Genomic DNA, 107,500 nt, shown 5'->3' with positions numbered 1-107,500 from the left:
TTATCTGATTAAATTGTAAATATATGAATGTAGTCCATGTGTATGCTCTCTTTAATGGTCAGATTTAAGTATGGAGGTTCAAAACAGGTAGTATGATATATGTACAATTGATTTTTTAAAGATAAATTCTTATATATAATTGTATATATTTCTACATTTAAATACACACCAAAGAAGCAAAAACACACACATAGAAAACTAAAATATCAGTCCTCTCAGCAATAATTCAATGAGCAAGCTTCCCAGGGGAACCCACAAAACACAAATATAAATATATCAACAACAGTAAACAACTGTCAAAACACAGGCAGTTTTTAGACAATTAAAAAACAAACAAAACAAAAATTGATTATATATAACTTTTTCAACACAGTATCTTAGCAATAATTCATATTAAACAAGTTTCCTTGGTTATTGAATAAAACATGAAGACAAATCAACACCAGTAAAAGCACTCTCAAAACACACAAGGAAATAATTAAAACTAAACGAACGAACGAACGAACGAACGAACGAACGAACGAACTAACTAACTAACTAACTAACTAACGAACTAACTAACTAACTAACTAACTAACTAACTAACTAACTAACTAACTAACTAACTAACTAACGAACTAACTAACTAACTAACTAACTAACTCACTAACTCACTAACTCACTAACTCACTAACTTACTGACTAAACAAAGAGAATTATATATTGCTCTCTCACCAACCGCATTAGCTGTTTATGCGTTAAACCAAAATGTATGAAAAGGTCAGAACTCCAGTATAAAGAACAATTTAGCACACAATAAAGTTGTTCCACACTGGCCAGATGAATGCATACTGTGCACACTAACTAGAGACTTTGTAAGCCTTCTGTTAACTCAAATGGATATAAAATAATTGAATTGCGTGGCTCATCTAGAATTTCCAAATGTTATCAGACCAAAATGATCACATTCTAATAGTGAAATGAGTCAACAGTAGCGACAGAGTAGGCTACAGCGCAGCCCATGATGTAAACGTGTCCACAGTGTTTTTGTAATTACTCTCACTGCAAGAAGGGGGAGACAAAAGTCCCGGACTCCTGCTTTAAGGAACAAAAAGAACATATTTCAGAGTGGATGGGCACTTTAATGTTTCTGTAATCGTTATGTATCATAAGTATTTTTTGGCCACAGCGAGTTCACACTAGAAAGATGACGAGATAGAGAGCAACTTGCACAAAGGTCCCCAGGGACATCGATTAGGGACTTTGTAATTCACACTCAGCACCTTAAAACCACTTTAAGACTGATCAGTGTTTCTAAAGTGCCATCACTGGACATTTTGTTTAATTGTTTATGTTTTAATCTCTAAAAGAGGTTAGAAATGCAAGTAGATATATATAGTCTTCCCTCCTTCCTGTGGGACTTAGACAAAGGCAGCTTCCCTCCATCGGTGAGTTCCCCTTTTTATAGTCACATCACTGATTAGAAGTTTAAAGGTGTGTTTGGTGCACCAGCTCAGCATATTCTTTCACCATCATCTCAAGTCTTGGTTGAAACAAATCTATGTAATACCAAATCTTATTTTCCATTAAATGCAACGCAACTGAAGTGAATCGTTGCTGGTATGATTGCTTGGAGCTGTGGGCGGGTTCCTGTGATAGAAAAAACACCTTTTAAAAACCCCTTTCTCACTTTAAACCTGTAACATTGCAAGTTCAGTTTATTGAGATGTGTCGGTGGTTTCTGTCATTCGCACATAACCTCCTACACTATAACATAACTGTCTCAGATAGATTAAAGGCACAATAAACATAAGGGATACCACACCACCTTCAAATGAGAGAAGGGGAACCATTTTCACATCCAAACTGCTTGACAGACTTTAAAAAAAAACATACTTTTCTCATACTAAGACATCTTTGTTTTCTAATACTGTGTTGTTAAAAGGAACGATATAACGTCTCTCAATTCTGAATGAAATAAATTACATGCGGATGTCAATAAGCAACAATTGGTTAATTTCATCCAATCCGATTTTGCCCAGAGCCTGAATGTTGGCTCTATAAAACAACACTGTGACAGTGAGGTCAAAGTGTAATTATATATTCCTGAGGTCTAGAAAATAGTTTTCTGAGGACATTATTTGCCAGCAGCACTGTTTAATCAGTCACCCTTTGAAAGGAGCTAAAGGTTGTAATTAAGTGTTTTATTAATGGCCAATAAATCAACTGAGGACAAAGTCCAAAACAGTGGAAAAAGGCTCCCCGAGTGAGTCAATGAGAATACAGCCAGCAGAAAATGGAAGAAAGCTGTCATATGCAAGGAAATGAGAGATGGTGGGGTGGGGACTCCAAATCCATCTTATCAAAGCCAGACTATCCTCTTGTCAAGGAAATTGTCATCCTGCCCTCTGGTCAGATATACAGGTTTCCACAAGCAATTTAGTCTTCTCATCTTTATTCTTCTTGTTGATGTTTTCCTTACTTTTAACATACATTCTTATTATATGAATTGTGAATATAGTACCGGCACGTTTTATTGTCTCTGTGTGTTTTCATTTTTTGTTTTCATGGTTTTGTTTTTTTTATGTTGCTGCAAAAAGATTTTTTTCTGATGGGACAGTAAAGATATGAACTGAACTGAACACAAGGAAGTAATACATGTTCTGCCTTAGCTCATCATATATCAAAGTGCAGCAATGTCCTCATAGTATAGTCGCAATTAGCTAAATTGAATACAACTCACATAGAGAGCCTTGTGATTTCAGGCATAATGGCTGAATGTAACCACTAGGGGTTGCATGTGCAGAAAATTGTTGGTCTGATCAGTACCGGTGCTGGAATAATACCACCTGACGTCAAGTGGACTGTAGGTCAAAATATTTGCAGTAATTTAGTCAAACTCAGTTTTATTTAGGAATATGCACCATGTGAGCATAAGGTTCAAGTTCCTAAAATAAGAAATTTACACAACACCACTTCACTTTTCTTTTTCTGTACAGGGTGAGCAGTTTTTATACGCTGAAGTATTTATTACATGGTCTCTGGTTTGCTGTGTGTTATCCTGATTAAACATAAATTAATCTAGGATTGTAATGTTGAGCACAAAACTAAAATAGCAGGTCTTAAAACTTTTTTATTCAAAGGCTATTTTCAAAACAACCTCAAGATCAGAGCATAAAGCAAATTCACTTTAAAACTGTGATAATGTCACCCAATATTGCGGTAGTGGTGCATACCCCAAAGTTTACACACATTTCTCTTGGTTTTACTGCGGACCTCTTGTCACAAGTTGCATTTTGTGTTTGAGTTGTGAGCATTTTCACAAAACCGGTGATGTTTTATGTTGTTTTATTTTAATGATACTATGAGCTTGACTGATAAATGTATCCAGTATTTCACAAGCTTTAGAGAAGATAAACATTTTTGATTGTTTTTAATTATCTCATGACTCCTTCAGATTTATCTTGTGACCACTTTAAGGGTCCAAGTCCCCAGGTTGGGAGTCACTGCTCTGTGAGACAGAGATTACATAGCTAACAATCCAGGACCTGTCTTTGATGCAGTGAATCTGAGACTTTGGCGTCCTTGGGTGTCTGTGATGCTGGCCAGCTGCTAATTTTGCACATTTTATAATCCAGCCTTGTGTGTGGATTAACCTGCTATGTGGGCCTCTGCTGACCCCCACCTACCTGACTCTGTGAAATGTGTTGGTACCCTGTCATTGAAGACATACTACTATTTTGTAAAAACATACTTAGTATTTCTTGTTGAGAGTTAGATGAAAAGATTGATACCACCGTGGTATGTAGAGTGGTATTGATCTTCTCTTCTATTTCTCAGCAAGAAAGTGAATATGCATATTTCCCAAAATGTTGAACTTTGAGCTAATTCTGATGAAGGGCTGGAATACTACTTCATTTTATGAAGTGCATAAACTAAGCACAATATAATGTGAACTAAGACTAATTTTAACATATGTTTTTTAATAAGATGTGGCCACAAAATAAGTTGATTATACAGTTCCCTCTTGCTGATATTGTAATTTCTCTATAATACTTAACGGACAGGTTCACAAGTTTTGAAATCTGCCTTAAAACAATAGTCAGTAGCCCGAATGAACACTGAAACAGGTTTTTCTTGCTAGTAATCTTGACTTCTTGTTTATACTGATCTAGAAGATCCCTTCATGATGCACTTAAAATGTAAGTGATGAGCAAATCCATAGTCCTCCTTCTGTGCAGAAATGTATTTAAAAGTTTATCTGAAGCTAATATGAAGCTTCATCTGTCCAAATGAGTCAAATCAAGTAAACAGGGAAACACTGTTGGAGGAAACACGAAGAGGAAATTTGATGCTAAAAAGATTGTAAATGTGGCAGATATCCTGATATGACTAACTCATATAAGCTTCAGATTCACTTTTAAATGCATTTTTGAACAATATGACTGTGGACACAATGTGGATTTTGGCCCACATCACTTACATTGAAAGCACATTTGAAGGGGATGGTTCAATAGCCAATATGAACAGGCGGAATGATTACATACATTACATTACCTCTTTCAGTGTTCATATGCACACCTGTGTTAGCCAATACTGAAATTATGCAGTACTAGTGGTTTAACTTGTGTTGTATTGACAGTGGATGATTGTTTCAGGTGTAACACATGTAGAAGGATCTTGTTATTGAACCTATTTCCCTTTAGGGTCGTGAGGTCTGGGGTCCACTCGCCTACCAAGATTTTACAAAATGGGACAAACAACAAATTGAGACGCAACATACAGAACTCTTCACGTCCAATGGAAAACTCCAAATAATGCATGAAGAGCTGAATAAGGCTGATGAAATCTGTTCACTAACACGAGCAGAGCCCCCAGACAGAAACCCAACTAGACTAAACTAAATTATAAGAAAAGTATTTGACACATTGGACAGAATTAATTAAAAACCAGAGAAAACTGGAATGCCTTTTTGATCCTAAACAGCGCATACGTAGCGGCAGATTACCTGACCTGACCTACTCAGTGAGTGCAGCCTCACTGAGGAGAGAGTCCACCACAGGAAGACCAGACAGACTGTGTGGAAACCAAGCTGCACTGTACTAAGACATCAAAGACACATACTACTACCCACAGATTACATCGACCGCCCAAAAAGTCTTTGAAAACATGAAAACATCAACATCTGTTGGGTGAAACACAACAATATGCAAACACAGCAGCAAAGTTTGTGAACATTTGTGACTGGAATATGGAAAACAGCCACTAGAGGGCCGTTTCCACTGCAGGATCTTTGGGGTCATTTTACGGGCCGTGACCGTTAGCATGTGTCTCCATAGTAAGAACCGTGCCTGAAGGACAATATCCCGAAATTTTACTTCGTTCGACCCCTGAAAAATGTGTGGGTGGGGCTTGAGGTTGACTCGTGTTGATGGGGTATACTCAAAGTGGAATGTGACGTCAACGGGAAGCGCCTTTCAAGGTCCTACTCTGCAATGGAGACACAACGGCCGAGTGAGACGACGTTCCTTTAAAGTTCTCGCCTCCTAAATTTTACCTGGACCTTCCTCAATCACCTGTTTACTCCTGCACGGTGCTGATTCCTGTACATAGAAAATAAATATCTTTAAATACAAGAAAAAGTTGCAGTGTCTATATAGTTCTCATTTATTTGTTTTAATGTTTAATATAATAGTTATTAGTAGTTATTTTTACTCATCTGCAGGGTAAGTGGGACAAAAGTTAGGACGATTCTAAGGGGCCGTATTTCTATTAGTTATTAGAAGATATGTTGATAAAAAATGAACTAATCATCATTCATTATTGATAGAAATTAAAGTAAAATGTTATTTACATTGTACATTGTACTCATAAATAAACGTTTTTTTTGGGGGGAAATTAACCATCCAATTAACCTCTATATTGCCCAAACACGCCCCCCTCCAAGCGGACCCAAAATCCCTGGCAGCACCCCTGCTCATCTGTACACTGTAAACATCTGTTTTTCCATGCCAGTAGAGGACATCCGAATTGAGACAGAGAGAGGGGGACAGAAAGACAGACAGATAAAGAGAGAGAGAGAGAGAGATAGAAAGAGACAGACAGAGACAGAGAAAGAGAGGCTGGCAGAGAGAGAGAGAGGGAGAAACGGAGAGGGAGAAACGGAGAGAGAGAAACGGAGAGAGAGAGAGAGTGAGAGTGAGAGAGAGAGAGAGAGAGACAGAGAGAGACGAAGAGAGAGTTGTATTGAAGCAGCAACACATTGGTGAGAACAGGGAAGCAGGGCGCGCGGCACGGGGACCCGCCGGAAGAAGCAGCAGCAGCAGCAGCTTGAGCGCAAGCTGGACGCAGACCGACAAAACACCGGCAGCACGAGCGACACCGAGGCGGCCAGCGGGGCGGAGAGGAGGAGGAGGAGGCACCTGCACCGTGACTCGCTCTCCCCCGCTGCCTCCGTCGTCTCTCCCTCTCTCTCTCTTCCTCTCGCGGCTGTCCTCACCCCCCTTTTTCGTTGCTCTCGGACCGCCGCTGCCGTTTCCTCGTTAAGATGGCTGACCCCAACAGCGACGGAGACGTACCGGAGAGCGCGCGCGGCTTCGCCCGACAGGGAGCCCTCCGCCAGAAGAACGTGCACGAGGTGAAGAACCACAAGTTCATCGCGCGCTTCTTCAAGCAGCCCACCTTCTGCAGCCACTGCACGGACTTCATCTGGTGAGCCTGCGTGTGCGTGTGTGTGTGTGTGTGTGTGTGTGTGTGTGTGTGTTTGTGGAGGTGGTGTTGGTGTTGGTGGGGGGTGAAAGGACACAGGTGATTCACTTGCTGCTCGGCCTCCTTCACGCACCGCAGTGTTTCATTCATTGTCATCGTCCAAAAGAACAACAACCAAAAAACACCGCGATGCGACATCTTCCCTATCCCCCCCGCCGCCCCCCCACTCTGGTCCTGTCCCCCCCCACTCTGGTCCTGTCCCCCCCACTCCGGTCCTGCCCCCCCCAACAATGCGACAGTACCCCAGCGGGGATGAGCTGTGTCGGCAGCCGCAGAGCTGGTCGGCGTTTACTGCATCGACCCGAAACACATCAGCTCTGAAACTGGAGGTCTGGTGGAGGAATGCAGCTGCAGACACACAGGGCCCCACTGTTGCTGCAGCTGTGTGTGTTGATCTCTGTGTGTGTGTGTGTGTGTGTGTGTGTGTGTGTGTGTGTGTGTGTGTTCATGTGAGATATATGTGTGTGCATGCGTCATTTATCAGTGTGTGAATCCCCCCTCCCACCCTCTCCCAAAAAATTCACATCCCTGTCTTTCTGTCTTCTGTCCACAGGGGCTTTGGGAAACAGGGATTCCAGTGCCAAGGTAAGAGCAGCGGCTCATTCACAAATCCTTCTGCTGCATATGGCTGTGGGTGTGTGGGAGTGTTTGTGTGTGTGTGTGTGTGTGTGTGTGTGTGTGTGTGTCTTCAGGTCTGCTTCACTGTCAGAAAATGACCTGTTGGCTCTTTCGTTGATGGCTTGTTGGTGTTGGCAGGCAGGTGTCAAACTCAAAACAAGGACAGGTGCTTGCCAACAGTGATAAATGAGAGTGAGAATACTCCTGGGGAGGCTCACAGGAGGAGGAGGAGGAACCGGCGTGTGAGATGTAAGAGTAGAAGAGTCGGTGGAGTGGTGAAAGTTGAGATGTCTAGGTTTTGCCCAAGGAGAGATAGAGGAGGAGGAGGAAGAGAGACCAGGAAGTCAGTTTTTCTCAAACATATCAAGCCTAACATCAGATTGGAGTTATAAAATGGTAGGTTTGCGTGTGTTTTCGTGTGTGGGTGGGTGGTGATGTGTCTCTGTGGGTGGTGATGTGTGTCTGTGGGTGGGCGGCTGGTAAGTGGGTGTCTAGACACAGACATCTGCACAGAATGGTTTCATAAACAGCCCCCCCCCCTCCCCATTCCTCCCCTCCTGCCCCCCATCTTTTTTTTCTTTTCTTTTTTCTGCTGCAAACATATAGTGACACCCCTCAATCACATGCACGCAACATGAACCGTGCTGAATGTTGTGGGGGTTTTTTCACTTGTGGTATCACTTCCTCCTCCTTCACCCATCCATCTCGGACACCCACCTCCTCTCATCTGGTCGTGTCATGTGATGTGACCTGACCAACCTAGTTCAAGGCTAGAATTTCCCCAAATGTTTCTGCTCTTTCTTCAAGGCTTCATTGACTGACTAGGAAGAGTTTTGCTACGGGCTCGTCAGCGTTATTGGTGGTTACACAGGAAATGCATCGGAGAGAGGGGAGAGAGAGGAGGAGGGGGGAGGAGGGGTGGTGGGTAGAGAAAATGAACTGTTTATGTGTGTTAGTGTGTGTACACTGCTACAGTGATCTAGTGTGCGGTAAATTACCCTGAGCTGATAACGCATGCATACACACACACACACACACACACACACACACACACACACACACACACACACACACACACACACACACACACACACACACACACACACACACACACACACACACACAGAGTTTAGACAGCGCAGACCAATCAGAGCCTTTTGCACAGGTGGAGCTGTCGTCAGATCGGGTTTCGTGGCGAGTTTCCAAGCGGCTAACTGAAAACTGATAACTGTTAAATTTATTGACAAGCTGTTTTATGTAACAAGCGGGTCACGAGATTGTTCGTGACGTTATTAATCAATGATCAATGCTCACGCTGTGGGTATGATGAGAGGCCCATCAATCAACACAAATCTTTACCTCGATGTTTGAGAAGGCGTTGATTTAAGAGGTCAGAAAGATATAAAGGCTTGATGGATAAAACAAGGCAACATTGTATCTAATAATTGTAAATCAAAGTCCATTTACTTAGATTTATTGCAGAGCTTTCAACCACTAACATGTATGGAGTTTGCTCAGCTGTCACGGAGCTAAATTAAATCATAAATTGGGCTAAGTTTAGTTACATTTGATCTCAATTAATTAGGATTAGCATGGGTAAAAGGTAATTTACTTTTCAGACTCTACATATAGATTTTAAATACAGATGGGAGACACATTAAAAGGAAAACTAGTACAAGTTTGAATGCTTGACCCCTACAGTGAGGGGATTTTGTGGCTCTGATATGCTGTGGGGGGAGTTTTACTGGCATAGTTTGAGTCCACTTGTCTCCTTTAGAGAGAAGAGTGACTGCAAATCAAAACAAAGTTGTTCTGATTGATCACCCTTATCCTATGATGAAACCTTTCTATCCCAATGGGAGTGGTCTCTTCCATCCAAAGGGCACGAGGAGGGGTCCCTGAATGGTTTGATGAGTATGAAAATGATGTGAGACAGTCACAAGATCTCAATCAAGTTAAAGACAGAGACACTTTATGTTGGTTTTTCCTTTTAATTTGTCACCAGTCTGTATATTCACACTTACTTCTACTACTACTACTACTACTACTACTACTACTACAACAAATGATTTTATTTGTACAGCACAGATGCTGTGGGAGGCGGGCCTCTCCAGGGGAGCTCCACACAGTTTCAGGGGAAGCGCAGTTGAATGGAAGTTAAAAAATATTACATTAGTTGTTATAAGTATAGCTGCCTAAATGTGTGTTTTGGGGAATTTTACTCTGTTTCCCACTTTTGCCGAGTCAGAGTCTTTTATTTGATGTATTTGGTTCAGTCTGAATAATGTCAAATAACAATATCAGGCTATGGTGACTCACCGTTGAGTGTCTGTGTGATCAAATAACATAATCATGATCCCATAGGCATCCTGGAGCCGGGGGAGGCATTTTGCAAGCTTTGTGTGATGGGAGGCCCACAGTCTCAGGCTTTCAAAGCTCTGTTATTGCACATTTCAAGCTACAAACTGCTCATGCTTTCCAGACAGAGAAGGAAGGATGGTGAAGAGCAATTTGTGAGTAATGTTCATGTATGGATCTAAACCTTTATTGGATTTTAATTCGAGAGATTAGTTGCAGATTAGTAAACAGTAATTTGTAAAGATTGTGTGAATAAGTCAGGAGGTCGCTTGTGATGTTGTAAATCGATGGTCACACTGGAGCTGCAGCATAAAAAAGTCATTTTGCAATTAACTTTAACTGTGGACATGAAAAATGGGTTCGATTTGGAAGAAAAACAAGCTGTTTTGGACGCCTTGGTCACATATATCAGTTGTTTCCAAAGCATTTGAATTACAGCCTTTCAACGTTTAATGAAGAAGTGTTTCACTCTGAAATACAGATGCTTAAGTGCTGTCGAAGCTTCATTCAAGACAAACATTTGAGACAAAAGTTTGGATGTTTTTTGACCTGCAAACCTCCAGATCGAGGCTCTCTGGGTGAAAGTTAAGAGGAACTTGTCTGACTCATTTGAAATGTGCTGTAGACACTAGTTTTAGATCAGCACACAAGAAAAAGATAAGTATTGCATTGAGACGTGTTGTTCTCATATCAAAGCAACTTAAAAGATTTGTGATTTCAGCTGAAATCTTCCAACAAATCTTCATGTCAGGTTTTCTGTAAACATCTGTCGTAGGTTAAAAATTGGCTGAATTTGGTTCAAATATGATTTTAATACACTTTGTGTTGAAACTGGACTGTATGTCGACCTAAAAGAAGAAATGTCCTGACAATAAAAAAAAGACTAGTTCCATTTGTTTGTGCTTTTGCCCTTTTTATTGGAAACCATGCAGGTCAGATAAATACAGAACTGCACACATGAAACATTTAAGTTATTAAGTTTCTTGGAGAAAGCCTGGGAGAAGATGAGTTGAAAAAGCATCACCAGATAGATTAAAAAGTAGTATAAGCATTGTGTCTCTGCCTGTTTACTTTATTTGAAAAGTGCACATAAACACTATGTTTCTGTGTATATAACGCCATGATTGATGCCTCTCTTTTAGCTTTGTTTATGTGTCACTTGGAGATGGCTCGCTGTATTGTGTCCTGTAACGTCATGTGGGATGAACCAAATATTTGGCATGACAGAAATAAAAATGAACCTGGTTACTAACTTTAATGGATGTTTCAACAGCATTTAAATGACATATTTCTATATTGATTCACATGAAAGTACTGGCTTTTCAATGCTGTTTAAACACCTTTTTAGGACTGCAAATCACTGAATTAGTACACTTTACTGTTAAAAAAGCTGTGAAGAACAGCTCATGCTAGACATGTATAGACTTGCACATAGTTACTGGATTTTATTTTTCTTTAATTTGACCTGTCTCACAAGTTAGGTAGAAAGATTGTTTGAACATGTTTGGGATAAAACTGGACTAAACTTGTTGAAAAGTAAGAGGTTTTCTAGATGTCCAGGTGACATAATGTATGTTGTTTTTACAGTAATTAAGTGATTATATTTCAGCATATAGTAAAGACCTGCTTCACATTTCAAATATAGTAATGTAAATGTAGTTGAATTAAAAGTGAAATGTAACCTGGAAGTCTAAAAAGTCACTGTTCAACTAAATGGAGACAAGTTTTAACTTTGATATCTTTTTACTGCAATGAAACAGTTTTATTTAACATTTTGATGCCTAACTGTAGAGTAATTTTGTTTTCTTAAAAGCGGGAGAAAAGTTAACGAGGTGGTGAAAACAGCATGAAAAGAAGAAAGAAAATGGAGGAATAAGTGGTGTAGATGCTGTAGAAACTGAATGGGTGGAGCACATATCGTCAACATTTTCCTGTTGGTCTGGAGGAATGTCAGACATGTGGTGTAGACTTGTTCTGACGGGTAGGGAAATGTGTGTTTCAGAAAGAGTGTGTGTTAGTGTGACAAAGGTATCTTCTGTGCATTGTGGGTGTGTTTGAATACCTGTTCTGCAGGTAAAGATGTCTCTTCTGTCTGTCCTGCCTTCACCTTTTTCTTTTATTACTGTTCGTGTGTGTGTGTGTGTGTGTGTGTGTGTGTGTGTGTGTGTGTGTGTGTGTGTGTGTGTGTGTGTGTGTGTGTGTGTGTGTGTGTGTGTGTGTGTGTGTGTGTGTGTGTGTGTGTGTGTGTGTGTGTGTGTGTGTGTGTGTGTGTGTGTGTGTGTGTTTGTGTGTGTGTGTGTGTGTGTGTGTGTGTGTGTGTGCGCGCACCTGCTCATACTGACAGCAAAAAGAGGAAGTTGCCCTCATGTAATTTCCTGCTAAAAACAGATTCACATGTCTCATTAGAGTTTGGACTGGCTGTTTTAAAAGGGATTTTTGGGGCCTTATTAGATCGAGTTGCTGATTTTGAAAAGTAAAATCTAGTGTTTTACCACATTGAAGACAACTCTCTTCTAAATACTAACATCATTTTATAAAAATATTGTGCTTAGAGTAAAACCAATGCTGAAAAAATGTATTTAATCAAGAAACAAGTTATTGGTTATCTTGTATCTACATGTATGTTGGCCTTTTTAACAGTGGACACTTTGGCTAATGATATTATGAAAATCACAATAACATTAACGAGATCTCTGTTCTAGTCAAGGGTCCTGAAACTGAAGCAGCTAAATGGACTTCAGCCATCATTCGTTTAATTATTTAAACCCTTGGAATGTCAAAATGTTTTCCTTGGAAAAAGACGTACTGCTTCAACGTGTTATCTTTACATCAGAGCAGCAGCAAATGTTCTCATACTTTTAGTTGGATTGCTTTGGTCTGAGTCAGTGGATGAGTTAGTACATCTGGTTTGGTTTCTTTTCACACGGAAAAAGGAAGCAAATAAACCAAAATGGATCACTAAAAAAACATCAGCTTCTTTTCTGCGTACACACCAAAAATCAGGAACACTTAGGCGACCTCAGTGAGCACTTTTTACAAGCCAAGTAAAGACTTACCCACAGTATACAAACATACCTTCAATTAACTTCCTCCCCAAAATCTCTGTTGTTTATTAAACTTATATATGCACTTTAATGCCACATCATTCTAAAAATGCACAAATTCGATGGTTTCAGCTTCTCAATCTTGAGTATTTTCTGGTTTCTGTGACAATAAATTGAATATATTTAAGTTGTGGACTGTTGTCTTGTACAGAAAAGACATTTGAGGACGTCATCCGGTGCTTTGGGAGACAGTGATCAACATATTTAAGACATTTTATACACCAAACAACTAATCGATAAATCATGAAAATGAATGACAGATGAATCGATTATAAAAATAATTGTTAGTTGTAGCTGTAATAAACTTAAACTTAAAAGCCAGACGGCACCTTGATTCATTCTCCTGCTAACAACTGTTGGTTTCACTCATGCGCACCCCAGTATGCAAAGCTCACGTGGCTACAGGAGCTGTGTAACTGTTTAAACTTTCAGAGTACGCCTTCTTGCTGGTTCACGGTCAGATCCCGTTCCCACCGCTAAATAATCACTCCAGCTGTTGTTGGAGATCTCAAAGCTCAAAACAATTGCCCCAAGAAGTCAAACAAACCAGTGTCCCAATTCAACTTTTAAAGACAGATGGCCAGAATAAAGAACAACATGCAGGATACTTTGGATTTGTTTAGACATCAGTAAAGAAAAGGGAGAAAGAAAAGAAAGATAAGTGTGAGGATTCCTGAAAACACAAATGGACTGGACGAAGCAGCCGCTCGTAGGTCGGTTTGACACTGCGGTGAGGTGATAAAAATGTGTCTACAATCAGAGATTTTGCCGTACCGTTGATACAGTGTTGACTGTTGTAATTATTTATTTATTTCTAAGTGTATGAGGCCTTTGTGAGCAATACTACAAGTCACTGAGTCAGACTGTGATGATTTACTTTGAATTAACAGCTAATTTATTCACTGGATTAGCCAAAAACATAAACTCCTGTCTGTCTCTTTTTTATCTAATGACAATTACTACACTGATTTTCCACAAATTCGATCACAACATGTATTCAGTACATATGCAGTACCACGATAGAGGATTTTATCCATCATCTGTCACTGCTGCAGGTTTGATGTTTACAACTCCACCAAAATTTGACTGAAGCAATACATTTTTTATTTTTTTTTGTCTTTCGGAGGAAGCCTGTGATTTTCACTGATATAGCCAGTTCACGGCCCGCTGGCTTTTTACCGGCTGTTGACAGATAAAATCTCTCTTTTTTGTTTTTTTTTGGGCACTGATAACAGAAATAAGATGGTGCAGATGTTGAGTATCCTTCCTCCTGTGCTTCTAACACAGCTGTTACAATCTCAAGTAGCTAAAAAGAGAAGAACTTCTGTTTTTAGGAAATTCAGAGCTGCACCGAGTTATTGCAGTTAGTTTCAGCTCTGTTGGTATTTTAGTTTTGGTTTTTTTGTGGGAGAAATATTTTAAAATATATTTATATGGTCTCCTGGTGGCCTAGTTATTAAGCCGCACATCATTGAACCTCAGCTGGTTTCATATCGGCTTTTGCTTCATGTTGTACCCTCCTCTCTCTCTCCCTATATAATCTTAAAAAATGATTATTCACCCAGTTTAAAGAACTGTTGTTATGATAACACAAAGGCAACAGTTGAATTTTAATCACTGACTGATTAGCAGTTGAAATAGTATCTTTGTTATTGATCGGTGACAGACAAGCCGGTCTAAGGTATTGATTACAAAGTACATTTGTGACATCGTGATGGTGGCAACACATACTCGTTACTGCCGGCCACAGAGTCAGCGAAGCTCCTCCACAGTAATTCAGTCCACAGATTTTTCAAGTGTCAGTACTCTGAAAATGGCAGACGTCAGCGTGCGTCACTGGATGTTCATCAGCGAGGAAGACTACACAAATGACTGTGTAAGATGAGGATAAAAATGAACAAAAGATACGAACCAGCGTTTGAGGATTAATATGATTAGAGGTATAATAATATATTATAAAAACACTGCATTAGGGATAGAGTGATTATCAGTTTACTGATTTGTAGGCCTGGAACTAACAATTATTGGCAATACTGATAAATATATATATATTTTTTTAAATGTTTAAAAGCTGCACATCATATAGTAATTTCCCACAACCCAAAGAGATCTCCTAATATTATATATTTTGCCTAATGTCCGGTCTATAAATTGTACACATTGTATTCAATTTATAAAGACAGAAAATACAGTAAACGCTTTAATTGAATAGTTTAAAATATTGGACATTTTTACCTGAAAATGACCTCAGGGAATGAACAGTTCATTTCAACCAATTACTTAATTACCTAATTGACTAAATGCTTCAGCTCTGCTAATATAAATCGGCAGCTATTTGTTTTAATATTGATTGATCGGGATCTTTACTTGCTAATAATCCCCAGTGTGAATGCAGCGGGCTCAGGTCACTCTATGAAAGCTGTAGGTGTTATGTAGTGTACAGTTAGCCAGTGCTTTTCATTGGCACTGTTTACTTTACACTATATTAGATTAGATTAAAATGCAGAAAGCCTATCAGCTTTAAAGTCCCACTGAAATGTTTTATCTGCAGCAGCATTTATATCTGCTCTGGAAATGATAAGTCCTATGTATTTTATGTTTTAAGCTTTTGGTTTCACTTGCTGCTATCTCTGAATGCCTGTATAAAGCTGACAGTGTGTCTTGTGATTTCAGTTTGACATTTCAGGAAATACACGTACAGATATATCCTTTTCTTTCAGAGAGTTATGTGTGACGATTGATAAGACTCCTTTCTATAGGTTAAACATGTAGATGGGTTGGTTGGGTTACACAATGAGAGGTAGCATGGTGACACGGCTAGTCTGGCTCTCTCTGAAGCGCTAACTAATAATTAAATTGTGAAGTGTGAAGTCGAAAAAGAAATGTGTTGTCAAAGGGAAGTATTCCTTGGCAACCCAACAGATGGGACCAGTTACTTCCTGGAGTCTTGTTGTTGTAGTTAAGTCACCAGTAGAGAATCCCCGGTACGTCACTGGTCCTGTCGAGATTCATCCAACATATGTAAGATGGTGGTAAGAGGACTGAGGCAGGTTAGGTGTTTCCCCTTGTTTCTAGTCTTTATGCTAAGCTAAGTTAATCATTATATTTACAGTACAAACATGAGAGCAGTCTTAATCGTTTCATCAAACTCTGGCAAGAAATGTCAAACAATTAATTTAACTATGTGTAGCTGCAGTGAAAAAATATAATCTGTATCCCTGAAGTCTGATTTGTGGTTGGTTTCTCGACAGAAATGACACATTTTTTTATAATTTTTCAGGGAAAGAGAGAAGTGAGTACAACCCTTGCTGGATTGGATCTAGGGGCGTTGCAGATATTTGACATGTGTTGTAACCCTTCAGCTACCAGGGCACTCCGAAATTACGTAATTTTGACAGAAGAAAGTGTCGCTCAACACCACCCTTTTATTTTGTGGACGCCGTATTTTGTCACGCGGTGTGATTGGATAGTGTTACTAACGTCGCCATGGAGATCATAGTTTTCACTGAATTTCCTAATTGGTATTTTGGCCTCTAACTTAAGATAACTTGTAATATCCTTGTTCAGGTAGTCCTGGTCAGGATGATGTAATGTAACTAGACAAGCTGGCTGGAGGATGGCGTCTGGTTACCATGGAGATGACGGAAACCTGTGGCCAAAGCATAAATTGGAAACGTCACGTGACTGTCAAGTTTCTGCTGAGCGACACATATCAAACGTGTAAAGAGACCTACTATAAATCAGCCTGAAATGCAATCTTAGCATCAGCACTCAGCCAATCATGTGAGTGCTCCTCGTTGTTTTAACTCTCTGCTGATGTTGCCTCCACTTCAATTTAAAGAGCGCGCTGTGATTTAAGATGTTTTAATTCAGGAAAAATCAATAATCAATCATCCAGCTGCTTATGAACAACTAAGGCTGCTGAAAATAATTAAAAGGATCATTTTGGCTGGCTAACATTGTATTAGCCTGGACTAGTTTGACATGTAAAGTATGAACGTGCATATGCACTTACAGTGTCTTTAGTAGCGAATTTAATACAAACATTCACAGCAGGGCTTAACAAATAGTTGAAACTTTATCGAAATTGCAATATTGACTGCTGCAATTTTCAAATCACAGGAGGCCCAATATTTGAAATGTGTCAAAATACATTTTTAAATTGAATATCATCGTGCTGCAGAGACATCAAGGCTACAGGTCATATTCTACAGACTTAAGAAAATCATTTTAATATGTTTTTCAATGAGAAAAATTCCTTCTGTGTCCCTATTATATCGTCAATGTTATAGAAATATCAGTCAAAATAATCACAGTTAGATATTTTTTCAAATTTGTTCAACCTGATATTTCCTGGACTAAACCAGGGGTTGGAAACCTTTTGGATGTCCTGTTCCACTTTAAAATGTTTAAACAAATCAAAGACCTGTTTATTTACTGCTGCTGCGCTACACACACACACACACACACACACACACACACACACACACACACACACACACACACACACACACACACACACACACACACACACACACACACACACACACACACACACTCTTTATTATTTGTGCACATATATGAAAATTACTAGGGCACAAACAAATATTTCATTGAAAATGATTCAGTCCAGAATGGAGGAACTTCCTGTAGCTCCCGTGGATGCGACAGTGTCGGCCCGCTGTCGTTCTGGCAGATCAGTGCAGGAATTTTTTTTTTTTTGGATCCGATCTCATTTGCCGCCAACGCTGTCAATCAGACAAAAAGGGCCACCGTTTGTAGACTCGACTGTCGGGCTCAGCCTGGTTGCTAGGCAACAGAGCGAAGACCTCCTCAGCAGGTCACTAGGCCTGTCTTTCAGTAGTGTGTGTGTGTGTTTGTGTTTGTTTGTGTGTGTGTGCACGAGTGACAAAGCAGATTTATAATAAACATAAAGCTAAAAAAGTATGTCTGCATTTTAAAAAATTTTTTTTTTACTGTTTTCTGTTGCTCCAGTTCTGCTTCTGTTGACACACTGCAAACACACAAATGAATCCTCCACCCCCTCACATCGCCTCAAACCCAGCTGTGCCCCCATCCCTTTCTGCCCACACACACATAAACACACAAACACACATACAGTCGGTATCGCTCTCTCTTTATCCGTCTTCACTTTCTTTTCCTCTTGTCATCTGGTCCCTGTTTCATTCACTGTCCTCGCTGTTCCTCTGTTCATCGGTGCAGTCAGTGCCACAGATGGGCACAGTTTCATATTCACACTGTTTTACAAACTGTTGAGTCTGTTGGTGTCTGTTGGTTTTTTGGAGGCCTTGGTTGCACACGAGAGTCGCACAGTTAAAAACTGCTCAAACCAGAATCCAGGTCCGAGGGGAGCGTAGAGAAGCAGGCGTGTTGTGAAACGAATTGAGGGTATTTCATAAAGACACTCAGAGATAGGTAAGATAAGATCTCACTGAGTCAAGTTTGGTTCATTTAATAACTTTGAAACACAGACGTGAGACTTCAAACAGACCGCATCAATTCTCAGAGAAGAAAACTAACACGTAATGAAAAATCTGTGGACGGCAGAGCAGCACATATTAAATATATGATCTGAAAAGTAAAATAAAAATATATGGGCTGCAGTTAACAAAGTGGACTTCAGTCAGCGGGCAGCTCGGACTCTGACAGAACTTTATTCCTCTGATAGCTCTGTGTGTTGCAGCGCTCCGCTTGTGACTTTATGGGTTTAAGTCTCACATGAGTGCTGAAAATTGCTGTTTATGAGCTGAAACACACCTTTTTAATAACCGTGTGTGTGTGTCTGTGTGTACATTTAAAACAATAAAACACCCTCAAGAATGCAACAGTGGAGCAAAACAAAAAAAACAGTCATGGCATGTTCACTATTTTGCTGTGCGACTCCACTGCTGATGATTATAACACAAAATTATTGAATTGATTGATGAGTTAATGAGTGTCAGAAATCTCAATTTAGAGCTCACCATTGGGTGTCTGTGATAGACGGAGTGAATGGGTGAACGAGGGAGTGGTTTATGTCTGAAAACTAAACATGTTAGGGATCAGTTTCCATGGTAACTAAGCTCATATTTATTGAAATCACCTTTTATGAAAGTGGATTTCCTGAAAAATAAGATTAATTTGATTAATGAGAAATTAAGTCTCATTCACTGGTTTAAACTGGTGATCTTGCTTTATGAAAACATCCATCTGGCTTCTACTGATGTGATTCACAACCTTTCGCGCACGTGAACATGAGCTCTCTGTTGCTTAACTGCGAGAAATGCTCGGAAAGTGCTTCCAGTTGCCACGGTGCCTCATGAAATTGTAATGAGAATATGAATAATTAAGGTCAAACCAGAGCATAATATCACTTGTGTGTGTGTGTGTGTGTGTCATAGTCTACTTTTGGGGACAAATTTTAGATGTTAATTGAGGATGGCTTGTCCAACTGGGGACAAAAACTGTTTCCCCTGTTGGGAAAAAGCAGGTTTTTGGCTCAGTGGTTAGGGTTACAGTAAGAGTTAGAATAAAGGAAAGTAGTGTTTAGGTTAAGTCCCCAATGTCCTTTAAGTAACCATGGTCTAGTGTGTGTGTGTGTGTGTGTGTGTGTGTAGATCTGTCTAGGTTACGTACAGGGACACATTTCAGACTAATGTCCAGTTAATTGGGGACACAAGCTGGGAAAAAGCTGATTTTTAGGTCAGTGGTTAAGATTAATGTTCAGTTATGTCTCCAGGAAATAAGTCTAACCTTGGACTGTGTGTGTGTGTGTGTGTGTGTGTGTGTGTGTGTGTGTGTGTGTGTGTGTGTGTGTGTGTGTGTGTGTGTGTGTGTGTGTGTGTGTGTGTGTGTGTGTGTACGTGTGTGTGTGTGTGTGTGTGTACGTGTGTGTGTGTGTGTGTGTGTACGTGTGTGTGTGTGTGTGTGTGTGTGTGTGTGCTTCCTTCTTAGTAGGAAAGTTGCCACATGCAATCTGTTTTTTCATAATCATGTTGGTCAGTTTGGTAGAAATGCTAACTGTATTGATGTCTTAATTCCCTTTCTTGTGAGACTTTGAAAGTCATTGCAAAAATAGAAGTAGTGTAAATCAACTCTGTGCAAGATTTTTGTGTAAAAATACACTGATGAAGAAAACAAAAAACCAGGCTGTAGTAAAGAAAACTGTCCCTCACTGATCTGCCCTATTTACCCAAATGGAGTTGTGGTGTCGTCCATGTTCACGTCTTCGTCTGCGGGAAGTGACTGATCAAAATTTAAAGAGATGGATTGTACGATATCTCCATCTGACCCAGACTGAGACAAACTCAGTGTTTCTTCATGACTGTGTGTGCAGCTTAAAGCTACTCTGATGATCTTATCTTAACCAGGTCAGCTGTCGGATGTCTGCTCAAACACAGTCAACATGTCCGACAGTCAAAAACCAAAAGTCTCAGTTTACATTCACATTCAGTAAGACAGATAAAAACAAATCATCACAGGCTGCTGATTGATTATTGTTTGACTAATCATTTCAGCTCTTAGATATACCTTCTTCAGTACTCTGCATTTATTAGTGTAGTGTTCACTTTTTCCACAAGCGTATATAAAATCCCAACAGTTAAAATAAGAGTTTGAACTGTTACAGCTGCGCTTGTTTGAGTCTTATTTTCAGTACTTAGAAAAAATCATATATTTTCTTTTTTTTATATTACTGATGCATTTTCTTCTAAAATATATGTATTTCATGTATAATTTTAAGAAATTATACATGAATTTCTTAATTTCTGGATACTCCAGTCAAGTATAAAGCTGAAATGATTAGTTGATTAATTGATTAGAAAATGTAATTTTGATAATCAAGTAGTCAGTTTCAGTTTAAGACTCAAACTCATTCATAGTTTAAGCTAAGAATACAAAAAGCTTTCATTCAAATATGAATATTTTCAGATTTTAAAATCTAATTTGATTGTAATTGGATATATTAATTAATATTTAACAATTTTCGGACATTTTAAACTCAAACAATGAATCAGTAAATCTTACAACCTGGGTCGAGTGTACGGGGAAATATCAGACACCCCAGACTGGATTAGTCCAACTCTCTTACTCAACTCCTGTACAGATACTATAGACACTGTATACATACTATAGATATTGTGTAGATTCATAAATAAATACTATTAATACTAGAGTGCATTTTGAACGCCTAGCACAGTTTTTTATCTTGTAAAAGTCAACTCATAAAACTGTAATAATTTCAAGTCATATTTCACAAATGAACTTTCTGTCCCTTAAACCACATGTGCACCATGTGATGTTGCAATGTTTTTTTGTTTTTTTTTTCCTGTGTGAAATATCTGAGAATACGTGACTGTGTGAGTTTGTCAAATATGACCTTTGCTTTCACCATTTTTTTGATAACAAAGCATACATCTTAACCTTTTTCTCTTTTTTTTTTTTATAGCTTTAACACTCTTGAAACAAGATGTTATTAAATTGTCTTTTTAGTCCACATCTTACTGTGGTACAAGTTTGATGCTTTGTCTAAGAAACTGAGATTTGATTCAGGCGTTACTGACTAGTGAATTAAATGATTTCAATGAAGCAGCTGTAGAAAAAAAGCAGTTTTATGAACATGTATTTCACTTAGACTGGCCATTCATCTTCAGAGCATTTCAATATATTTCCCTGTTTTTGAGCACAGCTGCTACTTCTCTTCACATGAACTGAGCTAAAAATGTCCTCAAATTTACCCCCCAAAAACCCCAACCATCTTGCAGGTGTTATTATGTTAATGCTTCTGTCTTCCACCCAAAGATATGTAGCATTTTTTTGTCCATTTAGTTTCCCCATAAAGAGGCTCATCAACCATGTCTTATACTAGGCTGCAGGTATTTTAGTCCGTCACTACAGCGGGTGATTTTAGCACAACATCGTGCAGCGAGCAGGAGTCAAATCACCGGGTGTAGAGCTTGCTGCCATTTGGAGCTGCAAATGTGTGAAGTTTCCTGCGGCAGCTTTAATATTATGTGGTGTGATATTTTATTTTTTATTTATTTTGTTTGCTGTCCCACCATGCTGTGGTCAAATTTAAAATCACCTAAACTGCAGTCATAAAAACTAAATATAGACGTCGAGAGCAAAGAAGGAACAAATGGGAGCTGCTGAAATATGAGTAGCCTCTTGTGCAGTGACTAACGCCACATAATTGACATATTGATTCATCTTGTTTTGTTGCTACTGTGTTGCCGTTTTGTTTTAGTTTTTTTTTTAAGCATTGCAAAGAAGCCTGAGGTCACACACTCTTTCTCCTTTCCCTCCACAGTGTGCTGTTTTGTGGTCCATAAGCGCTGTCATGAATTTGTCACCTTCTCCTGTCCGGGGGCCGACAAAGGACCTGCCTCCGACGTAAGTAAAGCAAACAAACACCTCTGAAACATTCACATGTCTCGCTTCCTTTATGCTGTATCCTTTCACTTTTAGTCATATGTATAAAAATACAGCCTTATATTTTTCTCTCTGTCTGGGAATGCACCATGAAGCAGATCAGTCGATATGTTCAAGTTAAATATTCATTACGCACACGGTCGGTCAGTCACTGATTGTTTTGCTGGTAAATGATGGTTTTTAGGTTATTAATACAATTAGCCAGGTCAGCACTCGATTTAGTACCTCTTTGTAGTTCCTGTGTGTAGTGTTCGATGAAAACACACACACACACACACACACACACACACACACACACACACACACACACACACACACACACACACACACACACACACACACACACACACACACACACACACACAACCTCTTGACCTCTCTTCTGCTGACCTGTCAGCTCCAAATCACATTGAGACGTGTCAGTAAAGGGAGAATGTGCTGCCTGGCTGCTTCAAGTTAATGAGCCAATATCTCTTTCAGACATGTACACACACACACACACACACACACACACACACACACACACACACACACACAAACACACAAACACACACACACACTCACGCTCACACACTCACTCTTCTGAAGTCATGTGACTGATGTTTATTAATCTCTAACTCTAAATCTTTCTTTGCCTCAGCTCTCCCAACACGCTAGATTGTGTCCATTTTCTCATTTTTTCCCCACCTGGTCTCACTAGTTTAAGTTTAGTATTTAAAGGGCTGATACACCCAAATTACAATAAAACCCCTCCATAAACATATTTTCTCACGTAACTCTTGTCATATTTAATCTTGTGGACAGGCAGTTTCGGTTTTATTCGATCAGATTTTAAGTTCCGCAGAAACAAACTCCAGTCACCTCTTTTTATATTTTTGCTGGGTCAGAAAATTAAAACGGATTCACTTCATGGCCAAACACTTCCTGTCTGGTTTGGACTGACTCATTAGGGGAAATCTTTGTTACAACACAGAAAACACAAAACAAGGGGTCTGGGGGGTGTTTTCGGTTGAATCCCATTTTCTGTATTTTATACATACATTTAGGGACCATGGTGATACAAAATCCAGGAAGTAATTAAGTTGATCTTAATGATATATTATGCCAGAAAGTATAGTAGCGCCTACCTAGACTGGTAAAATCTGGACCGGATTGTCTCAGAGAGGCCAAAGTCAATTTAAAACACAGTTTCAGAATTGTGAAAGCGTTATTCTATTTGTGAAAATGCAATAAAGGCAGTTTTCACTGTTTTATTTCATATGTAGACCACTTTACACCATGCAGGAATGGATAAAAAAACAGTGATCATCCGAGGAGATGACGCCGTACGGTTAAACAATAATAATAAACGAATTTGAAAGGGGGGGCACAAACAGGATTTTGAAAAGTGTGGGGGATGTCCTTCCTGTCCCCAGTGCATTACAGTACTGACTCATTAACACTAGAAAGTTGGCAAACACATAAAATAAACTCAATTATTTAACACAAGTAAATACAATTAAACTACCTTATTGCCACTTTAGACCGGAGCTAAACTCACATTTTATTCTCCCTGTTCGTTCACGTTGCTTGTTTCTCTCTCTTTTCGTGTTAAGTGTTAACATTACTGCACCGTTCAGCTTCACCTGCATTTAGGTCATTTATACTTTTTATATCGTCATACCGCCGATGATGCCTGGGTTACTTTATACTTTTATATAAATTTGTTCCTGATTTCCTCCTTCATGTTTTCTCTCTCTTCTCTGCAGGATCCTCGGAGTAAACACAAGTTTAGGGTCCACACTTACTCCAGCCCCACCTTCTGTGACCACTGTGGCTCGCTCCTCTATGGGCTGATACACCAGGGCATGAAATGTGACCGTAAGTACACCTGTGTGTGTGTGTGTGTGTGTGTGTGTGTGTGTGTGGGAGGGTGAGTTTGAGGCTGCAGCACAAATGAAGCCTTGTGTTATTGAGCCATATGCAGAACTTGTTGGTTTACCTGCTTTGTATGTTACAGGTTAGCGTGTCTACTATTTTTGTAAGTGAGTCTAAAAAACCCCTGAGGTAAAAAAATGACTCGTCTTTGTGTTTGAAAGACATGTTCAAAATACCTCTCATTACATGCTTTCTTTCCTATCCACTGGTGTTTTGTGGTTTCTTAGTTAATTTTGCAGTCACTCTCAATCTTTTTGTCGATTTCACTTCTTATTTTCTTTCCTCCTCCTTCTTCCTGTCACATTTTTATGTATCAGCAGACTTCTTGTTTTTTCCATGATTACTTAAGTTAAAGACACAATCTGATCAATTTAGCTAAAACTACTCTGCCTTTTCTACTTCTTTATTCACACATTTCATCACATGTGCAAGAAAACATAATTTGAATTTCTTAAATAAAGTTTAAAAAGTTAAAGCCAGTGCATTTACGTGCACTTCAGTAAGCAGATGACAGTCAGTTTTCTCCAGAAAGCTGCTTCCTTAAAGAGCGAGATTGTGGAAAGCAAGAACAATGAACTTTGGGATGATTAGGGTGATGGTGGCGGCCTTCTGAAAAAATGATTTTTGCCTGTTGGGAAACTTAGACATGATGTTACTGTTCTGAAACATTGTGATGAAATCTGAACTGTGCAACAGCAGGTTCTTCCTCTTCTCTGCGAGGGCACTTACATTATTCATATATATATTCAATATAGGTATTATTCTGAGTGGCTGGGATGAAGGCCACACTTCCAGCCAATCTGAGCAGGTGGTCATTTATAATGTTGATTTTATGTAAATAGCTTCATAAGAATGATAACAGTCTGCTGGAGGGCAGAGGAGAATCTGGGCTGTAAGGAAATAAGAAATCTAAACAACATTTGGTGAATAAAATGTCACAGATTTGTTTAAAATAGAACGTAGCATGTGCATAGTAAAGGACAGCAGACAGAGAAGGGCACAACATGGAGTGGCTGAATGAAGGGAGGGATCATTACACAGAGCGAGGCATCCATATTTAAAATAAGACTGCTCAAAGTCCAACTAATAATTAAACGCAAACAAACTAGCCTGAAGTCTAAATGAGTGAGTTTCCACTGCTGAGCACACCCACAGCCGACAGAGACGCACCAAAGAAGTCAAAAATCAGTGAACCACACTTCCAAGATGAGGTCGATGATAAGAGAGAAATGTGGTTACTGATCTGTGGCATGTACACGTAGATTTACAGTAACCGGATTACTATAGTGCACGTAACCCTGTTCCCTGGTTACCCACATAACCTCTGGTTACTAATGTGTATGGAAATTCATCTGCTTTGCCCAGTAATATTTAAAGCTCTTTAAAACCACACATCCTATGCACACCTGTACACCCACAAACTGTTCTATTTCTGTCAGACAACACATGTGCATGTTGAAACTCTCATGAAATTAAAAGTGAGGTTCACAAGTTTTCAAATCCGTCTCAAAACAATAATAAGGTGCCACTGTGAAGATTTAATCCGTTTTTTCTTCGTTCCTCTTGTCCTAACATGCTTTCAGTGACAGATTGAAGACAATCCACAGTAGCTTGTTATATGCAAATATGTATTTCAAAGTTCATCTGAAGCTAAAAAGAGGCTCCAGTAGTCTGAATTTGTCAAATCAAGTAAATATCTTCCAAATGTAGTGGTATTAGTGCAAACTTTCCTCTTTGTGTTTTCTTGTTGATTCGCAGTAGAAGGACAGTAACAAAAGAGAGAAAAGCAAAACCTGTTTCAGTGTTCGATTCAAGCATTTTGACTGTTGTTTTAATACCGACTGAAAGATTGTGAACTTTCCTGAACACGTATACCTCAAAACAAACTTTGGCTTAGACCAGTTTAAAAAGTCTAACACATTCCCCCAAATACTGCAACACTTCACTTGCCTAAGACAAAATGAATACAATTTATGCTCAGATGCTTTTGAGATATGAAAACCTCTCAATAAAAAAAACACGTTCTCTGAAATGAGATTACATACATCGTTTAAAATAGTTGACCTTGCTCTTGATTCATCATAACGGACAGTTGAAGAGACGCTTCTCTCAGCACAGAGCGAATAATGGAACATTCCTTGTAGTTGTGCCATTTTTATTGCTGACCATTTGCCTGCTGCAACGATGACACAAACAGGAAGTGGGTTAACTTTGCAGTGCTGTCTCCTGCTGTGACCGACATTATTTAAAGGGTATACAGTTCCTCATTGTATCCGTGACGTATATGCGTTTCATGGACTTTGACTCGGGAATGCTGCAGTTTTCATTCATTTATATTTAACAACACATCAACGTCAACACGTTTATGCAAAGAAAGAAAAATGAAAAATGAAAACCTCTGAAAAATTCTTGAGTTTGAGAGTTTAATTAACATAATTCATAAATATGTTTTAGGTTGTTTATAGTTCATGAAAAGATAAAACGCCAAAGTCTGTGTTCTTACAAATTTATTTGTTATATGTTATTGATTTTTATATTTTTTTATGCTACACAATAAACAGTAGAAATAAACGCGTATTCCTGAATTCAACTTGTTAATGTTAAATTAATAAATATTTAAGAATCATAATTATCAAACAGAGCATAAAAAACATTTGAGTTTTATGACATGCAAGTGTTTTCTCTCTTTCAATGGATCTTAATATGTTTTATGTTTTAATAATTACAATTTTTTCCATACAGTATATTCATCGTTAAAGGATACGTCTGTGGTGATTTTTTTATATTTTTCTTATTATGAATAAATCTCACATAGTAACAATGAATTGATCCTACTTACAAGTATTGTACGTGTATCCACAGTCTGATACATCGTATCCCTCTGTGCCGTACACCTCCGTTGTCCGAAAACACTGGGGTAACGGCTATTGTTTGTTTAGAAACTACTCCAAAGATTAATAACAGCAATCACATTTTCAGTCTCAGGAGAGCATTTCCCTTCTACAGCAGACGCCACTTAGTCTCTTAGCCAGATAGCCAGTAAATGATCTAATAAAACAGAAACATGATTCTTCATGGAGGAAGGAGCATTGATGACTTCTCTCTCTTTGAAACACAGATATTTGAATTTTAACTTTCTCTGTTGCAGGAGGCAAGAATACATCTTAAAAAAAAAAAATCCCAGATTTGACTTGAATCTTAAAAAATCAGTATGGAAATAAATTATTAGAAATAAGATTTGTCTCCATTTGTTCATTTAATATTAGCTTTTTCTGAGGCAGCTGTGTATAGACTGAACAGCAATGTAAAGATGCGTGTATGTATGAGTGTTTGGGCCGCTGTTTGATGGACATACAGTAACATAATAACATTCATTCGAAGAAATAATTACTTCAAAGGTCATTCTCATGCAAAGAAAATCACACTGATAGCAATACATTACCTTCTCATTCTCCACCTCTGGAGAGCCACAACACCACCCACTGATGTGATGAGTGGTTTGTGCACCAGAGCAGCAGTCTGACATCTAGTGGACAGACTGAGTAATTACATACATAGCGGCTGAGTTTTATCCCCCCTTAAAGGAAACATATTTAGATTTTTGTAACACTGAATTTAAGATAGATAGATTAAGATATTCTTCAACTGCTGTCAATTCAACACTTTTACATTTTGCCTGAAACTTTAACACAAACTCACTATGTACTTTATGTTTCTGTGTATTTTATGTAGTTTAGTTACTTTATTCTGTGACTATACTGTTATCCACTTCTGTCTAATCTGTCAATTCAATACCTAGCATGTCTGTCTGTCTGTCCTGAAAGATGGATCCTTCCTCTGTTTCTCTCGCTGACGTTTTTCTGTTTTTCTTTACGGACTATTTCATTTTTATTGAATGAAGGATGCTGTATCTGAAAACTTTTTTGTGATTTTGGGCTCTGTCAATAAAATTCACTTGATCATCCTCATCATTGTTTTATCACAGTATTCTTCATCTTTTCTATTTAATTATTAAATTACTGTAACGATTCAAATTAATTCATTATTTGCCAGTTTTGAAAAAGTAATTAAGTTAAAAGTTAAATCTGAAATATACAAAAAAACACAATTTTTATCTATCAGAAGTGTTTTAAAGAACAAATGCTTGATAATATAACTTTGACTGATGGCACTGTAACAATGAGAGAAATAATGCATTTTGTGTGTGTGTATATTTAGATTGTATGATGAACATCCACAAGCGGTGTGTGGCCAACGTCCCGAGCCTGTGTGGGACAGATCACACCGAGAGGAGAGGACGCATCCAGATAACTGCCCAAATCACCAAGGACACGCTCACCGTCACCAGTGAGTGCTCTCTCTGTATCCGTCCATCTCTTCATTTTCACTTTCTCTCTGCCACACACGTGCATACACACACACACAGAGTTGGTCCAGCGATAGGGAGAGCGCCTCTCAAAGCGCTATATCAGCCCAAGACTAAAACTGGAAAGTCCATTAGTCGATCGATGATCAAACGATTGACCCACATCTCCACTAGGACATGCATCCACGTGCCAGCTCTCTCTCTCTCAGACAGCTGCGGATTGATTATGGAACAGAAACTAAACTGTTGTTAAGTGTTGTCAAATGTAGCCAGAGTTATTTGGGACAGGCCAGAGCTGCATTCACAGCTTTACATGTAGAAGTGTTGCAGGTTTGTGTCCCACTGTCCTCTGGAAAGGACAAATAAGCAGCCTTCAGTCCAGATTTACTGAGGAAAATGGCATTTACGTGGAGTTTTGTGGCTGCAATCTGTGCATATTCAGAGCCAGATTTACTAAGACAGCAGCTCATTACGCAGACACATTCTGCGAGGGAAGGAGAGCTTAGCAGGTGCGAGTCAGTTGTGGGATTTCTATAAGATCATCAAGCTCAGAAAATAAATAATAGCGTGGTGATCTTCATTACATAACATATACTTTGGACGCAGTTGAAATGCACCTGGGGAAAAAACTGTTACTCAAACGGATAAATGGCTTCATTTACACAGTACTTTTATCCAAAGCACTTTATAATTTGCCTCTGATTCACTCTCACGCTCACAATCACACTCACACACCGAGCAATTTGCGGTTCAGCGCCAACTGCTGACCCTGTGATTAGTAGACGACCCACTCTACCTCCTGAGCCACAGATGCCCAAGACTCTGAAAATTATGAGATCATAATCTTTAGCTTAGAAGAATTTAATTATAATACATATTTAATACATCAGATGACAAATAAAAAGCAGGCTAGATGAAGTGATATAATAAGACAAAGACACACAAAATATACAAGAGCTGCTGGAACAGGTGGAGAGAGAGAGAGAGAAACAGAGCGGCTGGAGGTGGAGATGGTGTTTATATGGATGTAAATACTGAGATAAATGCTGCTTCACTCACTTAAACAAAGAAAGAATTGTTAAGTTGTAGCCTGCAGTGGAGTTTAAATTCACGTTTCATGAACACAAACCAAAACTCTCAAATCCTCTCTTCTATTGCATTACAGTAAGCAGATATTCTGTTCATTAAGAAAAGCTTAACTGTTTCATTTTTGTCTCAAATAATCATTTTAAAGTCACATATGAGCTTATATTTAGTGCACTTTAGAATAGATCTTTATGTCATTGCAAGTATACTACGAAACTCCGTATGGGCAGTCAAATGCAGCATTAAAAAATAAAATAAGATATATACACATTACACTTATATACACACACACACGCACGAGCCAAGCACATCTCACCCATACCGATGACCACATACACATTCATACCCATACCCATAAAACTTTTAATACTGTCTAAAATATAAATAAATAAGGGGCAATGAGACATGACAGTATTCACAGTTCATTATTGCAGCTTTTCACCACTAGCCTTCCTTATGCCTCTATAACGTCACAGAACACTTTGCGGTATGTTTACAGCTGATTTTCAGAAGCAAAGAGAGAATTTTCTTTGCAAACTCATTATTGCAAGTTGAGTGATTTAGTAAATTCAGCAGAATACAAATTCATTGTCTGTTAACACAACTCCTCTTCTTATTTGAGTGATTCTCCCTTAAAAAGGTCTTCTGATCCTTTAACACCAAGCAGACTAAATGTTTGTTCGTTCTAGATGTTTTTCTTTCTTGTTCTTCTGCTACTTATATGATCTCATCCCCTCACAGTCAAAGAGGCGAAGAACCTGGTGCCCATGGACCCCAACGGCCTGTCAGACCCCTACGTGAAGCTCAAGCTGATCCCAGATCCCAAGAGTGAGAGCAAGCAGAAGACCAAGACCATCAAATGCTGCCTCAACCCCACCTGGAATGAGACCTTCAATTTGTGAGACATTATTTTAAAATTTGGCCTAATTTTTTTAGTCACATGAGCACAAATTGAACTGGAGCTCATGCAAGTGTCTCCGTCCTCGCTCTTTCTCCTGTCTGTCCTTGTTGTCATCGAAGCTATTATGGCTTACTGTGACCATGTAGGCATGAAAACTGTCTATTATTAAATATGACAATGAAAGGGTCTTTTTTTATTTTTTCAAACATGCCTCTTTTTCTTTTACGTCCGATCTTTCTCCCTCCCCCCTTTCCTTCTCATTCATCAGCAACCTAAAAGAAAGTGACAAAGACCGCCGTCTGTCAGTGGAGGTCTGGGACTGGGATTTGACCAGCAGGAACGACTTCATGGGATCTCTGTCCTTTGGGATCTCAGAGTTACAAAAGCAAGGAGTAGACGGATGGTAAGATAAAGGAGGACTGAGGGGAAAGTTGGACAGGTGTCCCAAAAAGAAAGGAGGGAATATTTAAGGGCTTTTTTGTCGTCATCTGGTGGTAATCCTGGCCTTTATCTGACAATGCTCTGTTTTATTCTGGGGCTTAGGTTTAAGATGCTATCCCAGGAGGAAGGAGAATACTTTAATGTTCCCGTCCAGCCAGAAGGAGAGGAGGGTAACGAGGAGCTACGACAAAAGTTTGAGGTGACACAGAGCAACAGGAGGCTTAGTTTGTCGCTGTATTTGGATTTTTTTTTCTTCTCTCTTAATCCTCTTCTGCTCCTCTTCTTTTTCCTCGTTTCTCCAGAGGGCGAAGGTAGGTCCAGGGAAAGCCGCAGACTCCTCGTCCTCTTCCTCGGTCTGCAAGTATGACAGCAACGGCAATCAGGACCGCGTCAAGCTTTCCGACTTCAACTTCATCATGGTTCTGGGCAAGGGCAGCTTTGGCAAGGTGAAGCACGTTCACGTACTTCTGTGTGTTGAGAAACGTGAATCAGCCGTGTGAATCTCACCAGTTTACTTCTCGTGGACTCTTCTCAGGTGATGCTGGCTGAGCGGAAGGGTACAGACGAGCTGTATGCCGTAAAAATCCTGAAGAAAGACGTGGTGATCCAGGACGATGACGTGGAGTGCACCATGGTGGAGAAGAGAGTCCTCGCTCTGTCTGGGAAACCACCTTTCCTCACTCAGCTGCACTCCTGTTTCCAGACCATGGTAACGATAACACCGACTTCACATGAACAAAAACAATTTTATAGATAACTGATGACTTATTCATCCCTGATCATTTGTTCTCTGCTCCTTTCTTGTTCCTTTTATCTTTGTGCTCCAGGACCGATTGTATTTTGTGATGGAGTACATTAACGGAGGAGACCTCATGTACCAGATCCAACAGGTTGGAAAGTTTAAGGAGCCTCATGCTGTGTAAGTACACACACCAACACAACAACACATTCATGTGATGATATCAATGTTTCCTTTCTGCTAAAAACAGTATAATGTAATATCTCCTGTTCCTACTAGTGCTTTAACATCATTTTTCTGTTTTCTGCTCTGCTTTGCTGTGATATCTATTCCTCTTTGGCAGTTTTAAAGGATTTAGATAACACTGTCAAATGATGAGCTGGCAATTATCCCCTAATTAGAGATTTAGTTGCGTGTTTGTCAGGTGCCTGCAGCTGATTCACAGTTAAAGAGCTACAGGATTGATAATTAAAACATTATTTGAACACTTTTCATTTCATTCAACTCAGTCTTTTACTCAAAAGCAAAGCTTGATAGGTGCAATTTCTTCAAAGGTTAATTAAGATTTATACTAAAGTCATGTTTAGGGTTGAAACTAATGATTATTTTCGAGATGAATCAGTTCATTGTATTGTCTATAATATGTCAGAAAATGGGGAAAATTACATATTATCGTTTCTTAAAGCTCAGAGATGTCTTCAATTAACCTGGTTTGTCCAATCAACAGTCCAGAATCCAACGATATTCAGTTTACTATCATGTATGACACAAAAAAGCTTCAAATTGTCACATTTGAGAAGCTTCAACTACTGAATATTTGACGTTTTTGGTTAAAAAAGTAACTAAAAGGACTATTTGATTATCACAATAGTTGCTAATTGACTAAGTGATTAATCGTTACAGCTATAGTTATGTAGGTTAGTGAGTGACTGCTTAATCACTAACAGGAAGTAGTTCATAATAACATAATCTCGAATAACTCTCACAAATCCACCTCCTAACATTTATGAAAGCTGCAAAATATCAATTTTGACTTCATCAAACTGCCGAAAATATGCAAGTTATTAGCATATATTATCCAGATTGTCCACAGCTGTTCTTCTTTTAAATATGCTCTGCCACTTCACTGTCTACAGATCATTGTGTTTTATCATTTAGGAATAGTGTATACTCTGTGTTCAAGGTGTTTAATAGTGTATTTGTGTATGTGTCTGTTCGGTGTCATGTACAAATGTAGGTTATGTAACTTGATTGTTTATACCAAGTATTTTTCTATATGCAGCTGTATTCAACACTTGAGTCCAAGACAATAAAATATATCTTACCTTATCTGAGAGCTGACACACACTCTCTGCTGTGTATCCATATCAACATAAATGTGTCTATAAACTGGTGTTTGTCTGCGTGTATTTAAGGTTCTATGCTGCAGAGATCGCCATCGGACTCTTCTTCCTTCACTCTAAAGGCATTGTGTATCGGTAAGTTGGTTTGTGAATCAGCTCAAACCTGCACGTTATTATACACAAACATTTCAGACCAGTAGTTGGCGTGTTTATGACCTGCATGTGTGTCTGCAGGGATCTGAAGCTGGACAATGTGATGCTAGACTCTGAAGGCCATATAAAGATCGCCGACTTCGGCATGTGCAAGGAGAACATGCTCGATGGAGTTACCACAAAGACTTTCTGTGGAACACCAGACTACATCGCCCCTGAGGTGTGTTTACATGCTGTGTGACGACTGGTCAGATCTGATTTTTCATCTTTTTTACTTGAGACTTAGTCCTGTCTGACATTATGTGTTGTAGATCATAGCCTATCAGCCTTATGGGAAGTCTGTGGACTGGTGGGCCTTTGGAGTACTTCTCTATGAAATGCTCGCCGGACAGGTTTGTATCCATTTACTATACTTCCTTCCTTTATAACTGAAAACACACAATTATGTCAGGAACTGAAAATACTAAAGTAGGTTTCTGTGTCCAGCCGCCTTTTGATGGAGAAGATGAAGATGAGCTGTTCCAATCGATCATGGAGCATCACGTCTCGTATCCGAAATCCATGTCCAAAGAAGCCGTTGCAATCTGCAAGGGGGTGAGAACACAAGCTCAGATAGACATACTGTATACATACAGACTCAATCTGGCTGCAAATCCCTCACCCTGTCCACTCTGAACGCTGGAGGCTTCATCACATTAAGTGCTCAAAAAAAATCCTCTAACAGAGACTGTCATTCTCCACTGACCCTAATTACTGAAAGACTGCAAGCTGAGAATAATGGCGGAAAGGTGGAGGAAAGCGTCCTCCCACTGCCCACTTTATTAAGTACAGTATATCTGTGTATGGCTGCAACAATAGATTATTTTATTAGTGATTAATCTACCAATTCTTTTCATGATTATTTATTTGATCAATAACACTTTAAAAAATTATGAAAATATGTCCATCACAACATCCTGGAGTTGAAGGGGTCTTCAAAAGTCTTATTTTGTCCAAACAACTTTCAAAAACTTTTCAAAAAAATATTAAATCTACAATAACGTTAGTCCAAGAAAAGCAACAAATACTTGTTTTTCCTTGAAAAATAATTTTACTTTTCATTCAATTATCAAACCAGTTGTGATAATTATTAATCACATATTGATCTACTAAACCGTGCAGATTTAGATTTGTACAATTTAATGCAATCCAAAACAGCAACTCTTTAAACGCTTATAGGAGATGAACAAAACAGCTGAAAAAGCTACGGCTGAAGGATAAGGCCTAAAAAAACACTGATCCAAAAATCTGCTTTTTACCAATCTGTCCCCGAAAGTAGCCTATGACAGACCACACACTTACTCCTCTCACATACTGTCTCTGTGTGTGATTTTTAGCTGATGACCAAGCATCCAGGTAAGCGTCTGGGCTGTGGTCCAGAGGGGGAGAGAGACATCAAGGAGCACGCCTTCTTCCGCTATATAGACTGGGAAAAACTGGAGAATAAAGAGGTCCAGCCGCCTTTCAAACCTAAAGCTGTGAGTATTTACACACATACGCACTCTTCAGCTGTGTTTGAATATCACCTGAAACTCACTGATGGTCATAGATTTTTGATTACAATACTGACGGAAATGACACACACGATTAGGTCGAACTCTGGAGGTAAGTCACAGAAATGGTTAAATCGCTCATCCCCCCCCTCGAACCCCAACCATTACCTGCCGTTGGTCACTACTCTGACGAATGCAGCGTTTGTGAGTGTAGTCACCAACGATAATGCTAAAATACCATTGGCTCACATATGGATACCAATGGAAATCCACAGTTTCGGCTGTGAATGATTTGATTGGTTGATGCCATGTTTTTAGTTGTATTTCTCTTTTTTCTCTTTGTTTGTTGTTGTTGTCCTTTTTTTCTTGCATCCTTCATCATATTCACTCCACCTCCCCCCCTTCCCTTGCTCCCCCCTCTCCTCTCCCCCATATCTCTCTCTCCTTTCCATTGGCAGTGTGGGCGTGATGCGGAGAACTTTGATCGTTTTTTCACGCGCCACCCCCCAGAGCTGACCCCCCCAGATCAGGAGCTTATAGCCAACCTGGACCAGGAAGAATTCCAAGGCTTCTCATTTGTTAACCCTGAGTACCCTCACACACCTCACTGACCATGCCACATATCACTGGGCTGCACTAGTAAACCCCCCCCACCCCCCACCACCACCTCAGAAACATACACAAAACAATAAAAAAAATCACCATGATGTCATATCCAGGCTGAATTCAGCAGGGTGAAGAGGTTAAAGGAAGAGTTGGACATTTTAGAAACGTTGCTTACTTGCTTACTTACTTTCTGAGAGTTAAATGAGAAGATTTACTACTCCTAAATGTTACCACTCCGAATTAGCCCAGCTTAGCATATAGACTTGAAGCTTGGATCTCTCCAAAAAATTCAAAAATATGCCTTCCACAACACCTCTAAAGCTAACATGTTTTATCTCATTCATTAAAAATGATAATTTGTAGTTTTAAGGTTAGTTACATGCTTTCACTATTTCTTGGCAAACAGCCAGGTGCAGCAACTTCTCAAAGTCTTGTCTTCACACACACACACTACGTAATTCCCCCCTCAAATTCACGATAGTTGCCCCAGGACCTGCGAGGCGAGGATCACGTGACCATCAGAGACAGCCAACAGTGTCAGTAGACTAATTTTAAGTAGCCGTGCTAGCTAGTCCATGACGAAGCTCATAACACAAGTGCCCAGGGAAAATAAAATTCTCTACAGCGAACAGAAAACACAGGAAAGCCGTGTTTCTTTATTTTTCTATAAAGTTTTGACGAACCAGTAGCTTACCTTACCACTGTGATTTGAAGGTAATTTAGCAAAAAAAATTAATATATATAGACGTGTAGCACAGAAATACGATTTTATACCCTTCATGAATATTCATGCAAACATAATGTCTAGGCAACTACATTTAAAAAACAACAACACATTAAATATCTCTTTGAGCTTTAGAGGAGCTGGTAGGTATATATTTGAACCATGCAGAGAGCCAGCTGTTTCCACTAAATTAAGATAATCTTGCACTTAAAGGGGAACTCCACCAATTTTACAAATCAAAGTCTGTTTTCTGCATGTATGAAAAAAGTTGTTTAAAGCCATTTTTTTAAACGCACAGGCATGAGATCTTCTCATCTCACTCTCGGAAAGAAAAGCTTGTTTCCCAAAATGTCGAACTACTCCTTTACATAATATCCAGATGGAAATGCAGACAGGTGCGCAAACGCTAACAATCAGGAGAAATAATCAGGTGTCAAGTTGCCAGTAGGAGACCAGTAGTCTTGTTTCTAGCGGTCACGCTGTTTTCAGTTTACTGTGGATTAGCTCGTCAAGTTATTCTGCTGCTCTCATATCAGCTGTACTGACTGGATTTCTATCTTTAAGTGAAGAAATGTTGCTCGCTCCTGAATGCTGCCCGGCTCCTAACACTGGCAGGTTCAGGTCGTAGTCCGACCTCAGGCAGGGCCGATCTGAACCTGCTCTCTCTCCGTGTGTGTGTGTGTGTGTGTGTGTGTGTGTGTGTGTCTATATCACCCTCCCTGTAATTGCATATTGACCTATGACCTATCAGTAATATTGATGAGTGTACTATGATGACATATTGGTAATAATCATACTGTGTAAGTGAAAACTGACCAATTGCTTTGCTATGATTGTTTGAGTTCTAATCAGTTTCCTAATGTTGACTTTACTTTTGTCTATAGGACCAAATACTTCTACACTTTCTGTTCAGTCAGTGTTGTGGTGAGCTTATCGGATTTTTTTTTGGTGATTTCATTTTTTAACTAGTCAGAGGATAGAAGTCCGTATACATGCAGTCAGCAAGGGTGTAGGTCAGTGTCGAGTTAGAGTTTTTTTGACTGAAAGCTCATCTCCTTTTTCTCCATTACTGAAAACATTACACTGTGCTTTTAACGACAGAGGGCATATCTCTTAGCTTGTAAACAACTATTTTTTTGTGGGGGTGGGGTGGGATTTCTCTTTCAATGAAACCCTGTAGAGTCTTGTGAAGCTGGTAGTTTGTTAGCGTACAGAAACATGTCCAAAAGTGCCAAAATAAGATTCAGATTCACAAGGGTGCAGTAAAAAAAAAAAAGTCCTAGAACTGTGATGAAGGGCAGCCATTTTGTGCCATTTTACAGTACGTGTGTAATTATTAGAATATGCATTAAAGCTTATCTGTTCTCCAACAATACAGCACCCTTTTAAAGTCATTTTCATATATAAAATGAATTGTCTGAGAAGACAAAGTGTGTTTCAATGTGAGACTGGTTGTATTATCTTTTTTTGTAACTGTGTAACGATGCAGGGTAGTAATGTGTCAAATCTAGTTCTTTGAGCTCGTACTGTATCAAAAAAAGGGGAGGCGGCAGCAGCGGCATGGTGACATCACATGTTGTTGTCATGACAAAATTCATGTTGTATAAAGATGATATATGATACTGCCAGGTGAAGGAAACAAGCACTTATTGTGATGACGTTAACGATGACCAATCATTCATGAGATAACAAGATGTAGTATGAGAAAACATATATATATATATATATATCAAGTTCTATATCAGAGAGATATTTGAATAAATTGTTATGGATGAGAGAGAGATGCTTCTGTGGATTGTGAAATTGTCCTGTATGACTGGAAACTGATAATATACTCACTGGTGCCTACCAGACTACTTCTGTTGTGTCTGCCTTGTTACTGCTGTTACACCTAAAAACACTCATAGAGATAGAGCAACTTTCTGGAACGTTATTAGTTTTTTTGCTGAGAGTTAGACGAGATGATCGATCCTTACTGTCAGCAAGAATCACTAAAAGCTTAACATCTAGAATGTCTAATTATTGCTTGTACCCTCATATTTAGCATTTTATAAGCAATATCAACAACAAAAAAAGTTCATAACGTGCTAAAATTTAGCTGTAAGCTGATATAAAGACATTGCTAAATATTTATTAATGTAATTGTCAAGAGTTATAACATTTATAAAGCATTTATTGTCATGATATCAACAGATTTCTGGTGTGATAAACAGAAACTAACATTAGATAATAGTAGTAAAAGAAGTGAAAAAACGTAACTTTATGTCCATTAAATACATTTTTTGTCATGGGTCTTTCAGTTGCATCTCACAGCCTTCATCATTATGTTTTAACTACATTATAGTGTACTCTAAGCCATTTATCAATTGTTGTATACTGCTTAAAATGTTAAATTTTGGGGGGTTAAACCACAAAGCAAAAGAAAAAAAACTCCACACACTGTAGAAATAAAACATGCACTCACACCTGCTTCACATACAAAACTGAGCTGAATTAGTGTACGAGGACCAGTGGTAGAGATGGGAAAGTTTCTGATGCCTCAGTTCAGCTGGAAGCCCTGTGATGAGACAAAAGGAGGAGGTAGGAAACAAAACGCTCTGTGTGATCTCTGTGTGTTTGTAATACATGTGTCTTGCCTGAGGCTCACTGCTTCACTTCCTTGTGTGAACTCCTTTCCGGTTGTGGTTTGGTCTGCAGCCGGTCTGTTTTATCGATCTTTGTCTGTTGCTGGAACATTGTCTCTCTCTCTGGCTCTGGAAGTTTGTCTTGGTTCTATCTGCGTCTGTGCTGTTGAACTGTTTCAGGGGGTCTTCTCTCCATCTCTTGACTGTGTTTCTGGGTTTGTTGGCAGGGTGTGTTTGTTTTTTGTCGACTTGCTCCCCACCCTTCAGTCCTGTATGGAGTCATTGCTGTGTTGTGCTGAGTCCAGACTTCAAAGTCATCGTCGTGGTGCCACCCATTTACAGATTATCAGAGTTGTGGACTCAAGTCGTGAATTTGATGACTCCAGACTTGACAAAATTACAAAAACGACTTAACAAATGACTTTAATGACTTGTGACTTCACTTTGACTTTAGACTTTAGACCACCGCAAATCCAAAAATTAAAGCTACATTCATTCATATTTATGATTCAACATTGGATCAAATGGTGAGCTGTAATGTCAAGGGGGTTGTTTATAGTATATGATATAGTATATGCAGTTTATAGTAGTCTTTAATTCCCTCAGGGAAATATTATGAACTCAATTGCAGTTTCCCTCAGCTCTACAAGCGTTTTTAGCATCTTTTAGCTCATTATTTTTTGGGTTGTTTTATTTTTTACTGCTCTCAAGATCATTTCCGGCATCACCAGGCAGCTGTTTTGAGCATAAAAGAAGCTCTAATTGGAGTTTCCCAGTAGTTGAATGGTTACTGCCACAAAACTGCAAAGTCCCTGTTTTTATTCCAGTGAGGGACCTTTGTTGCATGTAATACCCATCTCTCTCCCTCTCTCTCTCTCTCTGTCTCTCTCTCCCCTTGTTTCTTATCTGCCTCTGCACACTATCCAATAAAGGCAAAAATGCCACCAAAAAAAAAAAAGGCTTTAATTAAACCTTCTGCACGCTTCCTGCACAGCACCAAACTGTGGACAGATAAAGTTGGCGCCATAGTGGAGAACGTAGTGGAGCATTTATCAGCTAATGAGTTGAATACATTTCTCAGAGGTTGGTAAAATTAGAGTTAAAAGGAGCATGAATATTCGATTTACATGCTGAGAAATATGTTGGTAACTGTTTGCTACCAACTTGACAAGATGATACTATGACACCCCCTTATTTTGACTCAGCATCTTTTAAGTTGCGTTTACATGTCTAATATGATTATAAATTCAGTAAAGGGTGGATAATGTTTCTATTTAATTAGGACTTGAAACACACAATGTAATGCTTGTTATGATGTGATTTATGTGTACATATTTATAGGATACACACTCAAATACAAAATCCAAGGGCTAACATGTTAAAGTGAAAACACTTCTTTCCAAAATGGTCTCTTGACTCGGACTAACCCTAACCCTCACTTGTGACTTGCAAAACACACACTGTCCCACCTCTGCAGATTATGACTAAAATATGTCTTTCTGTGTGCTGAAAAAATGGACCTCCCTTGCCTCCTTCTCTACCCGTCATCATCGTGCTTCTATGGGAAACTTGTTCACTTTGCTTGTTGTCTAACTTGTTCTTCCACTGGATTAAAAACTGCCTTTTAACGCTGTATAAAATTAACTCCACTTTCATTTCTCAAAATCTTTCTCTCTCCGTCTCACCTCTCTGTGGCAGAAATCTCGCCGTGACGTGGGCAACTTTGACAAGGAGTTCACAAAGATGGTGGTGGAGCTGACGCCGACAGACAAGCTCTTCATCATGAATCTGGACCAGAACGAGTTTCAAGGCTTCTCCTACACCAACCCTGAATTCATCATACAAGTCTGAGGAGTTCCTGTTGGTTAGACGCAGCCCAGCCAAGGCTTAACTCCAAACCCGCACAGACCAGTTACATTTCATCCAAGTCTCATCCTGCTTCATCTTCATCGCCACCACCTGGACTCAAACTACTGAAGCTGAAGCCAAAACGTCTCATATACAAATCCTCAAGACTCACATCAGCATCTAAACACATTTACACCCACGACTGACATCTACAAAACACACAAGAGAAACGGAATAAAACTATAACTGCAGATGGCTTTAGCTGCTGGTTGGTCACAGTAGGACTGAGCTTTGACCAGTAGCAACATGGTAACAAACCAGTTTCTGTAAAACTGCAGGCGTGTGTAGTATTCACGGGACCTCGTCAATACAGAGGCCAGCGATCAAGAGTCGAAGTGAATGTGTAACTGTGTGTATGTGCATCCATTGATCAACAGCCGTGTGTGTTTGTTTACTTGATTTCCTTCTCCTCTTCGGCCTGTAAAAGTTGCGTCATGAACATTCCACGATCAATATGTCATGTATGTGCTCACACACACACACACACACACATACAAATACACATACACATACACACACACACACGTGTCTGTGCAAGCTGCGGCGGTCTGGAGGGAAGGAAGGATTTTTTTGAAAGTCCTGATTTATAACCTCATGTCTAAGTTAGTCCTGAACTTAGTCTAAAGCACGTCTCGTCTTCCAAATTGATGCAAACACCCCCCCCCCCCCAAATGCCTGTTTGGCAGCGATATTTAAAAAATGTCTCTGTCTTCTTGCTTAATCACCCCTCTTCTATATGGCACTGTGTACGCAGTGGGTTAGTGCTGTGTAGGCCTATACAGTCTTTGTGGTGCAGCTCCTCTATGCATGCCATATTTGTAGGTACAAGTAGTTCTTCAAGATTTGCTTTTTGACATATCAGAGGAGATATATTAAAAAAACAACCTTTTGTGTCTTGAATTTAATCAATGCAAGTCAAGTTTTTTGAAATATCCATGCTCAAATCAAGTTTCATTTCCCCCTCCGAATGTGTGTGTACGCTATCTCTAATAATGTCAAAAAGAGTTTGCTTTACAGTACAAAGAGCGGGTCAGACAGACGGTTTTGTTTGGCTGTCCATGACAAGAAAATATGCGAATCTGTGGAATGAACATATAAAGTAGTTGTAATAATTCTGTATGACTTGTGTTTCAATGTATATGTAAATAGGAATGGGATATAGAGCTATAAGTGGTTTTCATGTTACTGAACTGAACACTATTACCCCTTCGCCTTTTTTCTGTTTTACCCTCACCTGTCAATTTTTTTCTCAGTTTTACCTATTTTTTCCTCTCCTTTCTATAAAAACATCATGTCTTTTCTTTCTTTTTCCCTCTCCAGTTCTCCCCGGTCCACAGCTAACACTCACATTAAGTAAGTTTTAAGGAGAAGGAACTGGGGAATGAGATAAGAAAGAAAAGAGGAAGAGGAGAGGAGAAGAGAGGAGGGGGAAATAAAATGTTTACTATGCAAAAGGCAGAAGAAGAAGAAGAAGACTTAAAGAGAGGAAGGCAACTTTTATAAAGTGGCCTAAAGAAATCGTGTAACAGGACAGTAATCTTGTGTTGCATGCGCCGTCTTTACCTGCGCGTGAGAGACACGTACAGTATGATACCTTCATTAAAATGAATTATCACAAGACCATTTCAGTAACTCTGGCTCCTGTGTTTTCACTCTATGTATCAATGTATCTCCACTTAAAGGACAGATTCATATTTTTCAGCTCTGTCTTAAAAAACAATGTGAAGTTTAGCTCGCTGTAGTCGTTCCTCCTGTCTTCCTATTCTGCTTTTAATGTAAGTGATGGAGGATTAACTTTACCTGGTTCTGGGTTTTAATAGTGTGTTTAAAAGTTTATCTGATGATAATATGAGACTTCAGCACTCTGAGTTAATCACATCTCAGGATATCTTCCAAAGTTACTGTATTTTTAATACAAAATCCTCCCTTTGTGTTTCCCTGTTGAGCTGCAGTGGAACTAAAAAGATGGTGACTCTGGAAGATATTCACTTAATTTGACTAATTTGGACCCCTGAAGATTCATGTTATCTCCAGATAAACATTTTAATACAATTTTGCACAGAATGAGGACTGTAGATTTTGTCCCCGATCACTTACATTAAAAGATCTTCAGGAAAGGATGTTTTAATAACCAGTATGAACAGGAGGAATGATTACAAAAAGAAAAGACATCTTCAACATTTGGGCACCTGACTGTTGTTTTAACCCTTACATACAGTTCATATTCTGGTTTATACACCAATTTATTTTAATAAATTCATCAATTCATCAAATTCATTAATGACTGAAAAATTCAGTCATTAATAAATGTTTGATTAATAATTAATGAAGCTGTCAGAGAGCAAAATAATTGTATTGTATTTGTTTATGGGGGAAAAAATATTCACAATCACTATTTTGTGTTGGAGAACATTTTATAGAATATGAAGAATTTGAAGTCAAACTTGTACATTTGCATATACAAAAATCTGCACCAGCTGTACAAAATTAAAAAAAAAAAGATACATTTTATTTCAATTTTTGTATACTGTAGGTCACATTAGGAAAGGTCCAGCTAACAAAAATGTGCATATGCTGTTTTTACAGCTCTCAAATGTTAAAAAAAGAGTGTAAGGCTTAAGACAAAATTGTGAACATATCCTCCTATATTGAAATTAAGTACAACCACATGTAGTGTACAATAAGCGTCAGCTACAAAAAAGATGACTCAGTGGTGACTCATTCGTTCAAAATAGACTTTAATCGTGACTTTATCCTTCAAAACCAAATTTCTATACTGACAATGACATTTTGCCTCGGACTTGGGATGGTGAAGAGGCTTGACAGTGCTGTGCCTGAGTCTATTTGATTCATGGACTGAAAGGATAAATCTGGGTGGACAAAATGAAATAAATTAGCTTGCTGAGATGCATTAGAGAAAGTCGTTTAACTCCTAATTGGTCCAGTGGTTTCTATTACAAGGTAGTATCAAATAGTACAGACTGTTTAATATAAATATAAAATATATAATATGAAATTGAGCGTCAAATACTTGATGCTGCCTTATTTTCAGTAACACTGTGTAGGTATTTCACAGAGTTGATGGTGGGTAATGTGGATATTTTACTGCTAATGTTAGGAAAGATGTTTTTTTTTTTAATTATTTCACAATGAGGCACCATATTTTTTGGTTAGTGCTTTGATTGCTTGGGCTTCTCCACACATATGTTCTCCCACTTTATATTCAAATCTATAAATATTCAAATTCTCATTTATTTTTTATTCATTCATATGAAGGAGTCTCTTGGACGGCTCCTGTCCCATTTACTGTTGGATGGAGTCCTGATGAGGATATTAATATGAAGGTTGTGTGATGAGTAAACAGCAGCGACATCGGCCAAAAAGCTCTTCAGGAATTAGCATATCTGGCTTTTAGTTCATACCCTTCATTTACAGTTATGAAGGAGCAAAATATTAGAAACACATTAGGGCTGCAACTGACAATCATTTACATAATCGATTAACCTGCTCATTTTTCCACTAAATCAGCCTATCACAAATGTCTATCACATCCAATCTGACTTTTTGTACACTAAACGATTCATTGATCACTTGAGAATAGAGAAATATTCATATATTCATAGATTTTGGATTTTTCAGTGAGGGAGAAGGAGGATTAATCTAACTCAGCAATTGAACGTTTTCTGGAAAACACAGCAGAATTAAACTATTATTCAAAGCAGAGGTTTTTTTTGGATATCATACAACATGCCATTCATTTATTTGCAAAGCACCTTTCATACAAAAAGACAACTCAAAGTGCTGCACATAATGCACGTGTACATAAAGAAAATATTCTTGTAGAAATGTTGAGCTCATCAATTCAGAAACTCCAGGAGATATGGACACATGGCACATATATGAAAATAGGAGCATTTTATATATATGACACATATGAAAATTCTTTCACAAATGTAAAAGAGAAATTCAGCACAAAACATCAAAATACAAATTAGAATTATAGATGTTTTAAAAGGGCAGAAAAAAGATGAAGTTAGAGAAATCAATAGACTTCTGGATAAATAGGTCTTGCTAAGTAAAGATGTAACTCCAAGGGGTCAAAGATGGTGGAAAATAAAGTTTTTCATTAGAAATTGAAACATAAATTCTGACTTCAGGACTTCTCTAATCTTGTTTCTTTCACTTTAACCCTTACATACTGTTTGGGTAAATTTGACCCATTTTGACATTTGAAAGCAATTAAAAACCACATAAATTACATTGTTTAATCCTGAAAATTGTTCCTATAGTGGTCTAGAATATACAAAAATAGCAATATATATTTAAAATTATATATTTTTGCATGTAGAGGGTGTTTAAGTTGATCGTGAATATTTAAATATTGTTGCATCCTTCACTTTAAATAAATTAACAGAAGTTATTCAGAAATTATTAGCTCAGAAATAACTAAATATCATAATATAGTGTGATTGTGAATGTATTTTAAAAAAAATAATAGTGTCAAATCTAAAGAAAGCATAGTCATAAAATACATTAGAGGTTCAAAATTTGGTCAGATATAATATAATATAATATAATATAATATAATATAATATAATATAATATAATATAATATAATATAATACTACCACTCTTTCTGCCACTGGAGCCAACCAGCTGCTGTCCATGGTGCTGAACTGACTACACTGCTGGACTGATGCAGGCAGCAGGTGTAACACACACACACACACACACACACACACACACACACGCACACACACACACACACACACACACACACACACACACACACACACACACACACACACACACACACACACACACACACACACAGGGAGGCGGGGTCATAATGCAGTGGGTGCCCTGCAAAGTTGAGCTACATCAAACTAGATGGAGTCAGGGAGGAGCTGGTGTTGCAGTTTTATCGGAACAACTTTTTCTTTCTTTTTTTATCCCGGCTCTACATTCATCCTCCACTCTGCTGCTCTTTCCGCACTGATTCTACTTTTATCGCACTACTGAAATCAAATCAGAAAAAAACATCCCCTGGTCCTCTTGACATGGAAACGTCAACTCTGTGAACAAAGTCCGGTGCGTGTTTAGTTGAGGGGGAAATGACTCGTATCAAAACCTCCACAGCTGTCCAACGATGCGAGTTTAACGCAGGTTTGCAGAACATGTGCACAAAAGTTGGTTTTAATTCAGCCGGCTGGATCCACGCAAAGATAAGACACCGGGGGAAAGTTTTTAGGAGTTTCTAAACCCTGCTGAGGAGGAAGAGGAAGAGGAAGAGGAGGCCGACATGAGGCTGTGTAACCGGGGTGTGTTGATGCTGCTGACCACGGTGGGGGCTTTCTCTGCCTTCAGCCTCATGACCATCGCCGTGGGCACGGACTACTGGTTGTATTCCCGCGGGATGTGCCGCTCCAAGACCCAAAACGACAACGAGACCGTCCGCAAGAACGAGGAGGTCCTGACGCACTCCGGTCTGTGGAGGACCTGCTGCACCGAGGGTAAACACATGACCTCAGCTGCTGTCTGTGCTGGAAAAAACTCACTTTACAGCTTCACTGTTTCACTCTTTATTAAGATATATCAACCAAAACTCACTCAACAGAAAGATATTTTAAATAGAAGATCATTGTATTCAAGAACAGATGCTTCATATATGTACTTAAGGCTTATTACTTCCACAGGAGTGAAAAAAGTACCATAAAGCACAATGTCATTGCACTGAGTGATAAATGCTACAAGTGGAATATTATGCTAGAATATTATAATAATTTATAATCGTGTTTTTTCATTGGAGGAGATAAATTCCTCTGTTGATAATCATCACAACCAAATTCAAGATCTTGTAGAATTGACTCAACTCAATGAAAATGTTTGAAACCTTTATTTAAAGCACCTGAAGTGTTGTACAAACTGAACTGTCAAGAAAAGAGACAAAACAATGTTTAAAAAAATAAATGTTTTACTGTGATCTATTGGTTATTTCTAAGGTAACTTTTAAAAATAGAGTTAGAAAGTGCTTTAAGTCTAAAACTACTGTACCATCACATCACACAGAAATATCAGGGGGAGGTGAAACAAGGAGAATATAAACATAATGAATAGAAAACAACACAAAATCTTTGTTGTTATAGAAATTTCAATTTCTACAGGAAGATTTATAAAAGCTTATTTAAATGGTTGCTGATCTGATGCTGAGATAGAGGAAAACTACCTTTAAATAACCAGCCTGCTGAACCAAAAGAGCTCAGTTTAAAACACGCTGAAGTTGTTTCATTATTTTATTTTTTATCTCTGCTTTGTCACTCACAGAAAGTCGTGAGAGAAAATTTGTGCTCCTGCAGCAAATCATACACTTCACAGCTAAAAGAGTTCAAATCTGCTGACGGATGAAAATGACATTTGTCAATTATTTATCAATTTTAAATTGCACCTCTCACTTTCCTATCCAATATCTTCTGTTTGCTGTTCGTGTTTTTTTTCTGAATGAAATGAAAATATTCAGCTCTCTCTTTTCTGCCCTTCCTCACACACACAAACACACACACAAACACACACACACACACACACACACACACACACACACACACACACACACACACACACACACACACACACACACACAAACACACAAACACACACACACACACACACACACACACACAAACAAACACACAAACACACACACACACACACACACACACAAACCCCCTCCTTCCTCTGCTGCCCCATTATCGCTAAGCTCCAAAATGGTTTAATGGAGAGGTAACAAAGCATGCAGAGGACGTCAATGCTTCAACAGTCTTGTCTGTCTTTGTATCAGACACACACAGACAGACGGGACGTTGCAGGATGTCTGTACATTATGTGAAATAAATTATTGTAGGATGAGGCAGGCGGAGTAGATTTATTCATACTGCTGATTGGTTGTTTGCACTGATTATAGCTAATGTAGTCCAGTGGCAGAGCTGGGGTTTCATTCATGTTAACTACAATCAGATTATGAATAAGAGCTGAGAGAAAAACAGAGCTGACAGTCACACATGCTGTAAAAAAAAAGCCGTGAGAACTAGCACCTTGTCTCCTTTTGTATCCCATCGTTTGAATAGATGTCTTCTCAGCTGTGAATTTTCTCGTTGACCTGTTCAACGCGGCCGAGTTGTAACCACTGAATGAGTTTTGTTTTGGTAACCATGGCGACCGAGTCACATCATCAATACTGGTCAATCAGTGCAGCACATAGGGACACATTTATCAATATATCCCCCTGTGTGTGTGTGCAAATACTGAAAGGCACAAAAGGTTAGCGAGAGCAGGAAACACGAGTGCAGCTGATTTCAGTCGCCATGAGAACAACCAATTTGTCCAAATTCAAACACGTCTTTGTCTTTACGGGTTATGAGAGCCTGTCTGATTGATGATTTGATGGTTAGTGGGACCAGTTAGTGTTTGCTATGGTTTGGATTCTTGCCAACATATAATGCCAGAGGATGTTTCCTCTCCTACAGAACATCTGTGATTCAACTCGTGTCTGTTTGACCCCGCTGACATTGTCACATTTACTTACTGTATGGAGAATCTCATTGTATATTTTATAGTAAATGGTCAGTGATAAGTACACAGAAACAAAGGAGCTGGAATGGCAGAAAAGTGAGGATAATGTAATGTGTAATGTGTGTGCACAGATTTTTTTTTTAAAAGCTTCATCAACACTAATTTGAGGTTTCTCTGCTCTTTAAACATGAAATATGAAGAGTTGGTGATACTTAAAATGTTTAAAATGCCATTTTAATGGCAGAACTGGACTTTGTGAAGCCAACACACAGTATATCCAGGCCCTTTAACATGCTGCATGTCTACTGAACTAGTATGTGAATCCCCATTTATAAAATATTCACTTTGCATTGTCCTATGATGTTTTGTCTTAAGCACTTTGGAAATGCTGGATTGCTGCTAGCTGCCACATACTGTGTAGTGAATCTGGTTTATTGTCCAGGTTCTACAGAAAAAGATATACAGTATTTAATCTTAATTGGAGTTCCAGAGAACCAACATTTAAATAAATGAAACCTCAAAATTAATGTTGTCTTAACTAAATTAACCAGGAAGGTCCCGAGTATTTATTGCAATGTTTCAACCTGGACGGTTTTTTTTATCAGGCAAACATTCATGTGGACAAGAAACAAGCAAAATATAAAGGCAAAAAAATGACCATGTGAAATTAACTCCTGCACCTCTATCAATTTTTACAGAGAAAACACATCATGTAGCCAATTATACCGTTTTTTTTAAACATTAGGCTATTATTAAACAGAAGAATATGAATAATCTAAATCAGCCATTATCAGACTAGACAATAAGTCACTGCTATTTGTACATATCCAGAATGTATAGCTGTAATGATAAGTCGATCAACTATTTAATTAATCGCCAACAATTTTGATAATCGATTAATTGTTTCCTGTCATTTTTTCAGGAGGAAAACATGTCCAAATTCTCGGATTTGACCTTCTCAAATGTGACTATTTTCTGGTTTATTTAGTCTTATTAATGGTAAACTGAATATTTTTGGGTTGCGGACTGTCGGTCGAGGCAAAACAAGACATTTAAGGACGTAACCTTGGGCTTTGGGAAACAGTGACTGATAGTTTTCACCATTTCCTGACATTTTATAATACCAAACCAGTAACAGATTAATCGAGAAAATAATGGACAGATTAATCAATAATGAAAAAATGTATTTGCTGCCCTAACAGGAAGAAAAGAAGCAACCCTGTCCCCTAGAAATAATACGTTATATTTACTTGCAACAGCAAATAGATTTTGTGAGGAACAGTTACGTGACTCTAATTTCTTTTTTCCCCTTTTTTTTATCGATATAATCAATCAATATTAGCAGCTTATTTCTAGGTAACATGAAAAAACACACCTCCTATGGCAACTCTGTCAAAGAGATCCAAGTTTAGACCGACATATTATTCTCTTGGCTTCAGTTTGATATACAAAATATTTCCGGTTAGGCTTGGAGCTGAATTGAACTGAAAATCAATACAAAACAGCCCATTACATAGTAGACATCACGTTAAGCATTATGCAAGTCACTGTTAGAGAGAGTATGCAAAGTGTACTGGGTCAAAGAGACGATGTCATGTTATAATATGACACACAGAGCAGAGTAATGGCGATGTATACCGTGATTAACTTCTGTCTTTCTCTGCAGGAACATTTCGGGGTGTTTGCAAAGACATCGATCATTTTGCTGAAGACGCAGACTACGAGCAGGACGCTGCAGAGTATTTACTACGTGAGTAAAACGTCTAACTGTGACACCTGACTACAGAAATACAAGCCTCAGGAATTCAAATGTAATATATAGCTAAGTCTCATCTCCTCCGTTCTCCTCTTGTCTCGTCTCCTCTCCTCTCAGGAGCAGTGCGGGCCTCCAGCCTCTTCCCCATCCTCAGTGTGGGTTTATTATTTCTCGGAGGTGTGTGCGTCGCTGCCAGCGAGTTCTACAAGTCGCGCTACAATGTCATCCTCTGCGCGGGTATTCTCTTCGTCTCTGCAGGTCAGAAACAAACCTCCGCACACTGATTTCTTTATCATATCCATTCCATGCAGTGATTATCATCACACCTGATTTCTCTCATCCCTCTCACCTCTTCAGGTCTCAGTAACATCATTGGCATCATCGTGTACATATCAGCCAACTCAGGTGACCCCAGTCAGAGCGACAACAAGAAGAGCTACTCCTACGGCTGGTCTTTTTATTTTGGGGCTCTGTCTTTCGTGCTGGCCGAGATGGTTGGCGTGCTGGCGGTGCACATATTCATAGAGAAGCACAGACAGCTGCGCACGAAAGGCCGGCCTTCCCTCATCAAGCCGCCCATCTCCCGCAGCTCATCTTACTACCGCAACCGTTACTACTACCAGAACCGCTGCCGCCGATACAGTTGCAGGAGCAACAGTGGCGCGGAATACATCTCACACTCCTTTCGAGCGTCCCTGATGCGAGATCGAGAGCCATCCATCTCTGCCGAATCCAAGGCCATGCCAGGTCTGCCGACACCGGGGACAGTGGGCACGGACTTCATGCTCTACACCTTGACTTCGCCTTTGAAGGACGGTAAAATTGACATGGCTGTAGATGATTTAACCACTCACAACAACACAGAAATCCTGCCTGGAAACTGTGCGGCCAACAGAAGGACCACACCGGTCTGAGAGAAGAGGAGCAGGAGGAGGAGGAGGTGCTAATAAGAGCAAGAGGAACTTAAACACTTAACAAGAGGGAGTTGTCTCAGTTTCTCAGTGAATAAAGAGGAAAGTGTTTGGAGACTGAAGAAACCTGCATCTATGATTTACTGTTGACAAGCTCTAAGATGAGGAAATGAAGTAAACAAGAACACAATTTGGAGATCTAAAATGTGCTCTTTGACATGTGCTCTTTGTGTGTCATACTGCTATGCTGTTACAATAGCTATATCTACAGGGTATCTGTAGTGTGTACACGGTTCAGTGTGTATAGTAGCAGGAATGTGTGTGTGTGTGACACAGACAGACATGCAGAGAAAGACAGAAAGGGAGAGTTATCAATGAAAATCAGAAATTATCGCACAGAAAATCAAGAAACACAAACACAGGCATCTGGGGAAGGACATAACTATGTCCTGTTTTCGTCCTCATTTCTTTGGACCTAAGCTCAAAATCGAAACCCTATTAAATGCATTAGTACTCTCGCTATCTGTCTCTTACTGCGTGTGTTTTACGTGTCTGTGCGTGTGTGTTGCGTAAGCATGTGAGCATGCATAAGTGTAACAACGGTTCTGTCCTGATGGTTATGTTACTGAGTCTCTGTTTACATCAAATAAAGCTTATAAATTGATAGGATTTCAACAAAATGTTCTTTTCAGAGAGATAAGTGCTGTTCAAGGTGTAGTGTAGTGTTGTGTTGTGGCCCTTGTGTTGTGTGTGTGTGTGTGTGTGTGTGTGAGAGAGAGAGAGAGAGAGAGAGAGAGAGAGAGAGAGAGAGAGAGAGAGAGAGAGAGAGAGAGAGAGAGAGAGAGAGAGAGAGAGAGAGAGAGAGAGAGAATATATTCAAATGTGTCCTTGCATGAGTGGGCTCACAAGCAAATGTCCGAGCCAAGTGCAAATATATAAACAAAGGCACAAACAATTTACCAAAACTGTGCTGAAAAATATTGTGACCTTCGTGTTTGTGAACATGCATGAAGTAATGAGGGCAGGACAGACGTGCAGCTGCTGAACAACAGTAGGCAGACTCAAACCTGATGTGTTACCAGAATAAAATCAAATCATATTTTCCTTTATTAGCATTAATGTCACAAAAATAATATTGCCAAAGCATCGAGAATAAGTGAAACTAAATAACATTAACACAACATTAGGATTGGTACATATTAAACTATATATATACAGTATATCCTCTGCATATGTAGGTGTGTGTGTGTGTGTGTGTGTGTGTGTGTGTGTGTGTGTGTGTGTGTGTGTGTGTGTGTGTGTGTGTGGCTAGGTCGTTCATTGTCCCCCAGGTTATTCAGGCGAACATTGAAGGCAATTGTGATGAATACTCTCACAGTGACCACACAAGATTTAACCTGACTTCAGAATTACATGTGCACATACCATAGCTGCAATATGAACAGTACCAACCACTTATCAAAAAACCCTTGCTTGGAATAAATATTGTGTGATATGCGTTTTTTCCCCCACAAAAAAGGTTAAATTTACCTTGTTAAACATAAGGAATCTATTAATAGCTATGAAAATATTGTTCATTTTAAACGTTTAACTGCTGGATACAATATGTCTCTTCCTTCACTGAAAAGTCCATTCTCAGTTAATCACGATTGGCTCCAAACTAGTTGTGCTGTCACAAATTGTGCCTATAGGTAGGGTGGATTAGGGTAATGTGGGACAACTAAGCTCCAGTGCATTTATCTCTATTTCTATTCAATTATTTTAAATCTAACTAGTATATGCCTACTGTGTAAGTTATATTGTTCAAAATACACATGTGAACATACAGACTGATAGTTTTTTAACCCTAAAAATTGTAGGCCTACTAAATTAAGTGGCCAAATATGAGTATGCACATTTCAGAATGTTTTGGCAGATAAGGCTGTTTTGAATAAATAAAAGTATTTCTAAACCATAAAACCAGTGTCCCAGATTACAAAATCCACAAATTCTGAAACTTTTGAGTCCAATATCCAAAATTGCCCTTTGATTTAACAAGGAAACATATTTTATAATGGTATTAGGAGTCAATATAATGTATTGGATTCATATGTAAATAAGGTAAACAAGTCAGAATTGCAAAACATTTCCCACATTACCTTAATCCACCCTACACACATTAAGCTAAATCAATGTGAAAACCAACTTCTAGTGTCAAACTGTGCATATTGGTGACATCACTCTGCTCAAACATCCAATTAAAGAAACAAGAAAAAAACACATTTTCTAACAGGATGGAGACTTTGAAGCAAATACTTTTGGAAGTATTGGAGTTTATTTCCTATTTCACAGCTTCTACAGTCAACAGGAAGAAGGAATGGATTGTAAATGCTAAGTATTTTTTCCTATTATGTGACCACGACGCATAGTGAGATCATTTCTGAGACAAAACCTTTTGGCAGCGGTGGGATTCGAACCCACGCCTCCGAGGAGACTGGAGCCTTAATCCAGCGCCTTAGACCGCTCGGCCACGCTACCCGTGGGAAAGATGAACAAACTGATTGATGAATTCTTTGTACAGCTTTGTATTTTTATACTTTGATTAATGCATTAGAGTTTGACTGTAAGTAATGTTTCAGGGACATAACGCAGTTTTTATCAGCATTAAATAATCAAAGAACACCAGGAAGTCAAGATAGTTCATATCAAGCGCATCAGTGTTAGCAAGGGGATTGTTTTTACATATACAGGAATCTGACTGTTTTTCTGGCACTCAGTGTTATATCACACATATGATTCTCATGCCAAAAAAAGAACAAAATAGAATAAAATCTCCAAAGAATCACGATAAAAACATAAAAAGTGACCTCAAATGCAAAACTTTGGATATAAACCACTTTTGTTTCACTGATCAGAATTTGTTTTTGTTGTTGTTATATTTTGCTGCTTTTTCAGTTTTAAGTCAGATTTTTGATGGTCTGGAAGTGTACGACTTAATATTGACTTGTCCCTTTCAAACATAGTTGGCTTTTTGTTTTAAGCTTGTAAGATTTTGTTCAATTATTATCACACACAAACTGAATCCCTTAATAATATTTTTTAAAAGTCCATTTGAATTGAACATGACTCTGGTTTGCTATCCGCCGGTAATTTAAAGAAGACGAAGCAGATAACTATTTGCTTTGTGTACTCTTTGGAAGAACCCTGGATACTTCCGGTTCCGTCGTGCGCCATTTTGATGAAACAGCGAGGAGAGAAGAAGCTTCGACCTGCGATTATTTCTGGATTTTATGGATTAAATTAAACAAACAAAATGTGAAAAATAAAACTCCGGATAAACAACTCGCATGGTGGAATCATAACCGTGGAAGGAAGAGGAAAAGTGCGCCCTGCTCGCGTAAAACTGGTGGATTTAGCTAAGATTTGTCACTCGACGTTGAGAAGCAACACTGTTAGCATAGCAACTGTTAGCATAGCAACTGTTAGCATCCACGTTAGCCCGCTAGCCCTTGTTCCCCTGTGAACGACGGCGGCGAGGCGGCGTTAGCTAATCTCGAGGTGTGTTTGCATGTTAGCCTTTGGCATTAGCTAACGGGTTGTAGCGGTTTCACAATCACATCTTCTTTTTTAAGGTCCTAACAGCGATATATAAAAATATATATATATATAAACAAGAGGTGTGGGTGGACTGGTGCGGCAAGCTTTCACGCAGTTTTGTGGACTATTTTGTTGGAGCTCGGTTTTGTTTATCGTGGAAGAAAAAACGAACTCATCCTCCATTAAACAAAAAAAAGGCTGCTGCTTGTGTGTTATAAGGACTGATGCTCTGGAAACCCTGAAGGCCCGCTGCTAAGTTAGCTACATTAGCTGCTTGCAGTGCGGCGGCCACCGGGGGGGCTTTCCCCACCAAGGACAATACTCATGACGGACCTGTCCTCGTTTACATCCATGTGACAAGATTCACACGGTGCTGCATGGACTTGTCTCGGATTTGGTGACATCTTTGTGGCGATTTATTGGACTTTAAAAAGAGGGACTGACGAGGCTCACAGCAGCGCCCATCGATGGCGCTCTGGCCTCTTTCTCATCTCCATATTATTTTTCTTTGGCTAAAAACAACAAGGACTCTGTCGTCTTCTGCTGCGAGCCTGAACCCTTCCCTATCATAGTCCTCTTTTGTCCACAGTGTTTCAGCGAATATATATATAAAAAAGAAGGTTTTACTCATTAAAGTCACCAGATTTAGCCTCCTGTGTTCAGTGTTGACGCTGTTTTTATTTTGTTATCATACCAAGGCCTGTGTTTTTTTTCTCTCACTCTCTCTCTTGTTGCTTGATTGACTTAAAGTGCTTTAGACCTTGTAACTTAAAAAAAAAAAAAATGTCGTGTGTTCACTATAAGTTTTCTTCCAAACTGGACTACAACACAGTCACTTTCGATGGGCTCCATATCACCCTCAGTGAGCTTAAAAGGCAGATTATGGGCCGGGAGCGCCTCAAGGCCACAGACTGCGACCTGCAGATCACCAATGCGCAGACTCGAGAAGGTAAGTTTATCATCTGACACATGATTCAACCTCATGTGTAACTCATATCACGTCATCCCCTTTTTTAATTTTAAGGAATTTACAATTTTAGGACGGGTTCATGTCTCTTAACGGTAAGGTAATGGTGGTTTTCATGATGTAAGATGAGATAATGTTTATTTATTCATGCCCCTTTAGATGTATTTCAAATTGACAGCAGTATAGTGGGAAAAAGTGTTAAAATATAATCAACAAAAATAGAGACCTAAGGAGGATAAAGTGTATAAAATACTATATGGAGTAAACTGAATCTTAGTATAAATAAATGTGCAATATATACATGTGTAATATGCAGAAGTTCCTGAGATTTGCATACAGTTTGATGGTGGTGTTTTTTATGATATGAGATGTATCTTTATTGATCCCCATTTGGGAGAAATTCAAATTGACAGCAGTACAGTACTAAAATAATAGAATCAGTAATAAATAAGACAAAAATAGGATAAAATACTATATACAGTAAACTGGATCTTTGTATAAATAAGTGTGCAATATGCAGAGTTTCTGAGATTAACATACAGTGAGCCCATAATGACACCTTGAAAAATCTTGTTTTATCCAAACAAAACTCTAAAACCTAAATTGTATTTGTACATACAAATACAATTGTATTGTTGTTCACCACAATTTAAGACCAAGAAAAGCAATGACTTTCTTTTATTGGGAAGTGTGAACCATCAGAACAGATTTCACCTTAAATCAGTGCAATAACAATATGAAACTCAGGTATATTATCACTCAAAGACAATATTACTCTTGTACATAATGCTATGATTATTATTATTTTTATTTTTTCCCATTGTGTTTATTGTATTTTATTCTTTTTTATTGACTTCTATTTTTGCTGTCCACTTTGTTGCTGCAATCATGTACATTTTCCCAGCGTGGGACTAATAAAGTGAAGTCTAATCTTATTTCATCGGGTGATTATTTGATTGTCAAAATTGTTGGTTATTTTCTCTCAATTAACTAATTGATTAAGTAATCATTGGAGCTCTAATAATAAAGTACAAGTACATGGTAATACATAACTATTGTCACATTTTCCTTTAACATCCAAAATATTTGATAATGACTTCCTATTTCAAGTACTTTATTGTTTTTTAACAGCTGTGGTTATAGATTAAGAGAAAATGCCAATTAGAGAAAACTCACCCACATCCACTGTTACTTTTCATATTTAACAAAAAAAGTTACATCTTAATGTGTCGAAGCCTTCAGATTTTTTTAGTTTATATAGATCATCTTGACTCGTAAATGTCTCTAAATCTGTTGAATGAATGGTTGTATCGTTTTGTTTTCTGATGATCTTTTGAATTCTGTGGTTTTTTTGTAGAATACACAGATGATGAAGCCCACATCCCGAAACACTCTTCCGTGATCGTCCGCCGCACTCCGCTTGGTGGAGTAAAACCCGCTGGCAGGACGTTCATTGTGTATGTATTAAATAAAATACATTACTGAAAACATTAATAAACAGCATAATAAGTTAAATCCATGAAACGTTTACACCTGGTCGTCTCAAGGTTTCTACTATGAGTAAATTTGGCTGTCGAGTTTCGTCAGTAACTGATTGTTCCTCTCTGTCCTATTCTTGTCTCTGCAGAGATCGTTCTGACACAGCTGTGGTGGGATCGTCTAGACCCGTATGTAAAACAAACCCAAAATCAACACTCTCTCCTCCTCCTCTCACCTCTCTCTCTCTCTCTCCCCCTCTTTCTGGCTTTCGTCACCTTTCTTGAGAACATTCTGTCAACAATGATCGAGTTGTGTGTATCTTCTGTTCACTGTGTGTTCGCTACATTTGTGTTATTTGATGTCTTTTTTGAGATGAGGGTTTCCTGGAGTCACCACAGTTTAAAAGCAGTTTGTTGTTTCTCTCTAAAAAGCCATGGTTTTATCTGTTTTTAGTACATAACTAATATATAAACGCATATATTTAAATGTTTTAATTGTGGCTGAGTGAGATGAAGTTGATACGAGAAACAACAGACGAGCCATTGTTTTTTTTTTTAAATGCTCTGAACTGACCAATTGTTGAACTGTTGCCACTTTATAACATGATTTTGAGAAATCATTTAAACTGTTATGACTGTATTTCATAATGAAATGGGTTTTGTAGCCTGCTTCAGGTCAGGCAAATGTACTTTTTAAAAAGGGTTGTAAAAGGAAAATATGCTCTTTTTGTATTGATAATTCATTGTCATTTTATTTTCTGTGAAAATATTTTTATTATATGGTTTTAAGAACCCAATGAAGTAAAAGTATGGCTGGGATTGATTGTAATTACCGTTGATTACAATTACCAGACTAAAGTTGTGTGAATGGAATAGACTCGCCAGTGATTTTTATTTTTTAAATCTTCCCTGCTAAACTTTAATACACTCAAATCTGTTGTTCAGTAACATTTGCCAATGTCAATTTTTTTGTCCTGTATAATTTTAAACCTGAAGATGTTGATGAAGATGTCTATTCTGCATTGAGTATGGACTGCACATAATCCTTACTTTATAGTCTTGAAGGCTCACAGGTTTCATCCTGCTGAGTTAAATGAGTCCTAAGTGTCTTGTTTTTTTTTAAAAAGAAGCGGGTACTAGCTAAGTGTATTGTTAAAACTGTGGTGTTTTTGGGGGCGGGGGTTGTCAGTAAGAAGCTCGACTTGGCCGCTGACATGATCACAAAGTACAATGACACATTTTATCAGTAAAAAGTAATATCTTGTCAATCTTCTGGAGGCCTTCCATGGTTGCTGCAGTGAGACGTATACTGGTGTAGTGTGTCCTGTAAGCTGTAAGCTGCAGAACCTGTCAATAAAGTTGTTCAGTGGTTCGGTGTCAGAACCGCTTGCACCAGATCCCTGTGTGTTCCCTCCACAGCATTCTGCAATAACCAGTCTTTCCTGCGTATCAATAATGGAGAACCCACCCTTGCCCCGCTTGTTCATTTTTCGTAAAATAGTTGGTGTTTTTAACAGAATCAGGCAGAGCAGCTTTTTTCCCCTCCTTTATAAAATAACTTTTTTTTGTGTGCATGAGATTTAACTCTCATATATCAGCAAGTCCTGACCTGCATTAGAGATTAGAGACATCCCTCCACTTGCTTTCACCCTGTAGTGGTGTAGGAGCTGTTTTAGGGAACATTTTAAAGGAACTCTTGACACCTCTTGTTAGTTTCTTTCCTTATTTTTACTTCATCAGGCTTTTAATTTGTTGTATCAGTTCTACATGTTTGACACTTTACAGTGTTTGCATTAAAAAAAAAAAAAAAAAATTATTGGCACCACTCCTAGCTAACTCAGTAGTTTTCAGCTAGCAGTCTGGTTTTGATGAGAGTTTTTCGCACTTCTTTTGACAGATCAGTGCAGAAACTCAAATCAGTGCGGCCTGGTGAAGAGGAAACTGCATGTTAAAATGTCAAGTATTCTTTTGAGAAAATAGACTCCCTTTTTTCTTTATTTTATTTAATAGCAGGAGAAGATTTAGGATTTTCACAGAGGGATGTGCCAGCAGCGTTAATTCAGGTTTTTGCTGATGAAGCCCAAATAGCAAGGAAGGTTTTAAAGTGTTTAAGGTGGAACTTAAAGGTGCAGAGTACAAAAAACTTGTTTATATGGAAGAGTTGTTGGAGTAAATCTTAGCTTTACTTGTTAAAAGTTTATGTAATTAAGCAGTGTGGACGATCTTTAGGATTTTCATATAGTGACAATCATAAATGTGTCTTTAATGTAAAGTTTTCAGGATAAGTTCAACTAAATGCACAAAAGTTGCATTCAAGCTTTATGGCTATTTTATCGCCTGTCATAGAAATAGAAAATACCGTCAGGACAGATCTTTTTTTTAGAAAGTTAAGCAAAACTTGGAAAATGATCTTTTGTGTAATTATATTCCTACTTTTGGGTAATTTCTTAACATATTTATTCTCCAAACAGTTTAGATCTCTTCCATGTAAACAGCTCTGAAAAGACCGAACTCTCTAGATCAGGTTTTCACAACTTAAACTTTTTCGAGATTACGACACAGTGCCGTCAGAAGAGGAAGGAACATCGTGATCCATGTCTCGGCTTAAATGCGTTCCTCTCGTTCGCTTTTGAGAACTTAATTTTTGGTGTGCGAAGGATTAGTTGGAGACTCTTTAAGGCACTGGACACAAATGTGGTGGGGAACTATCTGGGCTCTTATCTTCCACTGTATGTCTATAAGATATCATGTTAACACTTTTAATATCTGTACTCTGATTCTCCTGCAGACTGATTCTTCTCCTTCTATGTCATTCGCCCAACTGACCAAGGTACTGTTTCTGAATATGCTGCTTACACTTCCAGAAAAGTATCGCTCAAGTTGAACACATCTACTACTTCCTTTCTTCTCTCTTCTTCTTCTTGTGAAGTTAATATCCCTCTTTTTTATCTCTCCATTATGTGCTTCAGACTGCTAACCTTGTTGACGCAAATGCATCAGAGGAAGACAAGATTAAAGCCATGATGACTCAGTCGAACCACGAATATGACCCGATACAGTTAGTATATACACGCACACGAATATATATGAATTAAACATTATTATTCTCCAGCTCTGGATGAGTTGTACAAAAACTGAACTTTACTTGTCTCCGTAGTTACTCCAAAAAGGCGATCGGACCTCCACCTGCTCACTACACCTGCTATCGTTGTGGAAAAGCTGGTCACTATATTCGGCAGTGTCCCATGCTGATTGTAATTATTATTATTATTATTGTATTATTACGTATCATTTGATTTTTACTCCATTGCAGTGTAAGTAATAATGACAATGTGTATTATTTTATTTCCTTAGATCCAGGATAAGAGTGTGGAGGCTCCCAAGTCAGTAAGGATTAGTAAGGGGATTCCTCAGAGCTTCATGGTGAAAGCAGAGCCCGGCACTAAGGGAGCCATGTTAACGAGCACCGGAGAATACGCCATACCTGCTATAGATGCGTACGTGTCAACCGAGGACATCCACAAATACTTTCTGTTTAGTATACTTGTCATGGTGTCTTATTTGTATTTGTCATACCCTTCTTTTTTTTATTTGTGTCCTCCTCAATGATAACTATTCACAAACATACTAAAGATAATTGCTGTTTCTTTTTGATTTGTGGTACAAAATAAATCTTTTTTTAATACAGGGAGGCGTACGCACAAGGAAAGAAGGAGCGTCCTCCGTTTGTTCCTCATGATCAATCGTCCTCCGAGGATGATTCAGACCCAATCCCAGATGAGCTCCTTTGTCCGATCTGCAACGACCTGATGACTGACGCTGTGGTCATACCCTGCTGTGGAAACAGTTACTGCGATGATTGTGAGTTTTTAATACTCAGTGTGGTAATGATAAAAAAAAGTCTTTGTTTCCTTCCCCTAGTGCTTATCATTCACAGCTCCATTTTGTCATTCAGGGAAGCACTGATACATGATATAAATGCAGATTAATCCAAATGTGGCATAATTTGAGCACATGCTGTATTTTAATTAGAAAACTCATTTTTGTTTATTGGAGTTTTTTATTTTTTGCAGTTACACTCCAGTGTGTCAAAGATTTCACATCCAGATGGCGTTGTCAAAATCTAAATTACAATATTAACAGTTTAAACACGAATGAGTTGTCAGTGTGAACTTTTCAGCTAATTTAAGGACTTGCTTGTTTTCAGGTATCAGGACCGCCTTGCTGGACTCAGAGGAACACGTCTGCTTTACGTGCAAACAGTCGGATGTTTCGCCTGATAATCTCATAGCCAACAAGTTCCTCCGACAGGTAACCCACTCAGATGCTTACACTTAGATATTAGATACAGAGAGATGTAGAATGTTATTTTAAAAGATTTGTCATTTTTCATCACGCAGGCTGTGAACAACTTTAAGAACGAGACGGGATACACCAAACACGTGAGGAAGCAGGTCCAACACACAGCCCCACCTCCGCCTCGCCCCCTGTTGGTCAGGCCTCTTCACTCCAGACAGCAAGACCCGCTGATGGCTAATATCTCTCACCCCCCTCCTACAAGTGTACCCACTGCAGCTCCTCAAGTACAGGCAGCGCCCCCCGCACCGGCTGCTGCTGCTGCTACCACCGCTGATCCTACTCCTCCTCATGCTGCTGCTGCTGCTGTCGAAGAACACGCAGCCTCACCAGTTCCTGCACCCGTCATCGACCACCATTCTCCTATGCACTCAACCAGCCAGGGTGAACCGCCTCCACCAGGGTGAGTTTACCAGTGTTAGAAATTCACTTTAATGTATTATAAGTTTTACCAGCAACAATTTTGTAACTGCACTTTTGTGTAACATTTGTCTTACTTTGGATGGAATAAAAACTAACAAACTTATCCCATTTAAATTAATATTTATTATGTTTATCCATTTTTCATTCCCCTCTTCACACAAGCACACACATACGCAACCCAAAAATCAGCCTTTTCCCAATTGGACAAGCTGTCCCCAATTAACTGGTCTTTAGTCTGATGTTTGTCCCCAAAAGTAGCCAATGACAGACAACACAAAATACTGACCCCGTAGTCAGTGCAAACTTCCATCCATGTACTCTACATGCAGGAGAGGCATTTTTCCTTGTGACAATGTGTGTGTGTCTGTTTGTGTATTTTTTAGTGAGACCGACCCAGAGCCTATTGTGAAACCAGAACCATCTGGTCCCCCTGATCATGGACCCTCTGAAAGTGGATCCCAGGTGAGTCCGCCTTGATGACCCTAATTACTGGTGGACCGGTTTGTAATCTTAACCTCGCTCTACTTTCACTTCATCAAGAGATTCAACTTGATGATGTTATTTATTTCATTACTCAATCCATGACATGGTAAATGAGAGAACTTCACTTGATCAAGATTGTTGGAGTGAAAGCTGCTTTTTTCTCCCACCAATATCTACAATTTTGAGTATTAATAAAACTAAATGTTCACTTAATTAATCCTTAAGTTATCAGAAATGTTGGTTAATCCTTGCATGCAGAGGCCATGCAGGTACATACCCGGGTTCAGTCCAATTTGGGATTATATGTAGGACTTGGGTTGAATAATGCATATTGGCAATTATAATATGGCAGACACAATTTCCCCTACGCTGTAAGATGTGTCACCCTAAGCCCACACTATCCCATTCCTGATCAAGAGAAACTGTAATGCCTACATTTTCTCACTGTGATTTCTCCCACAGGGCTACCATTTAACTGTCATTGGCCACCCGCCACCTTTAAGGCCACCTCATCCATCAGGTAAGAGATTCACTTCAAGCCATTTATGGAGATTCAGTGAGCTCCATGTAAATGCATTCAGTAACTAACCAGCTGTCTGTGCTCTTATTAGGCCACCAGGCAAGACCCCACCACTCTCACAGAGGAGGAGGAGGAGGAGGAGGCGGTGGTGGCGGTGGCGGCAGACACTGGGACAGGTAAGACCCGTCTATGGGATTGTCAGATTGTCTTATATTACAAAACAAACTCTTAATATATCAATCTCACAAAGCTTTTTATCCTTCTCTTTGTTACTCCGTGTGTCAGGTCCTACAGAAGTAGAGGAGAGCATCCTTCCACTCATCTCCAGAATGCTCCACCTCCTATTCCTGCTCCTCCAGTCTATCCAACACCGTCCATGTACCCACCACCTCCACAGTCCTACCCCCCTCCGTACGCCTCTGGCCCCGGCCTCATCCCTCCTCCTCTCAGTTATCAGCCCCAGCCTGTCTATGCCCCTGGACCACCGGGACTCAACCCTCCCTGGGTCGCCCCTGGTGCGCAGCCCCCTCTCATCCCTCTTCCACCCTCCCTCGGTCAGCCCCCCCTCTCAAAAGAAGATTTCTACCGGCAGCGGCACCACCGTCAGGACAAGTAAGTCATTCCTTTTCCACTTTGGGTTTTCAAAGAGTTACTGAGTTCACACTGGATCAGTTTTAAAGTTTCATTGTTTTTTTAATCTTTTTACACACAGAGTTACATCAAAACTGGATGAATTTACTAAAGACTTCCACAAAGAGCTTATGAAGTACAGAAATGCACCAAAGAGGCGAAGACCGTCTTATTCCAGGTAACTAATTTAAAGGGTTTTAGTTTTTACATGAATTACAAACACATAATCCTTCAAACCATTTGTGTTTTTTTTACATAATCTGCTTTCTGTCTCTCCTTGTTCACCTCTTGTCCTTTTCTAGGTCCCGCTCATACAGCCGCTCTCCGTTCAGCCGCTCTCCTTACACTCGCTCTAGATCCAGATCCAGATCTAGATCCAGATCAAGATCACGGTCTTACTCTTATTCCCCCAGTCGATCCCGTTCACGCTCTCACGGCCGGTCTTATCCCCGTTCTCCTTATTCTCGACGCAACGGGCGCAGTTACGGACGCTCACGATCGAGATCCCGCTCTCGTTCAAGGTCTTACGGGTATCGGCGCTCCGGCTCACCGCGGTCTCCTCCCCCCTTCCGGGGAGGAGGCTGGGAGGGACCAGAAGCAGCAGGACCCTACAGGTCTAGGTCACGGTCTCGCTCACCGGGTGGCTTCCGGAGCCGCAGCCCCGGTGGACGGAAGCCACCTCCTAGAGAGATAGCGCCATATGAACTGAAGGGTCCCAACCCCGCAGGCCATGAGCGCTGGGATAGAGATAGCTACCGACAGTGGGAGAAGGAGTACAGAGACTGGTACAACAAGTACTACAAAGACTACGACGGCCAACATCCACCGCTGCATCACAGAGGCCGAGGCAGCCGAGACCGGGAGAGAGACAGAATGTCCCCGCCAAATAGAGATTACTCCCCTCAGGGGCGAGGGAGGAGAGGGAGAGAAGAGAGAGGCGGGCCACCTCACCATCCTCCATCATCTTCCTCATCAGGAGCAAAGTCCAGCACTAAAGTCCTAAAGACAAAGAAAGTCAAGAAGAAGAAGTCCGGGGACGAGCCTGAGCCGTCACACCAGTCAGTGGACAGAGGGGACGCCACACCCGTCAGAGACGAACCGATGGACGAGATCCCCTCGCTTACGAAAACACCTCCTATCTCCTCAAAGCCTCCAGTTGGCACCGCAACTACTAAGGCTCCAGCCTCTAAAAGCACTGCTGCACCCGTTAAACCGCCGACCAAGTCCACGTCGAAGACTCAGTCTGACAAGACCAAGAAGGACAAAGGTCAAAAGGTCAAAGCCAAAGTAAAAACAGAGGCTGTGAAGGTCAAGAGTGACAAAGTGAAGAAGAAGACAGGAGAAGCAGTGGTGACCAAAAAGAAAGAGTCCTCCTCCTCGTCCTCCTCTGTTGCAAAACCGTTAAAGATCACCAAAGCCAAACCAGAAGATGCCCCCAACTCAACTACCCCTAAAAAGGAAAAGAGTAAAAGCTCCACAGCGAGACCACCTCGACCTAAAACCCCTCCACTGTCCTCCCAGAACCTGCCTCTACCTCATCCCCTCCATGACGGCCCTCGATCCAGCCACGACATGCGAGGGAGGAGAGATCTTCCTCAGGGCGGTGGTCTCCTTCCCATCCCCCATCACCCGCTCCTCCACCTCCCTCCCTCCCCAGGAGACAGTCGGAGGAGGATGGGAGAGGAGAGCCGTTCCTTACTGGGGCCTCCACCCGGAAAGGTGAGGAGGATGGATGGACTCGGGGGTGGAGGTGATATCCTCTCGCACTCACACATCTCCCATCAGCCTCCACTCCAGAGGCTCACACACCCATCGGACCGGCCTGGCCTTCTTCCCATACCAGGGAGCCGCGAGATGGGCCGGGGAGACCCTGATCGAGGACCCATCAGACCTCTCATGGACCTTCAGGTGGGTCATGTGACATTGTGTGCCAGTTAATACCGGAAGATTTTATTTACAATTTAGCCAATCTTCATTTTTTCATCCTCCATATTTTCTCATCAAGGTAACAAAGTTTTCTTATTATTAAAAACTTCAAATAGTTTTTGAAGTTATCATTATCCATTAATCTGTCTGTTTTTTTTCTTATTAAATGAATTCTTGGTCTGTCAGTCAAGAAAATGGTATTTTAAAAAAAAATTTAAATTTAGATTTTAGAGTTTCAGTCATATAAAAACAGGGAGAAAAGCAGCAAATTCTCAACTTTAAGTAGCTGTAACTCGTCAATATTTGTATTTTTAATCATCAATTCAGCACCAATCTTCATTTTCATCCTCCATATTTTTGCATCAAACTCACTGTTGTTTTCTTCTTTTTACATTTTTTAAAGTATCATCATTATTTTCATTTTTCATCTGACAAAACAAATTAAGTATAAGTTGACATCTTTAAATTGGTTCAGTGTCAGCAGTCAGAAACCCAACGAGTTTCAGTCAAAATTCAGTCAGAAAAACAGAGAAAAGCAGCAAATTCTCAACTTTGAGTAGCTAGAGCCTGTTAATATTTGTATTTTTAAGCATTTTAAAAGAAAAATTCGTTATTTAGTTTTTTGCTAATCACTTAATCAACTAATCTTTGTGATTCGACCCCATTTTAATGTTTTGTGTAACTTGTGTCCAGGTGAAGCCGCTCAGTCAGACTCAGAGGAGGATAAAGTTGAACAGAGAGCTGGGGAGAAAAGGCAGCACGGAGACGGCTCCCTCAGAAAGATCATCCTCAGGCCCTGAGAAAACGAGCTCTACCTCAGACCGATCGAGTGCCGCCAACGTCCCAGAAGGAGACCGAGCTAGCAGCACAGCGGAAAGCGCTGGAAGAAAAGAGCGATCGACCTCTGGCGAGAGAGGAGTCTCCAGAGAGAGACCAGGGAGCGCTGGAGAGAGACTGTCGGGCTCAGACAGAGTGTCGGACAGAAGCTCGGGACTGGACCGAGACCGGGAGAGAACTTCAGGACTCGACAGAGAAAGAGACCGAGACAGAGGTGCAGGGTCTGAAAGAGAGAGGGACCGAGAGAGAGTCTCGGGGTCAAGCTCGCAGAAGGCGTCGGTTACAGTTGAGAGAGAAGCTGAAGGAGAGAGGTTGGGCAGGACGGAAAGAAAGAACTCCAGCAGTAGAAGTGGAGGCGCGAGGTCCGTCTCTCTGGATAAAATGACCATAGCAGAAAAATGCGCCGTCACCAAGAAGACAGACCCTGAAGAGAAACCAAGCGTGTCCTCTAAGAAAGGAGAGGGGTCAGAAAGAGCTGCTAAATCTGACAGGTCTGTTGAATGTGTTTACTCGCTGCTTGTTACACGTAGATATGATCAAAAGAAAGCATTATATAATGCTTTTATCTGTAAACACAGTTGTTAAAGCATGTCATTATTTTCTCTTATTTCCCAGGAGTGTGTCCAAGGACAGAACAGAGAGGAGCGTCCCCTCAGGAGAGAAACCAGCTGCTCCTCACAGAGAAGGTAATTTGAATCACCTGATGTACGCACCCATGTGAAGAGATGATAACTTTGATTTTGTCTTTGTGCCATGTAATTAGGCAGAGATTAAACCTGGGTGTCTTTTCTTCTCTCCCCTCCCCTCTTCCTCTTCTTCAGCAGTGAAAGATGCTGAGGTGTCTTCTGTGAAGAGCAAACCCAGGATCAGTCGAAAGGCTTTGACGAGCCACAGTGTGAGTTCCACCAGGTGAGTCCAGCTTTTAATGCCTGGAGTTTTTATTTTATTTATATTTATTTTTGTTAAGTAGATCCCCACTGATATATTGGTCAGGTGATATTATTGGCCTATTGCAGATATATTAGTATCAGTGTATATGTTATTTTTTTTATTTTCTAAGTTATATGGGCAGTATTTTATGGATATTTGATCATTTTTCTTAACTCAAGTGTAATATACTGGCACTAGGGCTGGGCGATATGGGCTGAATCAAATATCACGATATTTTTTACCAAATACCTCTATCAATAATGTTTTGACTTTAATGTTGTAGGGATGACTATTGGTGCTTTCACAAAATATTTACGCAATGAGAGTTTTGATAAATAATCATTAGTAATGTGGATACAATGACTAAGTGGATAAAGGCAGATGATAGAACAGTCCGTTATGCTCAGAAACTAAAATATCATGACTCCATCTTGTGTTTGATAACCACATTTCAGGGATCATTGCAACAAATGTGCATTTATATGTAAGATTATCGGGTGATGTATCGCTATCAGAATTGTTTTTTTTTTACCCCCCACTATCGGCATGGATCCTAAAAATCCAGTATCAGTTGGGCCTTATTGCTCATGTGTTAGTGGCATGGCTTGGTTGTTTGGTTGGTGCAACACTTTATTCCAGACTGAAATATATTAACACCTATTTGATGGATTGTCAGATAGGTTGTTGTTTTTTGTTTTTTTTAGAGACATTCATCGTTACCACTGTATCCTGATACTTTAATCATTCCCTCACTTTCCTCTGGAGCCACCGTGAGGTTGACATCTGAGTGAAATGTCTCAACAGCTATAAAATGGATTGCTGTTAAATTCGGTTCAAACCTTCCTGTCCCCCTCAGGATGATTTTTATGAAGATGATGGCATTTTTTTTTTGTTTAGCAGCATCATCAGGTTTAAAAATTAAATTTGTCCAAAACGCTGATTATGAGCAGAAACTATTGACAGCTGCGGTTTGTTAACTGTGAATTAGAAGCTGTACATAGTAAACATGTTAGCTCGCTCATTGTGGGGATATTAGCGTGCTGCTGTTAGCATTCAGCTCAAAGTACTTATGTGCTTAAATACAGCGTCACAGAGCCACTTGCGTCACTGTTGGCTCCCAGTAATGTAATATTGTGTCATTGAGGCGTTCCCGTGATGTTTGTGTTAAATCTTTGGCTGCAAACCAAATTTCCTTCAAGATAAAACATTATGGCCTAAATATATATTCTTTACTATAGTAAAAATCCTTTTACTGTATTTTAGTGTAGGGAGCTGGGTGTGAACGTCTGCTTGTTACAGAAATGGGTGCACAAAGCCAAAAGAACAGGTTTAATGGGCTTTTCCATCATCTGAAAGGGAAGTCTGGAGTATACAGCCGCCGTCAGTCGGAGGAGGAGGAGAAAAGAAGCGCTCACCTCGAAGCCTTTTCTGTTGTAAAAATGAAACATAAAATACTTCAGAAGCACAAATCTTACATTGTCTAACTTGATCAAGTATGTTTTTTAATTGCAGCAAACTATTCATTCCATTAATCTGTCATCAGATTCTCTCCAGACAGGCACTTTGAAGCCCGATTTCCCCTGACGAGTTATCAGACTTTCTAAAAGTCTTTCTGAGTTCTCTGATCTCTCTCTTTTTTCTTTTTTTTTTGCAACAAAGGAGATGTTTTTCGAGTCTTTTTAATTCATCAGAAATGTATTTCCCTCGTGGCGGCAAAATGTTTTACACAATCCATTAAAAAAAAACTCCTTTAAAGAGGTTAAAGAGTGTAATAAAAGTATGTTTTTGGTGTCTGTTACAAAACACAGGTCTCATATCAACATTTTTCAATCTATGACCTGTCCCATTTTTACCATATGGAAGATCGGACATGTTCGTAAATTATTTTAAATATGCCTTTTTCTTTTCTTCTTTTTCTTAGCAGTAGGTCAACTCAAGAGATGAAACAAGACTCAGAAAAAGAGCCCAAAAGCGCGTCCTCCAAACCCACAGAGCAGCCTCTGCCGAGCCCCGTGAACAGCCGTGGCCGCAGCCCCAGCGTCAGCCCGGCTCCCAGCCCTGCCAGAGAGGAGCCGCTCATTCAAGCACCTCCTCGCTCCAAATGGGAGCAGGAAGACGATGAAGAGGGGCAGGAAAATGGGCTTAGTGCACCTAAAGAGCCCTCACCTGTGCCACAGAGAAGCCGAGGCAGAGAGGGGCAGACCGAAGCACCTAAACATGTCCGGAGCGAGAGCCGGGATGCTCCAAGGGAGGAGAGGAGAGGAGTAGTGAGGGAGGAGAAGAAAGGGAGAGTGCCAAGGGAGGAGGGTAAAGGTGGCAGGGCAGCCCAGGCGAATTCTGACAAACCAACCAAAACTAAAATCGCGAGGGATGAGGGGAGAGGTGTCAGAGAAGAAGGGAGAGCTGGAGCAAGAGAGGAAGGAAGAGGGGGACGAGAGGAGGGAAGAGGAGCGCCCGCAAAGGAGGAGAGAGCGGCAGAAAGCAGAGGAGGAGCAGGGCGAGAGGAGAGCCGTGGCCCGGAGCCCAGGAGGCAGCGTCTGTGCTCCGACCTGGGTCGCGAGACCGACGAGGCCGCCTTCGTCCCAGACTACAGCGAAGGAGAAGGCTCAGACACGGAGCGAGGGAGGAGCGGGAGCGGCAGCCCCAGCCCGTCCATAGGCCAAGCCTCCAACAGCAACTCCCCTAGCAACCACAGCGACTCGGCAAACACCTCCACCACCACGGCGGACAAGAAGAAGAAGAAACACAAGAAACACAAGAAACACAAAAAGCACAAGAAGCACAACAGCCAGGAGAAAGAGGGAGCCGAACACAAGGAGCACAAGCACAAACACAAGAAGAAGAAACACAAAAAGAACAAGGATAAAGACGGAGAAGAAAAGGAAGACAAGGCGGAGAAATCAGAGGAGGAGACACCTTGCTAACGGGGCTAAATTAAAACCCTACTGGCTAAAATCTGTAACCTTGTGTATTAATAAGGAGAAAATGATAAATCTGCTACCATTTTTAAGCCCCTCTTTTTGCCTGGGATTAGAAAAACTCGGTCTCTGACTGTCTTTGACCTTGCAGGACTGTGATGGAGGGGCCGCCTGGCTGTTATTCTTTCGTACACTTACCGTTATACTGCAGTTCTCCACATCTACACGGTACTTTAGTTGTGCCTGAATCGCAGCAGCATTACGAGTGCTGCCGCCGAGGTCTCTTTAATGTTCTTGAACATCTTTTAGGCGACTCTGGGTCAGAAAAACGGAAAGATGGAGTGCTGCTGCTGTTTTGTGCTGCACTATTGTGATCAGCCAGGAAAGACTTGATGGTAATAATTGATCTGCATAGCAGTGAATCTAAATGATAGGAATAACAAAAAAAGCTGTACTCAGGGATGTGATTGCTTCTTCGTAGAGGAGAAATTACTGTTTCTCTGCCTCTGATTCATTGTAAATAGAGATAAACTGTTCCTCCACATCATTTTCCCCCCTCAATTTGTTTTGCCCCTCCCGTGTGCTGTTTAGAGGCTTAAAAATGCGGAATAACCTTCATTGCTATGAGGTCCATTTGTAAGCTCTATTTTTTTTTTTTTTTTCTGAAGGATCTTACGAGAGGTTTTGCATGTTAGAGCACATTAACTACAGATTGTGTGTACTTTTTATTACTGCTAACCATTTTCCACTTTGATAATCTCATTTTGGTTTCAGGACATGTCAGTAATAGTTAATATTTTTAAAGTTGGTTTTTTTTTTGGTTATAAAATTGTGTTATTTCATGTAAAGACTTAAAAACTCAACATTTAAGCAAACATGGACACTGGGGGGGAAAAAAAGTCATGTGAATTTTGAATGAATGTGACGAACGCTCAGATGGATCACCTGTCTGCACAGTGGTGAAGTTACTACTAAGTCCTTTTTTTCAAATTTAACACGATAGGAATCTGAAATATTATGGAATTTATTTGGAGATGATCAGCAGTAATTTATTTGTGATTAATCGGCTTAAACTTGCAAAATTAAAACAGTATGATCCTCAACGTTAAAGCAGACGTTTATGCATTCATGCTACACTGGATTGTATTATCTAGGATGTGTTTATTAATAATGACAAATCAGTCTGCATGTTTTTGTTCCCAAGGTGCAGTGGTTGTCTATCACGGTCGGTTTGTGTGTGTGTGTTTGCCTGAGTGAATGAATGTGTGTCGGTGTGAAAGTGAAATGTAACAGAAATGAGACAAATTCGTGGACTTGTGTTCTTACAGATGAGTTGTTCCTTTTTTTTAATTAAAATGTTTTGACTTCATGAAAATGTCTGAGTTGTATTTTTTTCAATTATTGAGTAACGTGGGTGTAATTCCCACTATATTATGATTACTTAAAATTAAGGTTAAATATGCTGTTTTGTGCTAAAGTGCAAACATTTGGACATTTAAGTACAACAAAGTATTTCAGGTGTTTATTTTTACAACTTTTTATACACACCAGGATGTACAAGAGATTCACATGAAGACAAAGTAGGAAGTTATGAGGGGTTACAGCAAAGATGATCACCCACTAATCTACAAGGAAATGGCAAAAAAAACAACTTAAAACTGAAATGTAAATACAGTTTAACCCTGAGTCAGTGATGTGTAGTGTATTTGCTCTGGACTGGTAGTAAAAAGCAGCCTTAAGTTTGTCTCTTAATCTTAATGCCAACACGCCTTAAGATCCCAATTTTACACATCAAATCACATCACATCAGCCTTTCAGCTCGACTTAAACCTGTCACTGTTTAACTCTCATCACTATGTATAAATTACTCAAATATAACCCATAATACATTAGTTATAGTGCTGTAAGTGATAATGAAATAACCGGAGTATTAAAAGATAATCCAAAAGAATAAAGTCAAATAATTTCCAGTAAAATAACCGACTTTATTTAGTCTAAAACAGCTTTATTAAACAACATAAATGAAATGAAGTTTCATGTAATGTAATGTGAATGTAGTTAACAAAGTAATTTGTACAGTACTTAAGGTTACGGTCATATCACTAGGAAAGAAAACATGCTTAAATATATTAGTGATAGTTTTACTCTTGATGCACTCACTTAATTTGAGCATATTTTTTTACAAGTGCCCTCATTAATTTTACCAGAACTTGTAAGACGAGCACCGGAAAATGATTTTGAGTGCTCATCCAAACACAGCTAACTACTCTTTGCTTGTGTTGCATGTGTATATTGCAGTTTTATAGTCTCTAAATTAAATAGTCATATTTCTAGGGGAGACTTTAATCAGTTTCGCTGTCAATCATACATTCTTCATATATGTTATTAATCTATATTTTTATCATAATATAAAGGGATTCCTCCTCTGTTGGTCATGAGTTTTTACTCACATGGATCCAGGCTCTTAGGATAGAGGATGCTGTATGCTTTAAGATTGTAAAGCACATTTCTGATTTCTGCTATCAGGCTGCTCTATAAATAGAAATTGACATAACTTGATCACCCATTAGTATTCTGTGCTTTCAAGGCTCATTTTGTTCCTCTGTGATCCCACCATCTAACTGTGTAATTATAGTTTACTGTTTATCTATAGATTTGGGTATTTGGATTGACTAAGAAGTCAAATATTTATAATTACGTTTAAATATGCATAAAGATGAACATATAGATTCATAAAAAGTTGAGTAAGCTGAGTTGGTTGCAGCCCCCCCCCCCCCTTCCTTTTTTTTTTTTGCAAGATAATTTATGCTATTTTAATGATCCACATCTTCATTCTGAGATGAAAGTAGATTTTTGTTCATTATATCTGAGTAGAGTGGTTGACTGATGACCTTTCAACCAAAATAATATTAATATTGATCATATTTAAGTTATAGCAATGTATAAACATTAACATTTTAATCAAAATTATTTCACCCGAGCTTATAAAAAAAACTACTTTAAAATTAATATAAAAAATACATCAAATTGTTAAATTGTTTTTTATGTGTTCATTTGTATTAACTTGCTTTGAATGTTTGAATAATAATCTTTTATGCAATTACAGCAACATGGACATGATGACTAGACCTTTTTGAAAATTTAATGTGCTTCTGTTTTTAGTCCTGAATTATGTACCACAGATATTTGTTACAGGAATACAAATACAACAAACAACACATACCTCACATATAGATGATTAAAAAAAACCTGAAGATGTACTGCAGCACAATGAGTGTCAGATATATTTGGAAATAACTGGATTTTTCAGAGAGGATGGAGTACGTCTTTCAAAAGCAGTTCGTCAGACAAAATGTTGAGTTGGAGAGTCTTTGGCAGCTCATTCCTTTACAAACATGAATAATTAAAGTGAAACATCCCAGAAGGCGACGAGTGCAGTGAGACAAACCGAACACTGTGTGGAGCTGTAAGTCCTACAGCTTCTAATATGAGAGGGAACCTGATTAACAATAAAAATCTTCTCTCATATGCCTCAGCTCCAAAATACTACCTCTCCCAGAGCACACAGCAATAAGCTTCATTGTGTGTGTGTGTGTGTGTGTGTGTGTGTGTGTGTGTGTGTGTGTGTGTGTGTGTGTGTGTGTGTGTGTGTGTGTGTGTGTGTGTGTGTGTGTGTGTGTCTCGTCGGAGCGGTGGCGTGACTCGTGAATCACACAGAAAACAGGCACAAGGCAGGAAATGGGTTCACAGACAGGTTGAGGGAACACTGAGAAACAAGAGAGAAGCAGATGTAGTTTTCCCTCAAACAGCAGCACATAAGAGAGCATTCACAGCTTAGCCCATACGCGCGTGTGTGTGTGTGTGCGTGTGTGTGTGCGTGTGCGTGTGCGTGTGTGTGCGTGCATCCATACATCCATGTCCACGTGTGTGGACGTATATATATATAAGGTCATCCTTAATGGACTCAGAGATCAGGGACCATTAGAGAAGATTAATATATTGTTTTTACTCCAGATTACCATCACAACTCATTATTTCTCTCATCTACCATCCTGCAAGGTTTACCCTGAATGTGTGTGTCTGCGGGTCCACACGTGTGTGCGCATGTGTGCACCTGTTATCTGCCTGAGCGTTTGTGTGCTTATGTTTTGTCTTATGAGCATGACATCATTTCCTGTCATCAAGGCCAAAGGTTGCTAAGCAACTTCATTTCTGCAGATTGTCAGAAAAGATGCTTCTCCGGCTTCTCTCCTCTGACTGGCTCACAACCTAACTCTCTCTTATTCCTCTTGTCATGATTGTAATGTCTACGGGAGAGGCTGGCTGTGTGTGCATGATTTCACATTTGTATGGACCAGTGTGCATTTATGCTTGAAAACACGGTGCAGAAAAAGACAAGAGAAAGAGGAAAGTGGGATGTAGGAATGTATTGCCTGATAGACTCCTAGAACTAATAAATAGGAGTCTGTAATGTTGCTGCAGGAAGAATCGCTTCAGTTGTTTCTTTAAAGTACAAAGAAATATCAGAGCTTGAGCTGCCTGTTATGGTGGTGGAAAAGTTACTCGCATCTTCGATTTGTGATTCTGAAAGCAACTTTTTTATAAACGTGATAGTCTGATTACAAATGTGGTAATGCTTTTGTTTAGCGCTGCATTGATTACTTGTTTAATCAATTAGTTGCCAACTATTTTGCTAATTCATAAATGATTTTGAGTCTTATTGAAATAATAGAATAATCCAGATTCTCAAAGAGGAATATTTTCTGGTTTCTTTCGTCCTCTATGACAGTAAACTGAATATCTTTGGGTTGTGGATGATATGATGAGGACATAATTTTAGGCTTTGGGAAACACTGATCAACTAATTGATTATCAAGAAAGACACACATTAATCAATGATGAAACTAATCGTTAGTTGCAGCTCTACTTTAGATAATAGACCACAAATTACAGTGAATCAATAAAACACTTACAAGGTGTAGGGACACATATAGGAGAGGACAATAGGTCAGGGAACAAAAGGGTAGCAAATTATTTTTCAATTTTTACAGATACAGATTCAGTGATAACAGTGCAGGGTAATATTGTTACTGTTTATAAAGGTATTATCCTGAAGGAAATTTGGTGTGCAGTAGATGTTTTAACACACATACATCACAGGAAGACATCAGTGACAACAAACAGTAAAATTTAAAAGTAATTCCCAGTGTAACAATATTTTGAGTTTACAGCCATGTCCATGGCTCAGTGAGGCTCTACTAAACACTTTGAGCTAACATTCACATTTTAAATATGCTCACAGTGACAAGGCTAACATGCTGGTGTTTAGTAGTCAGTACAATATTTACCGTGGATATTTAGCCAGAAATCAAACATAGACATTTCAGTCTGGACACACCAACGTTGCCAACACATTAACGGTGCTAAAAACATTCCTATTTTATTAATGTTTCCTAGAATATGCTTTTTGTGGATCTAATTTTTTCTAATCCAAGTATCCGGAAGTTTTAAACATCTACTCATTTACTATATCATATTATGAATAGAGTAATACTAATGATTATATGCAACGTTTCTAAATTATTTATATTAAAACTACTTTTTGGGTCCCTCATATGTAAAAGGACATCAATATTGTCACCCTGTTTTATCTTCATGTTGGTCTCTTGTATGTAACCTATAATTTATTAATATGAACCACTTTTGCACCACTCTGTAACATCTTCTCTAATGAGCTACTTAAAAAAAAAGTACTTAATTTACTTCAAGCTCTCTCCTTAAAGCACATTTCTTACCCCCTTTATTCACTGTCGTTTTTATTTTAATAAATGTTGTATTTTATTTATATCAGTTGCGGGCTGTAATAACGAGTTTCCAGCAATGCCTTCAACAGTTTAAGTAAACATTAAGACAAATACAGAAAGGCAGAAGAGAGACACATAATTACTGTTGTCTCCTTCGTCGCCCCACTCTGAAAACTGATAGTTTAAGTTGTTGACACTGACACCTGTGTGTGTGTGTGTGTGTGTGTGTGTGTGTGTGTGTGTGTGTGTGTGTGTGTGTGTGTGTGTGTGTGTGTGTGTGTGTGTGTGTGTGTGTGTGTGCACACTCTGTCACCTCCTCATGTACTACATCTGAAACCAGGTCAAGTAAAGTAGCAGGCAGGCTCAAGGTTACCATGATCATATGTTTCTCCACACGTGTGTGTGTGCAGTATCTGTGTGTGTGTTCATGCTCTGCATAAGGATGTACCCTCAGGTGGTTGTCATGGCAATTTCAATGATTGATCAGGATTATTGATCTGTAATCGAGTTCCCTGTGTGTGTGTGTGTATTCTTGCCAATAGCACGGAATAAAACACTTCCCCATATATTACGTTATGTAATGGTCATCATGGAAACACACCCAAGGGGCGCCTACCGCTCACTGATAATAAGGTTTGGCCTAGATACTCATCTTCAACCGATAACAGAGGGAATGTTTTTCTCTATGTGTGTGTGCGTATGTATGTAAGTATGTGTGTGCATGCGTTTCAGTGACTAATGTAAACCAGCATTTGAACACACCGCACTGACAGAGCTGGAGTAAAAAATGCATGAAATGATTCTGTGGAGCAGAAAGAGTCTTGCATGAGTTACACGAGACAGCAAGTGTGAGAAGGATGAGACAAGCTGGAAGGAGAAGGAAAACGAATGGGAGTGGGAGTAGAGATACACAGCCAGTAACAACTGATCAGTAACAACTGATTACTACCAACACACACACAAACACATACACACACATACATACACACACACACACACACACAAAGATGCACACACATACGTAGAGGCTTCCAACAACACCCATTGCTGCTCCTCCCAGGGAGAGTCAAAGAGGTCTGTGTGAGCGTTTGTGTGGTTAAATGTGTCCTAGATAGCTTAAACTCTGTTGTTGAGATACACTAAATGTTTGATGTATGCTGCTGCTGCTGAGTTATTATGATAGCAGTGAGGAGTCTGTCTGCTGTGGGTGTTGATTGGGTATTACAAGGGTTGGGAAGGTTACTTTGGAAATGTAATGCATTAAGCACTAAAATTTAAGTTCAGGTGTTTTTCATGGATACTGACATGATGTAGATGTAGAGATAATTTCTTATAAAGCAGGATTTATCTCTCATTTGAAAACATATTCATTAGTTCATGTATATTTTGCAATATAAAGTAAAGATATTTGATGAAAAAAGTCTGGTATGGGCTTAATTGGTACTGTGACACCATTTAAGCCCATGTGTGCTCCAAATAAGCCCATATCATGATTTATTTACAAAATATAAAAAATATTGTTTTCAAAGAATTAAAAACAGCAATATATGTATTCAGTAAATGTTAAATATTTAAAAATGAGGAAAAAACACTCCTCCTGATCACAGTTACATTAATTTTGTAATTAAATTATGTAACACCGCTACATGTAACTAGTTACTTCCCAACACTGGGTACTCAATGGTGTTTCCCTGCTATGAGTGAAAATCTCATCACAGTTTTTAGCCACACAAGCACTGAAATTGTCTGTTGTTTTTTTAGCTTGTCAGCTCAACGTCTGGGGTGAAATATCTCAACAATTTAGTTCAGAAAATGATTATCTCCGGAGAATCAATTTAATTGACTTTATGGATCCCCTGACTTTTCATCTTGTGCCAGCAACAGGTCACAATTACCATTTAGTCCAAGACAATATAAAGCTAGGTGACAAATTCAAGAAAAAAAAACATCACAGTGGGCTTAATAAGGTGTTGGTTCACTACAAGTCTTCAGAGCAGCTTCAGCGCTCCTTGAAATAGATTTCAAAGAACAGATGTGTCAGTAAATGGAGGGATGAGTACCATTATTCCAAAAGATTCCCTCATTTGGTGTTTAGATGAGTGGTGGGAGTGCTTCCTTTCATGTTGGTCCAAAATCAATTTAGTTTCTCATTAAACTATTCAATGCCTCCTCATGCCCTGTATAGACAAATCTGTATGTTTTTCCGCTAATTTATTCTGGTTTTCTTTTCATTACTCTCATGTGCTAAGGTCCTAATCTCTAAAACTAATGACCACATTTCCGTCAGCCTCAGTTGTACTTTGAGATTAATGATAGCATTTCTTGCTAATGTGTTAAAGTTAAGAGCAGGGGCAGAGCTGGGGGGGGGGGGGGGGGGGGGGGGGGGCTGACTGAAATCTGAGTGAATTTATAACAATTGTTATTAAGAGTGAAACTTCTTAAGACTTTTCAGTTGAGACTGAAGTGTTATTGAATGTAATTAAAAATGAACAATATTTTTTAGTTTTCCTTTTAATCTAATTCCTTATTGTTATTTATGTATTTATATGTATATTTTTGGAACATTGTTAATAAGGACCTACTACTACTAATACTACTAATGTTTGCAGTAGTCATACAATGCAGTAAAATTAAATTCTGCACATATAAAACATTGTGTCTGGCTCTGGGTGCTCTGGGCTTAGCTTCAGATCTTGTCAACTCCTTAATCCTCCCCTGGTTAACATACTAGACTTCAGTATGGTGTGCTAACATGTTGAATATTAGCAAATTAACATGCTAAAAGTTGCATTTGGTAATGTTGGCACGCTACCAAGCTTACATTATAAATAGTACTCACAAGCTAACTGTGATCATGTTATCACGATAAATAACTTAGTAACTCTCTCAAAGGACTTTTCATCTTTCTTATTTTTAGCCATGCTGGGTAATGTTGATCTGACAGTCGATCTGTTGGTTGATCTGTAGCGTCACTTGGTTTCACACTGAAATATCTGCACAATTATTGGATGAATTTCTCTGACAGATATTCACGGTCTCTAGAGGATGAAGTCCACTGACTTTGGTGAACTTCTGACGTTTCCTCTAGCTTCACCATGACGATGATGTTAATGTTAATGTATATTATTAACTTTGTGATTGGTGATGACGTTTTATAGCGCCACCAGCAGGTTGACTTTATAGTTCTTTATTGAAATATTTAGACAAATATATAAGGATGGACTCCTGTAAAAGTTGGTTCACACATTCTTGGTCCCCAGAAGATGAAATGTAATAACTTTGCCTTCTGTATATGTATTATTGTCCATAACGTTTGTTTATGACCAAATATTTGCTAAACCAATGACATTCCTGCATCCTTAATTGTACTAAGTGGTTATTAAATGCATGCAAACACAACAATCAACACTGTCAACATGGTAAACATATTAGCATACTGATGTGAACATTTAGCTCAAGTACAGCCTCACGGAGACTCTCAGTTTTGTTCTTTAGTTTCTCATTTTTCCTGTGCAAAACACATTTAAAGTCATAAACTTCCTCAAGATAAGTGCAAATTCTGCGCTCAAGTTGACTTAAGATGATATCATGCAGCCACTAAAATCTGCCTCGTGTTCAGGTGCCTTGACAATATAGAGTTGAACCTGAGATACCCTCATGTACATGTTTTTTTTCCTCTGGCACCGCACTTCAAACATCCAAACTTTAAACCTTTTGCCCTGCTAGTAGGATCTAAAAATAGCCAAATTGCCCGTCTATTTTTAATCCATTCAACAACTCCATTTTCCTGTGTTTAATGAGTATTACAGCCCTACAGAGCCTCTACTGTGGGACTCTTGTTTTCTATCTAATGGGGTGTAAACATCAAGCAAAACATCCCCAGAAAATTATTTGGAGACCATGTGTAGATGTTTAAAAATTAACAGGAGAGCATTTAAGACTGGTGCTCCCTATAAGCTGTTTGCATAGACCTACTGTACGATACTGTAAGTCTTATATTAGTTCCCAAAGTGGGATCCAGGGACCCCCAGCGGGGCCATCAGGGAGCTGCATGATACCCAGAGATAAATGAACAGTAGTTTCAGCAGTTTTTCAAGAGTTTATGAATATCTATTCTGCCTTTTTGAGTCTCTACTGTAACTGTAACGTATATAACATTATATAAGTATTTTCTTTGATGAAGGTTCATAAGAAACATATATTTATAATACGGTTATAAATTGAGTGAAGATAAATTATTACTCAAGCAGGCTATACATAAGTTCAAATTCGAGGTTCTTGTTGTTACGTATAGCCTACTTTTCTGTAACTGTGTACATCTGCTCCACCACATTTCAGAGGGAAACATTACACTTTTAATGAAAATTTTGACCCATAAAAAAGCTATACTTCAGTTACTTCTGGAGTATAGAATACTCTGGTAAATAAATCTGGTAAATAAGTCCACTGCCTCGACTAACATCAAAAATAGGGCTGAAATGAAGTATTTTCATTATCAATATATATATCGATTATTTAGTTGTTTTGGCCTACAAAATGCCAGAAAATTGTGAAAAATGTTGATCATTTCCAAAAACACATGGTGATGTCTTCAAATGTGTTCTCCAGTTTACTCCAGTTTCAGTTAATTATCATTGAAGATTAAAGACAACATACAATATTCACATTTGAGAAGCTGGAATCAGATAATTTGTACTCCTTTCTCCTAAAAAAAAAGACTAAAAATTATTAATTTATTATCAAAGTTGTTGTTGCTCAATTTGATAGTTGGCAAATAAGCAATTAATCGACTAATAGTTGCAGCTCTAATTAAAAATACTGAAAAAGTGTGCTTGCATCAGTAATAATAAGCAGATGACATAAAACATTCTGAAAGGAGCCACTTTGACCTGTTAACTTTTAAAGATGTTAGTACATTTTGCCAAAAAAAACCTTTGTACTTTTAGTGAAGTTAAAACATGAAAAGATTGCAGAGTTTTTAGTTTTAAATGTGTATTGTTACATTGTTATAGTCTATTGCTTTAACTCTGATAAATAATCTGAATATGTCTTTTACCATTGAGCCATTGAGTGCGGTGGACTGAATATAATATCAGTAATTCCTTGTTCCATGTAAGCTAACACAGCATAAGCTGATTTCAAGGCATTGTGTTGGAGCTCAGCCACACCTTTGAGTTTAGTGAATCGACACCCTTGCTGAGTGTGACTGTGGAGCATCATCTATGACAGCACCCTCTACCCACCCTCCCTCCCTCTCTCTCTTTCTCTCTCTCTCTCTGTCACACACACACACACACACACACACACACACACACACACACACACACACACACACACACACACACACACAACACACACACACACACACACACACACACACACACACACCGTCCGCCGGGGTCGCTGACTGGTCAGATAACCAGCAGGCAGAGACGGAGGGATATTGGGATGGGGTGCACTGTGAGGAGGAGGAGAGGGGGACCAGTCACATGCTCTGACTCTGACTCGCTCCATCACTGTCAAGTTACACAGAATTAAGATGCGCACCAGTCAAAGCTTTCAAAAATAAAATGATTGCCACTTCTTAAGTATTTCTTACTTTAAATTAAATAACTCATAATTTCTCTCTAAAATGGGTCGGTTCCATACACAATGGAAGTAAAACAAATGTTTAAGTTGCAGAGTAGTTTATTAAACAAACTGAATGAAATAAGATAAAGTAACAAATAGTTGATCAGTGATTTTAACTACTGTGTTTTGTTTCTAGCTAAACTGTGAAAGCCAAGTAGGCTTACCCTTACTTGCTCACTTTGGCATTTATAGCCTAGTTAAGTTAGCCATTTGGTTGCCAAGGAAACCCAGTGCCCTTAACGGTTCCACCATTCATCCAAGGTAAAATTAACCACAACTAATTTATTGAAAATTAAACAAACTGAATAATAGTATTGGATAAAGCACCTAACATACATTGTCAGTGATGACAAATACAGTGTGTTTTGTGTATTTCTCTAATAGCTAAACTAAAACTAAAAGTAAATTAATGCTCACTTGTTCACCATCTGGTTGCCAAGGAAACAGAGGGCTCTTGACTATACGGTTAGTTTGAGGCAACCATGTCCCCTAGATAAAATATGACCTTATTCACTCTGAATAACATGTTAAGTCTTTTTTTTAATTTTTATTGTATGCTGCTATCAAAATGAAAGCTGCCTGAATATGTTATAGTAGGATACACTTGTGTAGCATTACTGTGCTATATATTATTAGTTATATATTATTAGTTTTTAGGTTGCATGTTTCCCTTTGGGAGGGCCACCTGACAAGCCCTGATGGGTTTTATTGGCTCATCCTGCACATTTCTTTTTAGTTAGTTATTGTTTTACTTTCTTAATCTCAACAAATCTGCATGTATTATTATTATTATTATTATTGTTATTTTGTATTATGTATTTTCTTTTCTTTTTTATGTGCAAATAAATTAAACTAAACTAAAGTAATTATAGTAGCCTACAGTTATGTAGCTATAGTACTGCGCAATATACAGTAGCCTGCAGGTATGTACTGTGCTAGCCTATGTTATACTGTAGCCTACTTTTATGTACTGTGCTATATCATAAATCATAAATATTTTTTTATGAGAAATTTTCAATTTTCATTTTTCAATCTTTTGTCTAGTACAGAAGATAGCAGTTTTTGTCCATGTGAGATCTTAGTTCAGCGTATTTACGGTAATGAGGAGCAGGCTGAGGTGCAAGTCGGTGTGTTTTTAAACCGATATTTTATTAAATATCTTAATATGTGTAATTTTCTATCTGGTACAGGGGAGTTCCGGGACCGTGCTGTCTTATTGTGAAGGTAAAATCCGCCTATCTCCGGTATGCCTCTCTCTGGCGGGCTTGACGCAGCTCTCCGTCTCCCCGGTGCGCCTGAACTCCGGTACCTGACACCGCAGAGCGCGTCCAGAGGCTGAGGGGACGCAGGCACGGGGGGGAACCGGCTGATCCTCTTTTAACTTTACTTTCCCCTTTTTATTAAAACTTCTGCGCCACATCCCTCTTCTTTCTCTCTGATCCTTTATTTTTTCTTTTCTTCATCCTCCCGACTGGAGAACTGAGTTTGGATTTGTAGGGGGGAGGTGGAGGTGGAGGGGGGCGAACTGAGGAGGCAGTGGACCATCGGGCTGCTCTCAGATGGAGCAGCAGGGCTCCGGAGCTCAGGGCGCACGGCGGACCCGGTGTGAGTGAAGCTGGTGGATGGACGCTGCTCCCCGGTAAGGATCGCAGACAAAAGTTTTTATCGTCTGTGGAAAAATAAATGTACTTTTTCTTTGCTTTACTGTCCCGGGCACTGCGCTGGGTGAATGCCCGTGGCACAAAAGAAAATGTCCAGATCCTGTGATGTCGGTCTTTTGTAAATGGCGATGTGTCATCCGTAAAAAAGATACAATACAATACAGTATATATGCTGGCAACTATAAGTATATTGTAACTTAATGACCTAGGGTAACCTACTTTATGTATGCCTATATAATTATACACCATAACATCATGAAAATTGTGTCGATTGTTTTGATATGATCGATTTTATATCCTACTTTTTTTAATTAATATAGAATTAATTAGCATGTTTTGAACGTTTGAGTGCTCCGAGCCAGAGTAATGCTGTGAAATGCTGTAGCCTCATACATGTCGTAGGTATATGTTACAGGCTGGTCTTCAGATGGATGGATGTCACTATATAAACACTTTAAGTAAAAAGAAAATGTTTTATTGTGAGACGACACACACTGATCTAAATGATCGGTTTAAAAAAAGTGGCAATTTATGCAAGTGTGCATACATTGCATTTGCGCAGCAGGGATAGGCTATAAAACAGAGTTAATGGATCTCAGAGGTCTTATTGAGGTGTGAATAGGTTTAATTCTGGGGACTGGTTGAGATTCAGTAGAATTATCTAATTTCCACATGGCCTGGCTGTTAGCAAGGGAGGTTCTTAATGAGCCTTTTAAAACGTTTTTAAAAAGGCTCATCAGCAGGTTTTTAAATGTGCAGAAGATTTGTTTTCTTTATTCTTTGCAATGGTTAATTGATATCCACCCAACAGCTACCATTGAATCACAACAAAAAGCCATAAACTGTGCAGCCTCACTGGAGTCCTCACACAGTCTAGGCTACATGCCCGTAAAAACAGGAAATAAAGATACTAGCAGATTCAATCTCATTATTTCCATCAAACACACACACACACACATGCACATACACACACATACACACAGTGATACACTCCTTTTAGATGGTGAACCTGCATGCCAGCTCTCCTGTAGTCCTGTATATGCCTGCGTGGACTCATGGTTGGCCCAGACTTCTGTTGTCTTGATTCTTCTTCGTGTTAGTTGTCAGAATATTCCAGCTCCTGCTCCAATTTAACATTAAATCGGTAGCTTTGGAATAAATTTGCCTAAATCTCTGGAGATCAATAAGCAGTTTGAATGAACACACTGTAGACCAGTGGCAAGTATTTGCTGTACTCGTGACAATGTGGACTGAGTCACATGCTCCAACTCTTATCTTATCCAGCCAAACTCCACTGCGTACTGCCCAATAAAGCAGAAAATATGATTAAATTAAAACAATTCTTAAGCCAAGATAAGAATCCGCTCCTGTGATCATGCTCTTAATGTGAACCGAGATTATCATTCAATTTGACATTTCCTACAACATATTCCAGCTTCAGTGCTCCGCAGTATTTAGACACTGTCACTGCATTTCATTTGATTTTATCTTAAGTTATAGCTCGAGGAAAAATAATATCAGAAAACTTTAGGTTACAGTAATCATCATCATTGTGAGTGAAATTTTGTCCTAAATGAAAAAAAGAAATGTAAGAATTGACAATATCACTGCCCAACCATGCCCATTCTCTTAATACCAATATGAAATAGCCTTGTAAGCTACTTTCTCTTTGTAAGTCCTGATTGTTTAAAGCCAGCGTGGATTAAAAAAGAATAATCAGTAATGGCCTGTTGTCATCACTACAGTTGTACAGATGTGGGATTACAATAAATAGGTCTAAGTGCTTCCTGTTGTCTGCTCTGACTCTGTGTTTGCACCTTTGCTCGTGTCTATTAGTTCACTCCGTTTTAGATTTATGTTTCCTGCACTGGACTGCGAACTGTGAGCTGTGACGCCTCTTGTGAAGGTTTTTGCTTTTTGTTTTCAGAGCAAAACAGAGAATGATTTTTTAAAATGTATTTATTTATTTTCCTGTGCTTGCTTTGCTAGAGGGTAAAGGGTCTCACGGACAGGATGACAGCCTTGACAGTTAGCGCAGTTTTCCAGTTTGTTTTGGGAGCTGCAGTGCCACACAGGAGAAACACACGCCTTCACACAAAAACACACACACACCCACACACATACATGCAGCCATATGTTGCGGTGTCCTGAACAGTCTGCCGGTGCCCCTGCGCCTTTCCTTATTTTTTTTACATTCAGGCTGTTCACAGCACGGCCATGACGGGCACCCAGGAGCCAGACCTGCATGAGCAGCAGCACAGAGGAACATCGCAGGAGGAAGGGGATGAGGAGGAGGAGGGGGAGAAGGTGCATGTGTCAGTTGAGGGAGACGAGGGGGAGCAGGAGGAAAAGGAAGAGCTGCCCTACCCTACTCTAGCACCAGTGGTTCTTTTGGCTCTGACCCAAACCAGCCCGCCCCGCTCCTGGTGCCTTCGAGCCGTCTGCCACCCATATCCTTCACCTGAATGCACTGTGAACATACTGTATGTGTGTTTGTATGTACGTGTGTGTATGCGTATGTGTGTGTGTGTGTGTGTGTGTGTGTGTGTGTGTGTGTGTGTGTGTGTGTGTGTGTGTGTGTGTGTGTGTGTGTTTCTGTTTATAATATGAGAGAGACACTGTCTGTTTGTGTTTCAGCTCTGTACTTTCTCAAAGCTGTTGTACCTACAAGTCACTTAGCGCTTCAATGTTTACTTTACGTTTAAACACAAGGGAGACAGGAAGAAGGTCAGTGTCGTGCCTGTGTGTGTATGTGCCTGTGTGTGTGTGTGTGTGTGTGTGTGTGTGTGTGTGTGTGTGTGTGTGTGTGTGTGTGTGTGTGTGTTTGGAGGACCTCAGGTATTTCCTTAGACCCATTAGTTGAAGGCAAGGATGGCTAACATTTTTTCCCTGATTGGAGGTTTCCATAGTGACAAGCCCTAATGAATCTCCAGGGTTACAGTTGCCTGTCAGTAGCATTGTTACCGGCCTCCATTTATACAGCAGAAGGAGTCACAAATAGTAAAAACTCACGTCACCCATGCACCGAACCTCGCCCTGCTTCTGTCTTCATCGTCTCACCTCACATTCCCCTCCCTGTCTCTCACTCTATGTCTCAACCTCTCTCCACTTCTGCTGTAGACGTGAAGGTTCGGGTGTGTGTGTGTGTATGTGTGTGTAGTTATCAGCTCCGGAGTTTGTGTGTGTGTTTGTGAGTGGCTATGAATACTCCGAAGCATGCATAAACGTCAGCAACACCTCAGGGATTTGTCAAGGCTTTCCAAATTGAATATTTTCCACTGCTTATGATTGTATGTGTGCACGTGTGTTTGTGCGTGCGTGTGTAGTTGTGCTCTTGTCTGTGCACATCTGTGGGTATTTGCCATCGTCAGCACTCTGTGTACTCTATAAAATATAAATACATAATTGCTGAATAAATAAAATGTACACCAAGAGGAAAAGGAAAAAAAAAAAAACTACAAATGCCATGAACCAAGCTCTTCTGTAGCCTGCTGGGCTGTTACCATGGTCGCATCCCTGAACATTGTACGCTCACTGTGTCAGCACTAACTTACTGGACACACTTACAAACACACACCCATGATCTCAGACACACACACACACACACGCACACACACACACACACACACAACACTCGCCCACACACACACGCGCTCACACACTCACACATAAGCAAGTGAATGCCCTCACAAAACGAGGGAATCTCCCATGGAGAGGCTCTTTAGAGGAATCACCTGGTTGCTTGGCAACAGCGTAGCTCTGCCCTGACGGCCCGGTTACTTCCGCTTGCGGTATTTGTTTGTTTTTGTGTGCGTTCGCGTGTCTGTCTGTCTTTCTATCTTTTTTTATTTTTTTATGCGCTCACAGCACGGCTACTAGCACTACCAGTGTCTGTGTGTGTGTATGTGTGTATTACTGTGAGTGATGGGGGAAGTAATGTGGGTGGACGTTGTTCGACAGGGACATTAATGTGAGCGCACTGGGGGGAAAAGGGGGGTAGGCAGTCCCCAAGAGCTGTAAGTCCCATTTTTCCTGAGGTGACCCCTCCTTCCTTTTTGCCTTTTTTGAACTGAGTACATATTACAAATTAATTTCCGATCTCCTTCTTTCTATTTCCTCCCATCTTAGAAACACTCATCCTCCTTTGTACCATGTTTACAACATACTGTACATCTCTCCACCCTAAAGCAAATCTAACAAATTTATTTGGAACAAAAACAAGATAGGCTTTTGCTATTATATAACGTTCTCTCATATTCCTTCAATTGATTTCTGTTATTTCCTGTTTCTTCTGGAGGAGATGTGAGTTATACTGTAAGAGTGGAACAAGGTGCCTACTTTGTGAAGTGCTGAGCTTACCATGTGGCAGTCACCCCGCTCCTTTAATGTAACATATGACACACAAAGAAACATATGCACACATGTGGAGAGGCGAGCGCACGCACGCACACACACACAACATAACTTATTCAGCAGTGCATGAAACATTCAGAGCATTTCCTTTTGTTTAAAGATGAGAAAAGCTGATTCTGTCACTCCTATACAAGTACCTTTCTCTGCCTGCCTTTCTTCATTTGCTCCATCTCTCTTTTCATATTCCTCTCATCCCTCGCTACTCAATCTTTCTTTTTTTTCTCTTGCCTAAACTGCCTCTTAATTGGGTTGAGGTATGTGTGTGCGCGTGTGTGTGTGTGTGCACGTTCATTATGGGGGTGATAGAGAGACGATGGATTGGAGGAGGCCTTACTCAAAGTAGGGTGAGCTGTCAGAATCGTTTCAGCCAATTAACATGATTCAAGAATGTGTCTCCATGGTTACCAGCTGTCATACTGTAAGGGGGTGGAGTCAGAGGTCTTGACAACTTGACAGACACCTTACTTGGCCCACCTCCACTTCTTCAGACTCTCTCTCTCTCTCTCTCTCTCTCTCTCTCTCTCTCTCTCTCTCTCTCTCTCTCTCTCTCTCTCTCTCTCTCTCTCTCTCTCTCTCTCTCTCTCACTCTCTCTCTCTCATGATAACACACATACGCACACACACACACACGCTGCACATTGACAGCCATTGAGCTTAACTAGGTTATGTTTAATCAAGTCTGTGTGTGTGGATTCCAAAGTGAAAGTGTGGGCCAAGAAGCAAAGAGCATGAGCAGGTTGTCTCATTCATATACACCCGTTCACATTTGCAGATTCTCGTTCCAGAAGCTGCTTTTTTTTTTGGTAGATGGGTACCACTTTCTGGTGAGGTAACCTTTTTAGTGATTTATAAGTCATAACTCACTGCTTTATTAATGGTTAATGAATCATTTAGAAATACTGCATAGGTCAATTATAACGCTTTAATATTCACAGTTTTCAATTTTTGTTAGAAGCTGTATCCCAAGGTTTACTCAAAGTTAAATTGGGCCTTTAGCTGTCAAATGAAGTCAAATTGAAGTGTGTATGTTTTTAACTTACATGTACAGTCTTTTTTAGTATGAATTTCCCTCTTTGGGTTTATATTCCTCCTCTGGGTAAACACACTTTCAGGCTTTTATGAACCCAGTTGTGAACTCAGTTTTTTTGGGTCGCCATGCTGTGAAACATCTCTTTGGATGGTGTTGATTTTCCCTCAGCATGACACTTCTGGCTAGCTCTTTAATTTATCAAGAAGAACCCTATTAATGAATTAACAGTATTTGTAACTGCACTTAGAAACTTTTAATAAGTCATCAGGTCTGCAGATGTACAATAAGCAATTCATTAATTTATACAGTGTATTTATTTTGTTTTTGTATCTGCGTCAGATGTATGAAACACAATCAGAAAGATAAAGTTAAAAAGTAAAAAAAAACAAAAAACAGCAAACTATTTTAAAAGTAAGATTAAAAGATACACAATTAGTTTGTCCATACATTATGTTTGTACACTTCAAAACAAATGGAGTTCGTGTTTTGGGGAATTCCTACTCAAGAGAGGAAGTCTTTGGATGAACCCCCCCAACAAGTCCTTGGGGTTTCCCTCAATTGCTAATTTTCCACAGAAAGACAGCGTGATAGAGCTTTTCGTGACTAACTGAGAGTTGTTTTTTTTTGTGTTGCTTGCCAAAACACAACAGTCATATATTTGATATGGAAATAACAAAAATCTTTATGTTAGAGTCATTAATAAGGAGCCAGATGTATCTTTGTAATAAGCCATTTTGTCTGCAATTATATATTGTTTTTAATTGTTTATTATTTTATTGTTCATATATCAAGGGATTTTACATGAATCCATCAAGTCTGCAGTTATAAATGTTGATATGTTTTTTATTTGATCTATTTGATGTCTGTAGATCATTGTCAGAAGGCAAGTGGTCAAATCGTCCTCTGGAGTTGTATTCTTGATGAAGAGTTAGCAAAAAGAACAAACTAAATGTCACACTGGAGGAGTTTATACACCAGCTACTGGGAATTTCAAGTAGTAGTAAAACAGCTAACTGTTATATAAAAGGGTGCTTTACCTGGAAATTGTAGCACGTTGGGATATCTAGAACCTTCTCAAGCATGCATGAAGCAATAAAATCTGGCCAGATGTATCCAGATGGCCTGTGTGTCCCTATGGATGATGCTTTTAAGTTAATGAACGTTTCATGTGAAAATGTTCCTGCACATCAGTCTTAGCGTGTGTATTCTTGCCAAGGGTGGAGGATGATGCCAGAAAGATCAGGGTGATGTGATCTGATTTGATTTACAATGTCTGCCTGACCTTTATTACCTGTGTTGGCACTGGGGGAGAGAGAACGGGAGAGAGGTGGGGGGGGGGAGGGAGGAAGAGATTCTTGGAGAGGGAGGAGGAAAAGGAAGATGAGAGGATGAGGCAATTAGGGCGAGAAGACAAAAGTGTGGAGGCCATGTAACATTTGCAGTTGTTTACACATAAAAGCTCGACTCATCAGGGTCTTAACCTCTCTCATGCTTCTTTTCAGCTTTGTGCTCTTTTTTCATCAAGCATCAAGCAATTTTTCTTCACCTCATCTCTAATTGCACTTGTCTCTTGTTCCATGTTTTTGGCTGAGCTGCAACAATGGGGCCAACCCTGTAAACACGAATGTTTGTCCCTCACTGACTGACAGACTGAGTGATAAGGTTACACTATTGCTTGACTGAAGGAGGCCAAAGCTTGGGACAGCCCAGTATCCAGCCAAGTATCCCAGAGTGCCTTTTGCACCAACCAGCAGCTATGGCAAAGATTTTGAGCCTGGCTAAAAGCTCTTACTAATATTCTGTGTCTTTTCAGGCGGGAAAGTGACCATTTAGATTTCCAATATGAGGTCAGTTTATCCCAGTGACACCTATTTGGAAATTTGCTCCAGTGTTTTCAGAAACATGAGCAGCTGCTTGCCAGGTGAGATCAGCTGGTCATCTCGGCTGATCATTTCGGATGATTAGCCCGACTCCTGAGATGATCGGCATCCGTCGTAATCCTGGAGAGAACATGATCTGATGAACTGATCTGTGCATGTCTTTGGCAATTCACCGCTGGCTCTAATGTCTCTGTAGCATTTTGATTTATGATATAATTCCTTTTTGAAGATAAATATTGGTCTCACAGATTAAATATAACAATTGTAGCTGCCACATTAGCCTGTCTAAATGGAAAGGGAAGCATCATATTTTTACTTGATAGAACAGCAGCTCTGCCGCTGGGGTTCTATATCTCCAAATTTCAGTTAATATAAATGTATTAAAATGAATAGATCAGTCTATATTAAATTTAGTTTTATTTTATTGAGCTGCATAACAGTTTGGATTTTTATTATAGCTACATTACAGACTGAATAACATTATTCACTGCATCTCTCTGTCAATGAGGTTATTTTTTTTGTTAGTGGAGCTTTGAGTTAAGATTATTTTGTCACTGTACAGTCTGGTAGTCTTGTTGAAGTCGAGGTGCTGCTGTCAGCAAATACACTACTGTTCCTATTGCAGAATGATCGTAATGCATCCTCCCATCCTGGAATGTTTGAACTCACAAATCAAACTTGCCAAATCTAGCAACACTGGCAAGTACGCAAGTCCAAACTTGGTGTACTTGATTTTAAAAAAGTCTCTTTGTCATATTGGCTTCAGTCAAAACTCGGCACTCTTCCTGGGGGCTAGGTCACCACGTGTTGCCACTACCTGTATCCGTTATTTCAAATTAAAACCCTTAAGCGTTTCATACACAGTTCAGACATACACTAGGTTTCGACCTAGTCTCATTTCTCCTCCGCTTCTTCTTTACTGTATCTATATCTCTATCTTTCACCCTGTAGGTCTCCCAGGCCTCTCCATCTCACTGACGTTGTTAATTATTAAGTGTAGTTGTAGTTTATCTGTTGGCTGAGACTCAGGTTTCTAACAGAGAGCTCTACCCAAGGGCAGTCATATGTGGAGATGGTGGAAAAGAGACAGGCAGGGCTCTGAGGGAAAGCGGTTTAGATGGAGAGGACAGTATTTATATGTGCACAGGAGTGGATGAAAGATGCACAAATGATATGCGAGAAATGATATGGAATGAAGATGGGAAATTATACCGCACAATATAAAGGAAGGAGGAGAGCCAGGGAGCAGGAGGAGCAAAGCTGAGAGAAAAATAATTGGGCCAAGAGAGGGCAAAATGCTGTGGTGGAAAATGAGAGATGATAGAGAGAAAGGTTGAGTGTGAGAGGAGATAAAGGAAAGCAATGGTGAGCGCGAAACAGAGAGACAGAGGAGGGGACATTCCCTCTGTGTTTCATCGCTGATGTTGAATGATGGGCCAACTGTGGAAATTCTCCCATCTCATCCATCACTCACACCTTGACCCTGCCCTCTCTTGTTTAACTATCCGTATGTGTGTCTACTCGAGTGTTATGGACGCACGTCGTTAGTTAAGAAGCTGTAACCTATACAGACGAAGCAGGATGAAAATGACCCTCTTCAGCATTGAGGAAATCTTCAGCAGAAGTTGTGCTTGAGGATGTCATTTTCTGTTGTGTGCGTATGAAATGAATATGTGTGTGTGTGTGTGTGTGTGTGTGTGTGTGTGTGTGTGTGTGTGTGTGTGTGTGTGTGTGTGTGTATATATATGTATTAATTGTGTTGTGTTCCAGTCCAGACAGGATGCAAGCGGATTGTGAAACTCAGAAGTCAGTTCCCACGGTGAGATGGGGGTTCCCATGGCAACCACAGCAAAGGGAGGACACTGGATTACCCTCTCTCTCTCTCTCTTTCTCTTTCTCTCTCTCTCTCTCTCTCTCTGTCTCAAGGGTGATAAAGGATTGTACTCTCATTAATTTTTCCGCCCTCTCGAGAGCAAAGTGTCCGCGAAGGGGGCTCTGTGTGTGACCGTGTGTGTGTGTGTGTGTGTGTGTGTTTGTGTGAGTGTGTGTGTGTGTGTGTGCGTGCACACTTATGTCTATGTGTATTTGTCCATGTGCATGCTCCAGGCTTTGTTATATATGCGTCCTTGGTTCTTGAATACATTCCTGTCATCCATTCAGCAGTTTTCACATTTGTGCTCAAATGTGTGTGTGTGTGTGTGTTTATGTGAAGCCAACACAATCTTTCCTTTAACTTTCTACTTCAGACTATTTTCTCTTTAAAACCTCTCTCTTATTCACTTCTGAGCTGTGCTCCTTCTTCCAGTTTGACAGCTAGCAAGCAACACAGATGCACAAACACACACCACATACGCGAGTTTACACTTAAACTGACTTCAAATGCCTCACCAACTGTTTCATGTTAGCTGTCTTGCTTTTGTAGTCATGAATATTAAACATGTCAAAATGTCTCGTCGGAAGTTGTGCTTGTAAATTAAGCTTGATGCGTTTAAGCTTATTATTGAAAGTTCCTACTGTCATAAAAGTTGTTTTTTAGGTTAGTACTTTCAATTCCATGCCTACAAATTTGATTTTACAAGGGTGAGGCATAAAATTCACACGCTCAGACACTAAGTTCAGTCCATGTTACATGTTTTGTACACTGCTAGATACGCCTGGATCATTAACTTCAATAAGTCATTTTCTTCATGGTTTTTTTCTGGGTTGCTACTGACTTACCATTGGTTAGGTGCAGACTGGTGACAAATCAAAGGGAGAAACCTGAATAAATGAGTTGAGAAACATAATGAATGCAGATGGTTCCATACAGGGCACAAGGGGTCACTGAGTGGTTTGATGAGTATGAAAATGATGTGAATCGTCTGCTATAGCCTTTGCATTTGCAAGATCTAAATAGGGGATTTTTAGACTGACATGTTAGGCAGAGCTCTCCAACACCATTATCATCAGAATACCAACTTATTGAAGGGCTTTAAAAGAATGATGTTCATCCCTCCAGTTAAGTCAACAGATTTGTAGAAACCACACCAAATTGAACTGAAGTTGCACTTGAGACTTACTGATACACTTTATGTTGTTTTTTTTTCCTTTAAGGCTCCAGCATATCATTTTTTCTTATTTTTTTTAGGTGAAATATGCTCCAAAGTATTCTCAGTGTGGAAGGGTGTTGTCAAAGGTTCAGGCTCACAGAGATATTCCTGTTTCAAGTATCAAGTTTTTAGTGAGAAGGCCAAAGTCAGCGTTGGGAACTCCCAGCTGTCTATCAATACATGAATGCACTTCCTCTGGTATCAAGGCTCTGAGTTGGCATAAGCTGCTAGAAGGCATTGCTATGATTTACTCATGGGCTAGCTGAGTCCCAATACCTACATTAGTCGAATTGAAGAGCTCTGTAACCTCCAGTTCCTGGAGAGGAATCAATACATCAGGTTTATGTGATCACGTGGCTGTAGTTGAAAGGCTGGATGGAGCAAGAAGAGTGAGGGGAGGGTGAAACAAAGTGAAATGCAGTGGTTTGCTCTTGAGTCTCGTGCTAGCACTAGACCTATTTCCAGAACGTGTATATTTAAGCTTTATGTTATGTTTATGTACATCTTTAATAACATTAACCAAATATAGATATCTCCATAGTTCAATTTCTGTTTGAAGAGTTTCTGATGGTACTAACTGTGTCTGTCAAACTATCTGACTCAATGTAAAATCACAGCTTCTGAGAATGTGTTGATATTCAATATTATTCAGTATTATATTGATATTAATGTTCAAACTGACGTGTTTATGACCCTTAACCTTGTGTCACATGGTTTGAGCGTGTAAGCATTTTGGCCATCCTGCTGAACTGTGTGACTCTGGGCATGTTTCAGCCCTGTGACCAGACCCCCTTCCTGCTGCAGGTAAAGCATGCACACACACGCACACACACACACACACACCCACACATACATACTGTACACACACATGCAATCTGAAATTACAAACTAATTATATTCAGCTGTGAGACTTTTATTATCAAGGGTCTGAAAACTTTTTGCTTTAATTTTTTCCCCAATTAATCAGTTTACACTAATCCTCTGGGTATGCCTGTGTGTTTGTGTGTGTGTGTGTGTGTGTGTATGTATGTATGTATTTATGTGCATGTGTGTGCGTGCAGGCTCTGGATGATGGGATCTTTGTGTTTTTTGCCGGGGAAATGGTGGTGAAGATGGTGGCTCTTGGGGTCATAGGTCGGAACGGTTACCTTGGCGACACATGGAACAGATTGGACTGCTTCATTGTTATAGTTGGGTGAGTGTTTGACATGCACACATACACACACACACGCACACATGCACACATACACACACACACACACACACATGCACACATACACACACGCATCTGACATTAAATATGAGCCAAAAGTGTGTGTGTATGTGTGTGTTTTGTGTAAAGCTTAGACACTTGTTTAATGCCAGTTAAATGTCAAGCGTGTGTGTGCGCGTGCTTAGACATGGAAGTGTGTGTGTGTGTGACAGCTTTACAGAATGACAATCGCATCATTCGTCCTAAGAGACAGAGACCTCGGTGATTGGTAGTTAAAAGGCTATGTATCCCAGAGATAGTGCACTGCGTACTGTTGGATTCCCTGTAGACGAACTGGGTTTGCCAAGGTCAGGCTCATCAAGATGCCAGTGACACAGCGGTGGCTTTCCCTCTCCGCAGAATGCTGGAGTACTCACTCGATGGACACAACGTCAGCCTATCAGCTATCCGGACTGTTCGGGTTCTCCGCCCACTGAGAGCCATCAACAGAATTCCCAGTGAGTTTTTCTCCTTTTTCCTCCGACATACACTACAGTATTAGAAAGTATTATTCATGGTCGTGTATTGTTTTGGCTCTGTGCTGCAGTGCATTGGATTTTTAATGAAATAGTGAGTGTGAGGTTAAAGTGCTGACTTTCAACTTTAAAAGTTTCAAAGTGTGTTCACATCCAAATTGGGTGAACCGTATAACACTCACCTGACTTTAAGACAATGCAGCAGATCAATAATTGTAAACAAAGAGAGAAGAAGAAGAAGAAGAGAGATGTCGACAAAGGAGATCTTTATGGTCAAACTGTTGTTGATGTTCTTGAGTGGCCAAGTCAGTTTACTAACCTCCATCCAACTATGAGCATCGTTTGACTTGCTGAAGATCAGTCGAAGCGAAAATCCACCGAACCAGGCAGGAAATTAACGTAGCTACATTAAAGTCCTGGAAGAGCATCAACTAGGAAGATACATAATATTTGCTTATGTCTGTAGATCATACATTACAAAAACTGGAAATTATTTCTAACCAAATATTACATGTTATGACTGTGCCAGACTAATTTAAGTGTTATATTAACTGGTCCAATTAATTTTTCTGTCCATTATAATTCATAAAACATGTGTATAAGAACTACAAGTCCTACACTATTCATCTGGTGTGGAAACATCCTCAGCTCAGCAACCTCATTACTCACAGCCAAGACAATGAAAAATGTGTCACTGTCCTGACTGCACTGTAAATTCCACTTCATTTCTTTAATTTAATTTCAAAGCTGCACAGCTAATAACAGCTGCAGCTCTCCTTTTGATGGCATGTGTAAACAAATCAGGGCACAGTGAACAACAGTCATGGAAATCATCATGATGCTCGTGTTGTTCTTAACGGGTCAGCGCTCAAACTGGCTGGCCAACTTTACATTTCTTTTTACTGTAATCTGTGACCTTGGCACAACTCAGATTGGGTCCTTGCAAAATTTAGAAAGTCTGTTTGAAATAGCCAAATGTCAAGAAGGAGTAAGGAGGAGAAGATGTTGTATTTCTCCTCTTCAGCAGGGTAGAGTGGGGGCCAATTATTAGTGTTTGAACTCTAATTATTTTCCATTCAATTAATTGCACTGCTCCAGTTTTGAGCAGAATACATTAAGAGATCCCTCCAGTCTGACCAAGACTTTCTGTGACTGTCATTTTTCTGAAGCTATGTTCAGGTTTTAGATCAGCGGTGTCAAACTCATTTTAGCCTCAGGGCCACATACAGCCCAATTCAATCTCAAGTGGGCCAGACCAGTAAAACCAATGCATAGTAACCTATAAATAATCTATATTATAACTTTACTATAATAAACCATCTATTTACAAAACAGATGAACAGCCTGAGATATCTTAAGAAAAGTGGGTGAGATTTCAAAGATATTATGTCTTTACAGATTATTTTCACAGAAGTTCCTGGTTGACAACATTTTGCACAATGTTTAAAGTATTGCTTAAATATGATCACAATATGTATTCTTTGTTTTTTTGTTCTGGTAAGGTTGGAAAAACCTTTTGAAGCAGATGTATTCAGGTGGCTGAATTGTACCATTTGGAGGGCCGGTTCTGGGCCACGGGTTGTATGTTTGACACCCATGTTATAGATCTTTTGTGTCTTGTGTGCAGTTGCTTATAGTGTGTGTTTGTGTGTGTGTTTGTGTGTGTGCTGGTAGGTATGCGTATCCTGGTGACCCTCCTCCTGGATACACTTCCCATGCTGGGCAACGTGCTGGCACTGTGCTTCTTTGTCTTCTTCATCTTCGGTATCGTTGGTGTGCAGCTTTGGGCGGGGCTATTGAGGAACCGCTGTTTCATGGGAGAGGATGTCAAGATGTGAGTTACTATAGTAACCTGCAGATGTCACAACAAGGGATGCACTGGCCTCATTATTCTGAAACCTGTGTCAAAAGTTTGCTCTCGACTGATTAGCTTCTTTCACCCAGCTATTATTTCAAAGAGAGATCAATATCACCGATAGTCTGATCTGTTTGCTCTCTAATCAGCTTCGTCTGGGAGGCAGTAAATCTGTAAATGTCTTTCCTTCTAAAACCCCCTGAATTAGATTTAACAACTCAAGGGATTTGAGGAGGCTAAGTGAATTTCGTGTGCAGGTATCCAGTGACTCTCAGTGGCCGCCTCAACACAAACCTTCAGAATTTCACTGTCACTGCTTTTCTATCCCACATGATCGTTCATGTCATGTTGATTACTGTCTGATGGACGCTGTTACAGCACCCCTCTCCCTCTTACTGCTGCTCACATGTTCACAAACATGGTCACATAATATCAGATAACATCATGTGTCACCTCCTGGCCTCACATCTGCTCAGCTGTCCCTCCTATATAATATTCACTGACAGCGGTGTGGCGGTGGTATATGTGAATGTAGTAGTGAGTGTAAAGAGCTTTTGTTCTGTATGGAATGATGCAATCAATGTACAGTTAGCTGTAACTAAATATTGCGAAATTTACACTCATGCTGTTCACTTTGACTTCAACACAGCATATGATAAAAACAGTACTATTAGCACAGACCAGAAGCAGCCAACGGGCTTGAAAAACAAGAACCTTTTCATTCTTTTGATTCAGGAGTCTATGATCACATTTCTAACAAAGAACAGCTGAATCAGGAAAAGGCGATATCATATGGTTGTTGGCTCTCGCTTTATAGTGATCACATGTGGTCACTTTAGTCTTTAGTAAGAGGCCTTTTTTCAAATTTTTGTTTCAGTCCAGCAATTTGGATATGTTCTGCCTCATAAACAACAAAATGACCTTTCCTAATAAGAAGTGAGGGAGGACCGTTCCTTTGTGACCCCTTTTTACACTACACATGATTGATTGCTTATCTCTCCATTCCACACACCCTCTTTCTGTTCTTCTTTTTCCTTCATCTGTATTTCTGTCTCAGTTTCCTCATTTCCTCCTTTAACAGCCGTGTGTATTTCATATTGTCTTTTTGTTTTTCCACAACAGAAGACCTTTTCCTCAAACAGAACGTCAATAAACTGATTTATCCTCCTGACAGTCGCTCAGACTTTACCTGAATTTGTCAAGAAACTCATTCTTTGTGTTTACGCCCATTTCTTTTTTCTTTTTTGGCAGTTTAAAGCATGACTAGTTAGGGATATTCTGTATTTTTCTTTCTGCTATCATATCCCATTAAATAAACAATGCAACAGTGAATTGATCCTCCTAAAAAATGTTGTTTATGTAGCCAAAGCCCGATATAGCTTATTCCTGTGTGTGACTTTCAGTGCTCTCCAAAAACATTACAAAAATTAGCCACACTATTGCACTGGGTGACATATTCCTTTATTTAAATGAACATGGGCATTGTAGTTTATTTTTAGTCAACCCCACATAAACCATCCTCCTGCTGTACTCACTAGAGCACTGAATGTGTACTAATCCGTAGCTAATAGTCTCCAACAAATGCACTATTTACTCCTGTTTAAGTAAAATAAAAAATAAAAACAGTTTGAGGAAAACTATATTTTTAAATAATTGCACATTTATTAGAAAACCAATGGGCTGAGTGCCATTGGCATTGTAGGGAAGTAAATTAAATACTGAGAAACAGATTAATGCATTTTTGGTTTTGATCTTTATGTGGGATTTGTTGACACTAAGAAACATACAATACAATAAAGCCTCCCTTATCCTTCAATAATCCTTTGTTAATTGTTTTGTTTTGCTCCTCCATTGGGTTCAATAGTATTTGTTTTTTACATGTAAAATAAATAATAAAAGAAAAAGAATACAGTGATTGTTCATTCTACCTTTTTTTTCCAGGAGATATAACATTTCCTTCCTGAGTGGCTACTATCGCCCAGATGCCTCCGATGACCACCCCTTCATTTGCTCGATGGAAAGAGACAACGGGATGCTTCGATGTTCTGATGTGCCTCGCCGCCGTGTAGACGGGACTTCCTGCTTCCTGGGTCCTGAGGAGGCCCGTCCAGAGATGGGACTTAGTGTAGATGAGCCAGTGTCATGTGTGAACTGGTTCCAGTATTACAATGAGTGTCGAGCTGGGGAGATAAATCCGCACAAAGGAGCTATTAACTTTGATAATATTGGATATGCATGGATTGCCATTTTTCAGGTAAATATTTGAAGGATTTTTATGCTTCGTTGTTACTGATATGCACGCTGCCCACCACACAGTATTGTGATTGCTGTGTGTGTGTGTTCAGGTTATTACTCTAGAAGGTTGGGTAGACATCATGTACTACGTCATGGATGCACATTCTTTCTACAACTTCATCTACTTCATCTTCCTCATAATAGTAAGTATTTGCACACACACACAAACACACACACAAACACACACGTACACACACACAACATATCATCCAGGTGAAATGTACTGTACTGTGTTTTTTTGTGACTAGGTGGGCTCCTTCTTCATGATCAACCTGTGCCTGGTCGTCATAGCGACCCAGTTTTCAGAGACAAAGCAGAGAGAACACGCCTTAATGAAATCGGAACAGCGCGCTCGCCAGCTCCACCAATCAGCTTCCACACTGGCCAGCGACAGCCAACCGGGAAGCTGCTACGAGGAGATCATCCGCTACCTGGCTCACCTGGGCCGCAAGGCGTGGCGACGTCTGTCCCGGTTTTACGCTCGGAAACGCCCACACTTTCATTGCACGTGTGTGTGCCGGAAAGACAGAGGTGCTGGTTCTGCCCGGGGGAGTGGGGTCGGGGAGATGAATGGACTTGCCCACCGACATTCAGGCCATGCCCCCAATGACCTCTCTCACCTTCATCAACTTTACCATCATCGTCACCATCATCATCATCATCACCAGCAACATCAGCTTCACTCTGAGCGTCCTGTCAGCAATGGGGAGAACGGTTTTAATTATCCCATCATATCACCCCTCTTCCGTCACATGGATGCAAAGGGTCGGGACCAGAAGAAGCTGGTTGCCACGGAGACCATCAACAGACTGCCACAGCTGGTGCTGGAGCATGGTGAGAACAAAGGAGGGTGTGTGTGTGAGTGTGAGTCCCGTTGGGGTCAAAACTTCTCAACCTATAGACATATGGTGTTAGATGCGGTTGGCAAAGACCAGCATTACTCCCGCCATACTGCAGCAACATTAGCAGAGCTGCTTCCTGTGAAGAAAAAAGACAACACACCTCTGCTGCATCTTATGTTTTTGTTTTTCTGTGTTGTTTGGGTAGCTTTACTTTATCTCTTTTAACTTGTTTTCAATCTTTGTGGTTAACTCTATCCAATTTACAAAATACCATATTTTTCCCCCAGTAGTATCTTACTATGCAGATAATTTCAATATTCATTCAGCAAAGCTTTGAGATATCAACTACTGAGACTTATGCCATCCCCTGATACAATAGAGATTACTTTAATGTTCCTGGAGGTGCTTTAAAGCATTAAAAATGACATTTAAAAATTGACAGTGAAATGTCTTCCCAGAGGCAGTGTGCCGTTACACTAGATAAACCAGTCATCTATTTGTTTAAGTTGACGAAAATACTGGAAGCTGTCCATTTAATTTAATTTAAAAATCTCTGTATAGCCTCCAAAGGCCCTTCGAGGATTGTAGGTATTTACTTACTTTTACAAACTGCACTTAATCAACATCACTGTAAATTTGCCAGTGCCAACCCAAGCACTCTTTTTTTCAGATTTTGAGAAGGCTTTAAGGGGGCTCTCCTTAAAACTGCACCCTTATAAACTTAGGGAACTCACAAGAGGTCAATTAAAAAAGAATGGAAGGAAAAAGTAAAGCAGCAGAGGTCAAGATCTCCTGACTTTTACTAGGCACTAGTATGAGTAAGGCTAAAAAAAAAAATCCCATAATTCAACTATTTTCTTAGACCGTATTTTCTGTTGCTCCATCCAGAGCCACAGAACAATTTCAAGCTCTTTTCACATGCTGAATAGTACTCCCCATGATGATTAAACTCATACTGATGTGTAAAAGCAGTTATGTTGTAGATAAAACAGCTATGGAATTTTAATACAGTTCAATAATGATTTATAATTGTGGCTGGGACACTTCCCATGCACAAAAAAATGAATAGAAATGATGCATTATGTGCTTACATGCACTGAGGCTCCGGACCAAAACGGCTGAAATTCACAGCTCTAGATAAGTGTATTTTCTGTGTATGTAGCGCAGAGTCATTTTCAGCAAGACTGCTGGCTGAAAGTTTCCTTGCAGCCCACATTATCTATGGACACACACCACAGAACGACTAGATTGGATTTACTATATCAGTCTTCAGTGAAACATGAATTTGTTGTAATTGTGATGACAAGTGAACTGCTCGTACTAGATTAGTGTTTGCTGTTATGTCATTGGAGCATTTCTCCCGAGCTGCTTGCTAATGAATTCCGGTCAAATCTTACTCCCGCTTCACTCCACCCTTCTTTCCCCCCTGAACACACACACACATACACACACACAAAGACGCCCTCGCACACACACACACACACACACAAACACACACACACACACACACACACACACACACACACACACACACACACGCACGCACACATACACACACATGCACACATACAAATCAAACCACGTTTACTTTTGGGGACATTACATAGACGTAAATTCATTTTCTGGACACTTACCCTAACCATAACCTTGAGCACTCAACCAAAAATCATTTATTTCCCAATTAGGCACAAGGCTTTTTTCCCCAATTGAGCAAACCATCCCCAAATAACTGCTCCTAAGTCTGAAATTTGTCCCCAAAAGTAGCCTACGACAGACAACACTTCACACACACATAACACACACACACACACACTCATCCCTGTTCTAATAAAAGAACCCTCCATCTGCACAAAGCATCCGAACTGCACAGTAGCTTCCATGTTATTGTTTTTTTTTCTACCAGAAATGAAACGAAGGTGCTCTTCTTTACCAAATACAGGAATATATTGAGTGGCAGAACGTCTACTTTACTTCAACATACAGAATCAACTATTTACTATGTATTGTTTGTGTGTGATTTGTGTGGTCTGTGTCTATATCATGTCCTCTCTGTATCTGCTCAGGTGGTTGCGCTGGGCATCCTGCGCTACCGTTGCCAGGCGAAGTCCCAGCAGAGTCCTCAGTATGCCCTTACTGCATCTACTTCAACCAACTTACTGATGGCGAAAATGTTAATGATCAGCCCGAAGACCAGCAACATGGGTACAGCAACTCATGCCATAGTAACTGCCAGTGTCTTAGTAGCAGCCCATGCCACTGTAGCAGCCCCTGCCGTGGTGATGCACAGGTGTCTGAGCCAAAGAAGAGGCTGTGGGTGCGCTGCTGGGCGGGAATCAAAACTAAACTGGAACTCATTGTTGGCAGCAGATACTTCAGCAGGGGAATCATGATTGCCATCCTTATTAACACACTCTCGATGGGCATAGAGTACCACGAACAGGTATGTTTGTGTGTGTGTGTGCTAGTTTAAGAAAGTGCCTTATATGTGCTTGCCAGTTGCAGATTAGATGTGACCACAGTTTGATTGAAAATGGATGTGCTAATCACTGTGTGTGTGTGTGGTGGAGTCAATAAACGTACCCTCCAATCAACACGTACACCACCAAGCACATGTGATCATGAAATGTGTGTGTGTGCGCGTGTGACCGTGTGGGTGTGTGCACGCATGTATCAGGAGATGGAGAAACTCATAAGACCTGAAGTGTTAATTAAAGCGTGACCCTGGGACAGGAGAGAGAGAGTGAGCAGGGTAGAGACGGGGTAGAGTGAGTTTGAATTAAGCAGTGAGGAGGAGGAGGAGGAGGAGGAGGAGGAGGAGGAGGAGGAGGAGGAGGAGGAGGAGGAGGGGGACAGATCTGACTTTGTGATTGGCTGAAAGGCAGGGAAAGACTGTGGGAGACGAGTGAAGATTGCATTTGGCCCATTTACTGAACAATGACAGCTCTGGATGGCCTTAACTTCTTGAATGACTAAATAAATGATGACAAAGCTGGCTCTATTTTATCCCTTTTTTTAAAATCATCAACAAATCCCTCGAAGAGATCAAAACCAACAGTGAACAAATATGAATGAATACAATAATATGTGGATGTGTAATCAAAGCCTAGTGTGGCCATTTTTTTGTCTTTTTGCCATAAAAATCCATTGTCATCCAAGAACTATCGGGTATACATATAAATATATATATATGTTTCCCATTAATTATATAGACTGTGGTGGCCTACCGTAGTCTAATTTGTGCCACCACAGTTTCATAGTGAGCCAAATATGTCTGTACACTGTCCAAAATGTTCAGCAAAGCATCTCGCCCTGCAACAGAGCTACTCTGCCCCCAGTGAACTAGTTGAACTTGGATAATCACTGCTTGCTGTCTTTGTTTCAGAGCTGAAATATGGACATTAGTCTTTTGTTGATGGCTTGTTTGGAACATTTACAGTATGAACTGGTAAAATATCTTTCCTGTGCTTTTTGCTGTGTCATATCTATGCAACCAGAGCACACTTTTTTTTTTTTTTTATAGATAATAACTTAAAGATAACATAAAGATGTTCTCAGAGTGGACCAGAATGATGCATTTGAATCAAAAATGTGCCCCCGGACCCCCCTAGAGGGTCGGACTGATGTCCAACCACCACAGTCTCTCAAAAGTTTGGGGGAAATACTGACATAATATACCAATACACTGGGTGACATATTCCCTTATTTCATAAACGTGACCAGTGTCAGTGTTTAACACCTCAGAGACTTCTTTTTTGATCTCTGGAGAGTATCGCTGTGTTGGGCAGATGCCACTGAGCATGCTCAGAGACACTGTACCTTGTTTACGCTGCTCTGCTAGTTTGACAGGCTGAGATACCTAAATGGCAGTAGCTGTGTTCACTGTCATAAATAAATGTCACCCAATCAAATGGTAGAGCTCTTTTATGTTGTTGTATGTTTGTAATAATGTTGTTTTTCTTTGACAAATAGCTCTATGACACTAGACTTTGGTTAAACAGAAAATAGACAATTCTCCTTTAGAATAAAGGAGCTTTTAGACTGTGCAACCATTGTGTGCAAGAAGAAGCTTATAAAAGAAAATCTTGGTCACAATCTGTGTTAGACTGTTCGATTTTAATTTGAGGCTGACAGATTGTGGACTGCATGGTGAATTGTCGTGCCATGATGTAAACAGAAAAAGTAAATGAAAGCAGAGACACATCATCAGCTTGTCTGTGCTGCTGATATATTTTAAAAAATGCAGCAAAAGTCACACAAGTTTCTTTTGTGTTTCGCCCCCATAGTTTTGGTTTTTGTGTGCCATGGATGTACGAAGGAGAAGAAATGTGTCCCCCCCCTAAACTGTATTCAAAATTCTGCACTTAAGAAATGTCACACCGGTCATTATATTCTATGTCATTTCATTTTGTATTCAGGTTGGTTTGTTTATTGGCATGGGGTCTTAGCAGCAGTCATATTGTAAGAATTTGGTCCTAAGTTTATGCCACTGTTAAAATGTTGCCTCAGGCTGTCTTTGGTGACCAAAGCTCCCAATCAGGGATCTAGGAGCACCGTTATGGATTGAGGCATTTGAGCACAGTGGGGCCTTAAGTCAGCGATCCTCAGACTTTTTCTGTCATACCCACCTTTGGATTCAGAAAACATTTCATGCCTCTCACCCCTCATATAAACTAATTTAGTTTGAGAATAATTAATTAATAAGAATTATAATGGTTAAATTAAGAAAACCGGCCAGTTACCTATGCTGCAGATCATTCCCCTCTCTCTCTCTGTTTCCTGTCAGCCTCTCTACCAGTTACTATATAAGTAAAGGAAAAAAAGCACAATATATATATTTTTTAAATTGAGAAAACAAGTTCAATGTTGTTTTTTTAAATATCAATCAATCAATCAATCAATCTTTATTTGTATAGCGCCAAATCACAACAAAGTTATCTCAAGGCACTTTACACATAGAGCAGTTTCTAAACCGAACTCTTCAGGTTTTAATAGTGTTATGTAGAAGTTTACATATTTCAAAGTTAACCTTGCTCAGAAGTTTATGGAGCCCCTAAGGAGACATGGGCAAAAAAAAAAGAAAAAGTATATATATCAAGTGCTTGAAATGCTATTCTGGCTGGTCTCACTCGTCCAGCGGCTCCTCACATCTCTGACAATGTCAATGTTACAAACAGGTATTATTTGGATAAACTGACCACATATTGGGAATCTACATGGTTACTGAAAAATTATAGATATTTTATTTTTTTTGCCCAGGTCCCCTTAGGGTCTCCATAAAATAGAGCAAGAGCATTCTTGTTTGACATCAATCAGATTTATTCATCTTCAGATGTGCTCCATAATTTTCTTTTCATTCACGCCCATCTTTAATGCATTATTAATGCAATACCTTAACTGCCCCAGGAAAAGCTTGCCTCACAGTTTGAGAACAGCTGCTTTAAAGACCACCTCAAATGAAAATCAACTTTTTAAACTTGTTAATATTTTCATGTCGTGTTTTTCATATGGTACAAGATATATCAGGAGCGAAATAAGCAGTCAACACCATGGCTAAGCATTTCGGCTTTGAAACTGCAGTGTACCTAAGACTGTGTCAAAAACAGAGATTCAGTCAAGCAGGATTTCCTACTTAAAATTCATTTGCGTTTTCCCTGATAGCTGATTAACGTGGAAGTGAAGCAATCAGTCAAGTTGAAAAACCGAGTCTGGCATTTTACTGATGAGCCAAATTTCCATCAGGAGAAAAACACGACAGTTAAATGGGATCAGATCTATTTCGTTATACAGTAGGGGAATAATGACCAGAAAGAGCGACTGAATGGTTGGCCCAGTCGCATTAGCTTTAAGTTTGGCTCTTCTGCCACAGGGCATTGTATCCTCAGGATCTGCAGTCTGTTGAGTGGTACTCTAACCTTTAGTGGACGTGAGGTGGGCGAATTATTGATATTGTTCAGAAGTTTGGTTGGGTTGTAACTTCTTGGCCTACTTGCACTGGTCGAGTTATCTGCACACTTACGTTAAGAGAATGGTTCCTAATACTCTTTACACCATAACCAGGAGCCAGAGAAGCTGCTGCAAGGCTGCACACCACCATGAATATATTTGCATATTTATAGATTATAGAATTTTTAATGAGGGAAGAGTGGATGTGATTTTAAGGATTTTAAAGTGATTTTAGACACACATCATTGTTTTAAGCAGGATATTCTCATACATCTCAATACATGTCTGGAGAGGGGTTTTAGGTAATATTAATAAAATGAATAATAAAAGTGCTCATTGTACTTGGACTGTGTGAGTAAAAATTTATCTGCATTCACATCCTGGAACAGCTCGTCTCTGCACGTCTAACTCCATATAGACCCACAGTGTAGCTTTGACTAGCATTTTTAGAAATTCCTAACGTGTTTATTCTACTGCACGCCACACTGACAGTCTGTCTGTCTGTCTCTGTTTATTTGTTCTTTTTTTTCTGCAACTGTCCGTCTCTGTACGTCAATCTGTCTCTCTTTTCTCTTCGCAAACACTGCACCTCTACAGCCGCAGGAGCTGACGGATATTTTGGAGATCAGTAACATGGTGTTCACTAGTCTTTTCGGCCTTGAGATGCTGCTGAAGGTCCTTGCTCTCGGGCTCTTTGGCTACATCAAGAACCCCTACAACGGCTTTGACAGCATCATTGTCATCATCAGGTGGGGCACTAAGAGGGTCTTTGTCTGTGTGTTTACCTCATAATGGAAACTCTGTCATTAAATATTCCTCTTGTCATCATAAAAATTGCTTGTGATCACTGCGGTCAGCACTGCAATTTCATCCAAGGTTCCCAAAGTGTCACAGTGATGCTGATTCTGGCAGTGGAGCCAAATTGTTTTTACTCCTAGTCCAGAGAGCCTGTATTCACTTCATTATGTGGTACTACAAACTAAATCATGTATCTGTGCTTGAAGGCTTGTGCTTGTTTACTGTGCCAGTCTACACAGCTCTCACCTTCTTTATTGGCTGGTGAGTTGTAAACAGAACAAGAATTTAGCACTACCTGGAAAAGGAGGCTTTTTGTGGGTGATACTAATGCCAACTTCAAAAGAATTACAGCTAAAGTTAAGTAGATATTGATTCCTCTGTTCATTTAATGTGAATTTAATGTCATGTTTATAATCTGCTTGTCATCTTCTTGTGTTTTAGTGTATGGGAGATAGTTGGTGAGGCGGAGGGAGGCTTTTCGGTGCTGCGTACCTTCCGTCTGTTGAGAGTTTTGAAGCTGGTGCGGTTCCTTCCCGCCCTGAGGAGGCAGCTGGTGGTGCTAATGAAGACTATGGACAATGTGGCCACTTTCTGCATGTTGCTGATGCTGTTCATATTCATATTCAGGTACAGTTTATATTCTCTAAAAGGCAATGCC

The 107,500-nt window shown here is 39.6% G+C and overlaps 4 protein-coding genes and 1 non-coding gene across 7 annotated transcripts in view; 4 read left to right on the top strand and 1 right to left on the bottom strand.

Annotated features, from left to right (window-relative positions):
* Nucleotides 1–6,033: 6,033 nt before the first annotated feature.
* Nucleotides 6,034–42,216, top strand: LOC133994825 (protein kinase C beta type). Of its 2 annotated transcripts, none has more exons than XM_062434018.1 (17): nt 6,034–6,690; nt 7,301–7,332; nt 22,135–22,217; nt 24,005–24,116; nt 28,392–28,520; nt 30,367–30,523; nt 30,795–30,929; nt 31,070–31,166; nt 31,270–31,413; nt 31,503–31,676; nt 31,795–31,886; nt 33,122–33,184; nt 33,284–33,422; nt 33,514–33,594; nt 33,689–33,796; nt 34,579–34,719; nt 40,387–42,216. In XM_062434018.1, exons 1-17 carry the CDS (start codon nt 6,527–6,529, stop codon nt 40,537–40,539), a joined length of 2,004 nt encoding a protein of 667 aa, XP_062290002.1. In that variant the 5' UTR covers nt 6,034–6,526; the 3' UTR covers nt 40,540–42,216. The 2 variants fall into 2 exon arrangements, with proteins under 2 accessions (XP_062290002.1, XP_062289995.1); XM_062434011.1 differs by lacking the exon at nt 40,387–42,216 and adding an exon at nt 35,193–37,920 and having other exon boundaries at nt 6,036–6,690.
* Nucleotides 42,217–45,895: 3,679 nt separating this feature from the next.
* cacng3a (calcium channel, voltage-dependent, gamma subunit 3a) lies at nt 45,896–50,832 on the top strand. The gene is made up of 4 exons (XM_062434031.1): nt 45,896–46,109; nt 49,829–49,912; nt 50,036–50,176; nt 50,276–50,832. The coding sequence occupies exons 1-4, from the start codon at nt 45,899–45,901 to the stop codon at nt 50,830–50,832; spliced, it is 993 nt and encodes a 330-aa protein (XP_062290015.1). The 5' UTR covers nt 45,896–45,898.
* A 2,432-nt stretch (nt 50,833–53,264) lies between these two features.
* trnal-aag (transfer RNA leucine (anticodon AAG)) lies at nt 53,265–53,346 on the bottom strand. Its single transcript has one exon. It is a non-coding gene; the product is annotated as a tRNA-Leu (tRNA).
* Nucleotides 53,347–54,061: 715 nt separating this feature from the next.
* On the top strand, nt 54,062–71,241 carry LOC133994806 (E3 ubiquitin-protein ligase RBBP6-like). Of its 2 annotated transcripts, none has more exons than XM_062433985.1 (20): nt 54,062–55,354; nt 56,730–56,829; nt 57,000–57,039; nt 59,639–59,680; nt 59,820–59,908; nt 60,008–60,104; nt 60,205–60,347; nt 60,539–60,711; nt 61,058–61,161; nt 61,251–61,609; nt 62,013–62,091; nt 62,575–62,632; nt 62,724–62,808; nt 62,918–63,244; nt 63,345–63,440; nt 63,565–65,170; nt 65,882–66,516; nt 66,641–66,711; nt 66,847–66,934; nt 68,880–71,241. In XM_062433985.1, exons 1-20 carry the CDS (start codon nt 55,189–55,191, stop codon nt 69,877–69,879), a joined length of 5,358 nt encoding a protein of 1,785 aa, XP_062289969.1. In that variant the 5' UTR covers nt 54,062–55,188; the 3' UTR covers nt 69,880–71,241. The 2 variants fall into 2 exon arrangements, with proteins under 2 accessions (XP_062289969.1, XP_062289961.1); XM_062433977.1 differs by having other exon boundaries at nt 68,877–71,241.
* Nucleotides 71,242–85,186: 13,945 nt separating this feature from the next.
* Nucleotides 85,187–107,500, top strand: part of cacna1hb (calcium channel, voltage-dependent, T type, alpha 1H subunit b) — a 39,212-nt gene continuing 16,898 nt past the window's right edge. The window contains exons 1-11 of the mRNA XM_062428076.1: nt 85,187–85,419; nt 94,092–94,185; nt 94,443–94,576; nt 94,994–95,091; nt 96,784–96,943; nt 98,906–99,218; nt 99,310–99,402; nt 99,508–100,093; nt 102,165–102,541; nt 106,642–106,793; nt 107,284–107,469. Of these exons, the coding sequence (XP_062284060.1) occupies nt 85,187–85,419; nt 94,092–94,185; nt 94,443–94,576; nt 94,994–95,091; nt 96,784–96,943; nt 98,906–99,218; nt 99,310–99,402; nt 99,508–100,093; nt 102,165–102,541; nt 106,642–106,793; nt 107,284–107,469 (2,426 nt within the window). The remainder of the gene's footprint in view (nt 85,420–94,091; nt 94,186–94,442; nt 94,577–94,993; nt 95,092–96,783; nt 96,944–98,905; nt 99,219–99,309; nt 99,403–99,507; nt 100,094–102,164; nt 102,542–106,641; nt 106,794–107,283; nt 107,470–107,500) is intronic.

The sequence above is a fragment of the Scomber scombrus genome, chromosome 2, assembly GCF_963691925.1.
Source record: "Scomber scombrus chromosome 2, fScoSco1.1, whole genome shotgun sequence".
In the NCBI taxonomy this organism is placed as follows: domain Eukaryota; kingdom Metazoa; phylum Chordata; class Actinopteri; order Scombriformes; family Scombridae; genus Scomber; species Scomber scombrus.
Note: the sequence above shows the minus strand (reverse complement) of the source record. Positions and strands in the feature narration are given on the sequence as shown.

Bases quoted from the DNA above. Each gene is read 5' to 3' on its own strand.
- LOC133994825 (XM_062434018.1), top strand. From the start codon at position 6,527: ATGGCTGACCCCAACAGCGACGGAGACGTACCGGAGAGCGCGCGCGGC. The intron at 30,524-30,794 runs GTGAGACATTAT...CTCATTCATCAG, and splicing joins TGGAATGAGACCTTCAATTT to CAACCTAAAAGAAAGTGACA. The intron at 31,887-33,121 runs GTAAGTACACAC...CGTGTATTTAAG, and splicing joins TTTAAGGAGCCTCATGCTGT to GTTCTATGCTGCAGAGATCG.
- cacng3a (XM_062434031.1), top strand. From the start codon at position 45,899: ATGAGGCTGTGTAACCGGGGTGTGTTGATGCTGCTGACCACGGTGGGG. The intron at 46,110-49,828 runs GTAAACACATGA...CTTTCTCTGCAG, and splicing joins GAGGACCTGCTGCACCGAGG to GAACATTTCGGGGTGTTTGC. The intron at 49,913-50,035 runs GTGAGTAAAACG...CTCTCCTCTCAG, and splicing joins CGCTGCAGAGTATTTACTAC to GAGCAGTGCGGGCCTCCAGC.
- LOC133994806 (XM_062433977.1), top strand. From the start codon at position 55,189: ATGTCGTGTGTTCACTATAAGTTTTCTTCCAAACTGGACTACAACACA. The intron at 66,517-66,640 runs GTCTGTTGAATG...CTTATTTCCCAG, and splicing joins AGAGCTGCTAAATCTGACAG to GAGTGTGTCCAAGGACAGAA. The intron at 66,712-66,846 runs GTAATTTGAATC...CCTCTTCTTCAG, and splicing joins AGCTGCTCCTCACAGAGAAG to CAGTGAAAGATGCTGAGGTG.